The sequence below is a fragment of the Odocoileus virginianus genome, chromosome 25 (assembly GCF_023699985.2).
Source record: "Odocoileus virginianus isolate 20LAN1187 ecotype Illinois chromosome 25, Ovbor_1.2, whole genome shotgun sequence".
Classification (NCBI taxonomy): Eukaryota; Metazoa; Chordata; class Mammalia; order Artiodactyla; family Cervidae; genus Odocoileus; species Odocoileus virginianus.
This window is the reverse complement of record NC_069698.1, coordinates 50,545,156-50,667,051: the sequence shown is the minus strand read 5'-3', so window position 1 is coordinate 50,667,051 and position 121,896 is coordinate 50,545,156. Positions and strand designations below refer to the sequence as shown.

The window sequence follows — 121,896 nt, the reverse complement described above, 5'->3', positions numbered from 1 at the left end:
AGGCTGTCTTTTACTCAGATGACTGACACTGCATATCCATCCTTTCAAAAGGTCCATAGGAATTTGATCCGAATTCTAAGTCCAAATACAACCGTTCTAATGGACTTACTAACATGAAGTCTTTCTGTTTCACAACCCAATAAGCTTATGGTGAAAGACTATATATATATATGGAGTTCTTGTTGTTGAGTTGCTCAGTCATGTCTGACTGTGAGCCTATGGGCTGTAACCTGCCAGGCTCCTCTGTCCATGGGGATTGCCAGGCAAGAATACTGGAGTGGGTTGCCATTTCCTTCTCCAGGGGATCTTCCTAACCCAGGGATCGAACCCATGTCTCCTGTAAGTCTCTTGCATTGCAAGTGGATTCTTTACCTCTGAGCCACTTGGTAAGCCCCAGTGTGTGTGTGTGTGTGTGTGTGTGTGTGTGTGTGTGTGTGTGTTTAGAAAATATTTACTGATTTGCCTGCATCAAGTCTTAGTTATGGCACGTGGTATGTTCTGTTATGGCACACAGATTCTAATTGCAGCATGCAGGCTTAGTTGCTCTGAGGCATATGAGAGTCTAGTTTCCCAACCAGGGATCAAACCTGGGCCCCCTGCATTGGGAGCTTGGAGTCTTAGACATGGGACCACCAGGGAAGTCCCAGAAAGACAATAGTTTTAGAAGTTCACTGTGTTTTACACAACCTAGCTCCTGCAGTACTCTTTGGTGTATACTCCTTAAAGGAGACAGTAGGAAGAGACCTGACTGTAAGAAAAAGAAAAATCTGGATGGCTGGTTAAAGCATCAGGATAGAATCAGAAGACTAGTCGTTTTGGTAACCATGGGTAACCATTTGGTAACCATGGTACTAGTTGGTAGCTTGGTAGCCTCAGACAAATAATTTAATCTTTCTAGGCTTCTATTTCTGAGTGGTTGTTGTTGTTCAGTGGCTAGGTATGTCCGACTCTTTGCGACCCCATGGACTGCAGCACATGTCCCCTGTCCTTCACTATCTCCCGGAGTTTGCTCAAACTCATGTCCATTGAGTTGGTGATGCCATCCAACCATCTCATCCTCTGTCGTCCCCTTCTCCTCTTGCCTTCATTCTTTCCCAGCATCAGGGTCTTTTCCAATGAGTCGGCTCTTCGCATCAGGCGGCCAAAGTATTGGAACTTCAGCTTCAGCATCAATCCTTCCAAAGAAAATTCAGGGTTGATTTCCTTTAGGATGGACTGGTTGGATCTCCTTGCAGTTCAAGGGACTCTCAAGAGTCTTCTCCAACACCATGGTTCAAAAGCATCATTTCTGAGTGATGGGGATTAGAAGAGGACATCTCTACAGGCCCTCAGTTTCCAGAGAATCCTTCGGGACCACGTGCCCTACACTGGACACCTGTGGCCAACGGCGAAGGGCCTATAGGCAAAGAGAGCCCCTGCCCCCGGGTCCCAGGATCCCTTCTGCACGCGACCTCACGGATGCTAGCTACACTTTGAAGTTCCTGAGCAGAGACGCCGCGGGGCTGCTACCCAGAAGCAGACCGCAGGACCGGCCAGGTCTACGCATCCGCGAATCAGAGGACGCGGAGCCCGGCGGACGGCGCCCTAACCCCGCCCCTTGGCGTTCGGACCCGCCCCTGAGCCCCGCCCCCGAGCCGCGCCCCGCCCCAGCCGGCCACTTGCTGCTCATGGATTGGCTGTCGCGGTGCGCACGGCGCCGCGCCCCGCCCCGCCGGCGCCCTCAGCCTAGCGCCGGTCTCCCGCTCTCGAGCGCTCCCCTCCCGGGGCTGAAGTGGCGCGGAGGACGCCGGCTCGGCCGCGGCTTGGTCGCCTCCGCCTCTGCGTGTGCGCCCGGGGGGTCAGCGTGGGCGTCGGGGAAGCCGGGTGAGTGCCGGCGGCCCGTTTCGGGGCGCGCGGTGGGACCAGCGCCCGCCGCCGAAGCGAGGGGAGGCACCCTTGGCCTGCCCGGGGCCTCCCCGGTGCGCTGCGCCGCCGCCGGGCGAAGCGGGGTCCACGGGGCGTCAGGGCGGTGCCGCCCTCCTTCCTCAACAGCCCGCTCCGGCGACCGGGGCCGGCGCTCGGGGGTCGGGGTGGGGGAGCGCCGCGGCCTCTCGCCGTCTGGTTGCTTTCTCGGAAAGGTTTCCATCTCGGAGCCGTAGGCTTCCCGGCGCTGCGGGCGGGGAAGGGGAGGGAGAGGTGCGCCGGCGCGGGGCCCCGGGGCCCTCAGGGGCTTCGTCGTCCCACTTCGCGTTGCCTCTGAACCCTTCCTTGCTGGGAGCGTGGTCCGTGTTGGGTGGACTTTTCCGGCTCTCTGTACAGAGGTGTGGCGTGGAGATGGAGGAGGATGGACATTCTTTGGAGGATTGATCGTACAGGGTGGGTGTCCTTTGAGATACAGAGCAGCCCGTGTCGCAAGCCGTGTAGTTGCACTGGGGACGGCTGTTCTCGTTTTTAAGCAATAAATTGACTCTCGAGTTAATCACGGGAAGGTGCTTAACTTGTAAAGGTAAGTACGTGACCTTCTAAAGCCAAAGCGGTGATGATGAGAGCCACTGCGCTCGCTCTGCTGACTGTGTGTGTGTGTGTGTTGGGGAAGGATTCAAGCCTTGGATGTGTGTTGGGGAATGATTCAGGCCTCGTGTGTGTGTGTGTTGGGGAAGGATTGGAGCCTCGTGTGTGTGTGTGTGTGTGTGTGTGTGTGTGTGTGTGTACTGGGCAAGGATGCAAGCCTCCGATTGGCGTGAACGCGTCGTCAGCCTTGTGCCTCTCAAAGACCTTGATTTCTCTTCGCGGTGTGCCACCTCTTCTCTCAAACTCCTCACCTACCCGCACTCTAACACCCCTTAGCTTCACAGTTCACAAGCCTCTGACTCTCAGGCTTGTCACACTTCTTTTCCATCATCTTCAGACACTTGTCGTCTCTTTTTGCAAACAGTTTTCAGACGTAGAACAAACATTAGACTTTTTTTTTTTTTTTTTAGTTTTAAGCCGATAATACTGTTGCAAGCCTCTTTGTCCTTCAGAAGAAAACCCGAAGTTATCTTGAGTATCGATGCGGCAGGAAAGGCTGGTTTAATGAGAGCAGGGGAGGGCTCAGTGTTCCTCTTCCGGAGACACGCCTTCCCCACCTCCATCCTCCTCCGCCCACTAGGATTAGGGCAGCCTTAACTGGCTGGTCATTTCTGAATTCACTTCTGAACTCCAGGGTAAAGAATTTATCTTATTTTATCCTTATCGACTCCTTTAAATGATTACTGTAAGGCATTCTGGTTGTGAATTTTTTTTTTTTTATTGTTACAGAGGAATATCAAGTGAAAAATTGAAACCAGGAATTCCCTGTCCGTCCAGTGGTTAGAGCTGTGCGCTTCTCCTGCAGGGAGAAGGGATTCTCTTCCTGGTCTAAGAGCTAAGATCCCAAGTGCCAAAAAAAAAAAAAAGAAAGAAACAGCACAGAAGTGTATCAAGTAAAAGATTAGAATAAGTTAGAACTCCTTGTTTCTTTACTTTGCACCCTCAATTCCAGTCCCTAGGAGGGGATCATGAGAAATGCTGGGTTGGAAGAAGCACAAGCTGGAATCAAGATTGCTGGGAGAAATATAGATAACCTCAGATATGCAGATGACACTACCTTTATGGCAGAAAGTGAAGAGGAACTAAAGGGCCTCTTGATGAAAGTGAAAGAGGAGAGTGAAAAAGTTGGCTTAAAGCTCAACATTCAGAAAACTAAGATCATAGCATCTGGTCCCATCACTTCATGGGAAATAGTTGGGGAAGCAGTGGCAACAGTGGCTAACTTTATTTTTTTGAGCTCCAAAATCACTGCAGATGGTGATTGCAGCCATGAAATTAAAAGACACTTACTCCTTGGAAGGAAAGTTATGGCCAACCTAGATAGCATATTAGAAAGCAGAGACATTACTTTGCCAACAAAGGTCCATCTAGTCAAGGCTATGGTTTTTCCAGTGGTCATGTTATGGATGTGAGAGTTGGACTGTGAAGAAAGCTGAGTGCTGAAGAATTGATGCTTTTGAACTGTGGTGTTGGAGAAGACTCTTGAGAGTCCCTTGGGCTGCAAGGAGATCCAACCAGTTCATCCTAAAGAAGATCAGTCCTGGGTGTTCATTGGAAGGACTGATGTTGAAGGTGAAACTCCAGTACTTTGGCCACCTCATGCGAAGAGTTGGCTCATTGGAAAAGACCCTGATGCTGGGAGGGATTGGGGGCAGGAGGAGAAGGGGATGACAGAGGATGAGATGGCTGGATGGCATCACTGACTCGATGGGCATGAGTTTGAGTAAACTCCTGGAGTTGGTGATGGACAGGGAGGCCTGGCGAGCTGCTATTCATGGGGTCGCAAAGAGTCGGACACAACTGAGCGAAAAACTGAACTGAACCGAGGAGGGGATGTGCTGTGTTAAATCACCTCAGTCTTGTTCAGCTCTGTGAGCCAAAGGACCCTAGCCCACCAGGCTCCTCTGTCCGTGGGATTCTCCAGGCAGGAATACTGGAGTGGGTTGCTGTGCCCTCCTCCAGGGGATCTTCCCGACCCAGGGGTCAAACCTGCAACTCTTACATCTCATGCATTGGCAGGCAAGTTCTATGACAGTGGTGCCACCTGGGAAACCCCGGGAGGGGGATAGTACCATGATACTGTTGGGCAACCTACCTAATATAAGGACAGAATCATATCAGTGTGGACCTACCTCATTTTTAAAATGCTGTCAAGCATGCCACTGTTTAGAAGTACTTTAATGTATTTTATTGGACCCTCATTGGTGGATGTTTTGGTTGTTTCTGAGTTTTAGCCATTAAAAGATTTACTATGTGAATATCTTTGGAAATTGTAGGATAAGTCTTAGGTAGATAGTTTAAGCAGATTATTGTATTTTAGAGTATAATTTTCCTGCTCTTTTCACGTGGAATCTTTCTGTAACTTGAAGGACTTTACAATTTAAAGACAATAGCTAATTTGTTTGATTTAAATTCATTTCTTAGTATCTATGTGTCTTTAGAGGCTGGATCAAAGACATTTTTGAGTACCAGGTTAAATTATGGTGAATTTTTTAACCTTGTTGCCACTTAGTGGTGTTGACTTTAAGGTTATATTGACTCACTTGATTGGCTTAGCAGGAATGAATAGAGGGCCCTCAGGAAGAGAAAATGTGAACAGACATGTTATGTAACACCCTCCTGTGGTAATCCCCCCGGAATATACAACAGTAACTGGAATTCTTGTTCTCTTTTGAAATAACTTCCTTTTGTTGTGGAAGGTGTCTCAGGTATGGAGAAGATTGTGGGGAATAAATACTGTTGCAGTGATCAGCACTGTATCTACAACCACATTAAGAAAGGAAACATTTACATCTTTCTTCCAGAGAGAGCCTCTATCCTGATAGAAGTTAATCTTTCTCTTGCTTTATCAAATAAGCGTTACACATGAATGCATAAATATACACATATACATATATGTACACACATGTAAATATTTACACGTCTTAAACAGTATATTTAGTTTTGAGTGAATAGTGTTAAAAACATATTACATACAAACAGCATGTTTCAAAGTTTTATTTTACTGTTACTGAAAGTGCTGCCAAGAATAGGTTTATTTAAGAGCACTTAAGAAACAGATATGTATGCAGTCCCTAGAGAAAGAACTGTCTCAATAAAAGTGCTGAGTTAGATATAATTGGTTAATGTTCCAGAGGGCAGCAGAATCATAATACCTTTGTGATGAATCATTTCTACAAGGCTATAATGATCACACCTTATTAATTTCTGCAGTTAAGCACAAACCTTATAGGATGATAAACTGTGCCTTTATTAACAGTGGATTGTTCATTAAGTAAACTGAGATAAGGAAATTATTTCCCCCAGAGCACAGATGAGGTCCAAACAGGCTTATTTAAAAAACTGCTAGTGCTTTCTGCCTTTGAGACTAAAATTTTGTTTCGTAATTGCGAGCACAATCCTGACCATGTGAGGAAAGGACAGTATTTATTGTCACTTCAAGATGAAAGCTTCCAGGAAAGAGGAGGGAGACAGAATGGCTTCAGCTTCTTTGACTTTTCCCGACAGGGGCCCTTTCTGAAGAGGTCAGTGGGCAGTGCTCTGGGTGAGTCTTGGGAGACGTTTACTAGTGTCTCAGGGGATCTGGGAGGCTCTAGTGTGAAGCAAACACTGGAAGGACAGCAGAAATACGGTCAGAGGGAGTGGCCTGCTCTCCGTGGCCTCCCTGCAGTTGCCAGGGTAGGTCAAAGCAGAACCTTCTGTAAGAGAAGCGAGTGTCCTTTGCTGATGCTGGCTGCAGGACTCGGTGTATGATCAGGATCCAGCCGGAGCCCAGCTGAGGACGGATTAGTGGGAGTCTGGGCCAGGTTCATGGGGCCTTCAGTCCTCACGTGAAAAAGCTGGCGGAGCAGCGGGACCCTGCTCCATCCCGGCCGGGTTTCCCAGTCTGGGGGCCCAGCGGGGCTCCCATCCGCTCTCCCATGTGGGGATCTTTTGTTGCTTTTTACTCGCTCTGACGGCACTCAAACACCAGTAGTTTCCTGACAAGGGGAGTTTTGATTATGATTCTTGATCCTTTGTGTGTGAACCATTTGTTTGTTTTTTGATTTCCGCAGACTGTTTTCTGCTTTGACTTCAGTGATTTGGGGGCTTCCCCAATGGCTCAATGGGTAAAAAATCTGCCTGCGATGCAGGAAATGCAGGTTCGATCCCTGTGTCAGGAAGACCCCCTGGAGAAGGAAGTGGCAACCCCCTCTGGTGTTCTTGCTTGGAAAATTCCATGGACAGAGGAGCTTGGTGGGCTACAGTCCATGAAGTTGCAAAAAATCAAAAACAACTGAGCGTGCATGCACACACACACACACACCCACACATATTTTCTGCTTTGACCTCAGTGATTTGAAATTTAAAATGGTCTGTCTTAGTGTGGGTCTGTTTTCATCCATTATTTTGAGTATTTGATGAGCCCTTTAAATCTGAAAATACAGTTCTTCCTATTCTGTAAAAATTTTCCTGAATATTTTGTTATTTTTCTCCCTCATATTTTCTCTGTAGTTCCTCCTGAAACACCTGTTACTTGGATGGGAGCCTTGTAAAGGTTTTCTCATTTTCTTATCTATTTTCTTCTGTTTTCCCTCTACTTACTGCTAGATTATCTTAACTTTTACTTCCCAGACTTTATATTTGGGTTTAAGAAAACCCCACGGTTATACTTTCAATATTCAAAGGCTATTTTTTAGTCTCTGAATGTTTCTTATGATAACATGCTGTTCTTGCTTTAAGATGCAGTATGTTCTCTTGTTTCTGAGGTTGTAGTGATTTTAAGTTTCCCTTCTCTTGCGTAGCTTTCCAGACTCCTGTCTGGAAGGGATCTGCCTTCAGTCTCCTGCACCAGAACAGAGGAATGGCAGTCGCTTTTGTCCAGTTTTCAGTCTGATGCCTGAGTCTGCCATTGTACCTGGTATCCCTCAGTCCAGAAGGCCAGACGTAGGGGAAAACTTCAGACTTCTGTCTGGATATGGGTGAGGCAGTTGCCAGTCCATGGAGGGCCTGGAAACCCACTCCAGCACTCTTGCCTGGAGAATCCCCACGGACAGAGGAGCCTGGTGGGCTACAATCCATGGGATCGCAAGGAGCTGGACATGACTGAAAGACTGAGCGAAGAGAAAGGGGACAGGTTCTGGTCAGTAACTTGTTTTCCTGCCTCCCTCAAGCCTTTACTGTGCTGGCTTTCAGCGTTCCCTGCTGCTGCTGCTGGCTTGGACGTCCAGCTTTCTTGGGCATGCCCAGTCAGTGACCATGGTCCATCTGCTTTGCAACTTTCAAAATTTTACTGCTCTCGTCTCCTCTTCTGTTCTCCTCATCATTGTATTCATGACTCCTTTTACTGATTGCAGTTTTTAGTGACATTTCAGGAGGGAGCAAAATGAGATGCTTAGATACATCTTCACCCAAAGATAGTAATAGTTGTTTTTGACTAAGTGATAGCTGAAACTCCAATACTTTGGCCACCTGATGCGAAGAGCTGACTCGTTGAAAAAGACCCTGATGCTGGGAAAGATTGAAGGCAGGAGGAGAAGGGGACGACAGAGGGTGAGATGGTTGGATGGCATCACCAACTCGATGGACATGAGTTTGGATAGGCTCCGGGAGTTGGTGATGGACAGGGAGGCCTGGCGTGCTGCAGTCCATGGGGTCACAAAAAGTCGGACACAGCTGAGCGACTGAACTGAATGGCAATACTGCCATAAACAGAAGGCTGTCTTCAAAGCGGTCCTATGTTTGTGATGTTTGCGAACCCTCTTCTTGGTGGGTAGTGGTTGATAGCGTCAAGTGAGCCCATGTGCTGAACACTGCCTGTCTTAATTCTCACTTATCGAAGGATGTGTTTACACATCAGAAGACCACAGCCTAGGGATATTTAAAGCTTGAACAGTTGTGGACTCCGCAGGGGAAGGAGAGGGTGAGACGAATGGAGAGTAGCATTGATGTATATACACCACCATGTTTAAAAGAGACAGCCAGCAGGGATCCGCTGTTAGCGCAGGGAGCTCAGCTCGGTGCTGTGATGACCGAGAGGGTGGGCTGAGGAGGGGGAGGCTCAAGAGGGAGGGGTATATGTATGCTTATAGCCGATTGCCATTGCTGTACAGCGGAAATCAGCACAACATTGTAGAACGATTATCCTCCAATTAAAAAAAAAAAAGCCTGATCAGTGCCAGTCACATAGCAACTATTCCATTAAAAATGGAATTAAATGAGCCCGGCCAGGAAGGCACAGCTGGGAAGAGGCTGATGCAGGCGAGGGCCCAGGCCGGTGCTAACTCCACTTTAAGCTGCCTGGGTGGTGGCTGACGCTGAAGGAGGGTAATTGGCATCTAGGCGTCTACTTCCTTTGTGCCCTTCGGAAACGTTCTTACTCAGGTCTTTACCTGCCCATTACTGTTTGGCAGGTGGTGGGTTCCCTTTCACCTACTTGGGTTCAGAGCTGTGACGCGGGGCCAGTTTCCCTGAGCAATCTGAGCGTTTTCTGAACAATCTCAGAGGACGCAAAGATTCCCAGGCAGGGCTTCTGTGGGCAAACCTGGGTAAAGGTGGCCTCCAAGAGTGAGTGATGTTTTCCTGTGACTAGATCAGCTCTGGGGTGTGTAGCAGTCATCTCATTTAGGTGGCAACTCACGACAGTCTGCCGCTCTATTTTTTCCAGCTTTTTATTATAAAAAATTTTTAAACATACAGAAAAATTGAACAGTAGATTTAACATTTTGCCAAATTTGCCTTACTTTTTTCTTTTTCTTTGCTGAACCATTTGCTCATATGTTGCTGACACTGACACCTCACCCCCAAATAGTAAGCAAGCATCTCCTAACAAGGTCATTCTCTTTACATAACCACAATTCTGTAATGTTCTCTGACCTGTATTCTGATTTCCCCAGTTGGCCCAGACTGCCTTAAGAGTTGTTTTTCTTTTTTTTTAAATGAGGACCAGTAATGGCTTACACATTTCACTTGGTTGGTTAATTGTATTTTTTGTCATAGATAAGTTTAATGGTGAAATCTTTTGAACCTTCTACCTCATATTGCTTTTACTTCAGGACTGGATCTTTGCAATGGAAGGGACCCTTGATGTCATCTGATTCAGTTATTTCCAAACTTGGCTGATGTGTGTCCTGAAGGTTGAATTGGGAGTTTGTCTGTAGACAAAGAAATGAAGAGCCATTCTGAGGACATAGACATATAGGAATAGATACAGAAATATATAAGTGAATATATTGAAAATATATAACAGTTTGCCTAACAGTAGGTGTTTGGTAAGTATTGGCTGTCTTCTCCCTTTTATTTCTTTGTGACTGGAGTGAAGAGTACCTCAGGATAGTAGGAGATAAGGAAGCTATATTAGGGAGAGACTGTAAGTATCCTGTGTCATTTGACTTTATCTCGGGCCATTGAAAGTTTTAGAATAAAAGGCATGATCCCACCTGAGTTTGTTTTTAAACTACTTTTTTTTTCTTGACTGTGCTTATTGGATCTTAATTCCCCAGCAAGGGAGCAAACCCATGCCCAAGTGGAAGGAGTTAGTCTTAACCACTAGGCCTCCAGGGGAAGTCCCCCAATCTGAGTTTTAGAAAGTTCTGGCAAAATATGGACTTGAGAAAGCACGGAGGATGGTTTTAAGAATAATATGCTTAAATATATTGTCATGGCAAGATTTTATTTCCTTCACTGAAATAATGCTTTTTATTACCAGTGTTTACAAAGTATCAATTTAAATAAACCTAGGTATAAAGTAGACTGGAGAAGGCAATGGCAACCCACTCCAGTACTCTTGCCTGGAAAATCCCATGGATGGAGGAACCTGGTGGGCTGCGGAATATGGAGCCGCAAAGAGTCTTGGTGACTTTGCTCAGACTTTGAAGTCTGAGCAACTTCACTTTCACTTTTCACTTTCATGCATTGGAGAAGGAAATGGCAACCCACCCCAGTGTTCTTGCCTGGAGAATCCCAGGTACAGGGGAGCCTGGTGGGCTGCGGTCTATGGGGTCTCACAGAATCCGACACGACTGAAGCGACTTAGCAGCAGCAGCATGAAGTAGACTCTTCTTTTTTTGGTGACAGGATAATGAGACATATATTGCATTTCCAAGTTTGAAAGACAGAATAGTTAGATTCAGTCATTTAGCAAGTATTGGAGTGCCTTTATGCCATGTACTGTGCTAAGCTCTGGGAGAACCACAGTGAGCTAAAACGGACGTGGGTGTCCTTTGTGGAGCTTACTTTCTTCAGAGGGAGGTAGATATTGATCACATAGAAGATTAATACTGAAATACAAGGGGAATTAGATCTCGCCATGGAGTCAGGAGATCATGGAATCCGTTACCATTGTCCACTTGGTTTATTTCAACAAACTTGTAACTGGTTTCGCTCCTTCCACTCTTCCCCTGGCAGTCTGTTCTCTGCACAGCTGCCTAAGGGATCCTTTTAAATGTGAGTCAGACTTCTCGGACTCCCTTAGGGCTCCCAGTTTTGATCAGTAAAGACTAAAGTTCTCACAGTAGCCTCTGAGGCTACCCTGTTACGTCTCTGGTCTATTTTCCCAGCTCACTCCACCGCAGCCTCTCCTGCCTCCACGTTGCTCCTTGAATAACCAGTCCTGCCCTGGGGCCTCTGCCTCTCTGTTCTCCCTGTCCACGGCTGACTCATGCCCTCAGGTGTCATCTTCTCCAGGGGGCCTGCCTTGACCCCAGTTTGACCTTTCCGCTGGCCCCACCTCATCCACACTCCCAGTGCCCCAGTCTGCTTTGTTGTCTCCCTCGTGACACTTAGCATTTTCTAACATGGTCTGTAATTTACTATTTAAATTACGTTTATTGTGTTGCTCCCATCTCCCTTCTTTCCCACTGCCAAAGCTCCACATGGCCAGTGCTTTTTATCTGCTCATTGTTGTATCTTAAGTGTTCACAGCAGGGCCTGGCATGTAGCCGGCACTCTGTAAAAGCTTGAATGAATGAAAGGAAAGCTGATGTTTGAGTGAAGAAGTCACAACTAAGGGGACATCTGGCATTGTGAGTAGGCGTTTAACCAGGTGAGCTGGGGATGGAAAGGTAGGCATCACGCAGAGGGGGTGTGGTTTGTATGGGGTGATTCAGCGAGCATAAGGCACTAAAAGAAAGGAGGATCACGGGAGGAGAGAGGAGAAAGTATTTCAAGAGCAGCTTGAGGAAAATAAGTGCTGGGCCATTCTATAGCGTCTCTGTCTTTAGAAATGGAAAGACGGTGAAAGGTTTTAAGCAGGAAGGAGATGCCAGCTTTGTGCCTTTTAAAAACAACAACGTTGTAGCCGTGGTGTGGGGAACATACTGATGAGGGCAGGAGTGGATGAGGCTGGATCAGTTGGGAACCTGTTGTCATGGGACAGGAGACAGAGGGACCTCTCTCCATCACTCAGGTGACGGTGCTGGAAGGGAGAGGTGGAGGTTAGGCTTGAGAGAGTTAAGTGACAGCTGCTCAGTCATGTCCAACACATTGCGACGCCATGGACTATACAGTTTATGGAATTCTCCAGGCCGGAATACTGGAGTGGGTATCCTTTCCCTTCTCCAGGGGATCTTCCCAACCCAGGGATCGAACCCAGGTCTTCCGCATTGCAAGTGGATTCTTTGCCAACTGAGACACCAGGGAAGCCCTGAGAGAGTTAAAGGAGGCACAATCAGGTGAGGGATGTGACAGGTAAGAAAGAAGTAATGAGGAAGACACCTGCATTTCTGGCTTACGTAATCGAATGACTGGTGATTCATTAGTTGTAGAGAATCCTGGAATAGGATCAGATTCGGAGGAGGGGACCGTGCATTTGAATTTGTGTTTGGGCATGCTGATTTTGAAGTGACTTTGAGACAGCCAGAGGGTGTCAGGCAAGTCGTTGAATGTATGGAAACTTAAATCTGTGAATCAACTGCATAGGGAAGCAGTATAGAGAAGGGTTCACCATTTTGAATAAATCATGTTTTGAATAATTAAAAGTTGTTAAGGATATTACTGGGGCAAATTGTATGGCTACAGGATTAGAGTCTCTTTAAAAACCTAAGGTCCCTGTCCTTTGCTTTGGCTTTTAGTTTTAAATCTTTTACCAAAATTGGTGCTACTTCCTAAATTTTATTCTTGTTAATAGATGATTTATAGGTGAGAAGGCAAAGAAGCATCCTGAGATTAAGTATGTAAAATGTCTTTTCCAAAAGTGCTTTAGCTCTCTGAATAATTCATACTGTTGGATCTTAAGGCCTATAAAATATTCACACTGTGAATGCCCAGAAACCAGGTATATAGCAACCCAAGAAGAGAACTTGTATTCTGCAGACTTGCTTGGCAAGATTTGCATCAACAGTAATCACCACTGTCATTGTGGATCTCATCAGACGACTTTCTTCTATTTCTGGGTGGTCACAGGGTTCCTGTAAATTGGGGCCCTTTCTCTTCCATCTTGTTTTTCTTGCTCTCTTCACCATAGGCAGTAGGATAGTCACTTTCTCCCCAAGAAACCAGAAATGAGAGAAATGCTGTGAATCTCTCTGGCATAGGTAGTGTAATGGTCACGAAACAGGTTTTGGAATCAGATGTGAGCTTCAGCAGAATCCTGACTTTCCTTCTTGCTAGCTGTGTGACTTTGGGCCAGTTCTTCTCTCGATCTTTTTTTAGTAATACCAGAGAATCTTAGTAATTGCCTTAGAGTATTAGTGAGGAGTCAGTGGAATAGTCTGTGCAAAGAGTTGCTCTGAGGATGGAGTGGAGTTGTTTGTAACCTATAAGCAGCTTGTAACTATAGCCAGCAGTAGTAGTAGAGGTAGGGAAGATGTATATTTTATCTTAGATGAGTCTTATATGTTTATTTTGACTGCCTCATGAAGCTTGTGGGACTTTAGTTCCCTAACCAGGGGTTGAACCTGGGCCCTTAGCATATGAGAGCACAAAGTCCTAACCACTGGACCACCAGGGAATTCCCATAGATTTTATTTTTGTTTCATTTGAGTCAGCTGTCTGATTATGTAGACCTGCTATCTTGAACAATATTTAAATTGTGTTAATTTCCTGATTTGGGGGGTGGGTACAGTTTTTTTTTTTTTTGCAAATTGTAGCTTGATTTAAAAAACATCTCAATTGATTCCTCTGCCAGTTTGTACATCTCCTGATGATGGGTACCAAGTTTTATTCATCTTTATTTTTCCCACAGTACTTCGCTTGTAGGACATATTCTGTAAGTGTTCCATACATGTTCTAGAGGAGTTTTGTGCTGGTCAAGTTCCACTGTGTGTGTGAGTCAGCTGTGAAGCCTGGCACACAGTAATGCAAGGAAGAAAGGAAGTGAGCTGGAGATGAGCACTGAGTCAGTCCTCAGCCTTCTTCCGTATTTTCTCTTTGAGATACCCTAGCTGCGCCCATTACTTTAGCTACCACTTAGTCACTATGAACCTCCAACCTCTTTTTCTGTCATGAACCCTGTTTCATCTGTGTATCTGTCTTTGGTACCTCTCCACCTGAATGTCCTTCAACATTTCAAGCCCATTATGCTCAAACTCTCCCATTCTCCCTTCCCTGTTTTGGTTAGTGGTGTCTTGCCAGGCATTGGGCATCCAAACGTAGTCATTCTTAGCTCTTCCTTGCTTGTGGATAATACCATGCTAATATTTCTCAAACAAAACCGTTTTCTTTAGCCTGTACCAGTCTGGCCTCAGCTCATATCCTTATCCTCTCTCTGTCTAGGTGTCTTTAACATTTTCCTTCAGTCCCTTCTCCATACTGCTACCCCCAGAATTATCTTTCTAAATCACAGCACTGATCTTGTCACTTCCCTGCTTACAAGCCTCTGGCAGTTCCCTAGTTCTCAAAGCAGGGGCCTGCAGACTCTGAGCTGTGGGCCGAGTCTGGTCTGCTGCCTGCTTTGTAAATTAAGTATTATTGGAATACAGGCATGCTCTTTTGTCCACATAGTGTCTGTGCTGGTATAACAGCAGAGATGAGTAGTCCTGACGCAGACCGTTTGGTCTGCAAAGCCAAAAATGTACACTGTCTGGTTCTTTACAGAAGTTGGCTAATCCCTGGCTTAGAGGGTAGAGGTCAGATTTGCATAGTTTGAAAAATTCTTCATGATCTTGTTCCAAACAGGTTAATCACCACAACTCTTTGAAATACCATAAACTCTACCCTGTTTTCTTGTGTGCCTACATGATTTCACATCTTTTATTCCTTCTTTTTCATCTATCATACTCCTATTGTTGCTTCAAAACTCAGCCAAGTTTATTTTTCCTTTATCAAACTTCCCTCAACTCTTCTTGGCAACTCTTCGGTAACACTCTTTTTATGTTTCTGTTGTACCGCTTTTATGTTATAGCCCATAGTTTATGTATATTATAGCACATATATTCTTCTGACAGTGTCCCCTAACTAGACTATTCTTTACATTGATTGTGGTAATCATTTTTGTTTACACAGCACCTAACATCAGTAGCATTTGGCTACTAGTGAAAAGATGGATGAAGAAACAGATGGTAGTATGAAAGTTTGGTCAAAGGAAAGAATTTTGAATTTTGGGACTTGGGTGTATATGGAAATTGCTCAGATCATGTTTATATATTATTAAATTGTGTGTTGTTTTCGCCTCTTGCTTTTTGCAGCTTTCCTTTGGTTTCCTAAATGAACTATTTGCAAATGAAATTTTCACAATAGAATCATTTAAAATGCCCTCTAAAAACGGTTCATTTCTGGGAATTCCCTGGTGGTCCAGTGGTTAGGATTCCGAGCTTCCACTTACGGGGGCATGAGTTTGATCCCTGGTCGGAAAACTAAGATCCAGTATGCGACAAGGCACAGGCAAAAAAAACAAAGAAGACTCATTTCCTTTTATAAAGAGTTATCTCTTTTAGGAGTGGGAATAATGATTGTCTAATGTATTAGAAAACTTCCATTAGTTCAGTTTAATAATCTTATTTTTTAAAACTTGCTACCAGAGTCAGTTTTATGGGAGAACATACCAGTAATTTCGTTGACCTCAAAAAGTTTGTTTATTAAACATAGTTGTAGACATAAGAGTTTTCTCAACAGGCAAGAAGAAACAATTCATGGTTTAAATTACAGTAATGTTAAAAATCACTTTGCAAAATCCATGCCTGATTCGGCAAAAACCACTACAATATTGTAAAATAATTAGCCTCCAACTAATAAAAATAAGTGGAAAAAAAAGGATACATTAAAAAAATAATAATAAATTATTCTATCAAAAAAAATCACTTTGAATTAAGAAAATGTAATTCATGCTCAGTGCAGCAAACTTTGAAAATAGACTAAAAAACACACAGCATCTTATCATCCATATGTATAATGATATTATGGAAGTACTGGTGTTTGTCCTTCTAGCATTTTTATCCTTCTGTGTGTTTATATATACTGTTGATTCTTTTTTCTAAAAAGGAAATAATGCAATAGATAGTTTTAATAACCTGCTTTTTTCACTTAGTATTAGTCATTACCATTTACTCATGCAATTTTTAGAAATAAATATAAAAAAACCTTTTTTCCCTATGGCATGTGGGATATTAGTTCCCCAACTAGAGATTAAACCTGCACCCCCTACATTGGAAGCATGGGGTCTTAACCACTGGACCACCAGGGAAGTCCTTCAAAAATAGGTTTTTAAATGTCTGCCTTAACGACAAAGCCTTTGACTGTGTGGACCACAACAAACTGTGGGAAATTCTGAAAGAGATGGGAATGCCAGACCACCTGACCTGCCTCCCGAGAAATATGTATGCAGGTCAGGAAGCAACAGGTTAGAACTGGACATGGAACAACAGACTGGTTCCAAATTGGGAAAGGAGTACATCAGGGGTGTATATTGTCACCCTGCTTATTTAACTTATATTCAGAGTACATCATGCAAAATGCCAGGCTGGATGAAGCAGAAGCTGGAATCAAGATTGCCAAGAAAAATATCGATAACCTCAGATATGCAGATGATACCTCTGTTAGGGCAGAAACCTAAGAAGAACTAAAGAGCCACTTGATGAAAGTGAAAGAGGAGAGTGGAAAAGTTGGCTTAAAGCTCAACATTCAGAAAACTAAGGTCATGGCATCCGGTCCCATCACTTCATGGGGAATAGATGGAGAAACAGTGGAAACAGTGACAGACTTTTATTTTTGGGGACTCCAAAATCACTGCAGATGGTGACTGCAGCCATGAAATTAAAAGATACTTGTTCCTTGGAAGAAAAGCTATGACCACCCTGGTTCAGTTCAGTTTAGTCGCTCAGTTGTGTCTGACTCTTTGCAACCCCATGGATCGCAGCAGGCCAGGCCTCCCTGTCCATCACCAACTCTCGGAGTTTACCCAAACTCATGTCCATTGAGTTGGTGATGTTCATTGAGTCAGTGATGCCATCCAACCATCTCATCCTCTGTTGTCCCCTTCACCTCCTGCCCTCAATCTTTCCCAGCATCAGGGTCTTTTCCAATGAGTCAATTCTTTGCATCAGGTGGCCAAAGTATTGGAGTTTCAGCTTCAGCATCAGTCCTTCCAATGAACATTCAGGACTGATTTCCTTTAGGATGGACTGGTTGGATCTCCTTGCAGTCCAAGGGACTCTCAAGAGTCTTCTCCAACACCACAGTTCAAAAACATCAATTTTCGGTGCTTAGCTTCCAACTCTCACATCATATATGACTACTGGAAAAACCATAGCCTTGACCAGACGGACCTTTGTTGGCAAAGTAATGTCTCTGCTTTTTAATATGCTATCTAGGTTGGTCATAACTTTCCTTCCAAGGAGTAAGATCTTTTAATTTCATGGCTGCAGCCACCATCTGCAGTGATTTTGGAGCCCAGAAAATAAAAATCAGCCACTGTTTCCACTATTTTCCCATCTATTTGCCATGAAGTGATGGGACCAGATGCCATGATCTTAGTTTTCTGAATGTTGAGCTTTAAGCCAACTTTTCCACTCTCCTCTTTCACTTTCATCAAGAGGCTCTTTAGTTCTTCACTTTCTGCCGTAAGGGTGCTGTCATCTGCATATCTGAGGTTATCGATATTTTTCTTGGCAATCTTGATTCCAGCTTCTGCTTCATCCAGCCTGGCATTTTGCATGATGTACTCTGAATATAAGTTAAATAAGCAGGGTGACAATATACAGCCTTGACGTACTCCTTTTCCTGTTGGGAACCAGTCTGTTGTACCCTGTCCAGTTCTAACTGTTACTTCCTGACCTCCATACAGATTTATCAAGAAGCAGGTCAGGTGGTCTGGTATTCCCATCTCTTGAAATTTTCCACAGTTTATTGTGATCCACACAGTAAAAGTCTTTGGCATAGTCAATAAAGCAGAAATATATGTTTTTCTGGAACTCTCTTGCTTTTTCAATGATCCAACGAATGTTGGCAATTTTTTCTCTGGTTCCTCTGCCTTGGCCAACCTAGACAGCATATTAAAAAGCAGAGACATTACTTTGCCAACAAAGGTCCGTCTAGTCAAGGCTATGGTTTTTCCAGTAGTCATGTATGGATGTGAGTTGGAAGCTAAGCACAGAAGACTTGATGCTTTTGAACTGTGGTGTTGGAGAAGACTCTTGAGAGTCTCTTGGGCTGCAAGGAGATCCAACCAGTCCATCCTAAAGGAAATCAGTCCTGAATATTCATTGGAAGGACTGATGCTGAAGCTGAAACTCCAGTACTTTGGCCACCTGATGGGAAGAACTGACTCTGTGGAAAAGACCCTGATGCTGGGAAAGATTGAGGGCAGGAGGTGAAGGGGAGAACAGAGGGTGAGGTGATTGGATGGCCTCCCCAATGCAATGGGTGTGAGTTTGTGTAAACTCCGGGAGTTGGTGATGGACAGGGAAGCCTGGCATGCTGCAGTCCTTGGGGTTGCAAAGAGTCGGGCACGACTGAGCGACTGAACTGAATTAAGTAAACTATTTTGGTTAAACGTTTACTCTGTTATTGAACATTTAAATTTTTTCTAATTAGTCTTTGCCTTCATTAAGTCTCCAAAGGCCTGTTATTTTATACTAAATATTACGTCTTTTGTTAAGTATTGTATACTTATCTCCACTCTAAGCCAGAGGATCTGTGTTAGTGTTGTCAATTTCCACTAAATCAAGACAGTCATAATAAAATATGCTTATTTTTTTTGGTAAACGTTAGTAATAATAAAGCCCATATGAAAGTCAGTCTTCTCAGTTTAGAGTGTTAGCTCTTTCTTATTTTGTAACTGTGCTGTCTTTGTCACTGTGCTGACTTTCCTCCAGTATCAGCATGTGGGGTTACTCTCTCGTGGTGCTTGGACTTCTTATTGCAGTGGCTTCTCTTCTTGCTTAGCTCGAACTTCAAGGTGTGAGGGCTTCAGTAGTTGCGGTTCCCAAGCTCTAGAGCACAGGCTCAGTAATTGTGGCATACGGGATTAGTTGCTCTGCGACAAGTGGGATCTTCCCAGACCAGGGATCAAACCCATGTCTCCTGCATTGGCATACAGATTCTTTACCACTGAATCACCAGGAAAGCCCCAGAATGTTAGCTCTTGATGTACCAGCCCTCACTTTCCCTCTCCTAAATGTTTACCATGAAAGCGGAGTCGCTCAGTCGTGTCCGACTCTTTGCGACCCCATGGATTGTATCCCACGGAGTTTTCCAGGCAAGACGACTGGAATGGGTTGCCATGTCCTTCTCCAGGGGATCTTCCTGACTCAGGGATCAAACCTGGGTCTCCTGCATTGCACACAGAGGCTTTACCTCTGAGCCATCAGGGAAGCCCTAAATGTTTACCACAGTGACTGTTTATTTTTGGTGTCTTTGCTCCTTTTATCCTCACGTTTTTCACTTGGTTTCCTGTTGCACTCGCTAAAATCCCAAACCCATCATTAAGTCCACATTAATATGCAAGGTGATCTGGTACCTACCTGTCTCCCTCTATATTTCTTCCAAGCCATTTTCTCCCCTAACTTACTATATCCCGATTCTCTTTGGTACCAGCTAATTCTTTGCTAGTTTCAAAGAGACTCAGTGACTTTTGTATATAATTTCTCCTCTCTTTTCTACCTCTTTTGCGTCCCTTTAATCTAAGTAACTTTACTCAGTTTTAAAATTTTAGTGTGTTTTACGTGCACCCCAATGTTTATTGCAGCACTATTTATAATAGCCAGGACATGGAAGCAACCTAGATGCCCATCAGCAGACAAATGGATGAGGAAGCTGTGGTACATATACACCATGGAATATTACTCAGCCATTAAAAAGAATTCATTTGAATCAGCTTTAATGAGATGGATGAAACTGGAGCCCATTGTACAGAGTAAAGTAAGCCAGAAAGATAAAGACCATTACAGTATACTAACACATATATATGGAATTTAGAAAGATGGTAACGATAACCCTATATGCAAAACAGAAAAAGAGACACAGGTGTACAGAACAGAATTTTGGACTCTGTGGGAGAAGGCGAGGGTGGGATGTTTAGAGAGAACAGCATCGAAACATGTATATTATCTAGGGTGAAACAGATCACCAGCCCAGGCTGAATGCATGAGACAAGTGCTCGGGCCTGGTGCACTGGGAAGACCCAGAGGGATCAGGTGGAGAGGCAGGTGGGAGGGGGGATCGGGATGGGGAACACATGTAAATCCATGGCTAATTCATGTCAGTGTATGACAAAAGCCACTACAATATTGTAAAGTAATTAGGCTCCAACTAATAAAAATAAATGGAAAAAAAAAATTTTAGTGTGTTTTAAAATTGTAGCAAACCTTAGCTCTTTAGAGGCCTTCTCTGACACTTCCGGAATAGGTCTCCCCTTTATTTTGAATTGGGATCCTGTGCATTTTCTTCATAGTACTGTTTCAATTACTTTGATGTTTCTCTGCCTCACACTATCCCCTGACCCTCCAGTTTAAGCCCCAGGAGGGAGAAGACTATGACATTTCAGAAATCAGTGTATGGAAATAACCCTCTGTATCCTTGGATTCCACATCTGTGGATTCAGTCAACTTCGGATCAAAAATACTCAGTAAAAAAAAGTTTCAGAATGTTCCAAAAAAGCAAAACTTGAATTTACTGAGGGCTGGCAGCTGCTTACATGGCATTTACATTGTATTTACAACCGTTTACCTTGTATTTACATTGTATTAGGTATTTTAAGTAATCTAGAGATGATGTTCCAGTATACAACGAGGTTAAATGCAAATGGTATGCCATTTTCTATAAGGGACTTCAGTGTCCACAGATTTTAGTATCTGAGGGGAGTCCTGGGACCAAACCCCCTGTATATACTGAGGGATGACTGTATGTTTTCCGAATGAGTTTTTAAAAAACTATTTAAATTTGGCTGTGTCGGATCTTAGTTGCAGGACCTTTCAGGATCTTGCACTGGGGTGTGCTCCTTCGCTGGCTGTGGCTCCACAGGCTTTGGGGCGAATGGGCTCAGTAGTTATAGCATGCAGGCTTAGTTGCCCTGAGGCATGTGGGATCTTAGTTCCCGGACCAGGGATCAAACCCACATCTTCTGCATTGAAAGGTGAATTCTTAACCCCTGGACCACCGGGTAAGTCCTGGGAAATGAGTTTTACAATACGAAGTATGACTTTTGTTTTAACCTTCAGACATTGTCTTAAATCATGGTGACCTTCCCCTAAACTTGCTTTTTAACTAGGTAATATTTAATCTTTGATAACAGTTCATCTCCATGTTTGCAGACTATCTTGATAAAACATACCCATAATGCATACAGAGTAAGTCTTTAGTGCAGCTAAAGCATATCTAAATGATAAAAAAAAAAACCTTTTGTGGGTAAAATTTACATACTGTAAAATACACAGATCTTAAGTGTACACTTCAGTAACTTTTGATAAATACATGTATCTGAATAATCAGTATCTCAACCAAGATATAGACCATTTCTATCACCCACCCTCCCAAACAAAAGTTCCCTTGTAGTCAGTTCTCAGTCCCTATAGGCAATCACTGTTTTGATTTCTGGGAACATTGGTTAGTTTCGCTTCTTAAGCTTCATTTAAATAGCATCATACAGTATATACTCATTTATGTCTGCCTTTTTTCACATAAATCAGGTTTCTGAGTTTTTTTCTGTGTGGTTTTATGTATTATTCATCCTTTTTTGTCACTGAATAATATTCTGTTCTATGGATTGATCATAATTTGTGTATCCGTTTGTTCTTCTGATAAGCATTTAGGTTGTTTCAGTTTGGAACTAATATGAATAAACTTGCTCTAAACTTCCTTGTAAAAGTCTTTTTGTGTATGTGGACATATGTTTTTACTTCCCTTGGTAAATATTTAGAAATGGTATTGCTAGGGTATAGGAATGTTTATTTTTAACTTTGTAAGAAATTGCAACCGGGAATGTGTAAGATTTCTAATTGTTCTACCGCCAACAGTCAATCTTTTAAAAAAAAAAGCTTAGCTTTTCTCGTGGATGTGATATTTCTTTAATTTGCATTTCCCTGATGACTAATGATATTGAATGCTTTTTAAGATTCTGTTGTTCATTGTCTAATTTAATTAATTTATTTTGGCTGCAGTGGGTCATTGTTGCCGCGTGAGGACTTTGTGTAATTGCAGTGAGGGTTTAGTCAGGTATTTAAGTGTTTATATTGCAGTGTTTGGGGCTAGCTGTTGGCTGGGCCGCCACCTGGAAATGTGGGCCAGAACACCTATATGTGGTCTCCTCACAGTACCGTGGCCTTGGATTTTTCATGAAGGAACCAGGACTCTGGTCTTAGTGTTCCTTATGTTGTATGATCTCGTCTGAGAAGTTACATGGCATCACTTTCTCCACCTTTGCTGTGCTGTGCTTAGTCGCTCAGTCATGTCTGACTCTTTGTGACCCCCTGGACTATAGCCCGCCAGGCTTCTCTGTCCATGGGATTCTCCAGGCAAGAACACTGGAGTGGGTTGCCCTCCTCCAGGGGATCTTCATGACCCAGGGATTGAACCCAGGTCTCCCGCATTGCAGGTGGATTCTTTACCATATGAGCTACAGGGGAAGCCCAAGAATACTGGAGTGGATTGCCTATCCCTTCTCCAGGAGATCTTCCTGACTCAGGAATTGAACCGGGGTCTCCTGCATTGCAGGTGGATTCTTTACCAGTTGAGCTACCAGGGTAGCCCTCAACCCACCTTTATTGTTGGCCTCAATTCAAAGGAAGGTACATAGATCCACCTTTCAATGGGAGAAGTGTCAGAGACTGCAGATTTGTTTTAAAAACACCCTGCTCATTTAACAGATACTGTTAGTAAGTACCCTCTTGTGTCCTAGCAGTCTTAGGTACATCTCAATACTCATTGTAGTACTGAATTTTTCTTCTTACCTATAGAAGATAAAGATCCGAAGTAAGTTGGTGTTTAAAGCTTGAAGTAAGAAAGGAGTAAAATATTTCACTTCTTAAAAATATTTCCTTACATGGGTGTTTTTTGTCTTTTTTTTTTTTTTGTAGAATATAGTATTTAATGAAAACTCCATGCTTAAGTGGTGAAAATGGCGGGCTTCCTAGATAATTTCCGTTGGCCGGAGTGTGAATGCATTGACTGGAGTGAGAGAAGAAACGCAGTGGCTTCTGTGGTCGCAGGCATATTGGTAAGTGGAAAGGCGTGGTTGGAGACACTTGTGCCTCACCTTTCCCCGTGAAAACTGATCTCAATTCCTTTGCACTGTGAATAACCAAGATAACACAGTTTTTGTAGGCAGTAGTTTTTTGTTTTAAATATTTATTTATTTTTTGGCCACGTTGGGTTTTCGTTGCTGCATGCAAGCCTTCTCTAGCTGCCGCGCCCCTGCTTCTCATTGCGATGACGCCCCTCCTTGAGGAGCACAGACTCTGGGGCACATGGGCCTCTGGAGCTGCTGCTCGAGGGCTGCAGTGCTCCGGCCAGCAGTTGTGGTGCGTGGGCTTAGTTCTTCCTCTGCATGCGGGGTCCTCACGGACCAGGGATTGAACTGTGATCCTTGCATCGGCAGGCAGATTCTTAACTGCTGGATCACCAGGGAAGTCCTTTTATTTAAAAAAAAAAAATGCTTTTTACTAAAAATATCAAACATACAGACAAAAATAGAATGGTATAGAGAGTCCCTTCTCACCCCTGGTACTTAATCTTTGAGCTTCAGAAAAAATTAAATCATGGACTTCTCTGATGGGCCAGTGGTCCAGACTCCACGATTCCACTGCAGGGGGCATGAGCTTGATCCCTCATCAGGGAGCTAAGATCCCATGTGCCACAATGAAAGTGAAAGTGAAGTCGCTCAGTCATGTCCAACTCTTTGTGAACCCATGGACTGTAGCCTGCCAGGCTCCCCTGTCTGGGAGTCTCCAGGCAAGAATACTGGAGTGGGTTGCCATTTCCTTCTCCAGGGGCTCTTCCCGACCCAGGGATCGAACCTCAGTCTCCTGCATTGCTGGCAGACGCTTTACCCTCTGAGCCACTAGGGGAGCCACAGGGCACAGCCCCCCCCCCAAAAAAAATCAGATTATGGCCAGTCTTGTGATGGAAATCAAGCATTCCCTGCCCCCACCAAATAAGATACTTGCTGTATTTTACACGTCATTCAAGAGCTTCTTTACGATACTGGCATACTCCATCATAAAGTTTTACATTACTTTCTTTGTCTGAACACTCTTGTTACAAAACTTGTCATTTTGAAGCTAAATGTATTTTGGTGCCTCCAAGGCCTGGAGTTACGTTCCCTTTCCTGGAGCTGATCATTGAAACCACAACCACCTTGAGCTGGGACCAGAAAGATCCTGTTATACTTAATGTAAATTTCTCTTTTTCAGTGTATAGTTCTACACCTGAAGTCCAATAGAAAAAAAAATAAGTAGGACAAGAACTAAAGATAACTGTGAAGCAGTATGCATGCAGAAGTCTTTTAGGTGTTTCTAAGTTTTTCTTGCTCTCTATGGTCATCTCTCCTGTACTTAATTTGCCTATGAAATTCCTTAGTAACTTTTCTACTTTGTCTATTCAGCCTAGTTTACATAGAAACTTTACATTTTGCAAACTCATATTTAATCAGTTTTACAGTATTTAATCAAATTGCCTATTAATTAAAATCATAGCAAGCTTAGATGTTTTCTTGGAGACATGGCGACTCATTTGTGGAAGCGAAAGTACTTGATCACATTAAAAGGGAATGTCTGAGTGCTTTTTTTTAAAAATCTTTTTATTTATTTATTTATTTATTTATTTTTTCCATTTATTTTTATTAGTTGGAGGCTAATTACTTTACAACATTGCAGTGGTTTTTGTCATACATTGAAATGAATTAGCCATGGATTTACATGTATTCCCCATCCTGGTCCCCCTCCCACCTCCCTCTCCACCCGATCCCTCTGGGTCTTCCCAGTGCACCAGGCCCGAGCACTTGTCTCATGCATCCAACCTGGGCTGGTGATCTGTTTCACCCTAGATAATATACATGTTTCGATGCTGTTCTCTTGAAACATCCAAGGGAGTGAAACCAGGTAATCAGGGAACTGGTTAGTTAAGAGAGCTTTGGTTGTATATAATTTTATGGTACATTTATGGTGTATTTTATGGTTGTATATAAATTTATGGTGAAAGAAGCAGATAATTCATTCCTAGATAATAAATTTTTCATCTTGCACTGAGAGCAGAATATCAGAATCTTATACCAATTTGATTAGTTGGATTTACCTCATAGACTACAAAGAAGTAAACAAGGGATTCTTATTTTTTATATTTCAGCATCTAAAACTCAAAGTAGACATATTTCACTGTATGTTTCAAGTATGTTGTCCGTAGAAAACATGAGGTGTGAAGGAACAGGTAAGCCACAGTGTTGGTGTGAGTGCTGTTTTAACGACGTGGCTCTTTCTCCTCCTCAAGTTTTTTACTGGTTGGTGGATAATGATCGATGCAGCCGTGGTGTATCCGAAGCCAGAACAGCTGAACCATGCCTTTCACACATGTGGAGTGTTTTCCACATTGGCTTTCTTCATGTAAGTATGAGGTAACTCTCAATTCAAGATTATTTTTCTAAAAACTTTTTTTTTCTCAAAAGTTTAATGCTATCTGGAATAATTTCAATTGATTCTTTAACATGATATATATATATATATGTGTGTGTGTATCTATATTCCCATTTTATTAAAATTTTTTAAAATCAAGAATAGCTGTTGAATTTAGTCAGATAATCTTTTTATCCTCTATAATGATTCAGCATGTGATTTTCGAGATCTTATATTTGTTTAACTGACAAATTACTGTGTTTTATAGATCTTAAGATATTTTTTGTATTTTAACATCTCTGAATATCAGCATGCTTCTCATAGTCATTGGTATCTTATAATTCATAATTTTTTCCCTTGGTAGCATGAAAAATAATGGTGCATCTTAAAAATCATTGGCATTTTAGATTTAATCAAGTTTGTACATATGTAGATTTTTTAGGACAGGAGTAATCCTTGAATATTCTCATATATTCATCTTTTACCATGGAGTATTATTTAAATGTATTACTTGACTGTATTTGCCAGTATTTGGGGGAGGACAGGATTAACCTTAAATTAAGAGATTAATCTATGGCTTTTCTTTTTTATTAAATCATTTTCAGGTTTAGCCATTCTGTCACTTCTAAGAGTTTACAAGTTTTTCATGGATGTCTTTTAATAATTTAAAAAATAGGTTGAACATTAAGATTATATAATTTTATTGTAGTCAGGAGCTTTAAAAATGTTTAAATTTGTAGAAGATGGACCTACTTATATTCATTCAGGATGCTAAGTAAAGACAATTCCTATTACAAATGAACCTGCTCTGACAAAAGTGGAAAGAGAAGCTGAATAAAGTGAGCCTACTTAGTATACATAAACCACATGTTCTCTGAATTTGAGAAATGAATGAGAGAAAGTCACTTGACTTTTAACACAAAGAAAAACTTTTGAGCTCTTGTTTATAGTGAGAGCCTTAAAATGGGATAACACACAGTGGGTCACTCATGTAAAATAGGCAAGGAAATCAGAGAACGGGAGTCTCTTTCATAATCTCTGGAGACAAGTGATAGTAATCCCTGAAAATTAAAAATCTTTTCTGGGTGTATTTTAGTAAAGTAAGACTACTGTAATATTTCTATCCATTAGGACATTTAAGTTAAAAGATACATTTGGGTTATTCAGATGTTAACTTTAGTTAGAAAATGTTTCTCTTCTAAATGACTTGTGAAGAAGATATTTTCTTCTAATTATCTGTGACTGTTTCAGCAGCCTGAAAGCTTACTGGATGATTTGTATTGCTCTAGGATAAACGCTGTGTCCAACGCTCAGGTGAGAGGTGACAGTTACGAGAGCGGCTGTTTAGGAAGGACAGGTAAGGCCCTTTTTAGCGGTCACTGTGTGCTGGTGAAGGAGGGATTCATCAGTAGGAAAAACAAAGCCTCTGGTGAGTCTTTATTTAGGGATGGTAATGATTATGTAGGATTTTTCCAGTTTTGCTTTTAAAAAAAGTTTCTGTTATTTAAAACTTTAAGAAAGTTGAAGTTACTGGCTTTTGTCATGTTATGTTGCCCATAGTATATAGATAAAATATACTATTCAGAATCAGTGGATCTTGACTCCAGGTTATTCTTCCTATACTAATGATAGATTTATTCTTATCTCAAATGTTGACTAATAATATTACTTACAGTATGGCTGATTGTGATTATTTAAGAGCAGAGTACGGACACACTAAGAGATCAAACCTAGGGCTACAGTGTTTTTCACATTTAGTTCTGATCACCTGAATAACCAACCCATAGACTACAATGAAAGTATGTAGAAGAATCATGCTGTCTACATACACATTTTTTTGTTTGAAATCTTTTGATTTGTCATCCAATAGTATTTTTCTTTTATTCAGACTATAACACATTCTATTAGAATCCAGGTGTTTGTTTCCAGTGGAATTTTCTTGCTGTATATGAAAAGTACAGGACTAGACATCCTGTTTCCAACCTTTAAGGATGAGGGAGGGTAACTTGTAATTATAGTCAGAAATTGGGAGCATGTGGGAAAGGAATTTTGAAGGATGATTAGGAATAATACTTGTAGAATTCAGTGCAGTTCAGTTGCTCAGTCATGTCCGTCTCTTTTGCGACCCCATGGACTGCAGCACCCCAGGCTGCTGCCCATCACCAACTCCAGGAGCTCGCTCAAACCCATGTCCATCGAGTCAGTGATGCCATCCAGCCATCTCATCCTTATCCTCCTGCCTTTAATCTTTCTTAGCATCAGGATCTTTTCCAGGGAGTCAGCTCTTTGCATCAGGTGGCAAAGTATTGGAGTTTCAGCTTCAGCATCAGTCCTCCCAGGAAACATTCAGGACCCATTTCCTTCAGGATGGACGGGCGGGACCTCCTTGCCGTCCAAGGGACTCTTGTCTTCTCCAACACCACGTTCAAAAGCATCAAATCTTCGGCACTCAGCTTTCTTTATAGTCCAGCTCTCACATCCATACATGACTACTGGAAAAATGATAGCTTTGACTAGACAGACCTTTGTTGGCAAAGTAATGTCTCTGCTTTTTAATATGCTGTCTAGGTTTGTCATAGCTTTTCTTCCAAGGGGCAAGTGTTTTTAATTTCGTGACTGCAGTCACCATCTGCAGCGATTTTGCAGCCCAAGAAAATAAAATCTGTCACTGTTTCCATTGTTTCCCCATTTATTTGCCATGAAGTGATGGGACCAGATGCCATGACCTTTGTTTTCTGAATGTTGAGCTTTAAGCCAACTTTTTCACTCTCCTCTTTGACTTTTATCAAGAGGCTCTTTAGTTCTTCTTCACTTTCTGCCATAACGGTGTTGTCATATGTGTATCTGAGGTTATTGATATTTTTCCTGGTAGTCTTGATTCCAGCTTTTGCTTCATTCAGCTAGTATTTCGCATGATGTACTCTGAATATGAGTTAAACAAGCAGGGTGACAGTATACAGCCTTGACATACTCCTTTATCGATTTGGAACCAGTCTGTTTTTCTATGTCCAGTTCTAACTGTTGCTTCCTGATCTGCATACAGATTTCTCAGGAGGCAGGTCAGGTGGTTGGATAGTCCCATCTCTTGAAGAATTTACCAGTTTGTTGTGATCCACACAGTCAAAGGCTTTGGTGTAGTCAGTAAAGCAGAAGTAGATGTTTTTCTGGAACTCTTGCTTTCTCGATGATCCAGTGTATGTTGGCAATTTGATCTCTGGTTCCTCTGCCTTTTCTAAAGCCAGCTTGACATCTGGAAGTTCATGGTTCACGTACTGTTGAAGCCTGGCTTGGAGAATTTTGAGTATTAGTTTGCTAGTGTGTGAAATGAGTACAATTGTGTGGTAGTTTGAGCATTCTTTGGCATTGGCTTTCTTTGGGATTGGAATGAAAACTGACCTTTTCCAGTCCTGTGGCCACTGCTGAGTTATCCAAATTTGCTGGCATACTGAGTGCAGCACTTTCACAGCATCATCTTTTAGGATTTGAAACAGCTCAACTGGAATTCCATCACCTCCGCTAGCTTTGTTCATAGTGATACTTCCTAAAGCCCACTTGACACAGGATTTCTGGCTCTGGGTGAGTGATCACACCATCATGGTTATCTAGGTCATGAGGTCATGAAGATCTTTTTTTTTTCGGGTAAAGAACTCTTGTTCTTGTTGCAGATTTGATGTCAGATCAAAACGGAATTGCTCCTGAAAGCTGAGGCACTGGCTTATTGTTTGAGGTCTGCCCAGCCCCCATCATGCAGAAGCAACGCGGGTCTGAGTGATCCAGAGGCTCAGATGCCTTGAGACCTGAGGCCAACTCCCAGAGGGCCTGTTCCCCTGCCCCCCCTCACCTCTCAGGGACACGTCAGGGGAATCAGACTTTAGCGGGGGAAACAGAAGTTTAAGACCACCTTGCTCGATGCATGGGCTTGTCTTCATTAGGGCATCTGCAGTTGGGGGACCCTGAGGTGTGGGTACAGCTCCCAGTGACACCTAGAAATACAGACCTGTCCCTGACCACCCTGGGGCTCAGGCTGCCGACACCCTGCCTGCAGACCGCAGTTAATAACCCACCACGAGGCCCAGGTCGGATATTGGGAGCATTCCGTCGTGAAGCTCAGCTTCCACAGAGCACAGCACCGTCTGGGATGACAGGGCGGACGTCGCCCTCACTGAGTTCCTGTTCCTTCACAGCTGGGCACCTGCAAACGCTTCCCTGCCCCCTGCCTCACGCAGCAGACGGAGCATCCCTGTGAAAGAGTGTCAACAGCCGTGGCATCAGAGGCCCACCTCTGCCTCATCTGCCACCACCTACGAGTCAGTGCTGCTGACGCTGGCTCCTGTCCACGTGCCCGTCTGGTGACGTCAGCTACCATGTAGTCCCTGCTATTAATAATTAGGGGCCAATTAACACAGATGAGCCCATTGCAGCGCGTCACTCACACGCAGGCAGGCATGGAAGCACTGGGGACAGACTGGCAGGGGCAGGAGTGTCCACTGCCCAAGGGGTCCTGTCCCGGGGCAGGGGGTGTGTTGGCTGGGAGCCCCAGGTTGGCAGGAAGGCCCCTGCACCAAGGCCTCCTGAGCCCTGGGGTTCCTTCCTCATCTCCAGTCACAGCTGGCCTGCCGGGCGCCGCCTTCTCTGCTGCCACCGCAGCGGCTGGCGGCCATGCTCCAGCTTGGTGGCCACGTGGCGGTCGTGCAGTTCCTTCAGACGCAGCAGCAGCTCCTCCAGGTCTTCCCCGGTGGCCGCCGACAGGGCGATGGCCTCCTGGCCAGGCGGGCCTGCAGCTGGGGCAGCCGGGCCCTGGCCTGCGGGAGGTCGATCTTGTTTGCCACGACGGCGTAGGGTCTCTTGGACAGGCCTTCGTCGTATTGCTCCAGCTCATAGCTCAGGTCGTCCAGCTGAGTCCAGGGCTCTGGCACCAAGAGGTCCACCAGGAACAAGAGGAAGGGGCAGTGCTCGACGTGCCTGAGGAAGGCCAGGCCCAGGCCCCTGTTTTGGTGGGCACCCCGGATGATGCCGGGGATGTCAGCCACTGCTATCTGCTGGTGGTCTTCATAGTGAACAATCCCCACATGGGGGTTCAGGGTCGTGAATGGGTAGGAGGCCACAGCAGGCCTTGCATTTGAAATGGCCCGGAGAAGCGAGGACTTCCCTGCATTGGGGAATCCAACCAGTCCAGCGTGTGCCACTGTCTTGAGCTCTAGGAAGAGGATGCGCTCCTGGCCTGGCTGGCCGGGGGTGCAAGTCGTGGGCGCATGGTTGTCGTTAGCCAGGAAGAAGCGGTTACCCTTTCCCCCTGACCCGCCCACTGCTGCGATGAACTCGTCTCCTGGGCGCGAGAGGTCAGCCAGGACTTCATTTCCCTCCACCAAAGTGCCCACGGGGACCCGAATGTAGAGGATAGAGCCATTCCGCCCAAAGCAGTTCTTCCTGCCGCCATCCTCGCCGTCAAACCCCTGGTACCGCGAGAGGACAGAGGACAGAGACTTGACATGCTGGTCAACTCTCAGGATGACATGGCCCCCGTTGCCTCCATCACCGCCGTCAGGGCCTCCAAACTCCTTCCGGGATTCGCTGTGAAAGCAGCTCACCCCATTGCCTCCGTGTCCCCCTCGGACAAGCACTCGGCGATGATCCACAAAATGCCGTTTCAGTTTTTTCTCCGAGAGTGGCTGCTTCCTGTTGGTTCCTGGTGCTTGCTGCAGTCTGCACAGCTGACTGAGAGCAGCCTGGGAGAAGTGAGCAGCAGAAGGCGGCGGCTGGGTCCAGGAACCATGCAGGCTGCCAGCATCCAGCACCCCACACCCTCCAACACCGCCTGGGGTCTCGCTGAGAAAAGCCTCGAAGGTATCATGACTCCTTAACAAAAGGCAAACCACGTCACATAGTGTCCTCGCTGTACCAGTGATTCACAGCAGTGTTCTTCAAATGCGGGACACACACGCGACCACCGTCCAGTGCACCAAGGCAAGGGTCATTTTTAAAGAATCAATATCGTGTTCCTTAACTCTGAACGTTTCCTTTGCTAAAATCTATCTGCCTGAGAACTATTTTAAAAGCGTCTTCTTGTTTCCGCTGGTGTCTCGAGAAGGGTCCTCCACAGAAGGAAGCCTCCTCCTGACAGGCCGGCGAGCAAGACGGACCGGGGTGCCCGACCAGGACGAGTCTGGGAAGTCCAGCCTGCCCCGAGCTGCCCTCAGAGCAGGACGCTGCTTCTGCAGAACTGTTTACCACGTGTGTTCACGCTTACACTGTTCTGTACGACCGCGCCACCGCAAGTACAGAACACCACCCGTGAGGACCTCGGCCCGAGGGCGTCTCCGGGCTGCCGGAGCGCGCCCACGCGGGCTGAACGGAAGCAGCCAGCCCGTACCGGGGACTCGAGGGCGTGCTCGGTCCCACGCCCGCCCCCTACCCTCTCCCAGGAGTACCCGGACGCTACCCACGAAGATCTTTTCTTGTATAGTTCTTCCATGTATTCTTCCCTCCTCTTCTTAATATCTTCTGCTTCTATTAGGTCTATACCATTTCTGTCCTTTATTGTGCCCATCTTGCATGAAATGTTCCCTTGGTATATAATTTTCTTGAAGAGATCTCTAGTCTTTTCCATTCTGTTGTTTTCCTCTATTTCTTTGCGTTGATCTCTGAGGAAGGCTTTCTTTTCTCTCCTTGCTGTTATTTGGAACCCTGCATTCAAATGGGTATATATCTCCTTTTCTCCTTTGCCTTTAGTGTCTCTTCTTTTCTCAGCTATTTGTAAGGTCTCCTCAGACAACCATTTTGCCTTTTTGTATTTCTTTTTCTTGCGGATGGTCTTGAATACTGCCTCCTGTACAATGTCATGAGCCTCCATCCATAGTTCTTTAGGCACTCTGTCTATCAGATCTAATCCCTTGAATTGATTTCTCACTTCCACTGTAATCATAAGGGATTTGATTTAGGTCATACCTGAATGGTCTAGTGGCTTTCCCTACTTTCTTCAATTTCAGTCTGAATTTGGCAATAAAGAGTTCATGATCTGAGCCACAGTCAGCTTCTGGTCTTGTTTTTGCTGACTGTATAGAGCTTCTCCATCTTTGGTTGCAAAGAATATAGTCAGTCAGATTTCTTTATTGACCATCTGGTGATGTCCATGTGTAGAGTTGTCTCTTGTGTTGTTGGAAGAGGGTGTTTGCTATGACCAGTGCGTTCTCTTGGCAAAACTCTGTTAGACTTTGCCCTGCTTCGTTTTGTAATCCAAGGCCCAATTTGCTTGTTACTCCAGGTATCTCTTGACTTCCTACTTTTGCATTCCAGTCCCCTATAATGAAAAGGATATCTTTTTTGGGTGTTAATTCTAGAAGGTCTTGTAGGTCTTCATAGAACCATCCAACTTCAGCTTCAGCATTACTGGTCGGGGCATAGACTTGGATTACTGTGATATTGAATTTTTTGCCTTGGAAATGAACAGAGATCATTCTCTTGTTTTTGAGATTGTACCCAAGTACTGCATTTTGGACTCTTTTGTTGACTATGAGGGCTACTCCATTTATTCCAAGCGATTCTTGCCCACAGTAGTAGATATAAATTCGCCCATTTGTCCATTTTAGTTCACTGATTCCTAAAATGTCAGTGTTCACTCTTGGCATCTGCTGTTTGACCACTTGCAATATACCTTGATTCATGGACCTAACATTCCATGTTCCTAAGCAATATTGTTCTTTTTTTTTTTTGCAATATTGTTCTTTATAGTAATGGACTTTACTTCCATTGCCAGTCACATCTACAACTGGGTGTTGTTTTTGCTTTGGCTCCATCTCTTTATTCTTTCTGGAGTTATTTCTCCACTGATCTCCAGTAGCATTTTGGGTACCTACCGACCTAGGGAGTTCATCTTTCAGGGTCATATCTTTCTGCCTTTTCAAACTGTTTATGGCATTGTCAAGGCAAGAATACTGAAGTGGTTTGCCATTCCCTTCTTGTAGAATACTTGGTGTGTACCATAGACTACCCTGAATTCTCTACACATATTAACTCAGTCAGTTTTGCAGTAGTCCTTGGAGATAAGTGATCTTGTCCTCAATTTTAGATGAAGGAACTAAGGCACAGAGAGCTCAAGTAACTTGTCCAAGTCAGAAAGCAAGTAAGTGGTGGGGCCAGGATTTGCACACGGACAGGCTGATTTCAGAGCCTGTGCTTTTAGCCACTGTGTCATGCTTGTGTCCAGTTGAGAACCGTTTGGTGTCCTTGTCTGTTACCATTTACTCAGTATAATTGAGGATAATTTTATATGAAATATAAAGTTCAGTGTAAGGTGTACAATTTGAATTTTGACAAATGTACACAGTGTGTAGCTACACCTACAGTCATAGTATAGAATATTGCCGTTACTCCAGCAAGTTCAATCCCCTTTCACCTGCCTGGCCACCGCTAATCTGCCTCCTGTCCCTGTAGTTTTGCCCTTTCTAGAATCTCATGTAGCCACTGAATGACTCCCACTTTCCCTCCTCAGTCCCTGGCAACTGCTATTGTACTCGCTGTTTCTGTGAGCTTGACTGTCTTAGATCCCTCACATAAAGGGCGTGGGCCTGGAAGAAGGAAATCCTGCCGTATGTGATAACAGGGATGAACTTGGAGGACAGGATGCTAAGTGAACTAAGCCAGTTACAGGGGGACAAGTAAGCTTCCTTCTGCACCTGATGCTTTAAGTGCTGATGCAGATTTTATAATTTCACTTCCATTGTGATCCTTGAAGAATTGGAGAGGCTGGGGGTAGTGACAAATGACAGACAAACCTAAGTTAAAAGTGCATTGTGGGGCTTCCCTGGTGGCTCCGTGGTAAAGAATCCACTGCCCGTGCAGGGTACGCAGGTTCGATCCCTGACCCGGGAACATCCCACATGCCATGGAGCAACTAAGCCCGTGAGCTGCAGCTATTGAGCTGGTGCTCTAGAACCTGGGAGCCACAACTACTGAAGCCTGTGCGCCCTAGAGCCCATGCTTTGCAACAAGACAAACCACCACAATGAGAAGCCCCCACCCCCCAACTGGAGAGTAGCCCCCTCTCGCTGCGACTAGGAAAAAGCCCACAGAGCAACAAAGACCCAGCACAACCAAAAATAAAAATAAATAAAAAGTATTTTAAAAAGTGCATTGTGTGTGTATTCTCACTTGCATGTCTTGTGCCCCAGCTTTGGCAGGTAATGTCAGGAATGAGTGAGAATGAAGAATAAAAGAGCATGTATTAGCAAGTGAAAATGTTGTGCATAGAGCACACATTTATTTATTTGATCATTAAAAATATATTCCACAGACATTGCTGTGGATTATGTTACTATTATCTGTTTTGTATAGAAAATTGTGCTGTAACTTACCCAAAGCTTTTTAGCTTAAAGGTAGAACTTGCATTTATCTTGGGTCTCTGTGGTTCCAAAGCCCGTACTTTTTACTCTTAGTGACTATTACATTTTATTCCATGGTTATTCTCTACTAAGTTCAAGTTCATTCAGTTTATACATGGTGCCTTTAGTGCAACTTCTGTCTAGTACTTCAAAAAACAAGGGCAAACTGTCTTATAGGCATGCTCAGTTATTGCTACACTTTCACACTACTTTAACAGTTTATTTGTAATTTATCCTATTTAATTCCCAGAGTAATTTGCAGGAGAGTGTTATCAAAGTAATAAATATACAACAAATGGGAATGTTAAATAGAAAGGAACAGGAACCAGGTAGAAAGGAGATATTGCTTAGAATCTGGGACAAGATGGATACTCTTATTAATTGTTTATTAACCTAACTCTGAGCTTCCTTGTAGTCAAAGTAAAAAAGGGAAAATATTAGTTTTTTATTTTTTGTTAAACAAAAGCATACTCATTTTTTAAGGGAAGTTTTTTTTCTTGTTCTATCAGAAGAGTTTTGTGTGGTCACATATAAAGGACATGAAGGAAAATAATTACAAGGAATTTTGGTAGTTCCTTTTCATTTATTTTTTTAAAAAGCTGCGATTGAATTTGGAAGATGTCTTTCTCCAAGAAGCTAAACATTTCTGTATACTTCTGGAGATCTGCTTAATATTATAATAAAATTGAGATAACCTAGAGACCTGTTTTTTCCAAATATCAGCTGTTCCAGCCGTGCTGAGCTTTGAGCTTCCTGCTTATCTGGTGTCCAAAATATATGAATTTCTGTTCACTTAGTAACAGAATATCTGCAATGAAAGCAAGTTTAGCTATTATGGAAATCGGCTTGGGTTTTATTTTCATTCCAGTGGAGCTTCATTCCCCTTCCACAGGGTGACAGGTTGTCAGTATACCTGTGATCAGGGTCTGGCACAGATGATAACTTGCTTTCCTAAAAGTGTGTTGAATCTACTCACGTGATCACTGTATTGAGATTCTGTGTTGTATAAATTCAAAAATTCTACATAGTGAGGGATTGAAGAGATGCTTTTGTCCTTGAACTTTTCAAGGATACGTGGCACAAGTTGCTGCCTCAGCCATAAGACAGACTGATATATGGCTGCTGTTAGTATCATATTGAGTAGTAACATGATATTAATACTGATGAAGAGGGGACATATGGTCCTTATTCATTTGCAATCTCTCATTCCTGTATGGTAATGGCTGTCTGAAATAAATGTTACTTCTAATAGAACAATTACTTTGATAATATATAACAGGATAACTTTTCACTTAGGGTTCAATTAATCAGTTTAGTCAAGTAATGACTTATGAAGCCTGCCTACTTTAATTTACTCAGCTGTTAAGTTTTTTTAGCCAGTAGAACGACAGCTTACCCTTTTTCTCTTTACAAGTATTGCTTTACCTGTTTTAGTTTATTTTTTAAAATCTTCATTCAGTTAATTGTTAAAGCAGGTGTATATAAATATGTGACTGTCTTTGATAGGCATAGTGTATATTAAGTTATGCGTTCTAGTGTTATGTATTCCTGAGACATAGAGCTGCAGAAATGAGCAAAGTCCTAAGTCGGTTTTTCACACAGGTGCTCGAGTTTGGCTCTTCATTGGTTTCATGTTGATGTTTGGGTCACTGATTGCTTCTATGTGGATTCTCTTTGGTGCCTATGTTACCCAGAGTAAGTATTTATTTTTCTTTTCTTTCATAGGAGACCAGATATGTTTTTTCTATGTGGCTTAGTCTGTTATCTCCCCATGGAGTAAAATTTAGTGTAATTACTCAGCTTCAAGCTAAGACTCTGTGTAAAGATATAAATTGTTTAATATAGCTTCCCTGTGGGGTCATTGAGTGCAGTAGGGTAGGCCCACTGGGAAATCCAAGCCACTGACAAAACCAGGTAACTCTCAGCCGTCTCTCGAGGTTCTCATTCCTTTCTTTCCCCAGGCAGCTACACTAGAGGCCTTTTACTGAGGATTGTGGTCTTAAAAGCTGCACAGGGCTACAGCCTCTTATATACAACTCGAAAACCCACAGAGTGCTGAAGGTCAAGAATTTTATAACTGGCTTGGCAGCAAAACCTGACCTAAACTTACCTGGGGCTCATTATTATCTTTATTCACTTTAATAAGCATTCAAATGTTTTATTATGGGAATATGGTTGCATTTGGTTGTGGGATACTGGTCCAAACCCAGTTTCGGGTGCTATGCCATATTATGCCCTGTGTTATCATCCTTAAATCTGAAAAATTCTGAGTTCTAAAACATGTCTGGCCCCAAGGATTTCAAGATAAGGTGTTATGGACACTGTATCTTTCTGTCCACTGATACATCTCCTCTCCAACTCCAGTCTCTAATTTTTCATTCATAGGTACAAGGGGAGTCTTTTAAGTGCAAGATTGAAGATGTGTGTAGCCTTCATGTAGAAACGGTTGATGCCGTGGAGTGAGCTCTTAGTACATCATTCTGAGTCTTGGGACTGTTTCAGTCCCCACAGCTTTTCATCAGGGAGGTTGTGAGAGGTTTTGAAAAGCGGGACGCAGTTGTACCCTGTACTCCAGGAAGCGTCAGAAGAACCTTTCACTGGCTCTCTCCCTTCACTCCAAAGACAGCATCAGTTTCAGATAACACTTTACTCATCTTCTGATGCCTCTGTCTTTGGAATCTCTTTGTCACTCTGCTTAACTGTCACATCTGCTTGTCCTGACCCCCAGCTGACCTTTTAATATCATGATAGGATCCCTTAAGTATCATAGGTTGATCAGTATTAGATTTTGTAATACCTTCATCTTTCATTTTGTGCAAAATAAATAGGTATAAGAGGTGAGTGGTTGACTAATGTTTAAATAATACCACTCACCACATATATCTAAAATGTGTTATTTTAGTTTATTAAAAATACTATGAAAAACAAATAAATAAATAAAAATACCATGGCGCTTGCAGTTGTTGGGCTGTACCATGTAGCATGTGCGATCTTCGTTCCCCCACCAGTCAAAGTGCAGAATCCTAACCACTGGACTACCAGGGAATTCCCTTTAGTGGTTGTATCTTAATCTTTAAAGATCCAGTACATATTGAGAAATGTATTGATTATGGATCTCATTTTCATATTCTTACAGCACCGCTCATTACATATACTTAAAGTGTTTTGGCCAAACCACACAGCCTGTAGGATCTTGGTTCCCTGACCAGGGATTGAACCTGCACTCGCTGCAGTGGAAGCTCGGAGTCTTAACCCCCGGACCACCAAGGAATTCCCTATGTCTGCATCTTAGTTTGCAAACTGGACATGCATTTACTTCAGAGAGGCTTTCTAACACGTATTTCAAGTCTTTTACTGAACAGGTTTTCTGGACCTGTTAATAACAGTAGCAGCTAACAGTTGCACAGTACTTCATGAGCGAGTACTGTCATGAGTGCTGTGTGTAGTCTACACCTCTCACGCTCTGTGGGGTAGGTGTAGTTACAATGCCATTTTACAGATGAGGAAAGTAAGGGATGATGGGTGAAGTACTTTACCCATGATCATACATTTAGTCAGTGGTAGAGTTGGGATTCAGATCCGGGGGTACGGCTCAAACTTGGAGCTTTTAACCATGTAGCTATATTGTTTGCTGTGATTTCAAAGGCTCCAAGTTGAATATTTCTTCATCCTACCTAGTATTTTTAATAAGCATTGATCGTTTTATAAAAGTTAAATATCCACAAAAATTTGAATCATTTCCAATGTTTTCTTTTTCCTTCTTAGAAAGATAGTGACTCTTTTCTCCAGGAGAATATGATGATGAATTATAATGATTCTTTTTGCATAATGTGTCAGATTTATGAAATAAAACTCCTAAATTCATGAAGGAAAATAAGCTGAACAGACTGTTAGATCATCAAAAATGTAATTTGCATCTTTCTAACATTGCGTATTTCTAAAGTTGTGTATTTCCATCATTGCACTTCTAACATTGTGCATTTCTGACGTGTATTTATTGGCCATGGGAAGTGACGGATGAGCTGCTGCTTCCTCAGCAGTTCAGATGTAGCTGAAACCATAGCAAATACTTAAGACAAAAAGAAAATCTAGTAAATTCTTTGTCTTTTATCCAGAATGAAAGTAATCCTTTGTTTTGAGAGAATAAGGTTGGCATTTTCTTATCTCAGTTTCGTTGTAGATTTCTTGTTTCTTTTTTGGCTGTACCATGTGGCTTGTGGGATCATAGTTCCATGAATTGACTGAACCCTGAGATTGAGCCCTGAGAGCAAAAATGCAGAGTCCTCGCCACTGGACTGCCAGGGGCTTCCCTCATTGTGGATTTCTTAGAGTTAATGGATAATAGTAGTATTTTATAATATGCAGAGCATTATAAATGTCACAAATACTTCGTTGCTGACCTTTGCCTTTTGTAATCTTCTGATCTGTTTTACTTTGTATGTGCAGATACTGATGTTTATCCAGGACTAGCTGTGTTTTTTCAAAATGCACTTATATTTTTTAGGTAAGTTGCCTAATTTTTAAACTACACGTGTATACCATTTATAGAAACATCATCTTTATTATAAGAGCAGCATATGCAAGGAAACATGTATAAATCTACAATATATAAAACTTATTTTAAAAAGTAAAAGTTCTACTATTGCATAAAAGCATACATAAATCACTTAATTAGCGGCCCTGCTATATGCCAAGACCTAAGCTAGATGCTTTATATATGTTAACTTTTTAAATTCCTGTGTAATTGTCTTAAGTATGTAAACCAGATGGTGTTCCTATTTTATCAATGAGAAAATAAGACTCAGAGGCTTACTTAAAGTTCAGTTAGTAAGCAAATGCAGAACAGGGATTGGACCCATCAGACTGCTGTTTCCATAGGCTGTGTTTTGTTGAGAAGCCATATCATGTACCTTCAGTAAAAAGAAAAAATTAGAATTAATACATAATATGCATGTCATATACAAAACCTGATTAGGGAATTAAATTTTTTAATTAAGTTTTTAAAGATAACTTTAAATAAAATAATAAATGATCAGAAATGTTTTTTAGGGGTAATAAAGCTTCCAAAATGAAGCCTGTATCCTTTGCTTTTTGAGATGAAATGTCTTTTAATGTAAAGATAGGTAGGTACTTTAGGCATCATTTATAAAATTACAGCCCTTACCCTACACCTCACTCACAGAAGCATTAAGATCTAAGCCTTGAAGAAGTTTGTTTTTGTCACTGGTTTTAAGGAGTTGGATTATGGAGGGCTATGGTGTCGTTTTCTTCATATTTCTTCTGTTTGGGGTTCACTGAGTTTCTTGGATCTGTGGATATGTTACAGGTTTCACCATACTTGGAATCTTTTCAGACATTGTTTCCTCAAATATTTTTTCTATCCACCCCGCCCTCCTGGTTCCAGCCACACACGTACTAGGCTGCTAGATGTCATCCCACAGCTCACTGGCACTTAGTTCTTTGCGTGCTTTTTTCCTACCTCTCCAGCGCTGCTCTTCTGCCCACCAAGTATTCTCCTTTCTTGTTTCTCTCTCTCTTTCATTTAGGTTAGTTTCCATTGTTACATCTTTAAATTCACTGATGTCTGCTTCTATCACGTCTAATCTGCTGTTACTCCCATCCAGCGTGGTTCTTATCTCAGACATTGTATTTTTCATCTCTGTTAACTTGATTTGGGCTTTCCCCCCCACCATTTCCGTGTCTCTCCCTAACAGGCTTATGCTCTTCCTGTCTTCCTGAACACATGAAGTATGTTTATAGCTCTTCCAGTGTCCTTGTCTAATTGTGTCAGTTCTCAGTTGTTTCTACTGATTGCTTCCGTTTCCTTTTTTCATTCTGAGTCTCTTCCTCTATTTGCTCTTTGCCGGCGGCTGACTGGGGGCTGGACTGTTGGGTGTTCTTTAAATGTCTTTGAGCTTTGTTCTGAATGCAGCTCAGTCATTTGGAAACGGGTTGATCCTTTGGATCTTACTTTCAAGCTTTGTTAGGCAGGCCCAGAGCAGCTTTAGTCTGGGATTAATAGGTCCCCCTTGCTAAGGCAGAGAGCACTTCAGAGTGTTCTTCCGGACCGCGTGTGTTCTGAGGTGTCCCAGCCCCCCGGGAGCGCTGGGAGTGGTCCTTTCCAGTGTCTCCTTCGCTTTTCTCGGTGGGTTCCGCACGCGCGTCTGTGTCCGTGCTCAGCAGGAGCCCGTGGGCCCCACCCTCCAGCTGTCTGTCCTCCACCTAGCACTCTGGCTGCTCGGCCTCCCCAGCCCGCGACACTGTTTCCTCACCTCAGGAGACCCTGTGCCTGGATTCCCTCTTATTGCACTGCAGCTGGGGCACTCTTGGTTTTGAAAGATGTGTGACCATTCCTGCGTCTTATGATTGTATTTCTCGGCCCATGACTAACAGCCTTCTGGGAATACATTGAATTTGTGCAAAGACATGTTAGGCACTGTTCCGAGATCAGATTTAAATTCAGATTCAGCCCTTTGCAGGGGCAGGTGAGCCTGTATAAATGACGGTTGGATGGGCAGAAGCCTTCTGTGTGTAAAGGCCTGTGCTCACGTGCAGCGGCTGCTGCGTCAACGGTGTGCTCCGCCCAGACGCGGGCAAGTTGCCCAGCCAGCCATGCTTCCCGTGTGCCGGGCCGCTTCCGAGCCCGGAGGCGGCTCCTCCTGCTCGGGTTGCGTGCCCAGCGGCCCGCCACGCCCTGGCCACTCACTGTTGACCTTACTTGAGTTTCTCTTCTAGGCTTCTCGACTTGTTCTTTCTCTCGATGAGATCCTTTTGCTGGGGACTTCAGTTAGTACCTGAATTCAGGGAGCCACAGATGTCTATCTCTGTGTCTAAACCACGTATTGGATTCTTACTTATCCCCTCCTGAGTGGCTGGCGTTTGAAATCTAACACAGCCAGTGTACCCACAGCTCAAACTCCTGGTCCCAGAGTGTCCCATCTTTCTGCCCCATCCTTCTTCCCCTCACACCTTGCTGAGATAACGTCTCTCTTCCTCCCTTCCCTTCCCCCTCCCCTCCCTTCCCCCTCCCCCCTCCCTCCCCTGGGTCTTCGTGCTGCGGGCAGGTTTTCTCCAGTTGTTGGGAGTGGGGCTGCTCTTGATGGTGGTGTGTGGACCTCTCACTGCGGTGGCCCCTTCTGTCACGGAGCGCGCGCTCTGGGTGCGTGGGCTCTGTGGTTGCGGCGCGCAAGCTTAGATGCCCCGTGGTACGGGCGTTCTCCCTGGACTGGGGATCGAACCTGTGCTGCTGCATTGGCAGGTGGACTCTTAACCACTGGACCACCAGGGAAGTCCCACACTCCCTTTCTTCTAGAATTTCAGTTCAGTCATCACTTCCTTGGGAAAGCCTTGTCCTCTGACTAGGTCCGAGCCTTGTATTTCTCTCTCTGGACACCGTGTGTGTCACTGAGGCGGGATCTGGTTTTCTCCTGATGAGCACATCTGTCTAGTCTTGGCTCACAGTCACATTCCCACTGCTCAGCCAGGTGCCTCGTGCCCAGCCAATACTCTGTACAGTAACTTTCTGTAAATGAATGAAGAATTTCATGGTGGTCTGTTTTAGGATGCTTCAGTTTTTGTAGCTCAGATATTGTAGAACCCTAGAGTGTGAGTGACCTTATTGCTAGCCACAATGAGAAATGTGCTCTTTCCTTACCAGTGTCCTATCCTGTAACTTCAGGCTTTAAGAACATATTAAACTCAGCCATCAGGTCCATAGAATGCTTTATAAAACAAGCAAATTCAGACCAACAGCACCACAGTCTTTAATTTTAGAAACTATACGAAGGATCAATGAGGTACCCATCAAAGCATATTTAAAAAATGAATTCTCTATTGTGTTTCTATGTGGTTTTACCTCACGATTTATTTTAATATCTTTCCAGCACTCTGATCTACAAATTTGGAAGAACTGAAGAGCTGTGGACCTGAGAGCACTTCTCAAATCATGTTTTCCTTTTGTTTTATTCTATCTGTAGATAAGTTTTTATCTCAGTATAATTTACACATTGCCAAATGGAATAGATTGTACGTTAAATGTTTCGTCTCTTTACGCTTTTATGCCCTGAGTTTTTAAATAGTTTTATGAAATTTCTGTCCTTTTTTTTTCCCATTGAATTAGATTGTTAATATGTACATAGTATAAGACTATATAGATGAGATGGAGAGTGTCAGTCTTTTTATTCTTGAGGACTTAAAGCTTAATCTGTTTCCTGAGCCAGGGTTGTATCATCATGGTCATTGTAGCATTAACTACTTTGCCTACTTTGCCTGATTTTCAAAGATGTGCAAAAAATAGAGCTCCACATATCTGAAATAAGCACTGAGCCATTAAAAGGGGTATTTTAGCAAGTTGTAATTTATTTTGGCTTAAATGAGATTTTTTTTAAAGGAAAAATGTTTGTTCTTATGTATAAAAGAAGTGGACTTTTATATGAAGATTTTTAAAAATGCCCGAAGGACTAGTTTGAAAATCTCTTCTAAAAAACAATTCCTCTAATAAGACTTTATTTGAGAAAGGGTAATACATGATCACATAAGCTCAGTTTTACACGGCTGATGTAAAAAGACTGTTAGGCAGCTCAGCAACGTGCTTCTTAACAAAAGCAGGTTAAATGGTTGTCTTTTGACAGCCTACTATTATCTGATGTTACAAAATTCCATATCAAGCGAGTTTGAAGACAACTGCAGTTTAAAAGCATGAACCATATAACAAAAAGCGGAATAATTAGATTCAGGATAAAAGCACTTCTTCCCAAAGGGGATCATTATGACCTAGTGAAAAATTAGGCATTTCATCCACTCAATGACTTGACTACAAGTCTGTCTTTTGCTCTAGCTTTGAGAGCTTTAGGTGAACTCTTCCTGCAAAATACATCTTTAACCTGAAAGTTCTTACTCCAGTCAAAAGCTGGAGTATTTGCACTGTATTTGCACTGTGTGTATTCCCCTGAGAGATTCCAAAGGGAGAGCTGGGTCTTTATTTCTACTTTGGCTTTCCTTTGTTTTTTTGTTGCACTTTTTTTCAACAGGTTTTTTTTTGTTGTTGCACTTTTTTCCTCCAGAGGGACTTTTCTAGAGCCTTTTGTTGTAAGACAGAATAATATTAGTGATATTAGATGCAGCTTCTAACATAAGCCGTGTTTTGCTTAACGTGTCTCTCCTCTCTGAGGTTTTACCATGCACAGAGTATGAAGCAGTTGTGGAATGCTGTGCCTCTGTCTAGATATCATCTTGTTTAATCACTTTCTCTTTGTTGTTTTTTCCTTCAAAAATACCATCTTGCTTCCAATAAATTGTAAGACTAATTACATGGTTCCACTCCCTTGTAACCTGTTGCAATAAATATTACTTCTCACACATTGTAATGTTGTTAAATCTGTTGGAGAAAACAAACTCTAAAATTTGGTTTGCTGTTCAGTTTTCAGTCATTTCCAGTGGACCTGGTCAAAGAAATGGTTTCCCTTTATAATATATATATATATATATATATATTTTTTTTTTTTTTTTTTTTTTTCCCCCTCTGTTGGGGGCAGGGGACACAACTGCTCAACTTGTGAGATTCTAGTTCCCTGACCAGGGCTCAAACCTGGGTCCTCGGCAGTGAAAGTGGGGAGTCCCAACCACTGGACCGGCAGTGAATTCCCAGGAGATATATGTTCTACTCAGATTAGTGAAATGCTAGTGTGAAGGCTACTGAAGGGAAGGCTGACTGAAATAGTGGCTGCTTTTTCCATTTATGACTCTGTCATGAATTTGTTTTTTAATTGGGAGCAAATCACTTGATTTCCCTCTTTGTTTCCTCATTAAAAAAAAAAGATAATGTTAGTATCCACTCCTGGCAGACACCGTGAGTCAGAATAGAGTCCTTTGTAAACCTTTAAAGGTACATGTGTTTCCCTTAAAATCTCGCTGTTAACACAGGTTCAGTGGCTGTCTAATCCAAGTGTCTTTTGGTGTTCTGTGCGAGACCAACATTACCAGAGCATTATATTTGATTGATTACACTGTTTCTGAGTCCTCCTTGTATACTTGTGTTGATGCCGCGTCTTTCCATTATATATATCTTTGACATGTATCAATGTGATGAGCTGGCGGAGATTGCAGACTGGAAGATCAGTGCCATATAGCATTTGTTGCTTGTGCAGGAAACCCCGTGGTGTTTGACGTGTGTGTGAGTCACTCAGTCATGTCTGACTCTTTGCGACCCTGTGGGCTGTAGCCCGCCAGAGTTCTCTATCTATAGGGTTCTCCAGGCAAGCTTACTGGAGTGGGTTGCCATTCCTTATCCAGAGGATCTTCCTGACCCAGGGATCGAACCTTGATCTCCTGCATTGCAGGCAGATTCTTTACCATTTGAGCTACAGGGAAGTCCTTTTTTTTTTTTTTTAGTGTTTGACATAGATGCATTGAACTCAAGTTCACTGTAGTTTTCCATGGGAGGGTTTTCAAACATAATGTTAACTCTGACCCCCCCCTTTTTTTTTTCCTATTGCTCCACTTTTTTTTTAAGCAATTCTGTTGCTCTGTTTTATATTTAATTGGCTCATATCAAACATCAAATCTCTGTCAACCTTATAGACTTATCCCATTTTTTTTCCTGTACTCTATCACCACACACTCATTCTGTTTAAAGTTTATAAAAACTAAAAACGAGCGGCTACTTTGAGGCAGTTTGATCTCAAATAACACCCTGATGAATCCTGAGGGAGAAACATCTGATGCTAAGTTTATCCCTCTCTAACAGTCACATTTGTTTTAACAGCCTGCGCTCATATTTCAGAGCACTCTCTTCACTGTATCATCTATTCAGACTGGGAGGATTGAAGTAGAAATTATTGTTTTAGTCCCTTTGTTGATTGCTTTTCTTATTTCTTTGAAAACAAAGGAGCAGCCTAACATGATGGATAAGTTGAGTGCTTTTCTGAAAAATGACTGAGGAAAATCAGAACGTGCTCATTTAATCCCAGAACAGTTCTGTTTTAAGGAAACTGTGAGGCCATCTTTGTTTTCACAGTCCACCCCCATTTTCCTGAAAATAGTCCTTATTATAGTGCATTTCATTTGAAATGAGCTATATATCCATCCTGGTTCTTTCATACCTAAAGACAGTGAACTCTTCTATTCCCCCCCTGCCCTCAATTTCATTTGGACCAAACCCAAAATATTTCTCCACCTCTTCTTTTCCCTTCCGCCATGCTTTAAGCTTTCAAGCTTTCCAGGTCCAGTCAGTTCTCTTGCTTTAAACTTACTTTCAGCTGTGCTGGGTCTTGGCTGCCGGGTGGGCTTTTTCTGGTTGCAGCGAGCGAGGGCTCCTCTCTGGGTGCAGTGCGTGGGCTTCTCACTGCAGCGCAGGGGCTCTAGGCGCGTGGACTCGGGAGTTGAGGCTCCCAGGCTCGAGAGCACAGGCTCATAGTTGTGGCTCTGGGGCTTTGTTGCTCTGGGGCAGCTGGGATCTTCCCCGATCAGGGATCAAACCCGTGTCTCCTGCATCGGCAGGCAGATTCTTTACCACTGAGCCACCAGGGAAGCCCCAGTCAGTTCTCAGTATTCGCTATAGGTAGAATCTGTAAAGCCTCCCCAAGACCAAATTAGTGAATTCTGAATCTTTGCTCCTGATGGAAATGCTGGGTTAGGTGAGCTTTCGACCACAACATTTTCCTCAGCCATCAATACATAACCTTGCTTCATGTGTGTTTATACTTAAAAACACCTTAATTACATTAAACTAGTTGATTCACAGCCTTGAGCTCAAAGCAACACTATACCTTATGCCTGAAGAAAGCTTCTAACTAATGCATTTTTTCCTGCTAGCATGTGTGGAGAACCTTCTATGTCCTGTGTGTGGTCTCGTTTCATCCTCACAATTAGAGATAGGAACTTTTATTGGAGAGGTGAAGGGACTTGCCCACAGATCGGAGTCACGGCTCAAGCACTTTGTTCCTGAGTGCAAAGTCCTGCTCTCCTCAGCCAGCATTTCTGAACTGCCCTAGAACCTTGGTATTTTTTTAGGAAAAAAAATTTTTCCTAAAAAATTTTTCCATTTTTCCTAAAAATGGTCAAAGAAGCTTGGAAGACATTTGGTTGAACTAGGTTAAAATTTTTTTTCTGTAAAGTTTTTTTCTTAGAGCTTTTTATAAAATGTGTCCTGTATTTTTTAGGAAGGAACTATCAATTCTATGGACTGCCGTGGTGACTTAGTGGTAAAGAATCTGCCTGCCAATGCAGGAGACTCAGGTTCGATCCCTAGATCGGGAAGATCCCCTGGAGAAGCAAATAGCAACCCACTCCATATTCTTCTGTCCCATAGACAGAGTAGCCTGGCAGGCCTCAGTTTCAGTTCAGTCGCTCAGTCGTGTCTGACTCTTTGTGACCCCGTGGACTGCAGCACGCCAGGCCTCCCTGTCCATCACCCACTCCCGGAGTTTACTCAAACTCGTGTCCGTTGAGTCAGTGATGCCATTCAACCATCTCGTCCTCTGTTGTCCCCTTCTCCTCCCACCTTCAATCTTGCCCAGCATCAGGGTCTTTTCAAATGAGTCAGTTCTTCCCATCAAGTGGCCAGAGTACTGGAGTTTCAGCTTCAGCATCAGCATCGGTCTGTGGGGTCCCAAAGAGTTGGAACGACTGAGTGACTGAGTACACACTTCCCCGGAAGCATATTGGACACCTTCCAACCTGAGGAGCGGCTCATCTTCCAGTGTCATATCTTTTTGCCTTTTCACACTGTCCCTGGGGTTCTCTGGATAAGAATACTGGGGTGGTTTGCCAGTCCATCCTCCAGTGGACCATGTTTTGTCATTACTCTCCACTGTGACCCACCTATCTTTTTTTTTTTTAATGTTTATTAACACCAAAAACATTTTGCATTGGGGTATAGCCAATTAACAATGTTGTTATAGTTTCAGGTGAACAGTGAAGGGACTCAGCTGCACATACACATGTATTCCATGTCTTGGGTGGCCCTGCATTGTGTGGCTCTTAACTTCACTGAGTTATGCAAGCCACTTTGCCACAAGGCTGCGATCGATGGAAGGGGTTTAGATTGTTTTACTTTTCCCTAATTCTGCCACTGCCACTTATTAGCTGTGTGAGCCCCACGCTGTTTGTCTTTCTCTAGGTTTGAGAGTGCCTCGTCTTTCTCTAGGTTTGAGAGTGCCTCGTGATGCCTGGAAAACAGTAAATGATCAATAACGCTGGGTCCTTCTTTCCCTGGTGGCTTTGCTTGAAGGCATTTTCCCTTTGTCATTTGATGGCTTTTTAGCCTTTGGTCACAAGGTGGCGTGCCATCTTAAGACAGCAAACGAGACACGGATGTAAAGAACAGACTGTTGGACCCTGTGGGAGAGGGCGAGGGTGGGATGATCTGAGAGAATAGCATTGAAACGTGTTTATTATCATATGTGAAACAGATCGCCAGTCCAGGTTTGATGCTTGAGACAGGGTGCTCGGGGCTGGTGCACTGGGATGACTCTGAGGGATGGGATGGGGAGGGAGGTGAGAGGGGGGTTCAGGATGGGGGACACATGTACACCCATGGCTGATTCATGTCAATGTATGGCAAAACCACTACAATATTGTAAAGTAATTAGCCTTCAATTAAAATTTAAAAATTAAAAAAAATTTTAAAGATACATAATTTAAAGTCAAAAAGAAAAAGGAATCTGGAGGCGGTGTTTGTTTTTTTGAGCCTGCCAGTGGTTTTTTTTTTTTTTTTCCCTTTCTTTCTTTCGTAGCAGATTTAACACAGGTTAAGTCATTTTATGTAGGGTTTTCGATGATAGTGTATGCCTCTTCAATTCTTATATATACATATATATATATTTTTGGCTGCACTGGGTCTTGGTTGCTCCCTGCAGAGAGCAGGAGCTACTGTCTGATTGCGGTGAATGGGGTTTTTATTGTGGCTTTGCTGCTTGATGAGCACAGGCTGTAGGGCATGAGGCCTTCAGGAGTTCCTGCATATGGTTCAGTAGCTGCAGTTCCTGGGCTCTGGAGTGCGGGCTCAGTAGCTGGTTGCCCCATGGCATGTGGGCTCCCTGGTCCAGGGATCGAAGCTGTGTTGCAAGGCAGATTCTTAACCACTGTCCCACCGTGGAAGCCCCCTCTTCAATTGTTTAAGCTGCAGAAAATAGGATATTTTAAATTTCTACAAGTAAGAGTAGCAAGGCAAGCCTTCTGGAACCCCGTGGATTATGCCAGTGCAGAGATCAGCAAATCTTTGACATGGGAACACCCATGTGACAAAGTGGGATTCAATATGAGCAAAATATATTTACTTCCTGTTATGAAAGTTAGGAGTGTAGAGATTGACTGACTTATTTTGAAATAGCTTCAGATTTACAGGAAAGTTATAAAAATAACTCAGAGAATTCTAGCTTCCCCAGATGGTAACATTTTACCACAACTGCTCTAGTCTATATTCTTTTCTGAGACATTTGACAGTATGCTGCAGACAAGATTCCTCTTTACTCCTGAATACTTCTGTGTATTTCTGCAAATCAAAACTGTTCTACAATACCAAAATCAGGAAGTCAATGTTGATATGGCACTAAGCACTTCATTTGAATTTTGTCAAGTGCCCCACTAGTATGCTAGAAAAATAAGGTTTTTTTCCTATTCCAGAAGCCAGTCTGTGATCGCACATTACATTTAGTTGTTCATGGCCCTTTAGTGGCTCTTTTTTAAAAAATACTCTTATTTATTTATTTTTGGCTGTGCTCGGTCTTCGTTGCTGCGAGGGTTTTCTGCAGTTGTGGAGAGCAGGGGCTACTCTGTAGGTGCGGTGCACTGGCTTCTCATTTCGGTGGCGTCTCGTTGTGGAACACAGGCTCTAGAACACCGGCTCAGTAGCTGTGGCGCTTGGGCTTAGTTGTTCCACGGTATGTAGGACTTTCCCAGATCAGGGATCGAATCTGTGTCTGCCGCACGTGCAGGTGGACTCGTTCCCATGAGGCACCAGGGAAGCCCCCTCTTGCTGTGCTGTGCGTAATCGCTCAGTCATGTCTGACTCTTTGCGAGCCCATGGACTGTAGCCCGCCAGGCTCCCCTGTCCATGGGGATTCTCCAGGCAAGAATCCTGGAGTGGGTTGCCATGCCCTCCTCCAGGGGATCTTCCCAACCCAGGGGTTGAACCCAGATCTCAGCATTGCATGTGGATTCTTTACCATCTGAGCCACCAGGGAAGCAGTCTAATTCATGTTCATTATAAATTATTAATTCACACCACTAATTAATTAAAGTGCAATATAGTTCCATGAATTGGTTATATTAATTTCACTACTTAATATCTTTTGCAAATGATTATGTTTTATTTTTATTTTTTTTAACACCAAAAACATTTTGTACTGGGGTGTAGCTGATTGACAATGTTGTGAACAGTGAAGGGACTCTGCCATACATATGCATGCATTCATTCTCCCCCAAACCACCCTCCCGTCCAGGCTGGCCCATAAGATTGAGCAGAGTTCCATGTGCTATATAATGGGTCCTTGTTGGTTGTCCATTTTAAATATAGCAGTGTGTACATAACCTTCCCAAAGTCCTTAACTATCCCTTATCGCCCCGGTAACCTTGAATTCGTTTTCTGTGAGTCTCTCTGTTTCTTAAGTACGTTCATTTGTGTCATTTCTTTTTAGATTCAACATATAAAGGATGTCATATTACATTTCTCTCTCCCTGTCTGACTTAACTTCACTCAATATGAGACTCTCTAGATCAATCCATGTTGCTGCAAATAGCCTATTTCATTCTTTTTAGCAGCTGAGTAATATTCCATTGGGCAAGAATCCCTTAGAAGAAATGGAGTAGCCATCATAGTCAACAAAAGAGTCCAAAATGCAGTACTTGGATGCAATCTCAAAATCAACAGAATGATCTCTGTTCGCTTCCAAGGCAAACCATTCAATATCACAGTAATCCAAATCTATGCCCCAACCAGTAAAGCTGAAGAGGCTGAAATCAAATGGTTCTATAAAGACCTACAAGACCTTCTAGAACTAACACCCCAAAAAGATGTCCTTTTCATCATAGGGGACTGGAATGCAAAAGTAGGAAGTCAGGAGCTGCCTGGAGTAACAAGCAAACTGGGCCTTGGAGTACAGAACGAAGCACAGGGCGAAGGCTAACAGTTTTGCCAAGAGAACGCACTGGTCATAGCAAACACCCTCTTCCAACAACACAGGAGAAGACTACACATGGACGTCACCAGATGGGCAATACCAAAATCAGATTGACCATATTCTTTGCAACCAAAGATGGGGCAGCTCTATATAGTCAGCAAAAACAAGACTGGGAGCTGACTCAGATCATGAGCTCCTTATTGCCAAATTCAGACTTAAATTGAAGAAAGTAGGGAAAACCACTAGACTGTTCAGATACGACCTAAATCAAATCCCTTACGATTCTACAGTGGAAGTGACAAATACATTCAAGGGATTAGATCTGGTAGAGTGCCTGAAGAACTATGGGTGGAGGTTCATAACACTGTATAGCCATGGCTGATTCATGTCAATGTATGGCAAAACCCACGACAATATTGTAATTAGCCTCCAACTAATAAAAATAAATGAAAAAAAAATTTTTGTTACATTTCCACCAAAACAGAAAAAAAAAATTAAAAAATAAAACACTGTATAGGAGGCAGTGATCAAAATCATACCCAAGAAAAAGAAATGCTGAAAGGCAAAATGGTTGTCTAAAGAGACCTTAAAAATAGCTGAGAAGAGAAGTGAAAGGCAAAGGAGAAAAGGAAAGATATACCCATAGGAATGCAGAGTTCCAGAGAATAGCAAGGAGACATAAGAAAGTCTTCTTAAGTGAACAATGCAAAGAAATAGAGGAAAACAGTAGAATGGGAAAGACAGAGATCTCTTCAAGAAAATTAGAGATACCAGGGGGACATTTCATGCAAAGATGGGCACAATAAAGGACAGAAATGGTATAGGCCTAACAGAGGCACAAGATATTAAGAAGAGGTGGCAAGAATACACAGAAGAACTACACAAAAAAGGTCTAATGATGGTGTGGTCGTTCACATAGAGCCAGACATCCTGGAATATGAAGTCAAATGGGCCTTTGGAAGCATCACTACAAAGTTAGTGGAGGTGATGAAATTCCAGTTGAGCTATGTCAAATCCTAAAGGATGATGCTGTGAAAGTGCTGCACTCAATATGCCAGCAAATTTGGAAAACTCCACAGTGGCCACAGGACTGGAAAAGGTCAGTTTTCATTCCAATCCCAAAGAAAGGCAATGCCAAAAAATATTCAAACTACCGCACAACTGCACTCATCTTACATGCTAACAAACTAATGCTCAAAATTCTCCAAGCCAGGCTTCAACAGTACATGAATTGTGAACTTCCAGATGTTCAAACTGGCTTTAGAAAAGGCAGAGGAACCAGAGATAAAATTGCCAATATCTGCTGGATCATCAAAAAAGCAAGAGTTCCAAAAAAACATCTATTTCTGCTTTATTGACTACGCCAAAAGTCTTTGACTGTGTGGATCACAACAAACTGTGGAAAATTCTTCAAGAGATAGGAATACCAGACAACCTGACCTGCCTCCTGAGAAACCTGTCTGCAGACCAGGAAGCAACAGTTAGAGCTGGGCATGCAACAACAGACTGGCTCCAAATCGAGAAAGGGGTGTGTCAAAACTGCATGCTGTCTAACTGCTTGTTTAACTCGTGTGTAGGGACATCATGCGGAGCGCCAGCTGGAGGAAGCACATGCTGGGGACAAGGCTGCCAAGAAAAATACCAAGATGTGCAGGTGACACCACCCTTATGGCAGAAAGCGAAGAACTAAAGAGCCTCTTGATGAAAGTGAAAGAGGAGGGTGAAAAATTTGGCTTAAAATTCAACATTCAGAAATCTAAGATCATGGCATCCAGTCCCATCACTTCATGGCAAATAGATGGGGAAACAATGGGAACAGCAAGATACTGTATTTTGGGGGGCTCCAAAATTACTACAGATGGTGACTGCAGGCATGAAATTAAAAGACACTTGCTCCTTGAAGAAAAGCTGAAGAAAACTTGAGGAAAAGTTATGACCAACCTAGACAGCATATTCAGAAGCAGAGACTACTTTACCAACAAAGGTCCATCTAGTCAAAGCTATGGTTTTTCCAGTAGTCGTGTATGGATGTGAGAGTTGGACTATAAAGAAAGCTGAGCACCAAAGAATTGATGCTTTTGAACTGTGGTGTTGGAGAAGACTCTTGAGGGTCCCTTGGACTGCAAGGAGATCCAACCAGTCAATCCTAAAGGAAACCAGTCCTAAATATTCATTGGGAGGACCGATGCTGAAGCTGAAGCTCCAATACTTTGGCCACCTGTTGCGAAGAACTGACTCACTGGAGAAGACCCTGATGCTGGGCAAGATTGAAGGCAGGAGGTGAAGGGGACAACAGAGGATGAGATGGTTGGATGGCATCACCGACTCAATGGACATAAGTTTGAGTAAACTGGACAGGGAGGCCTGGTGTGTTACAGTCCATGGGGTTGCTAAGAGTTGGATACTACTGAGCAACTGAACTGAACTGAATATTCCACTATATATATATACCACATCTTCTTTATCCATTCCTCTGTCAGTGGACATTTAGGTTTCAACTAGATATATCTTTTTAAAAAACTCTGGGGGTCTACCTCACCCTCCTTTTTTTAAATAAATGGGGGAGGGGACCTGGAGAAGCCCCTCCTGCCTGTACTCTGTTGGCAGGATGAGCTTTTAGGCGGCATCCTTCTCAGTCTCCCTAGAGCGCCTGTGAACAGCACCGACCAGCTCCCTCCACCAGTCAGGCGCTGCCCCAGGTACCCTCTTGGACCCGTGGGTCTGCGCTCTCCTGACGCAGATGGCCATCCCCAGTCACCAGTAGCTGGAAGCGAGGACAAAGCGACTTCCACCGTGTTCCCATCAGAGGGCTGTCGCTTCTTCAGAGGGCCCGTGAGCACACGGAGGAGCCGGAGGCCTGACTGCTCCATGGGAAGATGCCTGCGTGAATTCACACTGTCTCCAAATAGTAGGGATAGTTTAGGAGGTTATTGCCTAAAACACAGGCTTTCTGGCGTAAAGCACCTTTATTCTGGAGAACCCTGGAGCCCCATTAGGGTACACAGCTGCTTTCCGGTAGCTGAAAGCAGTGTAACAGTGGCTGTGCAGACTTTTAAACACCCCGTGAACTGAGATACATGATGGTGAATGAAATAGAAGTCAACAAAGGCAGACGCCCCGAGCACAGGCTAGGACCCGAGCTGCTGTCCACACTGGCAGTTTCTGAGTGAGAGGGAAGCTGTGGTTTCTGCAGCGAGTGAGCGAACATCAGCGGGTGACCTTCGGATGTGGACAGTCTCCCTTCTCTGCACGTCCCTCACCCCCACGTCCCACCTGGGGTTCTCCCCTCTGCCCCCTCATGCCCATCAGCTCCTCATCCTGCTGGCCTTAGTACCACCCAGAGCAAGAGGGGCTGCTTCCTCTCCCATGGCCCCAAGGTGAACCCCCACCCCCACCCCCAACCCCCCAAACCCCCTGACATCCCCCTACCCCCCCCACCCCCCCACCCCGTCTGCGATCTGCATGCTGAGCACTGTGGGACCCCCAGGGGGCGCTATTCACAATGAAGGCCCAGGACATCCTATGTTGACTTAAAACTCCTGGCACAAAACAGTCTTGAAGGACGGGGTCTTTATGTAATGCACGTAGCAGTCATGTGTGAGCTCGCAGTGGCCTTGATCCAACCCTCCTGTTATCTCTGGGCGACCTAGCATTGATCTAGGGCCTATGTTTCTCCACTGATCTTCCTACGCATAAATGACCTCCAGCCTTTCCTAGTTCATATTCCATAATGTACTTTATAGAATACATGCAAGCATCAAGTATCCCTCCTCCCATGTAATATATGACCCTTGAATTAAACAGTCTCAGCATCAAATGGGGTGGGGTCTTGTAGGGACCTTCTGTATAACTGTATAAATCTAAATAATGGGAGTAAATCTCTTTTCTCCTCTACAACGTACACTTCATTATACAGATCAGAGGTCATCAGACTTTCTGTAAGGGTTCAGGTAGCGAATATTTTGGCTTTGCAGGCAAACGAGCTCTTGCAATGATTCAGTTCCACCTTGCAGCACAAAAGCAGCCACAGGCTACACATAAATTGAATAAGTGTCACTGGGTCTCAATAAAAGTTCCCTGGTGGCTCAGCTGGTAAAGGATCTGCTTGCAATGTGGGAGACCTGGGTTCACTCCCTGGGTTGGGAAGATCCCCTGGAGAAGAGAAAGGCTACCCACTCCAGTATTCTGGCCTGGAGAATTCCACGGACTGTGTAGTCCACAGGGTCGCAAAGAGTTGGACACAACTGAGTGACTTGCACTTTCACTATGGACGTGCGTGCATGCGTGCTCAGTTGTGTCTGACCCTTTGTGACCCCATGGACTATAGTCCATCAGGCTGCTCTGTCCATGGGATTCTCCAGGCAAGAATACTGACTGGAGTGGGTTGCCATGCCCTCCTCCAGGGGATCTTCCCGACCCAGGAATCAAACCCCAGGTCTCCTGCACTGCAGGCAGATACTTTACTGTCTGAGCTGCCGGGGAAGGAGTGTCTTAAATAACTTCTGTCCTCTCCTTCTGCATAACAGGCCATCCCCATGTATACTAAGGAAGGATGGGGAGGCCCCAAGAGGCCTTCGGTGAAGCCAGCTGGGTGTCAGCATAGCCCTTCCCTACGCGAGCCTGGCCCCTGACTGGCACCTAGTCAGAGCGCTGGCCCTGCGCTTGAACGCTGAGTCTGTCACTCGCTGAAGCTGGGCCTGAACCCCACCCAGTCTGCCCCAGGACATTGGACTGTCTCCGCCCTGCACCCATTGCAGCCTCATCAGAATCTAGTCCCCATGACCAGCCTGCCTGCCCCTGACTAGCTGGCACCTCCTTTTGTGGAGGGTGGCACAGAAGAGCTGATTCCCCACAGTGTATCTGCCCCCTTCCTGCTGGACTGACTTTTAGCCGGTTTTCTTCCCGCTGTACACATGTTCTCCCTACCTCAACCAGCTGCATCATAGGGCCCAGCAGAGGAAGCGCTCACACCCTCAGTTCCCTAAATGGTTTGAGGGCGGTCTTTACAACTGCCCTCCACTAACTCCGGGAGTTGGTGAAGGACAGGGAAGCCTGGCGTGCCGCAGTCCATGGGGTCGCTCAGTTGGACATGACTGAACAGCTGAATGACAGCTTTCTCCAACCCTGTCTCAACTCAAGGTGAAGCTGATTTATAAAGCAGACATCTCATAAGGGGACTCCCCTGGGGTGGGTGTCCTTGCCTCTCATCACCCTGGACGGCAGGGGTCACAGTGGTTGGTTAGCAAGTCAGCCCAAGGGCCAGTACCTCACCAGAGGTACAGGGCCACCTGAGACAGCAGGCGGTTCCATCAGCCAGTCCTAGGTACTTCAAGGACCTGCCATCAGCATCCCTACTTCCCACTGCCAAGATTAGGCTACCCATGGGGGCTTCTTTCTGAAGCAGAGCTTACGGCAACATGTCACTTTCTATGTGTGTTGGAGGGGAGGCGTGAAGTGACGCATCCATTTCCTAAGCCTCAGGAATCAGATAAGTGGATTTTTAGCCCATCAATACTGGCCCCGTCAGAAGACCAGCAGCCCAGTGGATACACTGTTGGCCACGAGCTTGCTCCCTTGACACGCCTTGCTCAATGTATGTGACACATCACGTTATGAATGCAGTGCTGATGTAGCTTCTGCAAAACCCCCTTCCTAACTTTCCAAGCAATCCAGTGATCCAAGTCAGAAGTTCTTGCTGCGTGGCCTCTGGCTGAGTCTGCTGGGCATTACCTAAGAAAACGAAGTTTTAGATAGCATCATAGCAAAAAGCTGAAACTCTGCAGAAAAGAGGCTAAAATAAAGAAGGTGGAGAGGAAAACCTCCACACAGACTTTCAAATGTCTGTTTATTTATTTACAGTTTTTGGCCACACTGTTCGGGGATCTTAGTTCCCCGACCAGGGGTCAAACCCACCATCTCCAGCACCAGAAGCGCGGAGTCTTAACCACTGGATCACCAGGCATGTCCCTATACAGGCTTATAAAAATTAATGAAACAGTCTTTTATTTCTAGTTTGGAAAAAAAAAAGTCCCTTAAATTACTAGAAAACTATTTACAGGATTAATCACATTTTAAGCTGGGAGCCTGGGTGTCAAGGGCCACTCAGTGTCCCTTGTTGGGGGAGGCTGGGACAGGTTCCGTGACCTGCCCAAAGGGCCCAAAGTCCTTGCCAGAACCAAGGAGAGAACCCCGTCTCCTGACCACCAGGAAACAATGTCTGAAATATCACAGGGGTGTCACAGCCTATTTGCTAACAATTACATGCCTTTTTAGTGTTTAAGCAAAATCTTTTTTTTTTTTGGTATGCAGAATCAGTCTAGAAACTTGCAGGATTTAAGCCTTGTGGCTCAGTTTGTGAAGAATCTGCGGGCAATGTGGGAGACCCTGATTTGATCCCTGGGTTGGGAAGATCCCCTGGAGAAGGGAAAGGCTACCTACTCCAGTATTCGGGCCTGGAGAACTCCATGCACTGTATAGTCCATGGGTCACAAAAAGTTGGACATGACTGAATGACTTTCACTAGTTAAAAAAAATGTTTGTCTCTCCCACAACTGACATCTTCCCAGGCACCCCCGGGGTCTTTTCGTGACGAGACTAAGGAGCAAGTGGCTCCACCCAGTCTTGACAGGCATGTCGCAGCTTCCTTGGCTCAGAGAACACCTTCCGTGGGCTGGTGGCTCGGATCAGCACTTTGGGGACAACCTTCTTGTTCATTCTCTGGAAATGTCACGATGGACACGGAGTCCCAGGCGTCATCCTTTGGCGAGCTGTCCTTGTCCAAAGCGTCTAAGATGGGCTGATCCGGATCCTTTAAATACTTGAAAAATTGAAAACCACAACCATAATTAGTCTGTAAGTTCCAGATACCAGACCTTTTGACTTTAGTTTGAGTTGGCATAATCCTATTTCATTTCAGTGTAACTTCCACTTCTGTCTATCAATGAAACAGCTTCAAAAACCTGAAAACCCCTCCATGCCCCTCATCTCAATAGCTTTCACACCAATCCAAGGGCCAACCAAGGGGATACTCTGAAGGTGTGTAAGTTGTGTAACTCGGGAAATGAAGTTCTGATTTGCTGCACTGGATGAGGGCTTGTGGGTTATTCACCTGGAATGTCTCTGGAATTCTACCTTTTCAGGGAAGGAGGAAATGAAGCCTCCTGGTCACCTGCAAGGTGAGGGTGAAGAGGGAAAGTTCATGGGCATTTTTTTTCTCAGCTACCCCACCTGCTAGGTGTATAACACACACATGCTTTATACAACACACACGTGCTTTATGTAACACACACGCTTTATATAAAACACTCATGCTTTATATAGCACAGACGTGCTTTATATAACACACATGCTTGGTATAACACACGTGGTTTATATAACACAGACATGCTTTATATAACACACACATGCTTTATATAACACACAACACTTGTTATAACAAACACGTGCTTTATATAACACACACATGCTTTATATAACACACACTGCTTGGTATAACACACACGTGCTTTATATAACACACACGTGGTTTACATAACACAGACGTGCTTTATAACACACACACGTGGTTTATATAACACAGACATGCGTGCAGAGGACCTGCAGTGCGCAGCCGTGGGCGAGTGAGCAAGTGCAGACCCTTGATGTCAGCAGCTGATCCACACCCTTAATGAGCTGTGTCTCTCCTGCCTCCTCTCTCCTCTCTCTTTGGGCTTAGACATCAATTACCAAGTTACCAAGGGCTTCCCAGGTGGCTGGCGGTAAAGAATCCACCTGCCAAAGCAGGAGACGCAGGTTCAATCCCTGGGTCAGGAAGATCCCCTGCAGGAGGGCATGGCATCCCACTGCAGTACCCTTGCCTGGGAAATCCCACGGGGATTTCCTGGCGGGCTACAGTCCAGGGGGTCGCAGGGAAGTCGGACACGACTGAGCGACCGAACAGCCACCACCACAACCAAGTGACCAAGAAGCGCCTGCGTGGCTCCCGGAGACGCTGAAAGAAACTGCACTGCAGCAGCTCAGAGCTGGCTGCTGACAAGAGCAACAGCAACGTGCCATGTGCACTTGCGAAACCTCAAAAATACAAGCGAAACATGAGTCATTTTTCTCATGTAACTTCAGTGACCTTTGATATAGACTTTTCACACTTTCCCAGGAAAGCAAATCAAAAGACTCTGTGTTTTAGGTTCAAGCCCCAAAGAAACAAGTAGCAGTAAATTCACTGGGGCCCTGCTGCTAGTTCTACTGAGAGAAAGAGTTGGGTTTTTTTTGGGGGGGGAGTTGTTTCTTAGTTTTTTTGGCTTCGTCACACGGCATGCAGGATCTTAGTTCCCTGATCAGGCACTGAACCTGTGCTCCCTGCAGTGGAAGCGCAGAGTCTTAACCACTGGACCTCCAGGGAAGTCCCAAGATGGAGATTATTAATGCAAGTAAAACTCTGAGCTGACAGCTTTTCTTTTTTGACAGTAATAACCAGGAAAATTTGTTGTTTTGTTGCCGTTACTGCAGTTTTGTGGTAAGAACACCTAACTTGGGTTCTACTCTCTCAACACATTCTGAAGTGCACATGCATGCTTGGTCACTCAGTCGTGTCCGACACTTTGCAACCCCATGGGCTGTGGCCCGCCGCGCTCCTCTGTCCCTGGGGTTTCCCAGGCAAGAGTACTGGAGTGGGCTGCCATTCCCTTCTCCAGGGGATCTTCCCGACCAGGGGCTGAACCCGAGTCTCCTGTGCTTCCAGCACTGGTAGGTGGAACTGTTACCACCAAGCCACCTGGGAAGCCCCTTTAATGGCACAGCACAGCACTAATTATAGCACAGTCTTGCACAGCAGAAACCAGAACTTATTCATCTTGCATAACTGAAACTTCCTACCGTTTGAAAGCAACGACCCCCCCCCACCCCGCCCCTGGTAACCAGTTACTCTCTGCTTCTATGAGTCTGACTATTATTCTACTTAGAGTCTTCATAGAAGCAGAATCCTACAGCATCTGTATGCAGGTCCCAGTAGGGAGCTCAACATGTATTTCTCTTGATGTCTGTGTCCTTTAAACAGCTCATGACATATGAAGGGAAACAAGTGACTACAGCTGTTTCTAGACTTTGTCTTTAAGACGAGATATAACAACATGAGACTCTGTTTTTAGTACTTTTATCCTGATTTTACTGAAGAATGATAAACCTCCAGAGGCAAATAGTATTAAGTATTCTTAATAGTTTTAAGTATTCTTCTATCACCTAGCTTCTGATCCCAAGAATGTCCCAATGGCTCTGTCCTCAGAGGACCTGGCTGCCTCACTGAGCCTGGGGTGGGATCGGGGTGGGGGGTTGTTGGGCAGGAAAACAAGAGATTCTGTAAGACCCACTGGACTATAAAGAAGGCTGAGCACCAAAGAATTGATGCTTTCAAACTGGAGTGCTGGATATAACTTTTGAGAATTCCTTGGACAGCAAGGAGATCAAACCAGTCAATCCTAAAGTTGAAAGGACTGGTGCTGAAGTTGAAGCTCCAATACTTTGACCACCTGATGCAAAGAGTCGACTTGTTGGAAAAGACCCTGATGCTGGGAAAGACTGAGGGTAAGAGGATAAGCTGGTTGGATGGCATCACTGACTCAATGGACATGAGTTTGAGCAAACTCCAGGAGACAGTGAAGGACAGGGAAGCCTGGTGTGCTGTGGTTCATGGGCCTGCAAAGGGCTGGATGTGACTTAGCAACTGAATAACAAGGTCCCCCCATTCTACTTTTATTTCTTAAATTCTTTAAAGTATCATGGCTTGTGCACTAGGCATGCAAGGCTTTGAGCAAGTGTTTACTAGATTGTGTTTCTAGAGTGTGTTTACTCTAGAATTTTCCTGTGTGCATACTGTCTGACCCAAAGCTCATGCTCTTGACTAGAGTCTCCACTGGTCCATGAGCTCCAGCCAGGCTCCCTGGGGGCAGTCTCCAAAAGCCTGGGATTGATGTGTTGTCTCCAGTGGGACCTACCAAGGCTGATCTCCTGGCGGGGCCAGACTAGGCCATCTTTTTGCCAACCTTGTGCCATTAAAAAAATTTTAATTCTGGAAAAGTACATATAACATAGGCGCTTTCCTGGTGGCTCAGTGTAAAGAATCCACCTGCCAGTGCAGGAGACCTGGGTTCGATCCCTGGGTGGGGAAGATCCCCTGGAGGAGGGCATGGAGCCCACTCCAGTATTCTTGCCTGGAGAGTACCATGGAGAGAGGAGTCTGGCGGGCTACAGCCCATGGGGTCGCAGAGTCGGACATGACTGAGCGACTAAGCAACAACAACAAACACATAACATAAAATCTACTGTCTTGACCCTTTTTAAGCATGCAGTTCAGTAGTGTGAAGTCTATTCACATTGTTGAGCAACCATCACCACCATCTGTCTCTAGAACTTTTTTCATATTTTTTCACAGTAAAACTGAAACTGTCCCCATTAAACATGAACTCCCCATTTCCTCCCTCCCTCCCTCCAGACCGGGGCAACCTCTATTCTACATTCTGGTTCTGTGAACGTGAGTACTCTTAAGTGCTCAGATACGTGCAGTGGAGTAGTATTTGTCATTTTGTAAGTAGTTTATTTCCCTGATCGTAATGTCCTCAAGGTTCATCCCTATCATAGCATGTCTCAGAATTCCCTTCTTTTTTGAAGGCTGAGTAACATTCCATTCATATGTATATACCACATCTTTTTTTTTTTCTGGGCGGGGGAGGTTGGGCGAACTATGAGGCTTGCAGGAATCTTAGTTCCCTGACCAGGGATTGAACCCCAGGGCCATGGCAGTGAAAGTGCCAAGTCCCAACCACTGGACCACCAAGGAATTCCCACCACATTTTATTTATCCATTCATCTGTCAGTGGACATTCGGGGAGTTTCTACCTTTTGGCTATGGTGAATAATGCTGCTATGAAGATGAGTGTACAAATGACCAAGTACCACTTTTAACTCCGATCTCTGTGTCTGTGGCTTTGTCCACTGTCCTACTCTTGGGTGTTACTGGGGGCAAGAAAGACTGACTTTCATCCACCGCTGTGGATGTGTACACACATACCTCTTCTATCTGTGATGGAATGCTTGGCGGGGAGTGAAACCAGTGTTTAACCAGGCCTCTGTATTTCAGAACCAGGAAGAGACAGGACCCTACCACCACCAACAGCACCAAAAAGGTTGTCACGACGGCCAGGATGTCTTGTTGAAGCTTGACAGAGGCTAAAGAGACAACAGAAAAATGAACAAGATGACTCACACATGTTACAAACATCAGGTAATTTCTCATCCACCACTGCATAAATACAGCTGATGTCCTAGGAAAATGAATGGACACTGCCTCTCTCCCACCCAACACTGTGTGCTTTATTGAACTCTGGAGAGGCCCTGGGGCTGCAAGGAGATCCAACCAGTCCATCCTAAAGGAGATTAACCCTGAATATTCATTGGAAGGACTGATGCTGAGGCTGGAGCTCCAATATTTTGGCCACCTGATGTAAGAGCCGACTCACTGGAAAAGATCCTGATGCTGGGAAAGATTGAGGGCAGGAGAAGGGGGCGATAGAGGATAAGATGGTTGGAAGGCATCACTGATTCAACAGACATGAGTTTGAGCAGACTCCGGGAGACAGTGAAGGACAGGGAAGCCTGGCACGCTGCAGTCTCTGGGGTCACAAAGAGTCGGACACGACTAAGCAACTGAACAACAGCGACAACAAAGGCAATCCTAAAACAAAGCAGGCATTACCCATCTGGCAGTTCTTGTTCCGGAGATTCCATCACTGCCTCGTTATATCTACTGTGGCCTGCTGTCTTAGCCCGTCCTCTCTGGGTCTCCCTACACTCACCACCCTTCACCAGATAAGCAATTCCTGATTGCACTATTTTAGGAGTGTTCTGTTCCCAGCGCAGAAAGCACTTAAAAAAGCGTACGTTACCATCTGCTGCTGTTTCAGAGCAAGATATGTTGCTTAACAGTCCAGGTCGAGAGATGTTTTCTTTGGTCAAACACAGTTCTGCCTTGACTTGAAAACAGTATACTCTTAAGGGTTTTAAATCCTTCAGTGTGATGAAGTTGCTCCTGAAACAGCATGTCACCTGCGTAAAAAGCATCAACAACCACACATGAAAATTACCCACACAGGTGTGATCAAGCCCCTTCCATCTTCTCCAGTTTCCTCAAATTCATACTAAACACAGTAACCAAACAATAAGGCAATTCTGCTTTTAAAGAGACAGAATACGAATTTTATACATATAACGCTTACAGCCGACAAATTTCACATGTGAAAACTGGGGAGGAGTGTTGAGAAAGATGCTGATGGCATTAGAGCTGTGTTTCTGGCTGTGAGATCTGAAGCCTCATTGCAGCAACGGAGGGTTCGGAGCTGCTGCTGCTAAGTCACTTCAGTCCTGTCCGACTCTGTGAGACCCCATAGACGGCAGCCCACCAGGCTCCCCCGGCCCTGGGATTCTCCAGGCAAGAACACTGGAGTGAGTTGCCATTTCCTTCTCCAGTGCATGGAAGTGAAAAGTGAAAGTGAAGTCGCTCAGTCGCGTCTGACTCTTTGCGACCCCGTGGACTGCAGCCTACCAGGCTCCTCCATCCATGGGATTTTTCCAGGCAAGAGGACTGGAGTGGGGTGCCATTGCCTTCTCTAGGATCCAGAGCTGGAATTTAGCAAATCCCAGTTTCCAGGAAGAAATTTTATCCTTTGAAATGAGCATTGTATATTTCGTGGTTAGTCTCGTCTATAGCTTCAAGTCAGTCAATGAACAAAGGGGAAAAGGGCATTCTGGAAAATAATGTTCCTTGGGTTCCGAATCTGCTTCGTTGTGCTGATTCCCTTTATAGTTTTGGTGAACATGGTCCTAGAGGTTTATGTCATCAGGGAAGAGCTGGGCCCCAAATTCTTAGAGGATCTTGTCCCCTCCCTCCCTGCCTGCCATTACCTCCCTCCAGTTTGCCACCTCCACGTGTTTGGTCAGTGGTCCCTCTCTCATTCCGGACAAACTGTCACTATTCTATGGGGAAATGAGAAAAAGATGCCACACACTACGGCAATATGGGATCTCTCCTAAAGAACTGCTTTCCTGTCGGGAGATACAGTAGAAAACACTAGGGCTTCCCTGGTGGTGCCAGTGGTAAGGAACCTGCCTGCCGACGCAGGAGACGCAGGTTTGATCCCTGGGTCGGGAAGATCCCTAGAGGAGGAAATGGCAACCCACCCTGGTGCTCTTGCCTGGGAAATCCCACGGACAGAGGAGCCTGCCAGGCTACAGTCCATGGGGTCACACAGAGTCGGACACGACTGCGCACACACACAGAATACACTACAACCATCTGAATGGTGGCATGCAACACGTGCTTCAGAATGCGAAGATAAAGCGGCTTATTACACATGTTGACTGAAAAAAAGGCAGATCATTCAGCAGTTTATAGGACATGATCTTATTTTTAAAAATATAAATGATCGTACTATATTTGAACAGTAGGATTACAGAGGATTCAAAACTTTTTCCCCTTCTGTTTAACGATGATGACTGCCAGGGCAGAGAAGAAACAACCTTTACTCATGACGCCTCCTAAAGCAATTTCAGAGAATTCTGTGGTAGTCTAGTGGTTTAGGACTTGGTGCTTTCACAGTCATGGCCTGGGTTCAATTCATGGTCGAGGAGCTAAGTTCCTGCAAGCTGTGTGGCACAACCAAAAATATTTTTAAAATAAAAAATAATTTTTTAAAAAAGGTAATTTTAAGGACAATATGCCTTCTTAAAAAAAAATCTATTTATCTGGCTGTGTTGGGTCTTAGCTTAAGCAGCACATGGGATCTTAGTTCCCTGACCTGGGATGGAGCCCAGGTTCCTTGCCTTGGAAGGCAGATTCTTAAGCACTGGACTGCCAGGGGAGTCCCAACACTATTCTTTTTTGAGTTTATTTCAGCAGCCAATTGACTTTTCCAGAAGAATCACAAACTACAGAGAAGAGCTACTGTTCAGGCCTGAGACTGCTGTCCTTAGAAAGGTCATGTTTGCAAGGCTGATCCAAGGCTGGCATCTGGGAACTCGGCTTTGAGGAGCATCCCACCGATCCCTAATGATAAGGCTGTTTTAACGTATAAATGATGCTTCTGATGCTGAACACCTGCTCTCCCTCTGGGAGTCAGGAGCTCTGGTGTCTGGTGGGTCGAGGGTGCCTGTGTGACCAGCCCCCAGGACGAGCCCTGGGCACTGAGCCTCTCAGGAGCTTCTCCAGGAGATGCGGTTTCACATACTTGGCACGCATGTTGTCGGGGGAATTGAGTGGAGCCTGTGTGACGAGGGGAAGACTCCCGGAAGCTTCTGCCTGGACTCTTTCAGACTCTGCCCCCTGTGTCTCTTCCCTTTGCTGACTCTGTTCTGCATCTTTTCTCTGTAATAAGTCACAGCCTTAAGTACAACTGGATGCTGAGTCCCCGAGGATCCTTGGAGCAAATCTAGGGGTTGGACTTGGGGACCACTGACACACGGACTCACAGCCGGTATAGAGACCGTATCAGTGGCTTTCCAAGTCACTTTAGCCGCAGACTCTCTTGCTCACGGAAGTCCAAAGCATAGATGCTCTGGTTGAAAGGGGAATCCCTCCTGGATTCTTCCAGACCTCCTCTGTTCCAGTTGACCAGACCTTTGAACTCAGATTTTGGGAAATGATTATTTCTTTCTTCCCTATTTGCTGAGAGTCTGCCCTTCAGTGAATTTGGCCTTCCTCGGTGTTTTTACACTCACCATAAAGAAACAGGGGCTTCCCTGGTGGTTCAACTGGTAAGGAATCTGCCTGCAATGCAACAGACCTGGGTTCAACCCCTGGGTTGGGAAGATCCCCTGGAGAAGGGAAAGGCTACCCACTCCAGGATCCTGGTCTGGAGAATTCCATGGACTGTATGGCCCATGGGGTTGCAAAGAGTCGGACGTGACTGAGTGACTTTCACTTTAACAAGAAAACAGAGCGAGTGCAAACATCAGCAGCTGGGAGAGAAACAGCAGAGCGAGCATGGGCCGGGGCTGGGCACCGCCGCGCACCCTGGGCAGTGCTCACGCTTGTGAAACTGGTGGGTGGAAAGGCGAGACGAAACGATGCGTCCAAAGTGCCCAGCCCAGACACAAAGAAAGCTCCAGATAAACATACCGTTCTTAAAATTCTTATAAAAATTAGAGTAATGTTGAACTTAGGAAATCAGGAAGTTCACACACATAGTGAAACATCATTAAATGTAGCTTGAAGGGACTTCCCTGGCAGTCTAGTGGTTATGACTCTGGGCTTCCACGGCAAGGGGCACAGGTTCGTTCCTGGCTGGGAAACTAAACCCCACCCTCACCCCCACTCTTGTCATACAGCACTGCCAAAAAATAGGGGGAAATGTAGGTTGGATGATCAGATACTGGAGATGACTAAAGGCTATCAGTTTTTTATTGTGCTACACTCAGGGCTGACCAGGCCCCTTTGCTCTGACCCCTCCTTTCTCAACCCTACCCTGCCCGAGCCCCTCACGTGGCCCCATTTCTTTTTTTATTTAAATTATTTAATTTAGTTTTATTTTGGCTGTGCTGGGTCTTTGCTGCAGCGCACGGACTTGGTTGCCCCACGGCATGTGGGAATCTTAGCTCCCCGAGCAGGGATTGACCCCGTGTCCCCTGCATTGGAAGGTGGATTCATAACCACTGGACCACCAGGGGAGTCCCAGGCCCGCATTCCTGATGGATCCGGGCATGTGCAGTTCCCCAACGTGCCCAGCCTTCTCCAACCTCCTGGCCCTTCTCCTTGGAACACGCCCTCTTCTCGCCTTCACTGAGAATTCTCACCTATTCGCATCACCTTCTTTGAAAACCATTCAGATCAGAGATGTCACATAGCTTAACCTTGCAGACTGAGGGAGTAAAAATTCCTTGCTGTAGAAATAGGCCCACAGGACCTCCCCAAACGCTGGAGTGTGGCAAAGACTCCCTGAGCACTAGCTGAATCCAGACCCAGAATCCAGACCCAGACCACGGGGACTGTGTGATACGAGGCAGAGAGGGCCCTGCACATGGGTCTTGGCCTCTAAGGGTGCACTGGGATACCCTGGTGTCCTTGGCCATTTTATTTTCCTTTTGGCTGAGCAGAGCAGCTGTGGGATCTTAGTTCCTTGACCATGGGTTGAACGCACCAACTGCAATGCGAGCTCAGAGTCTCAAGCACTGGACTTCCAGGGAAGTCCCCTCCTTGGCCTTTCGTTTGCTACTCAGAAATTCCAAAGAAAAGAACATCAAAAACAAAGAAGAACATGCTCTTGCCTGTTTGCCTCCTGCCTTCTCCCAGTAGTAGACATGATACACAAAATAGGCCTCGGAGGCAGGGACATCGAAGGGAGCAGAAAGCCTGATGATAAGGGAACCTTCTTTTGGGGTCACCCGGATGTTTTCTGGAGGTCCAATGGTAGCTGAAATAGAATTACAAACGAGATCCATCAATCTATGTAGATACATGTGTGTACAGATACGTGTATATACATACTGTGCAGTGCCGAGTTGCTTCAGTCGTGTCCGACTCTTTGCGACCCCATGGACTGTAGGACTGGAGTCCACCAGGCTCCCTGCTCCATGGGATTCTCCAGGCAAGACTGCTGCAGTGGGTTGCTATTTCCTCCTCCAGGGGATCTTCCCAACCAGGGAATGAACCTGGGTCTCTTTCGTCTCCTGCACTGGCAGGTGGATTCTTTACCAGAGGTCTTTCTGCCATATGCTATGCTAATAACATGTTTTATATGCCAGTTTTATCAGGTTTCCAGAGAGCTGGAAAGTTAACCAAAGGTCAAATTTTCATGAAGACAGGGAAAAGATTTTGTTAGCTCTTACCTTCTATATATCTTTTCTTTTTGTTACATATTTTCTATATAAATAAAACTGGTGTTTACAAACTTTAAATACATTTCTCCTTTAGCTTTTTCCAACAGGACACTTAAACATAGTAACTGAGAAACACTGCTATCATAAGGCTCCCCTAGTGACTCAGGGGTAAAGGGCCTGCCTGCAATGCAGGAGGCTTGCAGGAGATGTGGGTTCGATCCGTGTGGTCAGGAAGATCCCCTGGAGAAGGAAGTGGCAACCCATTCCAGCCTGGAAAAACCCACGGACAGGGGAGCCTGGCAGGCTACCGTTCAGGGGATTGAGGACTCAGTGACTCAACAATAACAACACTGTCATAAATCTATTTGTTAAGACTTTCCATGTACTGGAATACACTTCACTGGAGAGCCAAGTACTGTGATTCTGGTACACTAGAGAAGAAAGACTATAGCATTTATTAAGCAAGCATCTAAACTGTATAATTAACCAGAGGAACTCAGATCAAAGAACAGCTCGTGTGCTCAGGTTCTTAGGGGCCTGTTTCTGCACATTTGACACACGCACACAGATGATCATATCGCTGGGAACAGTCACCTGTTCATGGGAGGGGAGCTGGCTTTCTCTGTCGCTTCCACGCCCCCCCGGGCTCTCCGGGGTTGGGGAGGGTTAGGCATGCGTCTGGCCACCTTTCTCTCCAGGTAAAAGTGACTGGTCCCCGCAGGGCCTGCGCTCCTGCCCTCTCTCCGCCTTTGTTCTGGTGGAGGAAGTAAGTCCAGACAGGTACACTGTTGGGCGGGGCCCGTCTCAGGCCCCAGCGTTGTTAGCAGACTGGCCAGGAGGAACAGAAAAAGCTCTCATCACATCCGCTCACAGACGCTGGCATGCACATCTTCAAGCTGCCCTTTAGACGGCGAAGTCTCCAGAGCACCGGTCAGCCTGCCTGTGTGCAGGGCCAGGCCCCCCCTCACTCTACATTTTCTGTGACTCACCCGAGGGAGTGGGTGTGCGTGCCCGGATGACTACATCCCTTCACAACTGAAAGGTCAGCACCCAGGAATCTGATACCAACGTGATGAGTCTGTCTCTCCAGGGCAGACAGCCTGCCTTCTCTCCGGGCTCAGAAGCACCTGATAGATCTGTGCGGTCACTACCGACAGCGGCGTCCACAGCCTGAGCAATCGCTCTAAAGCTGGCAACATGAATTTTACATGTGTGTCCACACGGATCTGCATGTAACAACCGTGGAAGGCCATCCCCATTTTTGAGAGGGGGCAACTGAAGCCCAGAGGGATACCACTTGCCTAGAGTTAACAGCCAGTTAGGGGGCAGCGTTGAGGTTTGAACCCAGGATTACGTGATGCTAAAGCCTGCCCCCTTCAGCCAGCGTCCCAACTCCTCTCCCCTTGAGCCTTCAGAAAAGCATCGTGGCACTGTTTACCCATCATGACTCGACCACAAGTGCCGAAAGCGGCAGTGGGCTCTGCCAACACGACTGGCTCGAAGTGACACTCTGCCGGTAACGTAACCAATGACAGGGCCACCCGACTCCAGCCGGGAAGACAAAGAGCAGCAGCTGGCTGGCAGGGGACTGGTGACATCATGGCAGGTCCTGCTTCTGTCGTCACCATCACTGTGTGCCCTACTAATCCCACGGAGGTGAGGCTTCACAGCTCAGATGTCTGGCGGTACTCCATTCAAGCACAAAGGACTGGTCCACAGTAGATGACCAGCTGGCAGGGACCACACTGCCTTCTCGTCCCATCTTCAAACTGCTAGCAAAAACCACTGATTTTTTTTTCCCCCTTAGCTTCTTATTACAGGAAATTTCAAACACACAGCAAGTAGAGAAGACTGGAGCCAAGGGTCACGTACTCGTCACACAAGTTTACATCAACTGTTGAGGCCCGGCCAGTTTTGTTTCTCCTTCACCTTGTGAGGACCACCTTGACCCTCCCACTCTCCGGATGGTTTGGAACAAATCTCAGACATTACATCTCTGCATCTATAAGGTATGTATCTTGAAAAGACCAGACCCTCCCCTTGAAAAAAATAAACAAAACACCATTATAACACCTACAGTATGTGAACAACAATTGCTTAGTAAGTCATCAAATATCTAGACGGTGATCACATTTCCTCAACTGTCTTATACTTCTGTTGAGCTTGAGTAAAGATCCCAAGGAGTTCCATACTTTGCATCTATGTAGACGCAGGAGAATCATAGCTGACCATGTAAAAAATGAATCACTACACCTGATGCTAAGAGCCGACTCTTTGGAAAAGACCCCGATGCTGGAAAGATTGAGGGCAGGAGGAGAAGGGGACACCAGAGGATGAGGTGGTTGGACGGCATCACGGACTCAATAGAGATGAGTTTGAGCAAGCTCCAGGAGATGGTGAAGGACAGGGAAGCCTGGTGGGTTGTGGCTTATGGGGTTGCAGGGAGTCGGACACGACTTAGTGACTGAACAACAACAAAAGGAACAAATCTATGAACTAGTGTTTGATGACTCCGATGCCTCCTTCCAATATCCGGGAGCACTGTTCATTCAATCATTCCACAGATATTTTCTGCTATGTGACAGGTACCAGTCAAGGCTGAACTAAGATCTTTCCTGAGCAGAGAAGAAGCTGTGCCAGGGGATGGTGACCAGTGAAGCCAATATACTATTAATAGTATCCCACTCAGCAGAGAGGTTGGCCAACTTTCTCAGTCAAGCGCCAGGGCGAATTTAGGCTCTGACAGGTCAGACAGCCCCCAGTGAAACTGCTCAGCTGGCCTGTTGCAGCACGGAAGCAGCAATAGGCAATACATGAATAGATGGGGAAACTGTTCCGATAAAAGTTTTTAAATTGGCAAACGGTTGGTTTACAATACTGTGTTAGATCCAACTCTGTGTGACCCTATGGACTGTAGTCCACCAGGTTCCTCTGTCCATGGGATTCTCCAAGTGAGAATACTGGAGTGGGTTGCCATGCCCTCCTCCAGGGGATCTTCCCAACTCAGGGATCAAACCTGTGTCTCTTTCGTCTTCTGCAGTATCAGGTGGGTTCTTTACCACTAGCACCACCTGGGAAGCCCGTATATATATTCTTTTTCAGATTCTTTTCCACTATAGGTTATTTTAAGTCCCCTGTGCTATAGAGCAGGTCCTTGCTGTTTATCTATTTTATATATAGTAGTATGTATCTGTTAATCCCACAATCCTAATTTATCTCTCCCCCTTTTCTACTTTGGTAACCTTAAATTTGTTTTCAATGTCTGTGAATCTGTTTCTGTTTTATAAGTGGGTTCATCTGTATTATAGATTTAAATTCCCCATGTAAGTAATATCATATAATATCTATCTTCTGCTGTCTGGCTTACTTCATTTAGTGTGATAATCTCTATGTCTACCCACATTGCTGCAAATGGCATTATTCCAATCTTTTTTAAGGCTGAGTAATATTCAATTATGTATGCATATACACATACACCACAGTTCTGATAAAACTTTATTTACAAAAACAGGTCGATGGCCGGATTTGACCTGCAGGCTGTGGTTTGGCGACTCCCTAGTGTAGCAAATCACCCTCCCCTAGCCCCAGCCTCTGTGGACAGTACTCTGGTTTGACCATCACACCCATCTGGGTGCTGGTTCTTTAGGCTGAGAGGTAGGACTTAGGGGTAAGGAGTCAGTACCACTTAGCAAAGAGCAAAGTGCAAACGTTAAAGGAATTTGTACCCAAGTCCCCTTACCATTCCGATAGTGTTCAAACCAAGGTGCTGTTGCCCAGGCAGAAACGAGGGGTCCCAGCTTAGCTCGAACACGTAAAGAGATGTTGAAACGCCATGGGAATCCCTCCGAGAGGCTGTTTGCGGTGAAGTCACACTCTGTCCTGGTGAGGTTCGTACAATCCACCTTGCTATCTTCTTTGTTGACGTCATACCAGTTACTACTGGTGCTGCTGCAAATGGAAAAAAGGATTTCACTTAATAGAAATCTCTCTTTGATCATATATCACAGTTCCCCCAGGGCTGAGTTTTTAAAATGATTTTTCCATTGAGATATTCCTCACATACCACACACTGCACTCACTTAAGGGGACAGTTCAATGGTTTTCCGTATGCACGCAGGGTGGTGCAACCCTCACCACACCCATTTTAGAATATTTTCATCATCCCCTAAACAACCCCGTGCTTAGAGCATCACTCTCGATTTCCCCCAACCCCTAAGCCCCAGGCTACCACCAATCTATTTCCTATCTCTAAGGATTTGCCCGTCCTGGACATTTCATAGAAATGGGATCACAAACTATATGGCCTTTTGTGATTAGTGCCTTTCGCTTAGCCTGTTTTACTTAGTATGTTTTCATGTGTGATGCATGTTGGAGCATGTATCAGTACTTCATCCCCTCTTATGGCCAAATTAACGTTGCACTGTGTGCACATTCCACACTTGGTTTATCCATTCATGTGCTGACAGACATGTGAGCTGTCTTTTGGCTATTTGTCTTTTGGCTTGTTCACTTTTTGGCTACTGTGAATAATGCTAAGAATATTCACGTATAGATTTGTGTGAAATTATGTTTCCAGTTCTCTGGGGTGTAAACCCAGAAATGAACTTACCGGGTCACATGGTTACTCTCTTTTTAACTGCTTTGCAAAGTAGCTGCATCATCTCATGTTCCCAGCCACAATGTGTGAGGGTTCCAATTTCTCCATATCCTCACCAAGGCTTGTTATTATGACTTTTTTATTGAAGCCATTCAAGTGTCTGTGTTTTCTCTGGTGACTAATGATGCTGGGTATCTTTTCATGTACTTACTGGCTATTTGCATATCTGCTGGAAAACTGTCTACTCAAATCTTGTGTCTCTAATTTGGTTATTTGCCTTTTGATTACTGAGTTGTAAGGGTTTTTTTAATAGGATATATTCTGGATACAAGTCCCTCATTAGATAAATGGTTTGCAAATATTTCCTCCCATTTCGTCCCACAGCCAATATTAATGCTTCAAACAGCCCCTGAGCCTGTGTCTTAGGAATGATACTGTGTTCACGCAGTCACACCCCAGCTTCCCGCTGGTGTAGAGCTTTGTTTTCATCCCATAGCTGCCCGTTTAAAAAGAGTCATGCACTTCCCTGGTGGTGCAGTGGATAGGAATCTGCCTACCAATGCAGGGGACAAGGGTTCGATCCCTGGTCTGGGGAGATTCCACATGCTGCAGAGCGACTAAGCCTGTGTGTGCCGTAGGCTACTGCGCTCTGGAGCCTGCCAGCCTCAACTTCCTCGCCCACGTGCTGCGCCTACTGAAGTCTGCAAGCCTACAGCCCGCGGTCTCCAACAAGATAAGACAGCGCAATGAGAAGCCCACGCGATGCAACGAGGAGCAGCCCGCCGATCGGTGCAACTGGAGAAAGCCTGCACAGCAGCGAAGACCCAGTGCAACCAGAGAGGAATAAATAAGGAAGCCTCGCTGCCTATGAGGCCATGCGTGCTTATAAGTGAGAATGCACCCCCTGAATTCCGATGCCACGTGTCCACACGGGGTTCTGGTAATAATCCCCGACCCTGAGCTCTGTCCTTAGGTGACAGACTTGAGAAAGGCAGAGAGGGGACTCCAGAAGCCTCAGTGGGGGCAGCAGGCAGTGTCCCCCCGAGACACAGGCTGTGCCCTGGGCAGCAACTCTGGCCTGGAAAGCAGGGCCGGGGAGACAGAAGAGATGAGGCTGGGGTCACAGCCTTGGGTCTCCCCACCACGTGGGCTTCTAAGGGTCTCTCTGACCCAGTCTGGAGACTCAGCTCCTGCTAAAGAGGCAGGTAACCCGATGAAAGCAATATCAATACGTGTGCCCAAGGCTTCCACGGAAGACGCCCACCAGGCTCACACACCACCATACCCTGGAGTCCTGGGACCTAACTGGGAAGGTGATCACAAACCACAGCATCCCCTCTCAGACTGGGGGATGTGCTACAGAAGTGGGTGAGTGGTTTTTTTTAAAGTTACACAGATACCTGAAGGTACTCTCACCTTCTCCTTGCCAATTCCAGTTGTTGAACTAGGGCAAAAGACCCCCTCTGGGATTAGCCAGGGAACTGACCTACCATGTTCCACCTCTTCCCCTCTCCTCCAAACTTGTCCCTTTTGGATTTATCCCAGGGATGCGAGGATTTTTTCCAATATCCACAAATTAATCAGTGTGATATGCCACATCAACAAACTGAAGAACAAGACCAGATCAACAGGCTTATTAGAAGAATGAACTAAGGTATCTACCAGGATTATTTTTGTAATCTGGTCTGTTAATAAACAATTGAAACAAATTGAGAAAAAAAAACAACAAACTGAAGAACAAAAACCATACCATCATCTCAATAGATGCAGAAAAAGCTTTTGACAAAATTTAACACCTATTTATGATTAAAAAAACTTTCCAGAAAGTGGGCATAGAGGGAACATATGGCAACACAATAAAGGCCATTTATGACAAACCTACAGCTGACATCATATTCAGTGGTGAAAAGCTTAAAGCATGTCCTGTAAGATCAGGGACAAGACAAGGATGTCCACTCTCGCCACTTTTTAAACACAGTTGTGGAAGTCCTAGCTACAGAAACCAGAGAAGAAAAAGAAATAAAAGGAATCCAAATTGGAAAAGAAGAGGTTAAACTGTCACTGTTTGCAGATGACATGATATCACACACAGAAAATCCTAAAAATGCTACCAGAAAACTATTAGAACTCATCAATGAACTTGGTAAAGTTGCAGATTACAAAACTAATGCAAAGAAATCTCTGGCATTTCTGTATATTCAGAACTACTTTTTAAAAGGGTTTCTTAAGAAGGGGGTTTAAAACAGCACAAACTATCCAAATTTAAATGACAGCTGACACTGTTTGGCTCCCCATCTATTTCCAAAGGGTAAAAATAAATTGCTGTGGGCCCCACAAATTATCCATATTAAATGGATAATGCAATGAACACAGCCTCATGGCATGACACCACCCAGGCCTGGAGCCCCAGTCTCTTGCCCAAGCCTATGATGAATCAGCCAGTCTGAGCATTACCCAGCAAGCGGTCCTGGCTCCCGGCAATGTGTTCATATGGACAGCCTCTGTCCCCGAATTTGTCTAATTTTGAAAGCAACCTCAATCATGAGGGGGAGCACAGCCTCGTGATTAAACACATGAACTCTAGAGCCAGATTACCCAGGTTCAAACCCAGTTACTTCACTTCTCTGTTCCTCAGTCTCCTTATCTATAAGATGGGGATGAGCTATTGCATCTGATTCTTAGGGTTGTCTTGAAGGTTGATCTGGTGGACAAGAGGAAAATGCCTGGACCAGGGCCTGGGATTTCAAGTCAGTTCAGTTCAGTTGCTCAGTCGTGTTTGACTCTTTGCAACCCCATGGACTGCAGCACACCAGGCTTCCCTGAACATCAGCAACTCCTGGAGCTTACTCAAACTCATGGAATCGGTGATGCCATCCAACCATCTCATCCTCTGTTGTCCCCTTCTCCTCCTGCCTTCAATCTTTCCCAGCATCAGGGTCTTTTCAAATGAAAATGTAGGGGTGCCTACTAAGCACCACCTAAAAATATTTATTAAACACCTGAGCAACCAATGATTTCCCTGCTCACCTTCTGTTACATCATATCCATTAAGTGAGTCTGTCCCCTGTGAACCCAGCAACTCCTCTTCCAGAAAGGGATGAAAACAATCATCTATGATTTCAGTTTGAGGACATTACTTTTAATGGTCACAAACTGTCAACTACACCACTCATGAGTGGGGAGAAGTTAAAAAAAAAATCATGAGTGATACATCATATAACAAAACAGAATAAAAATGTTCACACTGAAATAACTGTATGAAAAAAATGTTCACAAGCTTAACTACATTAAGTTAAAAGGGGAAAAGCAAAACAAGGAAGCAGGACCCAGACGCGTGACTCCAGTCTTGTTTCAGTCTCACGCAGATGCTGGCATATTTGCAAACAAGTCCATGTATTTAGAAAAAATGTCTAGAGAGAAATACACTAAAATGAGAACAGTGATTTGTCTTGGCCCCCAGGTTGCTTTAATTTTGTACTTTTTACTTTTCTGGGTTTTCCAGATGTTCTATAAAGAAGGTGCTTTGCTATTAAAATTAGGAAAAAGTGGAGTTAAGAAAAAAAGGGTTGGGAAGACTGGGGTGGGCAGGCCCTGGCGTGGCAAGAGGCCAGGGGGGGTGTGACCTAGAAAGGGCCCGGCTCTCTGCCTGCCTTTGTTTTCAAGAAAAAACAGAAATTCAGTTGTTGTTTTTTTAAGTGAAATCTCCAGATCTGTAAATGTTAACACTAATTAGGGAAAAAAAAACAAAAAAACACAACAACAAAACAACAAAAAACCACTGTGGGCCAAACACAGACTCTAGGCCAGAGGATCTGCCACTTTGGATTTGAACTTAAAATTTTCCCACAATGTGTTCTATGTAATTTTGGCTTTGCTGGCATGACTGTCAAAAAAGAGGCATGTTTATTTATTTAAAGTTATAGCAATGTTTCCCGGAGAGAAACAGAATGAAAAGTTTAAAGTTCCATGAGCCTCAGAATTAAATTACTTCCTGTAACTAAAAGGTGCTAATCGTGTGAAAGTATCTAAAAACAGACCAGCAAAAAAAATCAAAGGCCCTCTTCCACAACCAAGTCTAATTTGAAAAGAAAACATGAAAATTAGCCTCTGTTTGAGTTTTCATGACCCTTCAGCTCTTCCGAACAGGGGTGATGTGTGCGTGTGTGTGCATGCTAAGTAGCTCAGTCATGTCTGACTCTTTGTGACCCCATGGACTGCAGCCCACCAGGCTCCTCTGTCCATGGGATTCTCCAGAAAAGAATACTGGAGTGGGTTACCATTTCCTCCTCTAGGGGATCTTCCCGACCCAGGGATCAAAGCCAAATCTCTCGTTTCCTGCATTGGCAGGCGGGTTCTTTACCACTGGAGCCCGAAAGAGGGATGTTCACATTCGACTCTGTTTCCTGCCGGGAGCCGTTGTGGGAGATCCCACCCATGACGAGGTCATGAGGAGAAGACCTGACATGTAAGGCCGTTCAGGACACAAGGGACCCTCCAGGTTGGCCCCGGCCTCTGCCCCACCCTGTATCCTCCCCAGTTTTCTGCTGTTCTTGTTTGCCCTGCTGCGGATTCTTGTGTTGCCTGCCGAGAGCTCCCCCACTCCTCTTTCACTGATTAAAGAGCAACTTAAAACCCTAATTAAGAAATCTCCTGGATGCTGGTACCCTATGAAGGGGCCAGGGATGAAGGAAATGCTTCCATTCAAACCCTTTAGCTGTCATTCTGGCTTGTTTGATAAATATGTGCACCCATTGCAAAAAATGCTCATGATTGTTCTAAACATGCTAAGCGCAGTACACTAGCAAAAGAAACTATTAAGCATAGGTCCCTCTGCGGGGTGAGAAAGGCTCCACAAATATGCCTAATAGAAAATACTTTAGATAGAGATTAGCTGGTGACTTCTTGCAGGTAATTAACTTTTAGACTAAGAGCCTGTTTTGTGCCATATCTGCTGTTTTTGCAATCCTTTGCATTTCTGTTCTGTAAAAATGTAATCCTATCTAGTTCCCATGGAGATGACACCTAATAGAAAGAAAATAGATTAACCACAAAAAAGACAGGGTCGGCTACTGAAGTTGCTTAAAGTTGCACCAGGTGCAAGCCATAAATTGTCAACAGGCCTGAAAGCCAAAAGATATTATACACAGAGATTAACCATAAAAAAGGCCCTAATAGGCACAGAGCCCTTCGGGGGGTGAGGAAGCCCTATTAGAGAACACAAAAAATATTGTTTTAAAAGTGGTTATTGGATCAACATTTGATTGCTGTTAATGTGCTGAGGTTGTGCAGTGGAAACTATTGTTAATATAGTTAAAGATTTAGAAAAATAAGAGTTTAGCCCTAGTGTAAAAACAATAAGATAATTGTTAATTTTAACCAGGAGTGCTAAACAGGGGCTGCCTCACCGGAGCTGCAGAGTCTCGTGTGCTAAACTTTTTAGATAAATTTAGCTGAGAATTTCTGCAAGACTGACTTTTATGTTAACAGGATTGTATTTCTACTATGTTACAACCTGCTGTATCATGAGACCGCCACTTTTCTGTTTTCTGCTGAGCTCAAGGCCAGAAGATAATGTACAAAAAATCTATGGGAAAAGACTCTCATAAATAAAAATATACAGAGCACACCTGGTTTCGTGACGGACGAGCTGATGTAACGTTAAACTAAGTCTGTGTGCTAATCTCCCCCTTAGAAGTGTACCAACGTAGGGTATAAAGGCTATGGTGAAAAATAAAACACTGCCAGACCCTGCTGCACACCCCGGCCTGGTCTCTCCCTCTCTCGCCGACGCCGTTCATCCTGAGGGTTCCTCTGGATCCTGCTGGGGCTGGACCCTGGCAGTTTCCTTTACCAAAACCAACCTCTAACCTGAAAAGAGATCTTACAGAACACTTTCCCAATAGAGAACAGAGTGGAACAGGTTAGTCTGTGATGTGAGACTGTCAAAGGCTTTAACAAATCCTTCTAGTGTCTAGAGGCACTCTGTCAACTCATAAATGTACTTCCTCAATCAAGGCTAACGAACGCTAGTCAGTAGATGAGTTGGGACTTCCTCTTACTGAAGTCTTCGGGCCGCGCTGTAGGAGACTGTGTTTACTGAAGGTCGAGCAGGGCCAGCTTTAGGCATGTGACCTGTGCAGTGGCACGAAGCTGCACTCCTAAGAGGGCTCCTGACTTGAAGCTCTGCGGCTGCCATCCTGAATTCCCAAAAGTTTTTGAACCAGGAGCTCCACGTTTTCATTTGGTACTGGGCACAAAATGATGTAGCTGGTCCTCATGGATGGGTCTGTTTATTACAGATGATCATGTTTAAAGGAGAAGGCAATGGCACCCCACTCCAGTACTCTTGCCTGGAAAATCCCATGGACGGAGGAGCCTGGTAGGCTGCAGTCCATGGGGTCGTGAAGAGTCGGACACTACTGAGCAACTTCACTTTCACTTTTCACTTTCATGCATTAGAGAAGGAAATGGCAACCCACTCCAGTGTTCTTGCCTGGAGAATCCCAGGGATGGGGGAGCCTGCTGGGCTGCCGTCTATGGGGTTGCACAGAGTCAGACACAAGTGAAGTGACTTAGCAGCAGCAGCAGCATGTTTGAGATTTACAATCTCTTAAGAAGTAGAAAGGGATTTCTCTGGTGGTTCAGTGGTTGAGACTTTGCGTTCCAATGCAAGGGAGGTTGGTTCAATCCCCAGTCTTCGAGCTAAGATCCCTAATGCCTTGATGCCAAAAAACCAAAATGTAAAACAGAAGCAATATTACAACAAATTTAATAAAGATTTTAGAATACTAAAACCACCTTAAAAATCTCTCTTAAAAAAAATAGAAATATAGAGATAGATAAAAGCAATCCAGAGACAGGCCTCAAATCTCAGTTCAGAATTCATTTTTATAATGTGCTCAGTCATGTCCGAACTTTTGTGGTCCCATGGACAGTAGCCTGCCAGGCTCCTCTGGCCATGGAATTTTCCAGCAAGAATATTGGAGCTGCGTGCCATTTTCTACTCCAGGGATCTTCTCAACCCAGGGTATCTTGCCTCCCCTGTTCTGGTAGGCAGATTGTTTACCACTAGTGACACTGGGAAGGCCCTCATTTTTTTAAGCAAACATTGTTACACTGAACAGTTAAAGATGAAAAAGAAGTCATCTGGAAAACTCCTCCTCTAACAAATTAACCACTTGCAATTTCTCCACATTCCCTACCTGTTCTGACCATAGATTCATTCCAAATTGGATACAGTTGCATCCGCTGTCATATGATACATAATTACCCTTTCCAGTGGTCGCCTAAGGGATCATTCACAAGTTAACTTGACACAGTTTGCCAACTTCTAGCCAATGGACATGAATAGACACTTCAATGTACATCTTTCTGAATATAAGTTTGTTTGGTTTCTTTTTTTCTGATATAGGAGGTTGTATTGTCTGCCTAGGATAAAAAAGTAGTATGGACATTCCCACGATTCTAAATGAAGAGTAGAATTGACTTTTCAAGAGGGCTGTGCTCATAACTGAGTCTGACTCAGCATGTGTCCACCAGCCACATTCTTACCAGCACTAGGCATTCCCTCTCTTAAAACTGTTATTTACTTAGTAATCTAAAAATGACTTAGCCAACAATTTGTTTGTTTGTTTTGACTGCACCTCAGGGCATGTGGATCTCGGTTCCCTGACCAGGGATCAAATCTCTGCCCTAAGTATTTAGAAGCATGGAGTCCTAAACACTTGACCACAAAGGGAGTCTCACAATAATTTTAACTTGGTCTTCACTTAATGCATCTACCAAGGTAAACAAGGACTTGGATTTTGCCTTTCTCCTTCCTCTGTGGGTCTATACTGTAAATCAAGTGATAGCCAACTGTAGGAAGGCTTGAACAAGAGGTGAGAGACAGAATGAAGGGCCAGAATAAAATGCAAAATGGAACACCAGCTTAGAAACTGGGAATTAATTGTTCATTAAATGAATAGCTTTCTTATTAGGCCAAATTTGGCCCAGAATGCTAAATAAACCAGATTTTGAAGCCTGAAGACCAAAAGATGCCTCTGGCCCTTTGCGGACTGGAGGCCCTTTCATACAATCTCCACCTTAAACTGATGAATCAATTTCCACACAACTAAGCTGCCCTGCAGTTAGACAGCTAAGCTCCCTGAGGGTCAATGTCCTTTCAGCCTGTGGATGAGCAGAGGGGTTGGAGGGGAAGTTGTGAAATCTCCATCCTTGGAGATTTAAGAAGTACAAGAGAGGGACTTCCCTGGTGATCCAGTGGTTAAGATTCTGGGCTTCCAATGCAGAGGGTGTGGGTTTAATCCCTGGGCAGGGAACTAAGATCTCACGTGCTGCACAGGGTGTGGCCAAAAAATAAAAAGTCCAAGAGGACTACCTGCTTCCGATGACTTTGCTTACAGTCCTGCCAAGGAGCAAGAACAGGCAGCTGGCCTCAGGTTCCCTAACAACCCCGCTCCCAGCTCCCAGGAAGAAGGCCAACAGAAACATCGCTTACTATTTATACTGCACCTGGTAGACCACGGGCCTCGGGTCGCTGTCCAGGGACACCGGCTCCCAGCTCAGCGCCTGCTGGGCATTGTACAGGTGAACCTTCAGGTTTCGAGGAGCAGGCAGCGGGGCCAGGGAGTCTTGAAAGGGACCGAGAATAAGAGAAGGGGGAGATGAGGGAGACACAGGGAGGGTCAAGGGGAGAAAAGTTGATTACAAAAATATGTCATTCATGTGGCTGGGGTCTTGATATTACCCATTCTCCCCGCACGTCCCCTATGCCTTTAGCCTTTGACTAAAGACAGCCCTTCACCCCAGAAATGGCACATGGGGGTTCCCTTTGCTCTCTTCCCTGGAGATTGCATGAAGGGTTCCCTCAACTCTCTAATCTTGGTTTAACTATTTGTTAATCCCATAATTGATGCTTTTGAACTGTGGTGTTAGAGAAGACTCTTGAGGGTCCCTTAGGCTGCAAGGAGATCCAACCAGTCAATCCTAAAGGAAATCACCTCTAAATATTCATTGGAAGGACTGATGCTGAAGCTGAAGCTCCAATACTTTGGCCACCTGATGCAAAGAGCTGACTCATTGGAAAAGACCATGATGCTGGGAAAGACTGAAGGCAGGAGGAAAAGGGGACGACAGAGGATGAGAGGATGGATGGCATCACTGACCTGATGGACATGAGTTTGAGCAAACTCTGGGGGACAGTAAAGGACAGGCAAGTCTGGCACGCTGCACTCCATGGGGTCGCAGAGAGTCGGACACGACTGAGCGACTGAACAACAAAAGACGGCACAGTTGGCACAGTCTGTGGGAAAAAGGGGCTTGGGGCTGCCTCTCCACCTGCAGGTTCCAGGTCCATATGAGCAGGTCCTGGGTGAACGAGAATGCCTGTCTACCTTTAGTAGTAGTAGTGTTAGTCGCTCAGTTGTGTCTGACTCTTCGTGACCCCGGGGACTGTAGCCCTCCAGGTTCCTCCATCCATGGGATTCTCCAGGCAAGAATACTGGAGTGGGTTGCCATGCCCTTCTCCAGAGGATCTTTCCAACCCAGGGATTGAACCCGGGTCTCCAGCACTGCAGGCAGATTCTTTACCATCTGAGCTACAGGGAAGTAGAGGCTGGTATGGTCCCCCAGGGGAGTTGGTAGGTGGCAGGGGGAGAGGAAGGAGAAAGGCTTCCCTGACCAGGAACTGAACCTGGGTCACAGCGGTGAGACTGCCTGTAGTAAGTGGGGGTAACATAAGAGCTTGGACCTCGGTTTCTTCTTCAGGAATAGGGAATAAACCATAGTACACTGGAGAAGGTTCTGGGGAAGATTAACTTGATGGCTACTGGACAAGCATGAGACCCTGACTTTGATATAAGGACTATTTGGGAAACCTCCACAAATGTGTACACACACACACACATCCCAAACCAGGTGTGCAACTCCCAAAGACACCTGGGAGGGTGAGGACTTGTCTTCCGGGCTTCATGTGTTTCTCAAAGACTTCCCCAATGTCATAATCACTGAGGCTAAAATACAGATTCCCATGCCCCACCCCAGACCAGGAACTCTGCATTTTCAACAAGCTTCCCAGCTAATTCGCAAGCACGTTGAGATGTCTGAGAACCACAAATGACAGAAGAACACATTCTGCAGGGAACTACTGCCAATATTAGAATCCCCCCTCCTTGGGATGACCTGTGATTTACAGGACGGATCTAGATGCCACCAGGGAAGACTTTTCTCTCGTGAGGAAACATGGTGATGATAAGACTTTCTCTGAGACTAAAGGATTGAGAAACACCCAGAACCAGAAAGTCTGAAAAACAGGCTGTTCCAGAGTTCCAAGCAGGAAATTCAAACCACTCATGTTCGGTAAATGCATCCAGTCTTAAAGAAGGATGCCCAGAGCAGCAGAAAGCCTGGCCTGCCATACTTCTGCAGAAAGAAGTTGTGGCCTGGAGTCTGTGGCCACTTGTTTACTCACAGAATGCCCATTACTTTCACAGCTAAGCCTGGCGCTGACCTTCCTTCCAGATCTTAATTCAACCAGCTACCTTGACACTCCAGCCAACTCATGCCAGGCCTGATGGAAGCTGGCCCAAAGGCACAGCATGGCGGGAGGCTGCTCTTCTAGACTGGCCCACCTGCTCACCAGGGCTGCTATGGACCAGTGGATCCCAAAGTGAGCTCAGGAAATGAAGTCCTGCTTCCAGGAGGCACTGTGCAGGGTCTCAGGGGGTGAGGGCTTGGTTAGGGCTGGGCACCCGTCAAAGCATCTCAGAGACCTTCTCTCCTGTCTATGTTGAAGTGAAGTGAAAGTTGCTCACTCGTGTCTGACTCCTTGTGACCCCATCAACTATCCAGTCCATGGAATTCTCTAGGCCAGAATCCTGGAGTAGTTAGCCTTTCCCTTCTCCAGGGGATCTTCCCGACCTAGGGATCGAACCCAGGTCTCCCGCATTGCAGGCAGATTCTTTACCAGCTAAGCCACCAGGGAAACCCAAGAATACTGGAGTGGGTAGCCTATCCCTTCTCCACGGGATCTTCCCGACCCAGGAATCAAACCGGGGTCTCCTGCATTGCAGGCAGATTCCTTACCAGCTGAGCTACCAGGGAAGCCCCCCCCATTGCCCTGTCTATGTCAGTTTCCTACTGATGCTGAAATAAATGACAACATAGTGCCTTACATTTTATCTGTTTATCTATCTATTAATTTACTTTCGGCTGTGCTGGGTCTTTCCTGCTCTGCACGGGCTTTTCTCAAGCTGTGGCAAGAGGGGGCTACTCTCCAGCTGTGGCGTCTGCAGGGCACAGGCTCTAGGGTGCCAGGGCTCAGTAGCTGCAGCGTGTGGGTTAGGTGCTCCATGGCACGTGGGACCTTCCTAGAGCAGGAACTGAACCTATCCATGTCCCCTGCATAGGCAGGCAGAATCTCAACCATAGGACCAGCAGGGAAGGCCAATGTAGTGTCTTAACCCGGATTTATGCTCTTAACTGTTCCTACAGGTCAGACAACAGGTCTCACGGGCTAAGGTCAAGGTATCGGCAGGCTACCTTCCTTCTGGAAGCCAGGGGAGAAACGGTTCCTGCCTTTTTCCTGGCTGAGAAGCTGCTCACATTCTTTGGCTCCTGGCCTCTTGCTCCAGCAATCCTGGGCTGAGCCTGTCTTGTGCTGCCATCTCTTTGGTTCTGACTTCCTCTTCCAGCTTCCAAGGATCCCTGTTCTTGCATTGGGCCCACTGAGCCCAATAATACAGGAAAATCTCCCCTGCTCAGGACCCCTCATTTAATCACATCCGCCAAGTCCCTTTTGCCACGTAAGGCAACATGGTCACAGGCTCCGGAGGTCAGGCCGTGGATCTCTTTAGGGACCATTCTGCCTGCCTCCCCCTCCCTGGGGAGGAGTCAGGAGGAGTCCCCTCTCTCTCCACCCCCCTCCCCGCCCCCACCTAGACAGTCAACTAAGAAGGGGAGCACCAGGGACCACCGATGTCTTCCAGCCCACCCGGCAGGCAGGCCCGGCAGGCAGACCGGAAGACAGCCTTCTCAGTAACCTACGGGAGTCTCCATCAGAGCCTTCAGCTTTCTGCACCTTTCATTTCATGGAGGTGTGGCCAGGGGACCTGCAGGCTGGCTCTCATGTTTGAGTTTGTTGGCATCCCCTGTTTCACCGCATTCAGAGAAGAAACTGACACTCGGGGCTGTGGGTTTCCCGGTGAAGCACCGAGGCTGCCCACTCACTCACACCAGCGGCCTCAACCCCGCCCCGCACGCATCATCTCGGGAAAGAGGCCCGTTCCAGCCTGGCCGCCTCCTCACTTCAGGGGATCGCCGGGGGTGGGGGGCTCGCACCCCCCTTCTCTGGAGCCTTCTTTCTCCCGGTGCCACGGTTCTCCCCCCTCCCTTCGGTGCTCTGCGCAAGTGCCGCCCTATCAAGGCACTCTCCTGCCTCCCGATCCCCCCTTCCCTTTTCCCCTGGGTTTCCCACCACCTGGGTCCTGTGTTTACCCCGTGCGGGGGGCGGGGGGCGGCGGGGGTGAGGAGGACCAGAACTTGACTGCCTGGGTTCAAAGCCCCGTGCTCTTTGCAGGACCTTAGGGTGAGGAACCTCCTGCTCTTGGCAGAACCTTGTTTCACCTCTCTGGGCCTCGGTCGTCTCATCTGAGAAAGGGCAACGATCACCGTGCAGACTTCAAAGGGTTCTTAGGAGGAGCGAGCGGGTTAATTTCATGTGCGCCGCCGAGACCCGCAGGAGCACCACGTGACCGGTTCCTCTTTCTCAGACGCTAGAGCGGGAGCTCCGGGGAGGCTGGGTGTTGCCAGACTTGGGGGCTGTCCCATCCCCCAGGGCTGGAGGAGCAGGCTCCTCGGGCCTGGGGAACTCCGGGGCTGCAGGCCAGTAACCTGCTGTCTCTCCTTCAGGGATTAAGCAGCCACTTTCTGCATTTGTCCAGGAGAAACCCAGGCTAAGCTCAAGCTCTCTTTCTTGCTTTATGTGTAAGTCCTGCCTTTTCTCTGGTCTCCGAGAGGCTGGGGCAGGGAGTGGGTCCAATCTGCTTGCTGTTGTTCGCTTACTAAGTATCTGACTTTTTGTGACCCCATTGACTGTAGCCCGTCAGGCTCCTCTGTCCTCCACTATCTCCTGGACTTTGCTCAAACTCGTGTCCATTGAGTTGGTGATGCCATCCAACCATCTCATCCTCTGTCGCCCCCTTCTCCTCCTGCCCTCAATCCTTCCCAGCGTCAGGGTCTTTTCTAATGAGTTGGGTCTTTGCACCAGGTGGCCAAAGTACTGGGGCTTCAGCTTCAGCATCAGTCCTTCCAATGAATAATCAGGGTTGATTTCCTTAAGGATTGAATAACTCTGGACTTATCTGGATGGCTCTAAAGGGTCCATATATTTAGGGCCATATCACCTGCAGTCAATGGTGTTAACAAAGGATTTGTGGGAAGAGAAGAGAATTTCTGGACAAAAGGCTTTAGTTGGAATCCTGATCCTGCCACCAAGAGCCATGCCACAGCATCCTGCCACAACACACCTGAGCCTCAGTTTCCACGTGAAAAATGAAATGATACCATCTCTCCTAGAGATGGAGTGAGGGGCAAATATAGGACCACAAATGAAAGGCAAACCAGACACCAAACCATACACTGCTGCCTAAATGTGATTTTTAAGATATGCCTGGTGGCTCAGACAGTAAAAAATCTGCCTGCAATGTGGGAGACCCGGGTTCCATCCCTGGGTCGGGAAGATCCTCTGGAGAAAGAACTGGCAACCCACTCCAGTATTCTTGCCTGGAAAATCCCATGGACAGAGGAGCCTGGCAGGCTACAGTCCTTAGGGTTGCAAAGAATCAGACAAGACTGAGTGACTAACACACATCTTCACCATAAGCTTCTTTACCACAAGCATTTTCACTGCAAACATTTTCACTGAATAACTAACGGGCCATAAGGCAATTTAGCTTATGTAAGTTGTAAAAGTAAATTTGACAAATCTTATTTGATAAAAGTAAATTTTATCTAAAATAATGAAAAATAAAAGAGAGATATAAGACTGGACATAATGAAACATGAAAAATAAAATTTAAAAGACTATTGCAAAATGAAAAATATTTGAATACATTTAAAATGTATGTAGACTAATAGCAATACTGTGCAAACAACTGATTTTATTTTGTGGGCTTTAAGAAGTACTAGTCTTCGAAGTCTTTTGTTTATCATATTATATATACATATATAAATTTATTTTGATTTGTCTCATGGTTTTTCTTTTTCACTGACATTTCTTCTTTTATTAAGCAAGGTGTCAGCTTCTAAACACTAGGACACATATTTGTAACTGAGCTTTGGACTGTGTGTCCTGGCATATTGTCACATGTCTGTTGATAAATATTTAGTTCTATGGGAAGCATTGGTTCAACTCTGCACCTTTAATTAGGGCCATTAGCCTCTTTCTCTTCCAGGGTAGTGTGTTTCATAAGACACCCACATCATCATCATCCGTCAGCTTGATAAAGCCATCAGCAACTTCACTAACGAAGATACACTTTCACATTTCAACCACTTGAAACCAAACCGTCAAACCAAGCTGTCAGCCAGTTATTTTATCTATTACGGCAAAATTGCCTGATGGCCAATTAGTCATGCAGCGAAAACGTCTGAGGTTGAAAATGCCTGTGGCAAAGGTATCTCACGGCAAAGATGCCAGGCACAAATAAGTTTGTGTTATATTAAGGCACCAAGTTGGTGGTCATTTGTTACATCAACAACAGGAAACTAACACAGTCCAGGGAGGGGGACACCAGGCTTCAGTGGCACCCCAGCTCCTACAAGATAAAGCTCACAGTCCTAAGGAGGGTGTACAAAGCCCCACTCTGCCTCCTCCTCCATGGTCTTTGGGGCAATGGTTCACTAGCTGTTAATGGTAAGAAGAGAGGACCTGGGGAGATTCCAAATGTGTCTTCCGGACAATTATTGTAAAATCACACCTCCTCTTCCACCTTCCTGCCCCAGCTGGCTACCTCCGATCCACCCTGGATCCAGGTGTTTGAGATTTTATACATTTTTAAGAACAGGCTCTCCTGAGTCTTAATAGCATAGTTTGATTAACACATATCACACACAGATAATAAAGTACTACTAATATCAGAATTAATCATTTAATCTTGACAATCAAAGACCCCTTCCCTCCTGAAACCCCCTCCCCCAGAAGGGTGACTGACTCCTGCTGTTGTTGTATGGTAGAAGCCAATACAACATTGTGAAGCAATTCCCCTCCAATAAAAACATGCAAAACAAAAAAAAGACCCTTCCGGATCCTTCCATGGATGGGTCATCATGATGAACATCAGCGATCCCATCTTCAATTAGTACCTTGCAGGTGAGGAGAAGTGAAAAACAAAACCAAAAAACTCCCTGAATTCTCACCCATAACCTGGAAGTTGGTCTTGTCTGTAAATACTGGATATCAGCTTATCTACCTAGACCATTTGTCTCTTCCTAAAAAGAATGGTTTTGTTTCCTAGGGAGCAAAATGGGACTATTATTTACTTCAAAAGAATGGCTGAGAAAATGTACATGAAACACTTAACAGCTTGTTTGAGTTAAAAGAGCAGCCCAATAAATGGTGGCCACTATGCTCATTTATAGAGTTTGCCCCCAAACATTTCTGTTACGTATTACTTTCCATTGTTGAGGTTATGGACAAACAGGAGTTATTTAATATACATTAATTTGCAATGGTTTTTTTCTGTGGTTGGGGATTTACTGTCTTTCTCAGTGGTCTCTAAGTTCTGAGAAGCTTTGGATATTCAAGTCAGCAAGTCACGGTAAGAGAATTTTGTGGCCTAAGTACATTCAGATCCACTAGAAAATAAGCAGCAACTAAAACAATTACAAACAGAAGCCTTCATTCTTCAACACTTTGGTAATTAAATTGTTAAAGAGTGTGTTGACTTACTGTACTTTAAATGCTATCTAAAGCAAATTACTATCTAAAGTAAATGACCGTTTACTACAAATTGGGTCAGGTCTGACATTTTGCATATGTCATCCTTATAACAACTCTTACTGTTGTTGTTCAGTGGCTAAGTTGTGTCTGATTCTTTGTGAACCCATGGACTGCAGCATGCGAGGCTTCCCTGTCCGTGGAATTCTCCAGACAAGAATACGCTAGTGGGTAGCTAGTCTCTTCTCCAGAGGATCTTCCCGACCCGGGAGATCAAACCCAGGTCTCCCACACTGCAGGCAGATTCTTTACAGTCTGAGCACCAGGGAGCCCATAACAGCTCTAAGGGGTAGATAGCGCAAGTTTCCTTTAAAAATTTTTCTTTCCAATACTTGTATTTTTCTCCCCTCTGACAATAAATGCGATTACATGCCTACTGAAGGACACAGGATTAAGTTATGGAACGGTCTGGAAGTTTTTCTGCTTAACTATCCTTTTACTGTATAATCACTGTTAATATTTTCACTTTGTGTTTGGGCTAACAAAGAGTTCCTCTTAAAAATATCCCAGTTAGTTTTTAACTGTTTATTATGCAAAATTTCAAATAGTCACAAAAAACAGATTAGTATAGCATGGTGGTGCTTTGCAAAAAGATGAAGGACTAGCTTATTTCCAGTGCATCACACAGACCCAAACTTTCACAGAATACAGTAAAAGATAATCACTAGCAAGATGGACCTGGGATTTCCCTGGTGGTCCAGTGGCTAAGACTCTGGGCTCCCAGTGCAGGGGACCTGGGTTTAACCCCTGGTCAGAGAACTGGATCTCACATGTTGCACTTAAGAGTGTACATGCTGCAACTAAGATCCAGTGCAGCCAAATAAAGAAATATTAAAAAGAAAGAAAGATGGACCTGTCTGTGGGTGTTGTGGCAATATTAAATTGCAAACTTTCTAAATACTTCTATCAACGTCTGGACCACAGCAGACAAATCACAAACAATTCACAGACTAGTCAGGAGGAGCACAGTATAGAGGTCCACCCTGGGCAATTCCCAACGCCCGAACCTCATCTGAGGGCTCCCCTGGGCTTGCCCTTTGCCTTCTCATCTGAGCAGTGAAGAAGCTGCCTGCAGTCCAGGAGCCATGAGACCTGGGCTCGGTCCCTGGGTCGGGAAGATCCTCTGGAGGAGAGAATGGCTACCCACTCCAGTGTTCTTGCCTGGAGGGTTCCATGGACAGAGGAGCCTGGCCAGCTACAGTCCATGGGGTCACAAAGGGTCAGACACGACTGAGTGACTAAACACAAATCTCATTTGAAGGAAGCCTAGGGAAGGAGCAAATGTAGGTGGTTCAAGGCTCGAAGCTTAAGGAGCAGAGTAAAGATACAAATCCATCTGTCCAGCTCCCAGGAGGAAAGAGCCATTTAACTAGGAGCACACAAGGGGATGACAGAGGATGAGATGGCTGGATGGCATCACCGACCCAATGGACATGAGTCTGAGTAAACTCTGGGAGTTGGTGATGGACAGGGAGGCCTGGCGTGCTGCAGTCCATGGGGTTGCAGAGTCGGACACGACGGAGCGACTGCACTGAACTGATCGCACTCTTACTGCTCCCACAATGACTTAGCAGTAAAGAACCTGCCTGCAACGCAGGAGACACTACAGTCCAAAGGGTCGAAAAGAGTCGGACATCAGGGAGCACGCGAGTACACACACACACACATCTCTCTCTCACAAACACACACACTCACACATACACACACACTCTTCCTTATGCAATGCCTCCCTTATCCAGGATCTGTGGAGTTTAAGGGCTTTGCAATGGATGCTGATAAAAAGAAACAAACCCAAACAACACCTTGACAATCAAAGCTGGAGGAAACTTCTAAATTCTTGAGACTTTTAAAGTGTTACCCAAACTATGATATTAGTCACTCCATGGGAAAGAAGCCAGCAAATCATAAACTCATAGACATGCACACAGAGAATGTCCTCACACAACCACCTCTGTCGTTTCTCTCTGTCTCTCTCTCCATCTCTCTGTCTCTCTCTCTGTCTCTGTCTGTCTCTCTTTGTCTCTCTGTCTCTGTCTCTCTCTCTGTCTCTGTCTGTCTGTCTGTCTCTCTGTCTGTCTCTGTCTCTCTCTCTCTGTCTCTGTCTCTCTCTCTCTGTCTCTGTCTGTCTGTCTGTCTGTCTGTCTGTCTCTCTCTCTCTCTCTCTCTCTCTCTCTCGGTAGTCTGTCCCTGGCTCATAGGTAAGGTCACTTAGCGTCAGAGGTAAGCAGGAGGCTGAGCTTAGGTAAGGGGCTGTCCAGATGGGAACAGAGCTAGATCCCCAGCTGACCCCCTGCCCACCGCAAGGCAACATTTCTGGGTTCTGCGCCGCCGCCCCACTCCCCCCCACCTCCGCCTGCCAGTCCATCCGATCCCGGGGGAATGACCACCTGGACTTCACACCCGCTAATCAGATGCATCCGGCCCCAGTTAAGACTGAGGTACAGTCACCATCCCCAGGACAGAGGTCCCTGCCGGTGGCCGGCCTTCCTGGCACGAAGCTGCGAGGAAAGCAGGCCCGGGACCTGGTTCTGGCTGCGGCTCCCCCAGGGAGGACAGGCCAGGCAGCGCTACATTCAGGCGGTCGGGAAGAGGAATCTGTGGCCGGCGGAAGCGGCCTCTTCTCGAGCCCAGAATCCGGTTTTTTCCTCTGCTCATTTGGAGACATTCGGAGTCGAGTCGCGCTAGCTTTGGGGCCGGCGGAGCGCGGATGGGAGGGAAGCAGCTACACAGTGTCCAGACTTGTGCAGGGCAGCGCGGCCTGGGCCCCGCGGGTCCTCCCGCCGCTCCAGCTCGCCGCCCGAGACTGCCTGGAATTCCCCCCCGCGACCATCCTGGGCCCCGCGGGTCCTCCCGCCGCTCCAGCTCGCCGCCCGAGACTGCCTGGAATTCCCCCTCCGCGACCATCCTACACCCGCTTCGCGCTCCCACGCCCCGAGGGCTCGCCGCGGAGCCCACCCGATCGGAGCGGCCATGAAGCCCCTCCACTGATCCTGCCTCCCCGCGGACCACACCCGATCGGGACACCCCTGTTTACCGACCCCCCCCAATCAATCGGGATTCCCGTGGGTTCCCAGCTACTGCGGGCTCCCCGCGGACTCCCACCCGCGAGATGCCGCCTCCGGCCGGCCTCGGGGGCTCTCCGACCCCGCTTACCTGCGGGGGGCGCCGCAGCGCCGAAGCCGCTGAGCAGCACGAGCAGCGGCGGCAGCAGTGGCGGCGGTGGCCGCCGCATGGCCCAGAGCTCCCGGCGCCCCAGGCTCCGCGGCGCTGGGGGCGCAGCCCGGCCCCGGCGCGGGGTTGCCGAGCCGCTCACGTCGCCGCCTTGGCGGCCATGGCGACCGCAGGGCACGCACGGGGCCCACCTCTTCCCGAGCGGCGCGGGCGGCGGCGGCGGCAGAGCGTCCCGGGGCGGAGGAGCGCCCCGCGCGGCCGCCGCGCCCGGGCCCGGCCCGGCCCCTCCCGGCGCGCGCCCCGCCCCTGCACCCCGCCCGCCGCCGGGACTTTCCTGGCGCCCCCTACCCGCGCCGGCGCTCTCGGGAACCGCTGCCCCGGGGGTCTCCCGGCCTCTCGCGGCCAGAGCGCCCCGCGTGGATCCGCGCGAGCCGGGGTCTCCCCGAGGGGCCGGCGTCACCCAGCGAGCACAGAGACGGCCGGCCCCGACCTTAGCCCAGAGGAGCCGGGGGGAGACGGAACCCCGCCAGCCGCCGCTTTCTGGGCTGGGGCCGAGGGGCTGCGACTTGCGATCCTTCGGGAAAGACCCCTGGGCACCCAGAGCCCCGGGTGGGCCTCGCGCGGAGCCTTCGACCCTCACCCCACCCCCATCTTCGTCCACTGCTTCCCGATTTCCTGGGATTGCACAATTCCAGCGTTCCTCCTTTAGGCTGAAGCTTTTGCTTGCTTATCAGACTTTTGAGTACACATTTAGCTTTTAACCCTTTTTTGACAGTAGAGTCTAAGGGTGTAGGTTTGGAAAGAGCCTTGGAAAGAGGGATTGAAGGAGAGGAGCTTTGGGGGACCTGGGCCCCCGGCAAGGCCGAGGCCGAGGGACACGCCCCATATTTCATAATGGTCTGTGGCTTTGGCCAGGGGGCAGGCCGTGAAGAAGTCTATGAGGAAGTGACCACCGGAGCTGGGAGTGCGGGGGTGTGAGTCTGAGTTGGCTCTTACCCGTTGGATGCCAGCAAGGATTTGAGTCCATTCTGTTCTCTCAAGATGAGCCATAAACCAAGTTCAGCAGGAAAGGAAGGCGGCATAAAGGGGGAGGCTGGGGTCGGGGGCGGATGGGGGCGGGCGGGACCAAGGAAAGGGATCACGAGTCCCCTCGAATCGTGCTGGACATCCTGCTGGGTGGCTTGGCAGCGCACTGTTCGGTAACGTCAAACTTTGCTTTTCGACGCAAAACGGAGAACTCTTAAAATTGGCCACTCTTGTAAACAGAGGTGCTGAGATATCCAGCAGTGTTTGAATGATGCTTAAAGTGAGTTTTCCAAGACAAAGACATGGTTTAAATGTTAAGTGAAAACAGCAGAATCCTTGCAAAAATGACGCGTTGAGAATGGCTGGGGGAAATAATATGCCAAAACACTGGCGTGAAATAGGGTGTGGGATTATGGAATGTTAAGAGGGTTTCTTTACTTTCTTCCTTTTTTTTTTAGGCTTTTTTCTTTTTCCCCTAATGGACATATATATTTTTTTATAATCAGGAAAGAAAAATCAAGTTACAGAAAAGGACACATGTGTTTGTGTCTTAGCCCAGGCTGGTGGTCTTCCTTGATGTGGAATGCCCAGGGGCAGCAATAATGAAGCCTGTGGTCTTTGAGGTTTCGTGGAAACCCCCTGACAATCTCCTTCCAGAGCTTTTCTCTGCTAAAATGTAAAGGGTTTATGTTTTCCTTACAGTTCCTGGCAAAGAACTAAAAGGATCCCTACCCAGTTTGCTGCTTGGGTGGACATTCTGCATGACACCCCAGGTATCCCCAAAGCAAGTAACTGCCCCCCCACCCCCAACTTCGAGGCAGCTCGCTAAAGATAGTTTCCCTCAGTGGTTGGCATTTCTGTTTCCTCTTTCTCCTGGCTGGGAGACTGCCAAGTCTTGGAGAGATGACTGGGATTTCCACAGAATCCTCAATCTGAAGAGAACAGGAAGTCAGTCTCACTGGAATTGGCTGTGAAGGACGTCCAGCAACCACTGCCCGTTGGTTCCCTCTCCCCCCGGCCAGAGCATGATGTCAGAGCTGGGTTTATGGCATGTGACCTTCATAAGTCGGTGCCCCTCGGGCTCCCCTTTGGAGGCAGGTTTTCTGAGAAACCACTGAAAGCAAACACCTCAGAGGCCCTCCTTTCCACAACCTCGTCCATGGCCGTGGAAGGGGCTCCCCTCATTTGGTCATATGCTTTTGTGAAATCTGCCAAGTAAGAGCTTTTAACCACAGTCGTTCAGACATCTGTCTCTTTCCTGTCAACTTCTCCTTTAACACACTTATAGGCCATGCAGGATGGTGTTGGGGTGCCTGTGGTGTTTTCCAGAACTGTCTTGACATGATACATCAATAGCAGATTGTGAAGTTAAAAGATACTTTTCTAAATTGTCAATAGGAAGAAACATTTTGATTAACTCATTCTAGAGGAAAAGACTGAATTCACATTTTCTTCTTTCTATAGAGTGTACTTTATGTATTTATTTTTAAATATTATTATTAATTTTTTGGCTGTGCTGCATGCCTCCTTGCAGGACCTTGGTTCCCTGACCAGGGATTGAACCTTTGCCCCCGCAATGGAGCCCTAACCACTGCACTGCCAGGAAATTCCCTAGAGCATATTTTAAAGGGTTGTTGCGGGTAGAGGCCATGATTACACAGTCAAATGTGTAGATAAAAGAGTATTTGGGGGCCATGCCATGGGAAATGCAGGATCTTAGTTCTCCCACCAGGTATCGAACCTGTGCGCCCTGCAGTGGAAGCACAGTCTTAATCACTGAACTGCCAGGGAAGTCCAAAAGAGCGTTAAAGGGGTATGTCAGACAGTTAACTAACACAGATATTTTATTTTCCTGAATTTTTGCAACGTTAGCGGTATTCGGCAGCTTTACAAATGTGTAACTTGTGATTTATTTTCTAATTCTAAGTGAATACTTTTGTGCCTGATTTTATACTCTTAGGTGTGTATTCTTTACCGGTATTATATGAACAAACAAATTTCAGCCTTACAAAACCTGAATTGCCTCATTCCTTTCCGTTAATTTTCCGCCTTCTGACCTGCTGATCTTCCTGAAATGTCTTCCTTATTTGAATAATCTAGAGGTGCTGCCCTCCCCGCCCTCAGGAGGGGGGGAGAGGGGTGGCGAAGGAAGCCCACGGTGGCTGATGGCTTGGTTGCTTCTGTGTGTGTTGTACCGCTTCGGACTGTCATGACTGCCGCGTCACAGATGAGGACACCGAGGAGAATTAAGTAACTTGCCTTGAGCTGAATTTGTACGGTGGCACCTTAAAGCTTCCCAGGTGGCGCTAGTGGTAAAGAACCCGCCTGCCAGTGCAGGAGATGTAAGAGACGCAGGTTCGATCCTTGGGTCAGGAAGATCCCCTGGAGGAGGGCGTGGCAGCCCACCCCAGTGTTCTTGCCTGGAGAATCCCATGGACAGAGGAGCCTGGCAGGGCTGCAGTCCACAGGGTCACAGAGAGTCGGACACGGCTGAGCACACATCATCATGGAGTCCTGCACCAAGGCCACTACAGCAGAGCCGCAAGCAGCACCCTCTCTGGAAAGGACCCGGCCCCTTTGTAACTGTTGCCAAAAGCCCCCCAGCAGGCGTCCTGACCCATATTAGGAAATACCCGCGGTAGTGCTCATTGTAGGCACCCTAACCAGCCTTCCACCAGGAATTTTCTTTGTCTTGAGGCTATAAGAAATTGGCAGCTAACCCAGGAAATGCGTCGACTCTCCTTGGTCTATTAGGAGGTCGCCCCACTGTGCTCAAAGTGCCCTTATCATCTCTGCTCTTTGTTCTTAATACACTCATTCCCCCCTGAAATGCTGTGTGTCTGGAAATTCCTTTTCAATCGCCCTCCGACTGCCATGACAATCCACTGAGCTAAGCCATAACTGCTTTTCCTCAAATTTCCTTCTTGCCTGGTTCTGAATTAGCATGGATCAGCGGATTTTTTTTTTTTTTTAAACAGGATTTAGAAGGCAGAATGCAGCTGTTCTCCTCTCAGGAGACTGGGGCAGATGAGAGGGATTGCTGCTGCTCAGAGCATTGTGGCTTGTCTACTGGTGTCCTGTAGAACAGGGATGCAGCCAGTCTTGACATTTCCTCCAGCACTTGCTGCTGCGGCTTCCCTGTCTTCTGGGCCAGGTGCCCGTTTAGCTCCCTGACAAAGGCACCCTGCTGGAGACTTGGAGATGGTGAGAGACTGGTGGTGGTTTCAGCATGTCCTTGTGCACCCCTCCTTTCGTCCACCTTCTCTTCCCGCTCTTGCCCAGACTGCAGCACCAGACACAGGAAAAAAAAAAGTCTTACACAGATTATGCAGCCAACTTCCCTGATTTATTTATTTTTAAAATAGTTCTTTCTTTATTTGACTGTGCTGGGTCTCAGTTACGGCACGTGGGATCTTTGATCTTTGTTGTGGGCTTCCCTGGTGGCTCAGTGGGTAAAGAATCCGCCTGCAATGAGGGAGACCTGGGTTCAGTCCCTGGGTTGGGGAAGATCCCCGGGAGAAGGGCATGGCAACCCACTCCAGTGTTCTCGCCTGGAGAATCCCCATGGAAAGAGGAGCCTGGTGGGCTACAGTTCATGGGATCGCAAAGAGCTGGACACGACTGAGCAACCAAGCACAGCACAGTGGCATGAGGGATCTTTGTTGTAGCAGAACTCTCTAATTGTGGCACGTGGGATTTAGTTCCCTGACCTGGGATCGAACCCAGGCCCCATGCATTGGGATGTAAGATCTTAGCCACTGGACCACTAGGGAAATCCTTCCCATGATTTCTTTGGGGGCCACACAGTGCATGCAGCATGCAGAACTTCCCTGATTGGGGATTGAACCTATGCCTCCTACACTGGAAGTACAGAGTCTTAAACACTGGGCCACCAGGGAAGTCCCCCTTCCATGATTTCTTAAGGTCAAGCCCCTATCTCACACACACACACACACACACACACACACACACACATTGCAGGGTGATTCTGTTTCTCTGATAAAAATCTAACTGATCATATTCCCAAATTACACAGCACCTAGGGGTGCACTCCTAGCCAGTCCTGTCTAGCACTGGAGCCCTTTGCACCTCAAGCCAAACTTGTCATCCTGCTTTTCCAATTCCCCCAATCAGATTTGGCTCTGACCACCCCCGTCATACTTTCTGAGGCTCTCCACAAGATACTGCTTTTCTATCTTCGAGACTTTAAGGATGTTTAAAGGTGAAGTATATGCTTGATTTGCAATGTTGTGTTAGTTGCAGGTGTACATTGAAGTGATTCAAATACACATATATGTTCTTTTTTTCCTGTTCTTTTCCATTTTACGTTGCAAGATAATGTTGTTCCCTGTGCTGTGCAGCAGATCCTTTTTTTTGGGCTATCTTCTACGTGGCATGTGGGATCTTAGTTCCCAGACCAGGGATCAAACCAATGTTTCCTGCATTAGGAGCTCAGAGTCTTAACCACTGGACAACCAGGGAAGTCCCAGTAAATCCTTCTTGTTTATCTGTTTTCTATATGGTGGTGTGTATCTGTGAATCCCATACTCCTAATTTATCCCTCCTCCACCATCCATCCAGCATCCACCAAAGAATTGATGCTTTTGAACTGTGGTGTGGGAGAAGACACTTGCGAGTCCCTTGGACAGCAAGAAGATCAAACCGATCAATCCTAAAAGAAATCAGTATATTCATTGGAAGGACTGATGCTGAAGCTGAAGCTCCAATACTTTGGCACCTGATGTGAAGAGCCAACTCATTGGAAAAGACGCTGATGCTGGGAAAGATTGAGGGCAGAAGGAGAAGGGGAAGACAGAGGATGAGATGGTTGGATGGCATCACCGACTCAAGGGGCATGAGTTTGAGCAAACTCTGGGAGATGGTGAAGGACACAGAAGCCTCGCATGCTGCAGTCCATGGGGTCGCAAAGAGTCGGACACGACTGAGCTACTGAGAACCACCACCATGTGTGAGTCTTTGAAGATGAGCTTCTTGAAAGCCGCGTGTGTGCTGCTGTTCTTCCAATGCTGTCTGCCCCACCTGCGCACCGCTCTTATTTCCTTCACTTCTCCCTGCCTCCTCCCTCCCCAAACCCACAGTCTGAGTTCTAAACCTCCATTTCTTGTCTGAGCGTCCACTTCCTGAGGACTTCGTCGCTGTCCCAGTTTAGCATCTTCTACTGGTGCACAGTGTCTCATGTCACTGCTGATCTCTGCTGAGACAGGCACCTTCAGAGTGTAGGTAGGTGAGGGCCCCTGTCAGTCAAACACTGTTGATCTCTGCTGAGACAGGCACCTTCAGAGTGTATGTAGGTGAGGGCCCCCGTCAGTCAAACACTGCTGATCTCTGCTGAGACAGGCACCTTCAGAGTGTAGGTAGGTGAGGGCCCCCGTCAGTCAAACAGAGCAGCAAGAGCTCTGAACTCGAAGTAGGCCCTGACCATTGCTTGACGGGGTGTCCTCTGGGCCAAGAAATTCCAGCAGTAAGATCAGGGGGACCAGTACAGAAGTAAAAGGATACACTCACGTGGGTCTCTAGTGCCCCAGTCCTGTGTCCTCAAGGAGTCCAAGCTCGTTCTGCTCGCCCCAGGATAGACCAGTGTATCTCAGAGACGAGGTGTTGAGGCAGGGAAGAGACTTTAATCAGAGAGCCGGCAGACTGCGAAGATGGCAGGCTAGTGCCTCAAAATAACCATCTTATTGGGGTCTGGAGGCCAGGTTCTTTTATAGATCAGAGATGAGGGGGCGGTGAAGAAGCAAAGTAAAAAGGCCATGAATCTAGCAAACAACTAGAATGGAAGCCTCAGGGCAGGGGAAGTGTTAATTTCTTCCTTCCTGCCATCTGCAGGTAGACAGGGTTCTGAGCAGAAGCACCTTACTTTAACAGTCAGGCAGAGGGGCAGGACTCTGAGGCAAACAGTTCTCTATGAATGTGGTAACTGAAGCAATGAAAGGCGAGTCAAAGAAGCAGTCCTCCTACGGAGTCAGAATTGGCCCCCTCCCTGCAACAGTCACTGTGTCCATCAGGGCCACAGTGCCTTCCTTTCCATTCCCTGCAAGTGTTGGCTTTCTGCTTCCCCGGTGGGGCCCCCGCAAAATCTCCATCGGAGAAAGTCAGACTGTTTTCTCCTCTCTTCCTTCCCTTGCCAGAGTAACTATTTTAAAACGTGACACTCTGCATTTCCCTCCTCCGTGAAACAGTAAATGAATGATACCCGAAAATTTGGCAAGGAGAAGACAGAGTGCAGAGAGAGAAGGAAATGTGCAGTTCCTCTGAAGCCCTAAAAAAGGAGAAGTTACACCTACATATTATGTAAATATCAAAGCTTCAATATTCCTGCCCCTGGCGAGTCCCCTGGGAAAGCCCAGGACCGGGCCCCGGCCGTCTGGAAGCTGCCCGTGGGAACTGGGAGGGGCTGGCAGGAGATGTCTCCACCAATTTTCTGGGCAGGGTTTGTGTAACTAATTCAGAGAAATTCAGATGGATCTGTGTTTTCTGGGAAGGTTCAGATCATATCATTATCTCTCCATGTGTAAACTTGTCCTCTGGGTCCTGCAGACTTCCAGGAAGAACCTGGTAGGTAGGTTGGACAGGAATAAGAGTGGCTCATTGCTCATCAAGAGACGGGCCTAGAGGAAGCAATGGTTTCTGTGAATCAGCTCAGTGCAGCTGGGCGGTGTCACCAGGGCTTCTGATGAGTCGTCACTGGCACCGTTAGCAACGCGGGAGTCAGGCCCACACCCCCCAAAGGGACCCTGCTCTGGGATCTCTCCACCTCGTTGCGAGCCTTGGAGGTCAGGGCAGTGATTGATCTGCTCAGCACTGTTGTGCGTGTTGTTTTTAAAATTTATTTATTGACTTTTGGCTGCACTGGGTCTTTATTGCTGCACTCACACTTTCTCTAGTTGCAGTGCGTGTAAGTGCAGTGAAGTGAAAGTTGCTCAGTTGTATCTGACTCTTTGCAACCCCATGGACATAGTCCATGGAATTCTCCAGGCCAGAATACTGGAGTGGGGAGCCATTCACTTCTCCAGGGGAGTCTTCCTGTGAGGCTGCCGGGGCTAACACCATGACAGGCGGCCCAGACCTAAGTTTAGATTTCCCCCAAAATGGGAAGATTTCCTACCCCATCAGGCCACCTGGAGCCAGCCAATAAATATGCGCCCAGTAAGAAAAAGGGAACCTATCAGGGGAAAGCTGAAAAACCCGCGAACGCCCAAGTTTGAAAAAAGCCCGCGAAAGTTTGGACCAATAAAATTGCTTTGCAAACGTGTAACCAATCCGCTTAAGCCAGCTACCAACTGCTTATGCTCACCCTATAAATTTGTGTAACAGCTTGGGCTCAGGGCTCTCTGACCCCGCACCACTGCGTTGGATGCGGCAGGAGCCCTGACTCGAGTCAGCAATAAACTTCCCTTTTGGCGAGTTGCATTGTCTTGGAAGCCTTCTCTCTTCCCGCTCGGGGATTCGGACATCGGGCATAACATTTGGGGGCTCGTCCGGGATCCCTTGACCGGGGAACAAGAACACTTCCAGGACAGAGGGGAAGGACAGATAATAGCACCGGTGCCCAGGCAGGACAGGAAAGTCCAGTGTAAATCCGAGGCCCTGCTGGGAAGCAGGAAGGTATCTAGCGCAGGAGAAAGCTTTCTATAGAGGGTTGGGAATGGACTGGACGCTCCAGCCGGCGTAAGGCCGAGGCCAGCGAGCGCGCTGGAAGGCAGCCGGCTCTGCGGGAAGGGGAGTTCCTCTCCTGATCCCGAGTCTGGCGAGCAGTGGACGCCATTCGGTAAGGTGAACCTGGGGGGGGGGGGGGGGGCAAGAAAACTCAGGGGGCCCGAAAACCCAGCGTTGTGCTGTCGGCCGACGTTTGTCTGTCCGTGTGTTTGTCTCCGGCTCTCCGCGTGTGTGTGTGCCGGCATTGTCTCTGGTCTCCCTCTTCTGGAAGCCCAGGGAAAAGTCCCGTAACGCCTGGGTGTCTGCAGGGGGCAGGAGACGTCTGTAAGTCCTCCCCTTTTGCCCCCTCTCCCGCCTCCTCCTCCTTCTTTCAACCTGGCTTCCTTTCCTCCTTTTGAAATCTTTGAAGACATCTAAACTTTTGTGTCTCTATAGAAGGTTTTCTGAGAGACTGTATTCTTGTATTTAAGGGAGTGTCTGATGAGGACTGCCAGGTTTATATGTGTTTTAACTCTGTTCTGTGTTGTGATTTGTGATGGCTATTTTGCTTTGTCTGGCCACCATTTAGACCTGCTGCTGTTTTGTTAGAACTTGATTTTCTTTCCTTGTGCCTTGAGACCACGGCTCTCAGGAACACTCATCTAGACCATCTCTAACTCCCGAGACTGAGAAAAAAAGGGAAAAAAACGAAGCCTTTAAAAATGTTATTTATTTAAATTTTATATTGTAATATCTAATTCATGACCAAACTTAGAAAATGAAACTAGATCTTGCACTGTGTCTGTCTAAATATGTTTTGGTATGTCTTTGTCTCTGGTAAATATTTTTTAGGTTAATTTGTAAATGAGCTCTATTTAATTGGCTTAAAAAGAGGGGGTAAGTGCTTACAAATCAAATAATTCTAAATTAAACAATAAATTCCAGGTTCAGGTGAACTGGGAAATATTCAGTATTAAATACCTGATATTAATGTTTGTTGACCTATCTAATATAGACATGTCTTATAGTAATTAACATCAAGTAAAATATTTTCATTGTATCTAGGTTTAATATAAGTTAAATATAATACCTGTTACAAGTTTGTCAACAAAGAAATTACCTCGAGTAAAAAACTTCTAAAAAATGTAAATGAGGTATGAGTTTGTATATAAACTCTATTAAGAATAATTATTCTTTAAGAATATCTGTTTAAAATAGTCTCTCCAGATTGGTGTAACTTGAATTTCTAAGGGTTGTGCTAAACTAAGTATTAAAAGTCTATTAAATAATTAGGTCATTTCCAAATGAAATAAGATTTTGAAACATTTGCTACTAAACATTGATTTCCTTTTACAGAAAAACTAAAGAGATTTGAGACTATAAATGAATAATGTTTGATGCCATCCTAAAATGTTTTAAGAAAACAAGGGTTTTAGAAATTATCACTGGTATTTATGCTCACCAATCTATAAAATGCTAATATAAAAGTTAGTTCTTGGTTGCTAAAGGAAAGCAAGAAGTGTGCTTTCCATAGCCTTGGTATTTGCGCCCATTGTGACATATCAACAAGCTAAATGATATACCCATCAACATTGACTAAATCTGACCAAATGTTCTAAAGCTTTTAATTTATCTTTTAGATAAAACTTCCTAAATTGAATTCTTTTGAAGTTCCTTTGACATCTAGCTAACTTTGGGGTGTTTCAAAGGGCCCCTGAAATATCCCAAAGAGAGATATTAAACTGTTTATTTGGTTGGTTAAATTACATGAAAAAGATTATCAAATGAGTAATAAATCCGCTCATGTTATAATGTATGAAAAATTACTAATACAGATACCCTAGAAATTATATGGAATTCTTAACATTTTGATATGTCTTGGTATTCTAATGAAAAACCTGATGACTTCACAAAAGTTAACAAAGGACTGAATAAACCAGCGAATATGCTTATAACTTTTATGGTTTCTATCTGAGAAATTACAGGTTTAAATCGTGTGTTTTCCAGGATTAGGAAAAACCTTCCTCTCAAACTAGTTATAAAAATAATTTGGTAAAATTACACATTATAAACAAAACAATTATCTTTTCTCTCTATCTGACTCCTCCAGAAATTTGAAACTCTTAGGTTTCCAGTAAGTTTATCAAATGAGCTAAGAAGGTTATCTCACTAACAGGTACAAAAATCTCAAAGAACTTTTGAGACCTTAAAAAGAAAAGAGTTCACCTAGATTTGTTAGGCAAATCTGGGATAAGCCTTTGATGTGAGTTTCCCAGCCCTGTTTTATATTAAAAGTTCAGTCTGAGATCCTATAAGTGTTTCAGCAAAATAAAAAGTCTGTGACCTATTTTGCAAGCAAACTAGCCTTAATTTGGTTGTATTTGATAAAAATGAGAGTAACTTTAGGGAGAAAAAGATATTTAATGGAGGTCTGCATGTAGTAAGACTCATTTCTCAGATAGTTCTTTGCTGTTATGTGATATTAATGTAAAAGTTTGTTTCTGAAGCTTATCTCAGTAATCTATCTTTGGATGAAGATCAGATGCCTCGTGACCTGCAACCAGGACTGGAAAAAGACATAATTTAAGAGACTGTCTCCAACCTGGATGGAAGGACTTTGTATCAGGTACTCTTAACTAGCTCATGCACAATGAGACTGAAGGGAAATTAACTCTTAGATTAATTCCCACTTCCAAAGGCCCCTACACTGGATTGGTCTATAGAAAAGACAGCTGACCTGATCTCACCTTAAAATGATGCTCAAACAGGAAAAACTACACTACACCAAGATGAGACGACAACAACATCAGAGGTAGACAGCTTGCCCGAGATGCTGAATCTGCTTCGTATGATCATTTATAATGTTTTCTTGACTTCTTAGACCTTTGCATATAAATCAAATGCTTTTCTATCATAGGCCTGATTCTGTGTCAGTTTTAGAAATCAATCCAATTGTTGGGTTTGTGGCCAATTACCTGTGTCTAGTTCAAATTTCTCTACTACAAGGCTCTAACTGGTTGGCCCTGAGGAAATTTACTTTAAAAAAAATTATAGTCATATTCAGGTCACTGTGATACTACCAGATGGGATCCCCTCACTGGGCCAATTAATAGTGCCTACTTTGACTCTGGCCATAAATTTGAGCCTTTTTCTATTCCTCAAGCTCAATCACAGCAACAAGAAAAGTTTTAGCAAAAGAAAAAGAAATCTCCCACAATTATGAGATAGATTTATATAGATAACACCAGGCTATGGTAATTTAGGTTTAAAGTCTCCTCTGTGTTAAAAACAATTAAATCATACTAAAGATAATCAGTCTAGTAACACTAGAAAACTGGGCTATGTGCCTTATAGATGGTGGTGCCAGTGTATAATTTCCCTAAAAGATAAAGATTCGTACAGAGTAGACTAAGTCAGACGACCTGGGATATACTGGGCTACATCTAATGGAAGCTCTTAAGTCTTACTCGTGACTTTACTAGTACTGCTGGCTATGTTCTTTGTATTTCACCCGTTTTACAAAATTGCTATTTCTTACAGTGCCAAATGTGTGACTGAGGCCTCTGATAAAATATATAGTTCCCTATGAGATTGATGGTGATGACAGTGTAACTCTAGATATGAGAAAAAGCAACAAGAGAGAATGTTTTCCTGGACCAAGAGGCTAGTAAGCCAGGTGGTCCAGAGAATTTTGGATACTGTTTTATGGCCCAGTCCAGTAACAGCAGATTGAGAGGCCGGTCAACAAAATCTTTGCCAAACCTGAGAATGGACATTCTCAGCACCATGGGATAAAATGGTTATGAATGCCTCCCTCAAAGTCATAGTCAAGTTTATGAGCAAAAAGGGGCTCTGCCAACTGAAGATTGACACTTGCCATCTACATCTACAGAGATTATATCATGGCCACTGCAACTGCTGACTTTCAACGGCCCTGAAAGGAGTTCAGGGTGAAGATCAGAAATGAGGCGTTCTGTGCTCTGGGAAAAACTGGCAGAACAGGCCTTCAGATAGTTAGATCTTTTCAAGAGATTTTATGAGTCCCAATTCTTGCATCTTTTCATACCTAGAGAAACACTGACATCATTAATGGTGCCATCTGCTTTGGCTATTAAAGAAAAATTTTACAATTAAAAGTCAAAATAGAGTACTCAGCTATGGTTCAGACATCCTGGGAAATAACCAGGTGTTACTATGGGTGTAATTTCAGATTAGACATTGTATTGCTAAACACTGGAGTTTTCTGAGTCGTGTCAGGCTTAGATGCCACCATTCTCAAAACAATGTCTGCTGGAAGCTAGTAACTTCTACCTTACTTTTTATAAAACTAGACAACTGGCCACCTGGCTACAAGTCTCCCTGAAGTGCCAGGTCTAGGCTGGGTTTCAGGCCTATTCTTCTAAAAGAAAGAGATTTACTTTGTCTATTAAAACTCCAGTTATCCCTCCTCCAGCTATTACTAACTGGGTATGTTACAACAAAATGCAGACCAAGGGATTGAGATTTTAATCATACAAGGCTCAGATCTAGGACTTGGAACTCAGGAATACTTCCAATTCAGTGTCTCTTCTCCAAGCTGAGGCAGTCCTATGCCCCATTTTGACAGAAAGTTATCACAGTCATAGTTTTCCTGTTCCCTAAATTAAAACTGAGCAGGACTCTGCGGGGTGGCGACTCTGGAGTACAGATCTGCTGTACTATAAAATATAGGCTTTATTCAGCCTCCTTGACCTTCCCTGAGTTCCAAAGGGTGGATTCAAACAATTGCTAATCAGGGAAGGGAGGAAGTACAGAAACAGAGGGGAAACAATCAAATGGTGGTACAGCCTTGAGACGGGTCCTGGTTCCTACTCAAAGAAATATGCATAACAATGTCTTTTGAGTTCTTCTACAGAACTGGAGCCCCCACCCAGGTGGAAGATGGTAACTTCAGACTAAACACAAGATTCCTAGAACACAGCTCTGTTGCTTGACCACCAGCCAATCACCCCAAATGTTGCCTCCTGTTTCTGGGGACCAGTGATGACCATCCTGTTAGGTCTCCTGTTTGGCCCCTGTCTATTTTATCTCTGAGAGGCGCCAACAGTTTCAAACTAAGTTGCTGTTATTACAAGAGTAAAAGCTGGTTTCAGATATAAAACACCCCAACTTAGGTCAGGCATAGAGAGACTTCTGCTCTGCTAGGCAGGCCTATGCCCAGGCACAGCAGGAAGAAGTTACAGAAGAAAGAGACCTCTGCCCCAATTCCCAAAAAGCATCTTGAGTATGAAGTCTCTCAAGGGGGAGTTGTTAGGGAAAACACACTGCCTGTCCGTCCACCTAATGTTACTCAGATCTCAATATTTGACTGTCCCCACAGATGATATAGAAGACCCATGATTGGGCCTTCCCTAGAAACACAGACAGGGGGGAATGTGAGGCTGCCAGGGCTAACACCATGACAGGCGGCCCGGACCTAAGTTTAGATTTCCCCTGAAATGAGAAGATTTCCTACCCCATCAGGCCACCTGGAGCCAGCCAATAAATATGCCCCCAGTAAGAAAAAGGGAATCTATCAGGGGAAAGCTGAAAAGCCTGCTAACGCCCAAGTTTGAAAAAAGCCCGCGAAAGTTTGGACCAATAAAATTGCTTTGCAAACATGTAACCAATCCGCTTAAGCCAGCTACCAACTGCTTATGCTCACCCTATAAATTTGTGTAACAGCTCGGGCTTGGGGCTCTCTGACCCCCCACCACTGCGTTGGATGCGGCAGGAGCCCTGACTCAAGTCAGCAATAAACTTCCCTTTTTGCGAGTTGCATTATCTTGGAAGCCTTCTCTCTTCCCGCTCGGGGATTCGGACATCGAGCATAACACTTCCCAGCCCAAGGATCGAACCCAGGTCTCCCGCATTGCAGGCAGATTCTTTACCAGCTGAGCCACAAGGAAAGCCCAAGAATACTGGGAGTGGGTAGCCTATCCCTTCTCCAGCGGATTTTCCTGACTCAGGAATTGAACCAGGGTCTCCTGCATTGCAGGTGGGTTCTTTACTGACTGAGCTACGTGGACTCTGGAGCAAGGCCTGAGTGTGGGTTCAGTAGCTGTGGTGCACAGATTTAGTTGCCCTGAGGTATGTGAGATCCTTCCAGACCGGGGATCAAACCTATGTCTTCTGCATTAGCAGGCAGATTTTTAACCATTGGACCACAAGGGAAGTCCCCACTCAGCACCTTTGAACACCCTTAGGATATCTGGGAAGTTCTCAGGTTATCAGTCCTGCCCCTTCTACAAAACTCCAGCTCCCAGCCCCCATCACTGTCCTGTTATGTGGTCTGAGCCAAGTCTCCTTCTCTGAGCTGAAAAATCGTGAAAAATTTTACATCTAAGAACCACCAGGAGTTCCCCCTCAGATCTCAGTTTTTCGATAATTTCTCATGAGGGATTCACTTAGTTGTACAGCAGAAAGTAATGCAACATTATAAAGCAATTATACCTCAATTAAAAAAAAGAAAAATAAACAATGAGGGGGTGTGATGGAAATCACTTGAAGATGTTAAAAAATAAAATACTCATGAGGGAAATCAGCCCCATATAATCAAAAGAATTTTATGTTATGTATCATAAAAGTTAACACATATTATCCCACCTAGCTGGCCTGTAACTGAGTCACCAAAATATTTTGCTGTTTACTTGATTCTTAATTCTTTTACAGTTCATTATTTCACTCTTATAAATGCTTATTGTCCTTGTAATAAATCTTTTGGGGAAAAAAGACTGAAAAAAAAAGGGAAAGAAGTCTTTAAAAACACAAACTGCTAAAAGGATTCTCTAGCCCAAATTCTAATAATCACAGCCTCCTTAAAATTGCTTGCCAAAGGCAAATACAGATTTTGAAAGACTTCCACAAATAATGAAAGGCTTTAGTCATCCAAATGAGTAAACAATTTATTTCAACTGATTTTTATAAACTAGTGAGTTTTCTATCCTACCTGATTTATGACTAAAGCTTTAAAATGAAAACTAAGGAGAAAAAAGGCACATATTATTCTAATTCTCTTTCTCTGCAAACATTTATATGAATATCCTTTCAGATATATTCTTTACCTTGTTCACTGATTCCTTTTGTTTTAAAACATATATCTGAATTTTTTCAGACATGTATTCTGATTACTGTTACTCTTTGTGTTTGGAAAATGTATACTGGAACTACTGAAATTAAAAGATGCTCGCTCCTTAGAAGGGAAGCTAGACAGTGTATTAAAATGCAAAAACATCACTTTGCCAACAAAGGTCCATATAGTCAAAGCTATGGTTTTTCCAGTAGTTGTGTATGGATGAGGACTGGACCATAAAGAAGGCTGAGCACCAAAGAATAGATGCTTTCAAATTGTGGTGCTGGAGAAGACTCTTGAGATTCCCTTGGACAGCAAGGAGATCAAAACAATCAATCCTAAAGGAAATCAACCCTGAATATTCATCGGAAGGACTGAAGCTCCAGTACTTTGGCCACCTGATGCAAAGAACTGACTCATTGGAAAAGACCCTGATGCTGGGAAAGACTGAAGGCAGGAAGAGAAGGGAGAGGCAGAGGATGAGAAGGTTAGATAGCATCACTGACTTCCTGCATATGAGTTTGAGCAAACTCTGGGAGATAGTGAAGGACAGGGGAGCCTGGCATGCTGCAGTCTATGGGGTTGAAAAAAGACTTAGTGACTGAACATTGAACTTAGCCACTCCCAGGGCTTATCAACTAAACAACAAAAATACTGGAACCTCTTGTCAGATGTATACTGTTTGTCTGGGAGAAACAAAGACCTTTCTTCTCTTTGTGTCTGTTTTTGGAGAGGTGTTATGGACTGAATGTGTCCTTTCCAAATTCATACGTTAAAAACCCCAACCCTCCATCCCCTCCACCCAACCAACCCTGGGGCAGAATTTGGAGGCAGGGCCTTTGGAAAGTAATTAGGGTTAGGTGAGGCCACGAGGATGGGGGGCGTCCATGGTGAGATTAGTGACTTTTCTGTAAGTCAGTGTCAACCTAAATAAACCTATCTGGCATTAATCAAGCAAAAAATGTTTATTTGGAATCAAAGACTTGCAATTCAGATTCCAGTAGCATTTTTAAACAGTGTCCCACTAGAGACTAAAAGTCAGGGGCTTTTAAAGGCAAAGGAAAAAGTTTGCATCACAAAGAATTTTAATTAGAGATGGAAGCAGAAGCTAGTCTTGGCTAAACAACTTTTGAGTGCCAAGGCTCTCACTCAAGGGAGTAAGGGTTCCTTCCTGTGACAAGTTGCAGGTGTTCTTGCAGAGTCCCTGGAATCTTTATGGTTTCCCAGTTCAGAAGTTCATGATTCCACCTGGTGCAGACGAGTGTAAAGGTCAACCTCTTTAATGGCCTCCTAGTTTCCTTTAAAAAAAACCTCTTGACATAACTTCATTTTATTTCACATTTCATACCAGGAAGAGAGCTCTAAGCAGAACCTGACCATGCTGATAACCCTGGTCACGGATTTCCAGCCCCACAGCTGGGACAATTTCAGTTGTTTAAACCACCTGTTGCTGTTCAGTTGCCAAGTCACACCCCACTCTTTGCGGCCCCATGCACTGCAGCACGCCAGGCTCCCCCGTCCTTCACTACCTCCTGGAGTTTGCTCAAACTCGTGCCCTTTGAGTTGGTGATGCCACCCAACCATCTCATCCTCTGTCGCTCCCTTCTCCTGCCCTCAATCATTCCCAGCATTGGGTTTTTTCCTCCAGTGAGTCACTCGTCTCATCAGGTGGCCAAAGTATTGGAGCTTCAGCGTTAGTCCTTCCAATGAATATTCAAGATTGATTTCCTTTAGGAACCACCTAGTCTTATGGTGTTTTGTTATGGTGGCCTGGGCTAAGACAAAGGGTCTTTTAAAAAAATTGTTTTTGATGTGAACAATTTTTAAAGTCTTCACTGAGTTTGTTACAGCATTGCTTCTTGTTTTAAATGTTTTTGTTTTTTGGCCACAAAGCATCTGGCCCCTGACCAGGGGGAGAAACCATAATTCCTGCAACGGAAGGCAAAGTCTTAACCACTGAACCACCAGGGAAGTCCCAAGACAAAGGGTCCTGATCTCCAGCTGTGACAATGTGTATAGAAGAGCTCATAAAACAGGTGTCAGGAACTGAAGTGAATAAGTCACCTGGCTTCTGTTCAGTGGATACCCCTCTCACTTTACAGAGATTATTTAGGGAACAGCAATAGTCAACATTTCCAGAAGTCAGTGCTTGGGCTGGCAGGATATAATCTCCTCTCAAGAACTAAGTCCCAGGTAATGCAGTTCCTGTTCTACAAGTCACTCAGAAGTTGCCAGTCAGCGTTTCTGGGTCAGAACTGCATTGCCACATGGAGGAAATACAATTCCAGCCACAAGTAAACAAACCTGATGTTTTAACCCATCTGGGAAGCCTTCCTGGGAGCAAATGAATGATTCCCCTGGGGCTTTGTGAACTGGTGAGTCCATTTTAGGGGCTTTCATTCCTTCCGTTGACGATGCCCAGTGATGCATGGACCCAGGCTGGGACCTCTGAGCTCTCAGATGGTTGACCCAAGAGCCCCTCCTCTCCATGTGGAGTCCTGCCTGGGATCCCCTCTTCTTGGGAGCTGCATGACTTTCCTATTGATGCTGTAAGAAATTTTCCCAAACTTAGTGGCTTAATGGACATGAAATCGAGCAAATTTCAAAAGATTGTGAAGGACAGGGGAGCCTGGCATGCTGCAGTCCACGTGGTCGCAAACGGACACGACTTAGCAACTGAACAACAACAACAGAGGCTGGAAGTCCACAAGAGGTTAACAGGGCTGCCTTCCTTCTGGAGATTCTAGGGGAAATCAGTTTCCTTGCCTTTTCCCACTTCTAGAGGCTGCCTGCATTCCTTGGCTTGTAGTCTCTTCCTCTGTCTTTAAAGCCAGAATTGTAGTGTTTCAACTCTCTCCAGTCTCTGGTGCTGGAGCTAAAGCTCCAATACTTTGACCACCTGATATGAAGAGCTGGCTCATTGGAAAAGACTCTGTCGCTGGGAAAGACTGAAGGCAGGAGGAGAAGGGGGCGACAGAGGATGAGAGGGCTGGATGGCATCGTCGACCCAAGGGACATGAGTTTGAGCAAGCTCCGGGAGCTGGTGAAGGACAGGGAAGCCTGCTGTGCTGCAGTTCATGGGGTCGCAAAGAGTCAGACACAACTGACAACAACAACAATACTATCATAAATCTATTTGTTAAGGCTTTTCATATATTAGGATATGCATTCAACATAATAGTCAAAATTTGTATATGTTGCAAAATGATCTCTACAGTAAGTCTACTTAATATCCATCACCACACAGTTATAGAATTTCTTTCTTGTGGTGAGAAATTTTAAGATCTACTCTCTTAGCAACTTTTCAGCATGTAATACCATATTATTAACTATAGCTACCTGTACATTATGTCCTGAAGACTTAATTGTTTTAAAACTGGATGTTTGCACCTTCTGATTGCCCTCACAAGTTTCACCCCCACCCCCTGCCTCTGAAAACCACCAATCTGTTCTCTGTACTTACGGGTTCAGTTTTTTCTTTCTTCTTCTTTTTTTTTTTAAGATTCTATATATAATTGAGATCATATGGTGTTTGTCTTTCTATGTTTGACTTATTTCACTTGGCATGGTACCTTCAAGACCCATCCAGGTTGTCACACATGACAGGATCTCCTTTTTTTACAGCTGAATAATATTCCATTGGATGTGAGAGCTGAACTGTGAAGAAAGCTGATCGCTGAAGAATTAATGCTTTTTAACTGTGGTATTGAAAAAGACTCTTGAGTCCCTTGGACTGCAAGGAGATCCAACCAGTCCATCCTGAAGGAGATCAGTCCTGGGTGTTCATTGGAAGGACTGATGCTGAAACTGAAACTCCAGTACTTCAGCCACCTCATGTGAAGAGTTGACTCATTGGAAAAGACCCTGATGCTGGGAAAGATTGAAGGTGGGAGTAGAAGGGGACAACAGAGGATGAGATGGCTGGATGGCATCACCGACTCAGTGGACATGGGTTTGGATGGACTCCAGAAGTTGGTGATGGACAGGGAGGCCTGGCGTGCTGAGATTCATGGGGTTGCAAAGTGTCGGACACGACTGAGCGACTGAACTGAAGTGAACCCAATGTAATCGTAAGGATCCTTATAAGGAATGGGGTGAGGCAGGAGTGTCAGAAAAGGAGATGTGTTCATTGATGGATGCATGAATAAAGAAAATGTGGTATACATGCAACGGAATATTCAGTTCAGTTGCTCAGTCGTGTCCAACACTTTGCGACCCCATGAACTGCAGCATGCTAGGCCTCCCTGTCCATCACCAACTCCTGGAGTCCATCCAAACCCATGTCCATTGAGTCAGTGATGCCACCCAACCATCTCATCCTCTGTTGTCCCCTTCTCCTCCCACCTTCAATCTTTCCCAGCATCAGGGTCTTTTCCAATGAGTCAGTTCTTCGCATCAGGTGGCCAAAGTATTGGAGTTTCAGCTTCAACTTCAGTCCTTCCAATGAACACCCAGGACTGGTCTCCTTTAGGATGGACTGGTTGGATCTCCTTGCAGTCTAAGGGACTCTCAAGAGTCTTCTCCAACACCACAGTTCAAAAGCATCAATTCTTCGGTGCTCAGCTTTCTTTATAGTCCAACTCTCACATCCATACATGAGTACTGGAAAAACCATAGCTTTGACTGGACGGACTTTTGTTGGCAAAGTAATGCCTCTGCTTTTTAATATGCTGTCTAGGTTGGTCATAACTTTCCTTCCAAGGAGCAAGTGTCTTTTAATTTCAAGGCTGCAATCACCATCTGCAGTGATTTTGGAGTCACTGTTTCCCCATCCATTTGCCATGAAGTGATGGGACCAGATGCCATGATCTTAGTTTTCTGAATGTTGAGCCTTAAGCCAACATTTTCACTCTCCTCTTTCACTTTCATCTAGAGGCTCTTGAGTTCTTCTTCACTTTCTACCATAAGTGTGGTGTCATCTCCATATCTGAGGTTACTGATATTTCTCCCAGCAATCTTGATTCCAGCTGTGCTTCATCCAGTCCAGTGTTTCTCATGAAGTACTCTACATACATTGGGTATCCATACATAATTGAGGAAATCTCCCCATCTCAAGATCCTTAACCTAATCACACCTGAAAAGTCCACTTTTCCAAGTAAGGTAACATATACATAGGTTGTGGGGATTAGGATGTGGGCAAATTTGGGGACCATTATTCACCCCACCACAGGGGCTTCACAGAAAGACACCAGACAGGTTGGCAGACGCTCTCAGCATCTCTGGTCTCTTGCGCCAATTTGGTCTTGCATGGCACCCGCAACCCAGGACACTCACACCTCTAAAGTCTGGCATCCCCAGGGAGCCAGCATACCAGCACCCCCCTTCTCTCAAAATCTGAAGGCTGCAACCCTTGCAGGGCTGTTCTGCCCAGGGCTGGCATTCATCCTTTTCTTGTTAAACTCAGTGCACCATTAGCTTGGTGGGTGTAAAAGCCTACATTAAAAAAAGAGGGCATAGAAGAATTAATCTCGTTTTCTGGAGCTTGGCAACCCCCTCCAGTATTCTTGCCCGGGAAATCCCACAGAGGAGCCTGGCGGGCTACAGTCCATAGGGTCGCAAAATCGGACGTGATTTAACTAAACAACACCTGGAGCTTGGGGCAGGACAGGTGAGGGTGGAGAGGGTCTGTGGCACTTCCTAGTAACCTGTATACACTCACCTGCAAACAAGACTCTGACTTTCTGATTGCAAAAGAGCACTCGTTGAGCCAAGACAAGGGCGGTGCTGGCCAGTCATTCAGTCTGTTGGCACGGAAGAGAAAGGCTTATTGGGAACAGCAGGCTTCTTCATTTAATTCCTCCCTCACTGCCAACAATTCTCTCTGGGTACACATTCCTCTTGAAAGGGCTTGTGACAGAGTTGAGGCTTACTTCCAGGAAAAGCTGGGGTTTGATGTAGTAATGCCAGTCACCCGGATCAGTACTCTGGCTTATCTTGGGCAGGAACTATTAAACATCAGCTGATTTCTTGGACTTAATAGGAAAAAAATGCCATACCTCATTCTCTAGAATATTAAGGCACCTAGAGTAATAAATACACTCTATCGAAATTTATAACAAATGCATACATTTTTAAAAATGACATACAGTTGACTTACGATACTGTGTTATTTCCAGGTATAGAGCAAAGCATTTGGTTATACGTCTATATTTTTATCTATATACATATTTTTTCAATTCTTTTCCATTACAGTTTATTACAAGATATTGAATATAGCTCCCTGTGCCATACAGTTAAGTCCTTTTTTATTTTAAAAAATATTTATTTATTTATTTGGCTGCTGCTAAGTCACTTCAGTCGTGTCTGACTCTGTGCGACCCCATAGATGGCAGCCCACCAGGCTCCCCCGTCCCTGGGATTCTCCAGGCAAGTACACTGGAGTGGGTTGCCATTTCCTTCTCCAATGCATGAAAGTGAAAAGTGAAAGTGAAGTCGCTCAGTCGTGTCTGACTCTTCACGACCCCATGGACTGCAGCCCACCAGGCTCCTCCGTCCATGGGATTTTCCAGACAAGAGTACTGGAGTGGGCTGCCATTGCCTTCTCCAGCAGCTCTTAATTGCTGCATCCTGGATCTTTAGCTAAGGCATACGGGATCTAGTTCCCCAACCAGGGATCAAACCCCAGCCCCCCTGCATTGGAAGCTTGGGGTTTTAGCCACTGGCACACCAAGAAAGTCTCTAACTGTTTTATATGTGGTAGTGTGCATCCGTTACTCCCATGCTCCCAATGTGTCCTTCCCCCATATGATGTATCTTTAACGTAAACATTTGTAAATCAAAGAGAGTACATGGTACAAAATATTAGGTTAAGAAATTACATGTTGATGTTGTTGAGTCACTAACTCGAGTCCAACTCTTGCATTCCCCTTGATTATAGTCTGTTAAGCTCCTCTGTCCACGGAGTTCTCCAGGCAAGAATGCTGGAGTGGGTTGCCATTTCCTTCTCCAGGGGCTCTTTCCTACCAAGGGATTGAACTTGCATCTCCTACACATTTACTAAAATCAACTTCCTTGCAACTAACATAAAAACCAGGTTGCTTAATGTCCAAAGATGCAATAGTATCTGAGCAAAGAGAAATCCAATTGGATTTCTGCTCCAGACAAGGGCAACTTTGGCATTTGTTGGGCCCTTGGTACTTCCCCACTGGCCCAGTGGTAAAGAATCAGCGTGCAATGCAGGATACTCAGGAGAGGTGGGTTGGATCCCTGGGTGGGGAAGAGCCCCTGGAGAAGGAAACGGCAACCCACTCCAGTATTCTTGCCTGTCAAATCCCACGAACAGAGGAGCCTGCCGGGCTACATTCCATGGCGTTGCCAAAGAGTTGGATGTGACTGAGCACGCATGCAGCACACATGATGGGCCCTTAGTTTAGCTAACTTACTCTAGAATTTTAATTTATTTGGAATTTTAAAATTTAACAAATACACACAAGCTCTTATCACTGTTTTTCCCTTTTGTAATAATATTTAATCACTCTTATGAACCTATAAAACATTGAAAAATAATAAAGAGGAAAAATTCCCCCGTAGTCTTACAACCCAGAAATAACCACATTTTATATCCTGAAATGTCTAAATTCTTGAGCACCATTAAAAAGAAAGGAGGCAACATTATTTCACCATTTTTGAGAAGACTGGAAAAACCACATCAGGGTGGAATAGAAAGGAATCTTTTGTTTCTCACATGCTTGTTTTTCATGACTGTGCAAAAATCAGGCTGCTTATGGTTTTAGGGGATTGTACAGATAGTTCTGACTCTGCAAAGTCCCACCCGTGTCTTGAGCCAAGTGAACTACATCTCCTGTATTGGCAGGTGGATTCTTTACCGCTGAGCTGCCAGGGAAGCCCTTCAAGGTACCGTTCACTCTCCAGCAACCTTCGAACTTAAGCCTTTGGTTGGCTGACTCCTTTCCGGCATGGCCGTGCAAAGTCATGGGCATTTGTGCCGCAAGCCAAGACCTGGGGGTTAGCCTACATTTCTCAGTGTTACATGCCTATGAACTTCCCTTCTGTGGTGGACTCAAACTATTTTCATCTTTTCTTAAAGCATTTTTACTGGAGTATAGTTGGTTTACAATGTTGTGTTAGTTTCTGCTGTATAGCAAAGTGAATCAGTTACATAGACACTTAAACCCACATTTTTAAGGATGCTCTTCACAGACAGGCCATTGCAGACTACTGAGGAGAGTTCCCTGTGCCACAGGGTAGGTTCTCATCAGTTACCTGTTTTATATCTCGTGGAGTGTCAGTCCCAATCTCCCAGTTTATCTCTCCCCTGCCCCTCTCCCCCTTGGTAACTGTAAGTTTGCTTTCTACATCTGTGACTCTATTTCTGCTTTGTAAGTTCATTTGTCCCATTTCTTTAGAGTCCACATATAAGCGATATCATAAAAAAAGAAAGATTGTCATCGTGAGATTTCCTTTCCTTTTCCCCTTGAAATCTCAAACACCATACTTAGGTGATCTACGTAGAAAACAAATCGGAACAAAACAAGCACAAACTCACTTCGGTACGTTTGTTAGTGACGGCAAGACCTGAAAGGGTCCAGGAGGTGATGCACAGAAAGCAGAAGGCTTTCAATCGTGTCTCTTTCCCCCTCCTTCCACGCTCCTTCCTTCCTGATGCCATTCCTTCCTTTTTTCCTTCCTTCTCTCATTCATTTAACAAACATTTATTAAGCACCTGCTCCACGCCAGGCCCTGTTCTGAACACAACAAAGACTCTGAGTTGGTGGAGTTTACATTTTAGCGGAGGTGACAGAGGGCACCCGGGTGAACCCCCAAACGCAGTGCCCCGTGTCTCGGACGATGGTGGGCCTGGGATCCAGAGGATGGTGGGTCCGACTGGACTCCGTCCCAGGTGACCTCAGGGTCTGCAGAGCGGACGCTGCAGGCATCCCTTCTCTCCCTCTGTTCTGGCACTGGCAGCCGGTCCCCAGTTGTCTGGACCCTCCGTGTGTTGGGGGGCGGGGAACCCCAGGTAGGAACTGAGGGACCCCTTAAGCTGTTCCAGAGAGGTACAGCTTTTCATAGTCGCCTACTGTAGCTTGGAGGGCTTCCCCGGTGGCTCAGTGGTATAGCGTCCACCTGCCAGTCCGGAGATGCAGGTTTGATCCCTGGGTTGGGAGGATCCCCTGGAAGAGGACATGGCAACCCACTCCAGTACTCTTGCCTGGAGAAGTCCATGGATGGAAGAGCCTGGCGGGCTACAGTTCGTGGGCTTGCAAAAGAACTGGACAAGAGCGAGTGACTAAACAACAACCGTAGCTTGCAGGAAATGCTAACTCAGGCACCTGGGAGGTGTTCCCCAAAGGTCAATTCAAAGGGTCTCACCATGAGCTCACATCCCCACCACCTTCCCTGACTTGGGGGAAGACCCCTTGCCTGACAGTCTTGGCTTTTCCAGCGTAAGTGGCGGGGGGGGGGGGGGGGGCACCCTTCCCTACTGTCATTGTCCCAGTCTAATACCCAGGGACCCGGGTACAGTCGTGAACTCCTCCGTACTGCCTCCCCCAGATGGCATGGGGCACCTGTGCAGAGGAAGCCTCAGAACCTTCCTGGTCAGCGTCACTCAAGACCAAAGGAAGCTCTTGTTTTTTTCAGGTGGACATTACACTGCTCCAGGAAGCAAACAGTCCTAAAGAATTTGGATTCTGACGAAGCCAGCTAACCCTGAAGTGTTGACTTACTCAAGTTTCCATAAAGAGGAATCTATTTACCTGTTACTTCCTCAGCAAATATTTATCAGCACTCCCTCTGTGACAGGCATCATTCCAGAGACTTGAGACCAGGCACTGTAGCTAAATGGAAACATCAGCATAGCCTCCAACCTGCATAATAACTGTCTGCAAGAAAATGTGTCATTTAAACAGGAAGAAGGCCAGTGGGCAAAAGGAAATTACTGAAAATATTCTGCACTTCCTGACCTAGATAAATCTCTCCACCAGCAGAAAGAATGCACCTGTTAGAAAAGTGGGCACTGCTATGTGCTGGTTCCACCACACCCGGAAACAGAAGCATCGCATCACTTTTGCTATGTCAGTCCAATCCAGTCCATGTCCAACTTTCCAGGGCTCTAGTGTTGGGCAAGAAGGCAAAATGAGAAGTGGGCAGCAGCAGATGAGATGGTTAGATCGCACCACTGACTCAATGGACACGAATCTGAGCAAACTCCGGGGGACAGTGAAGGACAGGAGAGCCTGGCAGGCTACAGTCCACGGGGTCACAAAGAGTCGGACACGGCTTGGAGCCTGAACGACAGAAGAGTTGGACAGAGCCCAGGAAATGTGATGAGAGCGGGCTGGCATTCAGCCTGCTGGGTACACAGCTGAGATGCTCACCGATCTGTTCAAAGTGGGTGAGTCCTCATCCATTGTCCGAACATCCCTAGCAAACCCGGGCGTCCACATCTGGGTCCTGCCTCCTCTGGCCACTCAAGGACCTGCCCCCAGCCCCACATGCTCTTCGCCCGCGGGAAGGGAGGGGCCCTGGGTTCTCTACAGACGGTCCTTTCGCAGACATTTCCCATGCCCGTCTTCCACCCCAAACTACAGCAGTGTCAACATCAGGGCAAACGCAAAGCAGAAGAGACCGTTTCTAGTCCACGAATTAAATTCTTCTTTAGTGCCCTCACTGTGAAACAGTTTAGTCTTATTTCCCAGAATTAAAATACCAGCCTTCAGCTCAACCTTGCATTTAGAAACCGCCGTGATGGGAAAGGAAAGGACCCCACAGGCGACAATGGAAAGACTGAGGAGAGATGATAGAAACTATGACAGGGGAAGGCAGCGCTAGGACATGACATGTGTTTGTTGTTACTCTTAAAAAAACAACATAGATGTAGTTGCTTGCCCATTGTTTAGAGGGATAATATTTTTTTTTGTATTTAAAACACAGCACTTGTCATAAAATGTGGTTTTCCTTGAGTAACTGTCATTGGGTCCTTTTTTTTTAATGTGAAGTGTATATTTTGGATAATTTTAGATTTACAGGAAAGGGACACAGACGGTACAGGGGTTTGTATGCCCCTCATCCAGTTTTCAGCTTCTCTTCAAGTTAACATAGGTTTGTCAAAACCAGGAAACCAGATTGACACCTCATTATTAACTGAACTCCACACTTTAGTCAGATTTCATCAGTGTCCACATTAATGTCCTTTTTCTGTTCCAGGAATCAGTTCAGGGTACCATGTTATATTACACTGGATTCTTTTTGAAGTGGCAGATATAGAATTACTAAAAGGGTAAAATTAATTATGTCTTTTCCCGTTGGTATTGAAATTTGGACATATTTCTTTTTGAGTATGGTTTGCTTTTTGAAAATAAACCAGATAAAAAAGACAAACACCTTCATTTGTCCCTTACAAGCAAGCTATTTCAAAGAGGGGAAACTTTATTTTTATTTTTAAATATTTAGTGGCTTTCCTGGGGGCTCAGACGGTAAAGAATCTGCCTGCAATTTGGGATACCTGGGTTCAGTCCCTGGGTTGGGATGATCCCCTGGAGAAGGAAATGGCAACCCACTCCAGTATCTTACCTGGACAATCCCCACGGAAGGAGGAGCCTGGCGGGCTTCAGTCCATGGAGTCGCAAAAAGGGGGACATGACTGAGTGCCTGAGCACGCAGCATGGTTTTATTTTTTAATACTTGGTTTTATTTATTTATTTGGCTGTGCCAGGTCTTAGTTGGGCTGTTCAAACTCTTAGTTGTGGCGCGTGTGATCTAGTTTGCTCACCAGGGATCAAACCTGGGCCCTCTGCATTGGGAGCTCGGAGTCTTAGCCAGTGGGCCACCAGGGCAGTACCTAATGGGAGAAACTAAACTTCCTTATAATCTCAACAGGCTTTACTTTCAAGTTGTGTGCAGTGAAGAAACTTCGAGGGTGATGGACACTCATTATTTTGACTGTGGGCATGGTTTCACATGTGCAAAAATGCATCCAGGGGCTTCCCTGGTGGTTCAGTGATAAAGAACCCTCCTGCCAACGCGGGATACACGAGTTCGATCCCTGGTCGGAGAAGATCCCTCATGCCGTGGAGCAACTAAGCCAATGTGCCATGTGGCTGAGCCTGTGCTCTCAAGTCCAGGAGCTGCAACTGCGGAGCCCGTGTGCTGTAACCGCTGAATCCCGAGCAGCCTGGAATCCATGCTCCACCGGAGAGTAGCCCCGGGTTGCTGCACCAAAAGAAAAGCCCTCACAGCAATGAAGGCCCAACACAGCCAAAAATAAATACACTTTAAAACTTAAAAACAAAATTCATTCGAAGGTACATTTCATACGTGCACAGCTTCATGTATACCAGTTATACTGCAATCAAGCTGCAAATAAAGAAACAAAAACATTGCGTGTCATGATTAAGACCTTAAGATAGGGTTGCAAAATACTTTGTCAATGATTACCAAGGCATCAGATCAATCTACATGTTCCAGAAGTCAAATTCTGCCTTTTGTAAAACCTCAGTGAGAGGACATTTTAACTCTAAAGATGTTCCATCCTTAATGTGAATTAGGAGCTCCTCCCTTGGAAATCAGACCTGGACCCATACGAAAAATGATCCCAGTTTAACTCTAGTGGCTCTGATCCCTTAAGGTGTTTCCAAGAACTGGGGAAACTCCAGCATCTCTTTGGGTTTGGCAATACTGACGACCCAGTGATGTCATATGCAAACTGGGGCTCACCCTACCTGCCTGGCCAAAGGTCACCAGGGCTGATAAGAAGTGGCAATGTAAAAAAAAAAAAAAAAAAGAAGTGGCAATGTGCCAAGAAGCCAAAGCCGTCTCCACTGAGAACTGAATATCACATTTCAGGCTCCTGTTGAAGGATTTTAAAAAACCGAATGGATAGAATAAAATAATTAGGTGCTGGGAAAATACAGTAGATGTAATGTGTGTGTGTGTGGAGTCACGCAGTCGTGTCCAACTCTGTGTGACCCCATGGATGTAGCCCACCAGACTCCTCTGTCCATGGGACTCTCCAGCCAAGAATGTTGGAGTGGGTTGCTATTTCCTTCTCCAGGGCCTCTTCCTGACCCAGGCAGGGAGCAAATCTGTGTCTTTTATGTCTCCTGCATTGGCAAGTGGGCTCTTTACTGTGAGCCACCAGGGAAGCCTCAAAATACAGCTGCACAAGTCTAATCCACAAATCCAAAATCCAAAGAGCTTTGAAGACCGCAGACTTTCATAACTCACGATCTGAGTTAACACAAGGCTATATAGTTTTTAATTATGCCAAGCAGTGTGAAAGGCATGCATTTCCCTTGAGAATGATAAATGGTATGACTATCATTGATGTAGGTATGTGTACCCTACATTGTTGTCGGTACTACATGGTATCACCTGCAGCAGGTCACTTTTTTTTTTTCCTTAATTAGGTTTTTAAAAAAGCTTTTTATTTTTATATTGAACTATAACCAATTAACAAGGTTGTGATAGTTTCAGGTGAACATCCAGGGGACTCAGACATACAGAAACATGTGTCCATTCTCAGCCAAACTCCCTTCCCATCCAGGCTGCCACGTATCATTGAGCAGAGTGCTATATATATAAAGGTCAGGCCACATCTCTAAAACCCCAAATTGCAAAACATGACTGGCCTGAGGTTTCCAGGTAAAAGGCTGTGCGTCTGTGCTGGTAACCACTCCCATTGATTACACATCTGTACATGATACATCTGGGGGAATCTGCTTAGTCACATTGTAAAGACGCACTTGGCTTCCCGTCTTACTTCAGGCTCTCCATCAGAAGTCAGGGTCTAAATTGGAAACAACATAACCCATCCTAGCTAGATCAGATGGAAAACAAGTGTCTGAAAGGGTGTTAGGAAGCAGAATCCTTGAGGAGGCAGAAACCAGATCTGGGGTATTTCATGGTCAATGGTCTTCATATCACTCTGGGCATTCTACTGGACACATTCTTTTCCTACAGCCTTGCGAACACCGAGGTGATGAACTGGGTGATTTTTGCTCTTGTGGTAGGAAAAAAAAAACTTGTCAAATTTATATCTTTTAACCGTGAATGAGGTTGACTATCTTTTGTTTAGGAACATTTGCATTTCCTTTTCTATGAACTCTCTGATCACATCTTTAACCAATTTTTGGAAAACTCCAAAAAGAAAACTCAAATGTTCTTAACAAAATTTAGTCAATCTCATACATAGTCAAAAGATCCAAATCTGACGAGTTTTTTGATATGTATTAGTGATGTTAGCCCCTTCAGTCATATGTGTTGCAAATACGTCCCCCAGATCATATTTTATCTTTTGAATTGGTTTGTGACAATTTTTACCATATAGAAATGAGTAATTTTTAAAATTAATAATTTTAGAACAATAAAATAATATATAACTGGAAATGAATGAATCAGAGCCAAGTTGGCAGATAGAGACTGACGTCTTGGTTGGAGCAAGTGAAAAATCTTAAGGGCAGGAGGGTGTGCATAGCACCCACCCATTCATAGGTAAAAGAATATGGTTGTGCATGTACTGGATATCCGGTAAAGATAATGCT

The 121,896-nt window shown here is 45.3% G+C and overlaps 2 protein-coding genes, 2 non-coding genes and 1 pseudogene across 6 annotated transcripts; 1 reads left to right on the top strand and 4 right to left on the bottom strand.

Moving 5' to 3' along the window:
• The first annotated feature begins 1,704 nt into the window (after positions 1–1,704).
• TMEM50B (transmembrane protein 50B) lies at positions 1,705–44,236 on the top strand. The gene is made up of 7 exons (XM_020892615.2): positions 1,705–1,863; positions 22,974–23,113; positions 25,381–25,493; positions 26,792–26,859; positions 36,482–36,574; positions 39,326–39,383; positions 42,763–44,236. Exons 2-7 carry the CDS (start codon positions 23,015–23,017, stop codon positions 42,806–42,808), a joined length of 477 nt encoding a protein of 158 aa, XP_020748274.1. The 5' UTR covers positions 1,705–1,863; positions 22,974–23,014; the 3' UTR covers positions 42,809–44,236.
• TRNAE-CUC (transfer RNA glutamic acid (anticodon CUC)) lies at positions 13,404–13,477 on the bottom strand. Its single transcript has one exon. It is a non-coding gene; the product is annotated as a tRNA-Glu (tRNA).
• Positions 30,085–32,041, bottom strand: LOC110136758 (mitochondrial ribosome-associated GTPase 2 pseudogene; annotated as a pseudogene).
• Positions 44,237–56,825: 12,589 nt separating the features above from the next.
• On the bottom strand, positions 56,826–92,661 carry IFNGR2 (interferon gamma receptor 2). 3 transcript variants are annotated; one of them, XR_011483506.1, is made up of 8 exons: positions 91,602–91,899; positions 80,952–81,084; positions 71,594–71,802; positions 67,303–67,448; positions 62,931–63,090; positions 62,057–62,214; positions 58,594–58,767; positions 57,726–57,814 (listed from the first exon to the last, which is right to left on the bottom strand). XR_011483506.1 is itself a non-coding variant. In XM_020888235.2 (7 exons), exons 1-7 carry the CDS (start codon positions 92,644–92,646, stop codon positions 57,647–57,649), a joined length of 1,005 nt encoding a protein of 334 aa, XP_020743894.2. In that variant the 5' UTR covers positions 92,647–92,661; the 3' UTR covers positions 56,826–57,646. The 3 variants fall into 3 exon arrangements, 2 of the variants coding, with proteins under 2 accessions (XP_020743894.2, XP_070311285.1); XM_020888235.2 differs by lacking the exons at positions 58,594–58,767; positions 91,602–91,899 and adding an exon at positions 92,616–92,661 and having other exon boundaries at positions 56,826–57,814; XM_070455184.1 differs by lacking the exon at positions 58,594–58,767 and having other exon boundaries at positions 56,826–57,814.
• On the bottom strand, positions 61,752–61,825 carry TRNAE-UUC (transfer RNA glutamic acid (anticodon UUC)). Its single transcript has one exon. It is a non-coding gene; the product is annotated as a tRNA-Glu (tRNA).
• Positions 92,662–121,896: the final 29,235 nt, after the last annotated feature.

What these genes read in the sequence shown, in the direction of transcription:
- TMEM50B (XM_020892615.2), top strand. Translation starts at nt 23,015, where the DNA reads ATGGCGGGCTTCCTAGATAATTTCCGTTGGCCGGAGTGTGAATGCATT. An exon ending in CTGTGGTCGCAGGCATATTG is followed by an intron (nt 23,114 to 25,380) that starts GTAAGTGGAAAG and finishes CTCCTCCTCAAG; the next exon opens with TTTTTTACTGGTTGGTGGAT. An exon ending in TCCACATTGGCTTTCTTCAT is followed by an intron (nt 25,494 to 26,791) that starts GTAAGTATGAGG and finishes GTATTGCTCTAG; the next exon opens with GATAAACGCTGTGTCCAACG.
- IFNGR2 (XM_070455184.1), bottom strand. Translation starts at nt 91,680, where the DNA reads ATGCGGCGGCCACCGCCGCCACTGCTGCCGCCGCTGCTCGTGCTGCTC. An exon ending in TACCAGGTGCAGTATAAATA is followed by an intron (nt 71,803 to 80,951) that starts GTAAGCGATGTT and finishes TTCCATTTGCAG; the next exon opens with CAGCACCAGTAGTAACTGGT. An exon ending in GTTTGAACACTATCGGAATG is followed by an intron (nt 67,449 to 71,593) that starts GTAAGGGGACTT and finishes ATTCTATTTCAG; the next exon opens with CTACCATTGGACCTCCAGAA.